At 34.2% G+C, this 144179-nt stretch overlaps 7 protein-coding genes, 1 long non-coding RNA gene, 1 other non-coding gene and 1 pseudogene across 9 annotated transcripts; 6 read left to right on the top strand and 4 right to left on the bottom strand.

Moving 5' to 3' along the window:
• Positions 1-15785: 15785 nt before the first annotated feature.
• Positions 15786-21630, top strand: LOC131174499 (uncharacterized). Its single transcript, XM_058138037.1, has 2 exons — positions 15786-16269; positions 21242-21630. Exons 1-2 carry the CDS (start codon positions 15957-15959, stop codon positions 21283-21285), a joined length of 357 nt encoding a protein of 118 aa, XP_057994020.1. The 5' UTR covers positions 15786-15956; the 3' UTR covers positions 21286-21630.
• A 1973-nt stretch (positions 21631-23603) lies between these two features.
• LOC110653005 (protein NRT1/ PTR FAMILY 5.6-like) lies at positions 23604-65970 on the top strand. Its single transcript, XM_058138575.1, has 5 exons — positions 23604-23754; positions 23860-24080; positions 25202-25689; positions 25774-26679; positions 65519-65970. Exons 1-5 carry the CDS (start codon positions 23649-23651, stop codon positions 65523-65525), a joined length of 1728 nt encoding a protein of 575 aa, XP_057994558.1. The 5' UTR covers positions 23604-23648; the 3' UTR covers positions 65526-65970.
• On the bottom strand, positions 26277-29443 carry LOC131174727 (uncharacterized). Its single transcript, XR_009144962.1, has 2 exons — positions 28929-29443; positions 26277-26671 (listed from the first exon to the last, which is right to left on the bottom strand). It is a non-coding gene; the product is annotated as an uncharacterized LOC131174727 (long non-coding RNA).
• Positions 65971-73382: 7412 nt separating the features above from the next.
• Positions 73383-74390, bottom strand: LOC110662080 (uncharacterized). Its single transcript, XM_058138392.1, has 2 exons — positions 74020-74390; positions 73383-73932 (listed from the first exon to the last, which is right to left on the bottom strand). The coding sequence occupies exons 1-2, from the start codon at positions 74388-74390 to the stop codon at positions 73383-73385; spliced, it is 921 nt and encodes a 306-aa protein (XP_057994375.1).
• A 738-nt stretch (positions 74391-75128) lies between these two features.
• LOC131175052 (small nucleolar RNA R71) lies at positions 75129-75235 on the top strand. The gene has a single exon (XR_009145212.1). It is a non-coding gene; the product is annotated as a small nucleolar RNA R71 (small nucleolar RNA).
• A 927-nt stretch (positions 75236-76162) lies between these two features.
• Positions 76163-78672, top strand: LOC110671334 (protein NRT1/ PTR FAMILY 5.5-like; annotated as a pseudogene).
• A 23664-nt stretch (positions 78673-102336) lies between these two features.
• On the bottom strand, positions 102337-104348 carry LOC110652185 (peroxidase 12). The gene is made up of 3 exons (XM_058137787.1): positions 104037-104348; positions 103285-103479; positions 102337-103190 (listed from the first exon to the last, which is right to left on the bottom strand). The coding sequence occupies exons 1-3, from the start codon at positions 104271-104273 to the stop codon at positions 102567-102569; spliced, it is 1056 nt and encodes a 351-aa protein (XP_057993770.1). The 5' UTR covers positions 104274-104348; the 3' UTR covers positions 102337-102566.
• Positions 104349-117307: 12959 nt separating this feature from the next.
• LOC110652700 (peroxidase 12) lies at positions 117308-120035 on the bottom strand. Its single transcript, XM_021808315.2, has 3 exons — positions 119733-120035; positions 119316-119510; positions 117308-118102 (listed from the first exon to the last, which is right to left on the bottom strand). The coding sequence occupies exons 1-3, from the start codon at positions 119976-119978 to the stop codon at positions 117482-117484; spliced, it is 1062 nt and encodes a 353-aa protein (XP_021664007.2). The 5' UTR covers positions 119979-120035; the 3' UTR covers positions 117308-117481.
• A 14147-nt stretch (positions 120036-134182) lies between these two features.
• On the top strand, positions 134183-141340 carry LOC110665472 (protein S-acyltransferase 8). The gene is made up of 6 exons (XM_021825612.2): positions 134183-134324; positions 134455-134579; positions 137538-137723; positions 139112-139417; positions 139562-139795; positions 140446-141340. Exons 1-6 carry the CDS (start codon positions 134213-134215, stop codon positions 140950-140952), a joined length of 1470 nt encoding a protein of 489 aa, XP_021681304.2. The 5' UTR covers positions 134183-134212; the 3' UTR covers positions 140953-141340.
• A 1591-nt stretch (positions 141341-142931) lies between these two features.
• Positions 142932-143586, top strand: LOC110665471 (uncharacterized). The gene has a single exon (XM_021825610.2). It carries the CDS (start codon positions 142999-143001, stop codon positions 143527-143529), a length of 531 nt encoding a protein of 176 aa, XP_021681302.1. The 5' UTR covers positions 142932-142998; the 3' UTR covers positions 143530-143586.
• The last annotated feature ends 593 nt before the right edge of the window (positions 143587-144179 follow it).

Here is a 144179-nt window from a genome sequence, read left to right on the forward strand (position 1 = left end):
CAAAGGTAACTAGTGCATTATCTGTGATCAACCAACCAGGAATAAATGCACTTTGTGTCTCATGAATCAACTATGGAAGCACACGCTGAAGTTTATTTGCTAGCAATTTCGAGATTAAATTATATACAATATTACACAGACTAATCGGTCGAAGCTCCATCATTGTCTCTGGAGACTTGACTTTAGGAATCATGGTTAGAAATGTATGGTTTAGTCCTAGAGGCATGGTACATGAGTTCAAAAATTGCAACACCACATCAGTAACATCTGAACCAACCACATGCCAGAATTTCAGATAAAAGAGAGCTGGCAACCCAATCGGATCAGGTGCTTTTAAAGGATGCTTTTGTTTCAAAGTAAAAATAATATCCTCCACAACAAAAGGTGAGTAAGCATAGCTCGAGAATCTCCATCCACTGCTAAATTAATCACCTTTACTGTCTCCTATACACAAGATGGATTCAAGTTAGAAAACAAATGAGAATGATAATCAAACACAACCTTCACTACCTCCACTTACCCTTCCCTCTAGGTCCATGTCTCCTCACATAATCTTGCAATAAGATTTCTCCTCCTACGTTCAAAAGCTTTATGATGGAAAAATCTAGTATTGCGATCACCTTCCTTAACTCCTCCTAAGTAGTTTGCGCTTAGCCGGTCCCAAGCCCGGATAAAGGAGGAGGGTTGCGGTAGGTGACAACCAGCGTAAAAAATTTTCGTCACACCTTATGATATGGATTCAAATGATATAAACGTTGGGGCGTCCTCTAATAACGACGCGCTACATCGGAGCCCGGGTGTAGTGAGAAATATGCAAGGGTGTAGGGCGTTCACCGAAAGCGACGCGCCATGCCGGCGCGCGGGTGTGGTGTTAAGTGAGCAAGGGTTCTCACATCAGAGACGGGTGTAGGTAAAGAAGTTAGTCCATAGGACAGATAGTAGAACAGATAGTGGAACAGAACACAAAATAGACATAGAAAACAATAGAAGATATCATAGAAGAAGACCAATTAGGAAGGAGCAGGTTAGGAGGAGGATCAGGGTTGGTACTTGGAATGTTGGATCACTTACAGGAAAATTAATGGAGTTTGTGGATACCTTGGAAAGGAGAAGGGTGAATATTGCTTGCATTCAGGAGACTAAATGGGTAGGAGAGAAAAGTAAGGAAGTGGGTAATTCAGGGTACAAACTGTGGTTTGCCGGAAAGGAGAGAAATAAGAACGGAGTGGGCATAATCATAGACAAGACATTGAAAGGCGCATAATAGCTGTGAAAAGAGTAGGAGATAGAATTATATTTGTAACACCCTCCCTGCAGCAACTTCGTACATTCTACTGTTCCGTTGACCAGTGTCGGTCCGGATAGCTAGAACGTCCGGAAAAATATTTAAAGTAAAGTGAGGAACCATAATTAACTCAAATATTAATAAGAAAAATTTAGGAAAAATTTTAGAAATAATATACAACTAAGTTAAATGAGTCGGTGCCCTAGCGATGGATAACCCAGTGGGAAGTTACGGTTCTCGCAACTAGGAGGGCTAGACCTGAGGAATAATTTATAAAATAATTTTTGGGACTCCAAAGAAGGGTCATTGAGGTTCCTATGGCATTATAATGCCAAGAAAATGCTTAGAAAAATTTTTCAATCGGTACAGATGATTTTGGCTCAATAAGCCAAATGGAGGGTATTTTGGTCATTTCGTCTTCAGAGATGATTTTTGGCCGACTTGTCCAGTTAAGTAAATAATTATTATGACATAAAATATGAATAAATATTGCTACAAATTAAATTGAAATTGAGTAGAAAAGAAAAAAAAAGAAAATAAATTAAATAAGAAATTATGACATCACATGATGTCATTAGTGTGCCTCCACCCAATCACATAGTGACACATAGCTATAACTCACTTAAAATGAGTTAAATTGACAGAAATGAAATAAAAAAAAATCAGATTTCTTTTTCCTTTCTTCTTCCATCCGTAGCTCTCCTAACCTTTGCCACTATTAAAGCTTATCCAAGCTTTATAACCCACTCAAATCTCACTTGAAACCCTAAGTCCACTTCAACAAAATTTGTCTCTACATCTTGAGCAAGTGTTTGGCTGCCAAGAAAGCCAAAGAAAGTGAAGGAATTTTGAGTGGAAAAATTCTGCTCAAAAGGTTAGTGACCAATCTCTCTTCCTTTCTTTCACTATATGTTTAAGGACTTGATTGAGCTTAAAAAATTACAAGGAATTGGAAAGAAAACTATAAGTATGCACTCTTCAAAATTTTGACAGCCTTAGAGTATGTTAGGATTTTATTGATTAGATTAATTTATAATTGTCCATGGCTGCCATTGAATATGAATTAGATGTCTTAATTCATTGCTTGCATGTATATGAAGAATTTAAGTTGATGGAGTTAGGGTTTGGGCAAAACCTAGGGTTTTGCTCATGTGTTAGTGAATGAAAGTTTAAATGGTCAATTAGTGACCATTTGGCTGTGTATGATGAAGAATTGAAGTGAGTTGTAGCTTGGGATTTAAGTTTGGCTAAGCTGCCTCTTGTGTGACCTGCATGTCTGGATGTGAGTCCAGCCTGTTTGGGCAGCTATAACTTGGGTTGTGTAGGTTCAATTGGTGCAAGGCTAATTGGACATGAAACTAGACACATAATGGCACAACTTTGGTATAGAAACCTTGCTCAGAAAACCAAACCAAATTGGCCTAAAAATTGCCCTAATCCGGGTGACCTGCATTCTGCCTGGGTAAAATGACCAAATGAACAGTGTTTATTCATTTGGTCATAATTCAGTGTAGAAAGGTCCAATTGACCTGAAATTTTACCAGAAGAAAGCTGAGACATAGACCTAAAACTTTCATGAGGAATACAAATCCAAATTCTGATCATAACCTAGTCAACTTGCCAACCAACCTTAGGTTACCAAATATGGCAGAACCAGTTTTGCCCAGAATTTTGGATTCTGTTCAATGGCCAGTTATGGTGTTTAGGCCATAACTTGAGCGACAAAACTCCAAATGGAGTGATTCAAAAAAGGAAATGTAACTAGACAAAATAAGGAACAACTTTTATGAAGACAATTTTGCCAAATTCCTACTGTAAAAATAACCAATGGAACAGTAAACACAAGGCTTGAAATCTGAAAATTTTGAACAACTAGCACTAAGCTTAGAAATGGTATTGGCAACCAATACCAACAACTTTAGAATGCAAAATGTGGTATGTTGAGAGTATTAGAACCAATGTAACTATTGTCTATGCAAAAGTCAATATTTTAGTTGACTAATGAAGTGAATAGTAACACCTAAACTTAGATTTCAAGAATTGTACAATTTAAAAGTGTAACATGCCCTAGTACACCTAGCAGAATTGGTTTGGATAGATTGGCATGCCAATAGGGTTCAGTTAGCAGTACTGCACATGGCATTATGCCATTCTGTGATTTTATGGCTTTTAGCCATTCTGACATTGTGTTGATACTTGGCCTTGTGCCTAATGTTATTACAGCTTATTAGCTGTTCTGTTGCACACCGGGAGATGCATATGTGACCGATGGTGTGACGGCCCGAGGTACTAGATACCCAGTGCCAGTTTACCCGTTTATCTAGTCCAGTCATCCAGTATAGGTTACTTGGGCAACCAAAAATGAAAGTGAATAAATTTAATGAAATTATAAATATAACAAGTACAAAATGAATAAGATTACCAATAATGATCAAAAAATTGTCTGCATAAGACATCAGAACATGTACTGCATATTTATTTTCTGTTATTTCTTTTTATTTATTATTGGCACCACTAAGCATTATTGCTTAGCGCGTTGCTTTTTGCCACACGTAGGTTCTGGAGAGACCGACCGAGAGCCTAGTAAACTACAGACTAGGTGAGACCTTCTGCAGCTCTGCATAGTGTCCGTGTCACCTTACCGTCATCAGTGCATTAGTAGGACATTAGGTTTTATTTTGGTATTTTGTAATTAACTTTTATTTTCTCATGTGTAATTAAGACTTATGTAATATATTTTAGTATTGATGTAAATAGTGAAAATTATGTTTATGAATGAAAAAGTGAATATTTATTGATGACTTTTACATGAATATCATATGAAATGAATGTTTGAGAAATGGAAATGTTGTTGAAAAATATTGAGATTTTGTTGATGAAATGGAGTTTGAGATTGATGAAAAATTTTGGAAGTGTTTTTCACAGGTTCCGAAGAACTATTTTATCCATTTTTAGCCGGCACTCTACCGGATTTTCTATAAAATTTGCGGAACCTCAAATAAATTATAATTTCAATAAATGACTTAAATGAATAATATTTAATGAATTTTACTTCATAACTATGAAAGAAATAAAGTAGGAAGAATAAAAATAGTTGAATTAAAATAAGGTGTTCCGGTACACTGCGTGGCATATCTTACTCGGCTATACTGTAGACGGATAAGGAGTGTCACAATACTAGTAAAGCTAGTACTAGAAGGAGAAACAATAAATATAGTTAGTGCTTATGCCCCACAAATAGGACTAGACAGTGAGAGTAAACAAAGGTTTTGGGAAGATATGGATGATTTAATGCAAAACATACCGAATGAAGAAAATGTTTTTATTGATGGAGATTTGAATGGACATGTAGGAAGTGATAGACAAGGGTATGAGAATGTTCATGGAGGTTTTGGTTTTGGAAGTCGAAATGAGGAGGGAAAAAGCATCCTGGATTTTGCTATGGCATACGACCTAATACTAGCAAATACCTACTTTATAAAAAGAGAGTCACATTTAGTGACTTTCAAAAGTGGGCAACATAGAAGCCAAATCGACTTCCTCTTAACCAGGAAGACAAATAGAGCTCTATGCAAGGATTGCAAGGTCATTCCAGGAGAGGCTTTAACAAGTCAACATCGGTTTGTAGTCTTGGATGTCAAGTTTAGGAACAATTCAAGTAAGGTCAGAAGAAATAGTGTAGCTCGAACAAAGTGGTGGGAGTTCAAAGGAGTAAAGCAAGTGAAGTTTAAAAATGAGCTTCTCGAGTTTGAAGTATGGAAGCTGGATATGGAGGCCAATGATATGTGGATACAGATGGCATCAAAGATTAGAGAAGTAGCTAGAAAAGTACTTGGAGAGTCTAAAGGACATGGACCACCCCAAAAGAGAGATGGTGGTGGAATGAGGAAGTACAAAAGGCAGTGAAGAGAAAAAGGGAATGGTATAAGAAATTACCTAAATGTGATAATAATGAGGCATATGAACAGTACAAGATAGCAAAGAAAGAGGCAAAAAAGGCCATTAGTCAAGCAAAAGCACAGGTCTTTGAAAAGTTATATGAGAAACTTGGAACTAAAGAAGGGGAGAAAGATATTTATAGATTAGCAAGGAGGAGAGAAAGGAAATGTCAAGATCTCAATCAAGTTAGGTGCATTAAGGATAAAGAAGGAAAAGTGTTGGTGAAAGATGAGGACATTAAAGAAAGATGGAGAAATTATTTTAATGATCTCTTTAATAATAGTCAAAATGGTAATAGCGTGAATATAGATTATAGAACAATAGAAAAGAATGTGAATTATACTAGAAGGATTAGATCTTTAGAAGTAAAGGAAGCACTTAAGAGAATGAAAGTGGGTAAAGCCTGTGGACCCGATAAAATACCAATTGAAGTGTGGAAGTGTTTAGGAGATATGGGAGTGGCATGGTTAACTAAATTATTTAATTAGATTCTAAACTCAAAGAAAATGCCTGATGAATGGAGGAGGAGTATCTTAGTGCCTATTTTTAAAAATAAGGAAGACATACAGAGTTGCTCAAACTATATTACAATTAAACTCATGAGTCATACTATGAAGTTGTGGGAGAGAGTTGTGGAGCATCGACTACGTCATGATACTTCTATCTCTCTCAATCAATTTGGTTTCATGCCCGGTCGTTCAACTATGGAAGCGATTTTTCTCATTAGAAGCTTGATGGAGAAATATAGAGATGTGAAGAAAGATCTACACATGGTTTTTATTGATTTGGAGAAGGCTTATGATAGTGTTCCAAGAGATGTCTTATGGAATGTGTTAGAACAAAAGAGGGTATCTATTAGGTACATACAAGTGTTGAAAGATATGTATGAAGGAGCAACTACTATTGTGCGCATGGTGGGAGGGGACACAAGAGATTTTCCGATCTCAATTGGATTACACCAAGGATCAGCCATAAGCCCTTACCTTTTTACATTAGTTTTAGATGAATTGACGAAACATATACAAGAGAGTATTCCTTGGTGCATGATGTTTGCGGATGATATTGTTCTGATAGATGAGACACGAGAAGGAGTCAATAGAAAGCTAGAGCTTTGGAGAAGTGCTCTAGAGTCAAAGGGTTTTAAGTTAAGTAGAACGAAGACAGAATACATGCATTGCAAGTTCAGTGAAGGCCAAACTGGTGATAGGGAAGGAGTTAGTTTGAATGGAGTGGTACTGTCCCAAAGTAATCACTTTAAATATCTAGGCTCAGTCCTTCAAGTGGATGGGGGATGTGAGGAGGATGTTAGTCATAGGATTAAAGTCGGATGGTTGAAGTGGAGACGAGCCACAGGAGTTTTATGTGATCGTAAGATTCCCAATAAGTTGAAAGGAAAATTTTACCGTACAGCCACACGATCGGCTATGTTATATGGTAGTAAGTGTTGGGCACTGAAAGAGTCGTATGCGTCTAACATAAGAGTTGCAGAGATGAGAATGTTAAGGTGGATGAGTGGCCATACTAGACTAGATAAAGTCTGTAATGAGAGTATTAGAGAAAAGGTAGGAGTGGTGCCAATTGAAGATAAGTTGAGAGAAGGGAGATTGAGATGGTTTGGTCATGTGAAGCGTAGACATACGGAGGCTCCAGTTAGACAAGTAGAGTACATTAGGTTAGAGGATAGAAAGAAAAAAAGTGGTAGACCTAAATTGACTTGGAGGAGAGTAGTACAACATGACCTAGAAGCATTACACATTTCTGAAGATTTGACCCAAAATCGTTTAGAGTAGAGAAAGCGAATTCATATAGCCGACCCCAAATTTTTGGGATAAAGGCTTAGTTGAGTTGAGTTGCGATCACCTTCCTTCAACCAAATTAACCTTGACCATTGCCTTAATATTATTTCTTCTTTCTACAACATCATATCAATTTGCTTCTGGACCTCTTTACACCTAGAAATATTTTCTTTTCACCGTGGAGCCTTTTGCAGCTGTTCCAACTCTTTATACAGACCATTTACCCGAAATGATTAACTTTACCAAACATACCAGCATTCTACTATTTTAATGCAGAAACACAATGCTTCATTTTTCCATTAAAAGAATAGTGAAAAGATCCTACAAATGCCTCCCAAACAAACTGAATAAGCTCTTAAAATCTAGAAACCGATTGCCTCAAACTTGAAAAGCCTTTTCTTCCTTCTCTTGTTAACTCCAAAACCCTACAAATCTGTTATGCATCACAGAAGCGTGTAAACTGCAAAGAAATAAAACAAACACACAAAACACCAATATTTACGTGGTTCACCCTCTCAACATAGGGCTACATCCACGGGCATGCCATCTTCTACTATCAACAAATAATAAATCATCAATTATAAGGTCAAAGCTATACTACCCATCAACCCAATTATACCCAAGAGAACCTACATTACATCAAATTACTCATAGTAAATATATTATTTAGTCTCTCTCAGTCTTCTCTAGACATAACTCAATATATTTATTACTACACCACTACACCATAAAGGGTGTCTTCAACTATATGGGCAATATCCCTCTCATCAATGGGCAGAGCCAAATCAGTAGTAATTGGCAAAGCCTTTTTCTACAATGGGCGACAGCCTCACTCCATGAGCTGAAAGCCACTCTCTTCAATGGGCAAAAGCCACTCTCATCAATGGGCAAAAGTCGCTATCTTCAATGGGCAAAAGTCACTCTCATCAATGAGCAAAAGCCGCTCTCTTCAATGGTCAAAGGCCACTCTCATCAATGGGTAAAGGCCGCTCTCTTCAATGGGCAAAAGCCGCTCTCATCAATGGGCAAAAGCCGCTCTCTTCAATGGGCAAAGGCCGCTCTCTTCAATGGGCAAAAGCCACTCTCTTCAATGGGCAAAGACCACTCTCATCAATGGGCAAAAGTCAAATAACCTTTTTCATCATTCTCCTATTTATAGTGTTAATTCCCTCAATCCCTATCTGATTAGGAGTCCCACTCAATTTAGGAATAACTCTAAAATAAGAGTTCTACTCATTATAGGAAATATTCCTCCATCCTATTGAGGAATATTTCCTCCACTCAAATTAGGAAAAGATCTCTCTCCAAATCCCATTAGGATTTTGAGTCATAATTCTAACAATCTCCACATTGACTCAAAATCCATTAACCATTGCATACCTCAAATTCTTGGGTGTCATAAAATCATCAAATCTCCATGCTTGAGCTTGAACCCTTCAAATCCTCAATTCTTCAATCTTCATCTTGGGTGTAACTTGCTTCATTCTTCAAAAAATCTTCACGTCATCAACTATCTTGATTTTGCATCAAGAGCTCCACCTCAATTTCAACTCTCCACTGCCACCATTATTGCATGTGCGATTTTCTACATGTCCCAATAGCTACACCTTCAACCAAACTCACCAAGATCATCCCCATGCTCTGATACCAATTTGTTGTTCATTGCGGAAGCGTGTAAACTGTAAAGAAATAAAGCAAACACACAAAACACCAATATTTACGTGGTTCACCCTCTCAACATAGGGCTACATCTACGGGCATGCCATCTTCTACTATCAACAAATAATAAATCATCAATTATAAGGTCAAAGCTATACTATCCATCAACCCAAGAGAACCCACACTACATTAAACTGCTCATAGTAAATATATTAGTTAGTCCCTCTCAGTCTTCTCTAGACATAACTCAATATATTTACTACTATACCACTACACCACAAAGGGTGTCTTCAACTATATGGACAAGAGCCCTCTCATCAATGGACATACCCAAATCTGCAGCAATTGGCAAAGCCTTTTTCTACAATGGGCGACAGCCTCACTCCATGAGCTGAAAGCCACTCTCTTCAATGGGCAAAAACCACTCTCATCAATGGGCAAAAGCCACTTTCTTCAATGGGCAAAGGCGGGCAAAAGCTAAATAGATGATATAATTGGTAAAATTCAGATTAATCAAAATTGTAAATAAATGATATAATTGGTAAAACTTTGCACTTAGTGACTAATAAATAAATGAATTAAGAAGGGTAAATTATAATGGAAATATGATTTAGTGCTCCGGCACACTGTGTGGCATATCTTACTCGGCTACACTGTAGACGGGTAAGGAGGGTCACAGACACACTCCTCGAATCATCAGTTTTTGAATGGTGTGCATGGCTGCAAGCAATAATAGCTTATTCCATGTATGCTTTCCTTTGCATGAGCCATGAAATGAGCTACCTCACCAACTCCAAGCTTTGAAGCCATTTTTAAGTTGTTTCCTCTCTTTCTTTTAAGGGTATAATAGTAAAACTACATACATCAATACCATTTGAGCTAACTCAAATTGAGCTATTTAGCAGTGCTCTTCTAAAATATCATCTAACTTGAGCGACAGAGTAGCTGCTATTAGGTCACTGACCTCACATCTTTTATGGTTTCTAGGCAATCTAAGATTCAACAAAGTCCATGTAATGACCCAAGAATTCACACCATCAAGGATCATTTACCAATGATTTTTAGTTATAATATAAGTGACTCAAAAGTTGTACCAAAATGAGGATATTAATGTCCCTATTTTTAAAATGTTCAATTGAAATGTTACATGGTTATATTATTAATTAGTTTTCTTCTTCATCTTGAATAAATTTTTTTCATCCTTTTGTTAATAAATTGAAATTCTTGTAAAGAATAATAAGATAGATAAATAGGTATTCAAAAAATGTTAAACATTAATTATGTTATCGTGGTCTCCTATGTCTCAAAATAATGAATATCGGGTTCCTATATTGCCTGAAATCAAAGAACAAGATGAAACCCAGTGATTATCTAATGGCCACTTTGACAATCAAGTCAGTAAATGGGTCTTAATGATGGTAATGAAATAGTAGTTTCATCAAAGAATGTAAAAGACGTACCTGAGTAAACCATTGAAACCTATTTATGCAGATGAGAAACAATCACCATAAATCACGGCTGGATCCTTTGTCCTTTCTTTATTTGTATGTAACGGTATGCACCTTAATTAGAGTGCTTGATTCCAGCCGCATCTTCCAAAACGTCATTATTCCTGGTCATTCCGATCTTATATCAAGGGAACCGATCTCCCATACTATTGTTTTATCACATTCTGATCTTATAAAGATTGAAGATAATCTTCTTGTAACAAATTGCCTCCACCCCTGCTATATTACTTGAATCTGATCCATGGAAATTCGGGCATGGATACAATTGACCTAACCTAGAGAGTTCGGATTTTGGGGCTAGAACTATATCATTAGCAGCCCTAATCCAAATCTTTAGCATCAACTTTAATTAATTTATATATATATATAAAAGGTCAGCCCATTCAAGATAATAGGATTGATTGAAAAACCTATATCTTTTTTGGAACTGCAGCTGAAAGAATATTGACAATAGGATGAGTCTCTATAAATCAAATTTTTTCAATTAGTTGTGAACAAATTTATTTATTTGATCATTAAACTAACTAGTTTCCAAGATTTTTTTCATAATCTCGCTGTTAACCGTTATTTAATTTAAATATCACATTTAACTCGGAAGATACTAATTTTAATTGAGAAAATTAAGTAAACGAATGGAATGACCTAAAAATCAAACTCACGATTTTTTTTTTCTTCTAAAGAAAAAACCCTCAATATAAAAAAAAGAACTTGTCTATAAAATTATATAAAGAAAATAATAAAATCATACATCTTCCTTCCCATTAAAATATTTTTACTTTTATTTATTTATTTTAAATTATTGGTTATTTTCTTTTTTAAAATAGTGGTTTATTTATTAATTTACTAATATGTTTTTATTTAATATGTATAAAAAAGTAAAATTTATTAGTTTTAAGAATAATTTTATAATTTAATGGAGTAATATTAGTGGAGGGTATATAGGAAAAGAATAGATAAAATTTATTGTTTGAACTAAATTAATTATATTTTCTTAATTCGTGTGAAAATATAAATAAGTTTATCTTTGTGGATGGAGGGAGAATGAGAAAAAGTGCCCATAAATGAATGTAATATTCAAATTTTAATTTTAACTATAATTTTAAGATATTTTTTAATGTATATATAAATAATAAAAAATAGTAACCATTCTTTTAAATAAAAATAAAATTAAAAATAAAATTTTAATTTTATAATTAAATTATAATATTTGTATAAAGTTAAAAAAGTGTCCGTTTAGACTTTTGCAATCTTGCCAATATGCTTAATTTGAGTCATCAAATAATTATATTATTTAATATTTCTATCAAGAGCAATGCTGAGTGGATTTTTATATATAAATATACCCATTATATTAAAAATAATTAAAATAATTTAAAATAAATAAAATGGTAAAAGAAATTTTATATTATACCTCATATTAATTATTCAAAGACAGTACTGAAAATAATAGTAAACTTTTAATTAAAAAAACTCTTTTATAAGATACTACGAGGCCTTGATTAAATTCAAATTAAAATTAAATATAAAAAAAAAAAGCTTATTGAATTTAAGTTGGAACATAAGGTTTGATGTGAAAATTTATTCAATAAATTAATTTTAATTTTTTTAATTTAAATAGAATATATATTAAATTAAAATTGTTTATATATATATACACATGTATCTGTCACCTATCGTAATAAAAAGACTTAAAAAATTATCATATGGCATAGTTTTTTTTTTAATTTTTTATGTAAAAAATAACATCATATTAATCATTAATTTCTTATTTAAATATTTTAAAATTTCAGCTATTAAAATTTTATTTTATATTAAAAAATAGTTATCTAAAATTTCTTTACTATTGTAACACCCCAAAATTTTAAATTTTATGAGCATTTTTGGTATTTTAATTTTATTTAAATTTTAGGAATTTTTTTGAGATTTTTCGGATTTTTAAAAATTGGGTTCGATTTTCCAAAAATATAAACTTTGATGATGTTTAAAAATTAATTTAAAGACCACGTGGCAAAACTAAAAATATATTTGGAGTCTACGTATTTTTTTGAGTTTTCTGGAATTTTTTCGGAATTTTTGGACCTCGTTTTCGGTCCCGAGGCAGAGTAAAAATTCAAAATTTTGTATCTTGAATCGGACCGGCCGAATCGAACCGGACCGGATCGGACCAGTCGAATCGGACCAGCCTTTTTTTTTTCTTCTTCCCTTCCCTGCGCGCGTCGACCTCTCTCCCTTCTCTCTCTCATTTCTCTCTCCTCCTGCCCCTGCCGCCGGCCAGCCACCTCCCCCTGCCTCCCCACCTCGCCAAGACCGACCTCAGCCTCCGGCCACTGCCGCCACCCCAAACGGCCGGAAAACGCGCGCGAAACGCCCTCCCCTGCGCGCGCGACGTTTCGACTTCCCCGGCCAAAATCCTGCCGATTCGGCCACCAATTGGACCGGGTCTTGTGTCTAAAATCATCTACTCGACGAGAGCTTTCCATAGACACCAAAACACCAAAATCCATAGAGTGGTTTGTCCGATTTTTGCTCGGGAAGTTTTTAGCCCATTTCAACTTTTGGGCTAGATTTCTCGAAAACCGTGAATCCCACGAGAAAACTGAGAGTACCAGAACGCTCGACTGGTCGAGAGCTTCGCGGCGACATAAATTTCAAATTTTTCCGACACCGTTTTTCGGTGGGTCCTACGGAACTTCGCAGTGTTTTTCCGAGTATTAAATGAGCTTAGAAAATTCTGAAAAATTTATGTGCTAACCCCCGTGTTATGGGCTTCGTGTAGGTATCCTCAATTCACGGAAATTCGACAGTTGTCTGGGTCTGTGAATTTCCGGCCAGACAAACCCATTACCGGAAAAGTCTCCGAATTGGATCGAGGTTTTGGCTAACCCCCCATTGTCAGACATCCCGAGCGCGTCCCCGAAGTCGGAATCGGCAAAGGTAAACCCGAACCTTGCTTTTTCGTAATTTTCTAGTGCTTAAATAGGATTAAAAATCCATAAAATATTCGTGGTAGCTTAGAAAATTATGATTCTTTTTGCAATAGCTTAGTAATATTGCTAAGGACCGCGGGGCAAAGTTTTGGAATTTTTAGAGCTTATTTGGGCAGTTTTTGCAAAAATGGTCAATTATAAGGACTAAATTGAAATTTTACATATTGTGATGAATGACTGATTTGATGGGCCCAGGAGGGGCTGTGTGATGTGATTGAGTTGTGGATATATGGATTGTGAGTATAGAAGTGTGTTTTGAGCCCTTTTGCAGGTTGGGTAGGTCCTAGGTATAGGGGAGACTCTGCCGGATTTTCGGCACGACTTAGGACGTATTTGGTCTTTTTCTTTGTTTGTATTGAGTCAAATTTATTAAATGATTGTAATAAAATTATCAGGTGAGCCGAGACAGCCTTCTTCCTCCGCCCAGCCACCTCAGTGACCACCGTCAAGTCTGTGAGTAAAATATTAATTTTAATTGTAATTTCGATATTATTATATGTTCAAGCATGCCCATGCATCACTTATATGCATATATTTATGTAGTTAAACTCTAGGCACGATTTATGTTGCATTCATAACTGTTAGCGTGCCATGGATGTTGTTGTGGTAATTTGGAGCAGCGGTGTCGTGCGTTGGCGTGCGTGTGATGTGGTGTGGACTATGGATAGGACGGGTAGACACGGCTTGAGATCTTCGCTGGGACCCGGTCCTTCGGGGTAGACACGGCTTGAGTTCTTCGCTGGGACCCCGATTTGGTTATTAAGTGGAAGTCCGAGCTGAGTTCTTCGCTGGCACCAGGTTGGATTTAAGAGAGCTGTATAGGGGATCAGCTCCCATATATTATGATTGATGTTACAGGGTGTGTGAATGCTCCAAATTACCTTTTTGATGTTATAATGTGAAAATGTTGTTGATGTTGCATTTCACTCCACAGGTTGCATTAGCTCTAGTTAGCTATAGAGATTATGGTTAAAATTGATATTTTACTCTCTGAGTCGAACACTCACTCCTGTTCAAAAATTTTTCCAGGCCACAGGAGGATATTTTTGAGGTTAACCTGCTTTCTCCCTCGCAGGTCGATTACTATTGTTTGTATAAACTTGTTAAATCTTAGAATTTTCACATGTGTTAGAAATGTTTATTTGATTTGGGTCTGTAAACTAAATTATTATTTTGGACCTGTAAACTTAATATTCTATGCATGTTTGATGGATTGGATGAGGGAGCTGAGCTCCCATTTATTTTTATGCTGATGAGTATGTGGAGGGTGAGCTGAGCTCCCCAATGGATTGTTTATTGTGTTTACAGGTCGGGTGAGTCGAAAACTCCCCGTTAGAAAGTCCATTTTATGGCCGGACTCTGTCCGTTTGTTTTCTTGAATTTGGGCCCAAATGGGCCTTAGTGTTGGGTTAATGAACAGTTAGGCTTACTACGGGCCTCGGGGGCTTTAGGCTGGCCCAGGTCCTAGTGCCAGTCCGGCCCATAGGTTGGGTTGTGACAAATGTGGTATCAGAGCTTAGGCTCCAGATTCTTAGGGAATGTTTGTCTAAAGTGTTGGGAAGAGTCTACTAGGGGTCACATGCGGAAAATAGGGTCCACATTCGTCTTGCATTGTTATCTTTGCTTCTAGTCTCTGCTACATATATTGTGTGTAAATATGAGTCTATAGAGCTGTGTAATGTGCAGTTTTGAATTTTGTGGGCTAATGCTGCTGAATTTCAGGAAAATGCGTAGAAGCAGGAGAGCTGCTACTGCACCAGAACCAGATGTGCCTGACGAGGTGTCAGCACAGGATGAGGCGCCTGCCCCGAGGAGGCGGGGTAGGAGGCCTAGAGCTGCTTAAGTAGAAGAGCAGCTGCCATCAGTTCAGGATCAGTCTTTCATGGCACAGGGTCCCATGGACCCCATGGCAGCTACTCTAGCTGGGTTACAGAGAACCATCGACATGATGGCTCAATATATGGTCCACCCTCCACAGCAGCAGCAGTCCACCGCACCAAGAGGAGAACCTTACAAACAGATCATAAATTTCAAGAAGTTGGTGCCTGGTACTTATGATGTGTCAGACGATGCATATCGGTTTTTGGATTCCTGCAGACAGGCAGGAACAGAATTGCAGTTGACTGATAGAAGACTGATAGAGTGTATGCAGCATGTCATGGGGCCTATGCCTAGGCAATGGATGAATGACTACGTATTACCTCGGATGGAGGGTTTATCGTGGGCTCAGTTTGTGGAACTTTTCATCAATCGGTTTGTGCCAGAAAGCTTCAGAGATCAGAAACAGTGGGCCTTTGAGGCCTTAAGACAGAATGGCAGGTCTGTAGATGAATATGCTACAGAATTTCTGGAATTGAGCAGATATGCCCCTACAGCAGTAGCTACAGAAACTATGAAGGTGAAGAGATTCCTAAAAGGGCTTGACAGGAGGTATGCGAACCTGGCCATGATGTCTGATCAGTCTTTTGACGTGGTGGTTGATCGAGCCAGACAGATTGAGATTAGCTATGCTGCGGATGACAGCGGGAGAGCAAAGAAAAACAGAGCAGAGGGTTCCTCAGGTGTCCCTTCCATGGGTACTCCAGACAGTGGGGGCCAAACTAATTACAGAGGAAGAAGCAAGAATAAGAGAAGTGGTTTCAGACACAAATCCCGAGGATTCAGACCAGGGTACGGATCCAGTAGTGGTAATAGTTCGGGGTACAGCAGTTCTGGGTCTGGTTCAGGATCCTCCTTGGCACCTTGTGCACAGTGTGGAAGAGGACATTCAGGACCTTGTTTGATGGGATCAGGAGTATGCTTCAGGTGTGGCCAACCAGGTCACTTTGCTAGGGAATGCCCCGTTTTCAGTGAGCCACAGATGGGGTCACAGGGTTCTGTTGCAAATGTTCCTCGCCAGTTGTATCCGGGTGCTTCCAACATGGCAGGCAGTCAGTTCAGTGGCCAACAGGGCCGAGGACAAGGGGGACGTGGATTTGGAGGCAGATCAGGAGGTAGAAGTCAGTATCAGGGTTCTGCCACTCAGGGTAGGGGTCAAGCTCGGGTTTTCACCCTGACCCACCAGGATGCTCAAGCTTCAAATGCAGTTGTGGCAGGTATTCTTACAGTGCATTCCTATGAGGCTCGTGTTTTGATAGATCCGGGTGCTACGCACTCATTTGTCTCCCCTGTGTTTGCCATGAGATTGGGTAGAAACCCTACAACCTTAGAATGTCCTTTGTCGGTAGCAACCCCGCTTAGTGACAACATAGATGTAGATATGGTTTTTCCGGGTAGCCCAGTGGTAGTGGATGGAAAGATCCTCCCAGCAGACTTGGTTCCTCTACCAGTAATGGATTTTGATGTAATTTTGGGGATGGATTGGTTGGCAACTCATTATGCCACCTTAGACTGCAGGAACAAAAAGGTGTATTTCCACATACCCGGTGTGGAAGAGTTTAGCTTTGATGGTGACAGGAGCGTGGCTCCATATAATTTGGTGTCAGCAATTAGTGCTAGAAAAATGTTGAGGCGTGAATGCCAAGGGTATTTGGCATTGGTGAGAGATACATCTGTAGAAGGTGTCAGCATGGAAAATGTTCCTGTTGTCAGAGAATTTATGGATGTCTTCCCAGAGGAGCTTCCAGGGTTGCCACCAGGAAGGGAAATAGAGTTTTGCATTGATGTTGTGCCGGGTACAAACCCCATATCAATGCCACCTTACAGGATGGCACCAGCAGAATTGAAAGAGCTAAAGGAGCAGCTACAGGAGCTTTTGGACAAGGGTTTTATATGTCCGAGCACTTCACCTTGGGGCGCTCCTGTTCTATTCATGAGAAAGAAGGGTGGGTCATTGAGGTTGTGTATTGACTACAGACAGCTGAACAAGGTGACTGTGAAGAACAAGTATCCACTTCCTCGGATTGATGATCTGTTTGATCAGCTCCAAGGGGCTAGATTCTTTTCCAAGATAGACCTGCGATCAGACTACCATCAGTTGAGAATCAGGGATGAGGACGTGTCCAAAACGGCATTCAGGACAAGATATGGTCATTATGAGTTCTTAGTGATGTCTTTTGGACTCACTAATACACCAGCAGCCTTCATGGACTTGATGAACCGGGTGTTCAAGCCATTTTTGGACCGTTTTGTCATCATATTCATAGATGACATTTTGGTATACTCTCGGACCGAGGAAGAACACGTGTGGCACCTGAGGATGGTGTTGCAGACTTTGAGGGAGCACCAGCTATACGCCAAATTTTCGAAATGTGAATTTTGGCTAAAAAGCATCTCATTCTTGGGACACGTGGTTTCTAGTGACGGTATTCAAGTGGATCCCAAGAAAATTGAAGCTGTAACTGTTTGGCTTAGGCCTACAATAGTCACTGAGGTGCGAAGTTTTCTGGGTTTAGCTGGTTACTATAGGCATTTTGTACAGGATTTTTCCAGGATAGCAGCTCCCCTAACTAAGTTAACCCGGAAGAATGTTCCATTCATTTGGACAGATGACTGTGAGGAGAGTTTCCAGAAGCTTAAGGAGTGTCTAACCACTGCCCCTGTGTTGACACTACCTGTGAGTGGTGAAGGATACACCGTGTATTGTGACGCCTCCAGAGTTGGCCTAGGGTCTGTTTTGATGCAGAATGGAAAAGTAGTGGCTTATGCTTCAAGGCAGTTGAAGAGGCATGAACAGAATTACCCCACCCATGATTTGGAAATGGCGGCTGTAGTCTTTGCACTAAAAATCTGGAGACACTACCTGTATGGTGAAGTGTGCGAGATATACACCGACCACAAGAGTTTGAAGTACATCTTCCAACAGAGGGACTTAAACTTGAGACAGAGGAGATGGATGGAGCTTCTGAAAGACTATGATTGCACCATCCAGTACCACCCTGGGAAGGCCAATGTAGTAGCAGATGCTTTGAGCAGAAAATCTTCTGGCAGTTTGGCGCACATTTCAGCAGAGAAGAGACCGTTGATTCAGGAAGTACATGAGTTGATGGATCAAGGTTTAATCCTAGATCTTTCAGATGAGGGGGTATTGTTGGCTCACTTTTCAGTGAGGCCAGACTTGAGGGACAAAGTTAGAGTTTCCCAGCACAGAGACCAACAATTGATGAAAATCATAGAAATAGTACAGCAAGGTGAAGGTGGTGAGTTTGGATTTGCCAATGATGGCGCCCTAGTGCAAGGTTCTAGGATATGTGTGCCCGATGTGGACAACCTCAGGAATGAAATCATGCGAGAGGCACACTACACACTGTACAGTGTCCACCCAGGTTCCACCAAGATGTACCATGATGTGAAAGATAGCTATTGGTGGAATGGCATGAAGAGAGACATAGTAGATTTTGTGTCCAAGTGCTTGACTTGTCAGAAGGTGAAGTTTGAACATCAGAGACTGTCAGGGAAACTACAAGAGCTCCCTATCCCAGAATGGAAGTGGGAAATGATTACTATGGATTTTGTGACTGGGTTGCCTCGTACCACGCGAGGATATGACTCGATATGGGTAATTGTAGACCGTCTAACCAAATCAGCTCACTTCTTGCTCAGAAGACTACATACTCGTGGCACAGATGCGGCTCTACATTCGAGAAATAGTCGATTGCATGGAGTTCGCTTCCATAATATCGGAGAGGGCTGATTCACTTCTCGATTTTGGAGAAAGTTACAGGAGGCACTTGGCACACAATTGAACTTCAGTACGGCTTTCCACCCTCAGACAGACGGACAATCCGAAAGGACAATCCAAACACTAGAAGACATGCTTCGCATGAGTGTTTTGGATTTTGGAGGTCAATGGGATGAGCAGCTAGCTTTGGTGGAGTTTGCCTACAACAACAGTTATCACTCCAGCATAGGGATGGCACCCTATGAGGCACTATATGGAAGAAAGTGTAGGTCTCCTCTGTGTTGGACGGAAATGGGAGAAGCGAGGGTGCATGACGTAGACCTAGTGCAGTACACTTCAGAGATAGTTCCTTTAATCAGGGAACGATTGAAAGCATTTTCGGTATGCGCGTAAGAGTTATGCACTGCACGGAAGGATGTGGAGTTTGCAGTAGGCGACTATGTATTCCTGAAGGTTTCTCCGATGAAAGGAGTGATGAGATTTGGGAAGAAGGGCAAGTTGGCACCTCGGTATATTGGACCTTTTGAGGTCACTGATAGAGTTGGAGCAGTTGCCTACCGGTTGGAGCTACCACCCAACCTTTCTCATGTTCATCCTGTGTTTCACATCTCCATGCTCAGGAAATACATTCCAGATCCCTCTCATGTACTACAGCCGGATGTAATAAAGCTAAAAGAGAACTTGACATTTGAGGAGCAACCTGTAGCCATAGTGGACTACCAAGTGAGACAGCTGAGGTCAAAACAGATCCCTATGGTTAAGGTTTTGTGGAGGAGTCGGTCAATGGAAGAGTGCACCTGGGAGTCAGAACGGGACATGCGTAGCAAGTACCCTTATCTGTTCAATGTGTAATCATGTACTTTATTCTGCCTTGTGTAAAAATTCGAGGACGAATTTTCTGTAAGGGAGGAAGAATGTAACACCCCAAAATTTTAAATTTTATGAGCATTTTTGGTATTTTAATTTTATTTAAATTTTAGGAATTTTTTTGAGATTTTTCGGATTTTTAAAAATCGGGTTCGATTTTCCGAAAATATAAACTTTGATGATTTTTAAAAATTAATTTAAAGACCACGTGGCAAAACTAAAAATATATTTGGAGTCTGCGTATTTTTCTGAGTTTTCTGGAATTTTTTCGAAATTTTTGGACCTCGTTTTTGGTCCCGAGGCAGAGTAAAAATTCAAAATTTTATATCTTGAATCGGACCGGCCGAATCGAACCGGACCGGATCAGACCGGTCGAATCGGACCGGCCTTTTTCTTTTTCTTCTTCCCTTCCCCGCGCATCTCCCTTCTCTCTCTCTTTTCTCTCTCCTCCTGCCCCTGCCGCCGGCCAGCCACCTCCCCCTGCCTCCCCACCTCGCCGGCGCCGACCCCCAGCCTCCCCAGCCAGCCGGTGGCCGCCCCAAACGGCCGGAAAACGGGCGCGAAATGCCCTCCCCTGCGCGCGCGACGTTTCGACTTCCCCGGCCAAAATCCGGCCGATCCGGCCACCAATTGGACCGGGTCTTGTGTCTAAAATCATCTACTCGACGAGAGCTTTCCATAGACACCAAGAACACCGAAATCCATTGAGCGGTTTGTCCGATTTTTGCTCGGGAAATTTTTAGCCCATTTCAACTTTTGGGCTAAATTTCTCGAAAACCGTGAATCCCACGAGAAAACTGAGAGTACCAGAACGCTCCACTGGTCGAGAGCTTCGCGGCGACATAAATTTCGAATTTTTTCGACACCGTTTTTTGGTGGGTCCCACGGAACTTCGCAGTGTTTTTCCGAGCATTAAATGAGCTTAGAAAATTCTGAAAAATTTATGTGCTAACCCTCCTGTTATGGGCTTCGTGTAGGTATCCTCAATTCGCGGAAATTCGACAGTTGTCTGGGTCTGTGAATTTCCGGCCAGACAGACCCGTTACCGGAAAAGTCTCCGAATTGGATCGAGATTTTGGCTAACCCCCCATTGTCAGACGTCCCGAGCGCATCCCCGAAGTCGGAATCGGCAAAGGTAAACCCGAACCTTACTTTTTCGTAATTTTCTAGTGCTTAAATAGGATTAAAAATCCATAAAATATTCGTGGTAGCTTAGAAAATTATGATTCTTTTTGCAATAGCTTAGTAATATTGTTAAGGACCGCGGGGCAAAGTTTTGGAATTTTTAGAGCTTATTTGGGCAGTTTTTGCAAAAATGGTCAATTATAAGGACTAAATTGAAATTTTACATATTGTGATGAATGACTGATTTGATGGGCCCAAGAGGGGCTGTGTGATGTGATTGAGTTGTGGATATATGGATTGTGAGTATAAAAGTGTGTTTTGAGCCCTTTTGCAGGTTGGGTAGGTCCTAGGTATAGGGGAGACTCACTGGATTTTCTACGACTTAGGACGTATTTGGTCTTTTTCTTTGTTTGTATTGAGTCAAATTTATTAAATGATTGTAATAAAATTATCAGGTGAGCCGGGACAGCCTTCTTCCTCCGCCCAGCCGCCTCAGTGACCACCGTCAAGTCTGTGAGTAAAATATTAATTTTAATTGTAATTTCGATATTATTATATGTTCAAGCATGCCCATGCATCACTTATATGCATATATTTATGTAGTTAAACTCTAGGCACGATTTATGTTGCATTCATAACTGTTAGCGTGCCATGGATGTTGTTGTGGTAATTTGGAGCAGTGTGCGTGCGTTGGCGTGCGTGTGATGTGGTGTGGACTATGGATAGGACGGGTAGACACGGCTTGAGATCTTCGCTGGGACCCGGTCCTTCGGGGTAGACACAGCTTGAGTTCTTCACTGGGACCCCGATTTGGTTATTAAGTAGAAGTCCGAGCTGAGTTCTTCGCTGGCACCAGGTTGGATTTAAGAGAGCTGTATAGGGGATCAGCTCCCATATATTATGATTGATGTTACAGGGTGTGTGAGTGCTCCAAATTACCTTTTTGATGTTATGATGTGAAAATGTTGTTGATGTTGCATTTCACTCCACAGGTTGCATTAGCTCTAGATAGTTATAGAGATTATGGTTAAAATTGATATTTTACTCTCTGAGTCGAACGCTCACTCCTGTTCAAAAATTTTTCCAGGCCACAGGAGGATATTTTTGAGATTAACCTGCTTTCTCCCTCGCAGGTCGATTACTACTGTTTGTATAAACTTGTTAAATCTTAGAATTTCCGCATGTGTTAGAAATGTTTATTTGATTTGGGTCTGTAAACTAAATTATTATTTTATACCTGTAAACTTGATATTCTATGCATGTTTGATGGATTAGATGAGGGAGCTGAGCTCCCATTTATTTTTATGCTGATGAGTATGTGGAGGGTGAGCTGAGCTCCCCAATGGATTGTTTATTGTGTTTACAGGTCGGGTGAGTCGAAAACTCCCCGTTGGAAAGTCCATTTTATGGCCGGACTCTGTCCGTTTGTTTTCTTGAATTTGGGTCCAAATGGGCCTTAGAGTTGGGTTAATGAACAGTTAGGCTTACTACGGGCCTCGGGGGCTTTAGGCTGGCCCAGGTCCTAGTGCCGGTCCGGCCAATAGGTTGGGTCGTGACAACTATGTCTTTTATTAATTTTAAAATTCTCATGTTTACAATTTCAAGCATTATAAAATTCTACTTATTACATTATATATTTCTAAAAGATAATATATTTTATTTAATTTTTTCTTAGATTAAAAAAATAATGAACTATTTTTCATAAAATTATATTAATATATATATATATATATATATAATTATTCAGTAAAAATTATTTATAAAATTTAAACATTTATTTTAAAAATATTTTTATATTTAGAACCTAATAATTTTAATAATAATACTTTAAAAGTTACATATGACATATATGTTTTTTTTTTTCCTAATAGTAAATAATCTATTTATCATCTTATTTTAAAATTTAAAATTAAATGTTACATATTTTTATATCTTTTATCAAATACAAAATTATACTATTTTGCTATTAAAAAATTTAGATATAAATTATAATTAATTAAAAATTTATTATTAATAAAATTTTATAAAACGATTATTAAAATATAAAATATCAAAAATATTAAATTATACTATTAAAATAAAATAATAAATAATATGCGCAAGGTGCTGGTAAAACTACTAGTTATTTGATTATATAGCTCTATTATAGATAAATATATAAATTATCCTAATTAAATGCTTCGACGAAAAATGCTGAAGCACACGGAGTTTACCCCTTTGAAACCCTTTTTTTAAGGGTTTTTTGAGTTTAGGCCTGTATATCAAAATATAATAAAATTTATTTATTAAATATATAAATTTATATATTTATATTTTTAAATTTATAATAAATTGATCTTAAAAAAATTTTCCTTATTTAATCATTATCCTAGAATTAACTTTAATTTTATTAAAAATTTTAATTTAAATTTATTTAAAATTATATACTTACAATAAATTTTAAAATCATTAATAAATAAAATGAATTTGAATATTTTTCTATTTTTCTTTATTTATAAAAAATAAATGTAATTTAAAATAATAATGTTTTATCTTTTAATAAAAATATTTTATTATATGAATTAAATTTTAATAAAATCATTGCATTTTGATGGGAATTTAAAAATTTTTAATTAAAAAAATAAACTCTATTTTTTCAATTATAAAAGCATTGTGTAATGAATTTTTTTTTTTTTTACGTCAATTTACCTGAGTTGTCTAGTCTTCTAAGCTTTTCTCTATTAATTTACATAAGAGTCTGAACACGCCCATTATGATTTTTGTAGCTCACAGTTGACCTGAGTTTTTTAGTGTTCTAAGCTTTTCCCTATTAATTTACATAAGATTCTAAACACATCCATAGTAATAAGCCTCCCGATCAAAATGTTTGCAGCCTCCTTAAGTAATTGTTTCTCTACACCCAAACGTTTGGTGATCGAATGGGTTCAATACTACATCTACCTTACAAAGCCTGCTTGCTTCCTCTTCGGTACGTTCGTGATTTTCATTTCAGTTGTGTCTTCGATTTGATCATCTTCAGAACTACTGTGAGGTTACGAATAGTATAACGGACCATGTGTTTTGATATGTACAGGCTTGGTTTTTGCCCATGGGCTAGTGAAAAACGCAGTTGCTGATGTCCTAATGTTGTACCTCATCGAGGACTGGGAGAGCAGTAATCTCCCAAAAGCTGCTGCAATAATTAATATTGAAGAAGGGGTTACTGCTATTATCGCCCTTGTCATTGCTCACTTTACCGATGCCTGCATAGGTCGCTTCAAAATGGTTCTATTCACCACTGCTTCTTATATCATTGTAGGTACCTTTACAACTCTTTTATTTAGAATATATACAAGTATGTTATTTTTCATGCTTAAATGACTAGCTCATAGAATTGGAAAGATTCATGCATTCCTCTTGACTTGGCTGTCATTAAATTTAAATAAAACTTGTTTGTAGATCTCAGATTTGGATATTTTTGTTATGCGGTGCCTTCTATCATTGCCTTGTTCTTTATTCACTATGTTTACACTTTGTTAATTTTACCACTGGATGAAGTATTACTGATTCATCCAATGGTGGCTACCTATAAAATGAGTGTTATTTTTGTGGCTTGAATTTTGGATATATTTTTCATAGATTCGAATTATGACTCGACCCGAAAGTTTCGCGTTGCGACTCGATTAGGATAAAAAGTGAGATTAGTGGTGGGCTTCGGGCTTGGGACCAGTATAAATATTGTAATATTCTACCCTTTGCGATAGAGTTGTGAGATATTCGGGAAACACACTGGGATTAGTGTTTGAGAGTTCTGATTGATTGTATTTTGCTCTTTTCATTATAGTGGAACTTTTTTCTCTTGTTTTGCCCGTGGACATAGACCTTACGATTGAACCACGTTAAATCCTGTGTTATTCTTCTTTTCTTTTTAATACTGTGTGATTGTGCGATTTGTATGTGTACCTTAAATTTACGTGCTTGTTATAACAATAAGATTACTACAGAGTTTCTCTACAAGGAGCTAAGGGAAAGGGCTTCACCATGTTTAGTGGCTAGCTGTACCCATCACTTGATAATGACTAACTAGTCACTTCCTTAAAGAGTACTAGGAATACAATAGAATATGATAAAAATATACATTATTATGTTTGAGTCATCATACTTTTAAATTTACATAAATAAAAAAATACAAAATAAATGAATATTCTCCTCTTTAATCCCTAAAAATTACATTTTACTATACAAGTTTCCCTTGACATTAGGTAGAATGGAAAATCTTATAGATCATTATTATTTATTAAAATTATAATGACTCAAAATATATCTAATTATACTAAAATTCATATAATTAGGTTTTTAAGCTAAATATAATTGACTTCTATATTAGGTTTTATAATTGTTTGAGTTATTTGAGTTTGAGTGGGATTTTATCGTAGGGGTTGATGCTACTATGGTTTTCAACTTGGCTGTTTCCTTTACACGTAAAGGTTCGTGTATTTTACCCGGCATTGGTACTCGTAGCTTTGGGGAAGGCAGGAAAAGATCCTCCTTTCAAAGCATTTCTGGCAGATCAGCTGCCCAGTGACAATGAGGAACAAGTTTTTGACCGTACTAATTTTTGGTGGCGTGTTTTAAATTTTCTAGGGGCTGCAGTATCTGTATTTTTATTAAATCGACTATCTTGGAAAGCTACCTTCATGATTTCAACAATAGTGATGGTTACTGCTTATTTCTGGTTTTTATCTGGCTTTCTTGTTCACTTGTACGACTGCAAAGAACCAACTACAAGCCCCCTCGCTACTCTTTGTAAAGTTTTTAAGGCAGCTATTTGTAATCGGAACCTAAATTATCCTCCCACGCCTACTGGTTACTTCATGAATGAAAGACATGAAGTACAATTTTCTCCTCGCCATCGAATTCTGAGGTGACTTTTATCTCTACAGCGCATATATATTATTTAATCTCTTAGCACTTTAATTTTTGATGATCGATGTCCTTGTAACTGCAGGTGGATGGACAAAGCAGCAATTAAAAGATCTTCCTCTTCCGACCAAGAACAAAAACCTACTGAAGAATTACCCTCAACAAATGAATCAGAATCTGAAAGTGAACTCTGTTCTGTAGCAGAAGTGAAGGATGCAAAGCGCCTTTTAACACTGATTCCTTTGTGGACAACCTTCCTCATGTACAGTCTGGTACAGGCAGCAGGGAACACTTTCTTCATTGAACAAAGCGATGGCATGGATTTTAAAGTTGGCAGCTATAATGTCCCTATCAATTTGTTCTTTGTACTTAAGTCATTAACGGGAGCCATAAGTTCATATCTGGTCGATTTACTAATCCCAAAGCAATGGACGACACAAACTCAACAACGTGCACAGATTCTGAAAATCAATGCTGGGATGGTTTTCTCGATTTTGTGTTGCATTGTTGCTTGGCAGGTTGAGGTTCACAGATTGAAGTTAATCAAGAAATGTGGTTGTTGGGACAGCGACAATGAAAACAGAAAAATTCCCATGAGTGTCTTGTGGTTAGTTCCACAATTCTTCCTGTTAGGATTTATCAAAGGATTAGCTGAAGATGGGCTCAGAGAGTTTTTTTACAACCAAGTAGATAAATCAATGAAGCTTTTTGAAACACCATTCAATGGCTTGGTGATTGGTATTGGAAAGTTCCTCATCGTATTCTTTATTCCGTTTCGCAGAAGTTGGTTCGGGGATGCTATAAACTATAGTCGGTTGGACAAGTATTTTCGGTTGCTAGCAATCCTCAGTTTCTGTAACCTGTGCTTCTGTGTTTTTGTTTCATGCAGATATGCACGCCTAGAAGGTGAACAACAGCCTAAAATCATTCAGTTTCAACCGCAGGAACCACCAATACAAGAAGACGCACAAGATCAGGAGCGCCTGCAAAAGTAAGTAGAATTGAATGAGATTCTTGAAAAATAATCCCCCTACTGGTACTAGTAGAAGTAAAAAATTGTTAGTTTGCAGACTTCCATATGTGTATGCATCTTCTCTTAGCATCTAAAGTAAGAGAATCATACTGCAGAGTGTATTTATATGAGCTCTCTCTCTCTCTCTCTCTCTCTCTCTTTAAGCAGAATGATTTTATTAACAGGAAGAAGAAAGAAAGCGAGGGAAAAACCATCAAAGGCTGATTCAGGACTAACATGTCCAACCCATATACCCAACCTAAAACTAGAACCTACACCAGAAGCTGACCATGAATCAGAAAAACAAAACCAAATAAAGCCAAATAACAGAACCAAATATATGAGCTCTCTTATATCTATATTATGGGTGATAAATCAATCGGCCTAGTAAAAGATCACGATCATACGTGCCCATCGTATTAACAAATTAAATCCTGGAAGATCCGCCACGAACATAAGTTGTCAAGAGTCCCACGTTTAAAAGAGAAAGGAATCCTAATGGGTTTATAAGGGTCAACGACCAACTAATTATTTGATTAACTTTCACTTTCAGCAATGGTTGGTAAGCTAAATTTTCACACTCCATGGACTCTAAACTGTAGTCAATATTCATTCACCTTCACCCTTTTAATTCAGTAATAAAAGTCAAATGCGTTAGAAGAATTCGGTAGTAGCTAAGTTGAAATAGCTTCTTTTTTTCTTTTGAGTTCTTTTGAGCCAAAAAATTGGCAGTAAAATTAATTAAGATAAAACATTATGTAATCCCAGGATAGCTAGGAAACTTTTTTTCTATGATTGTTTGGTGAATGAGCGGTCATTTTTGCCAAAAGGTGAGGCCATTTCCTGTTGTTGGTTTTGAAACAATGCGTTTCAAGTTCTTAAGAAGATAGTTATGTTATAGGGTGTTCTATTTCACAGGCAGGAATCCAAAGGAGTAGTTACAAGTTCTTAGGGATCATACATGTGTAATTGCAATAGAATAGCTATAAGAACTTGCATAGGAGAATCTGTAATTCATTCTGTAAAATATCTTATGAATAATATCTTCTTCAGTCTCAATTCTTTCAATTTCTCTCTCTATTTTTCTTCTTCCGGTTCTTCTTTCTAAAATCTTCTTCTAGTTATTTGGATCGTATCAATTGGTATCAGAGCGGTAGATCCACAATCATATTAACCTTTTTACAAATACTCTTATTTAAAGTGTTAATATTCTCAATCATAATCTAATTAAAAATCCAACTCAATTTAGAAATAACACTATAATAAAATTCTATTTAATATAGAAAATAATTTTCCATCCTATTAAATATATTTCCCCTCTCAAATTAGAAAAAATTTTCACCAAATCCTACTTAGATTATGAGTTATTAATAAAACAATACAACACTAGGATTATTATAATATTATTTTATTTTAAGTAAGCTTCACAAAAATTTCAATTTAAAAAAATCTAAAAGTGTGTTAAAAATATTTAAATAATCAAATTAATAAAATTTATATATTTCAATATACACTAACAACAAAATGAAATTTATTAAATTTTGATTAGAAAATGTACAACTAGGAGAGATGTGAGAAGAGAATAATTTTTTATTTGTGATAACCTATAAACCTCTAATTATAGATAACAAGGACATTAGATTTACTCAAATTGAAGTTTTAGGAGTTTTGAGTTTTAAGAAAGAAATTGAAGTTGAGTGATAGTACTGAAAAAATACCTAAAGTTGAGTGACTGTGAGTGAAATTTAGCTATATTAACCTAAAAATGGACAATATCTTATCACAGTAACTTAATTATATCAAATTAAAGTTGAATGAATTTTAAGAAAAAAAATTACGTGATTTTTAAGATATAAAACGTAAAATTAAGTGATCTTGAAAGATAATTATATCTTATAAATAAATAAATAACATTTCTTTTGGACTTATTTTATATATATATATGGATACCCGGATCGAAGGAATAATAAGCAACAATAGAATTAATAGATTGAAGTTAAAGATAAATCAATAAATAATCAGATGAAAATAAAACATAAAATGATCAAAAGCATAAAACGTTAAATATTGAGCGATAGAACCAGTCACATAACAATTAAAAGCATGAAATATAATAATAATCAAAACATAAAATATTGGACAGTAAAACTAGCCATAGAGATAAAAGCAATAAAGATCAAAATATAAGATTAAAATATTCTTTTGATTAAAGCTTTCAAAGTACTTACATAATGTACAAAGAGAAGCATATCAGTTAAAGGAAAAGAGAGAGAGCTCCTAAGGTGTAAGAAAAACTCTACCCCCTTGAAGGGCAAAAATCTTCCTTTTATGGATGAAGGAGAATGCTTTACAATCATTTGATTTTACTGTGCTTCATGTGAAAGTCGAGGGCATGCACTGAAAGTTGGTGAAGTACTTGAAACTGTATTTATGTGAGAACAAAAGTTGGCAGAATCATAATACTGTAGACTTGTGAGTCTTTAACTTTTGTAATGATTTCTACTATACTCTTGAAAAGGCTTTAAAATTATTGACGCTTTAGTACAGTGAAAATTCCAAAACAGTCATCTTCGTTGTCATTACCAAGACTGACAACTTTTGATGAAGTGTTGGCTTTGCTAGAAGTTACAGAGGAATCTGTCCTGCTGGACAAAGTTGTTTCATTATTATAAAGTATTCCTTTTTTTTTTTAGCTTGGGCAAGTAGAGAACTTGCATGTGACTTTTGAGCAAGGAAAGTTGAGGTGGAGGCAGTTTGCTTTTGATGGTCCTTAGACTGCTTTAGGAGCCATACTTTCATAACTGCTAAGGAGGCTTTTTGGTTCTTTTGGAATTTAGCCCACCATTTGACCTTGAATATTTGGATCAATATGGGGCCTTGAAGAAGTTGTCCAGTTTTATATTGATAGTCCCTAGCAAGAACCCAAGGGATAAAGAATTTTAAAGCAAAAATAATCAGAGGATAGAATAGGTCTTCCTCTACTGAAGGAACATATTTGACTTTAAAAGTGGTATACCCCTGATATATATCAGAAGGTAAGATTTCAGGTGTGGCTCTCATCCATGTCTACCATTGGGCAAACTATCTAGGAAAATGGAATTTGAAAATGGTGTTAAAGAAAAAGAGCCAGGTATGAGTTTGTTTGGGATTTTGGATTAGAAAAGTATTAACCTAGGCTTGGCGATAATCCCAATAAGTGAAAGTTTGGATGGAGGATAGGCTTTCCCAAATTTGGCTTGAAATTTTCTAGAAAATGAAAGGTTTTATCCCTAATCCATAGTGTGGATAATTTTGATGATAGTACAGGTCTAGTAGTTTGGAGTGAGGGAGTTTTTTGGGAAGTGTTTAATCTTGACTGATCCTATTTCAATCAAAATACTTTGATAATAAGCTGGATCTTTTGAGCGATCCCATGGTTTGTAATGCCAAGAACTAAAAAACTTTGCTGCGCACAAACTAGGGTTAGCATCATAAAAACCATCTTCAACAGTTAAAATGCTTTGATAAGATTCTTTTAAAAAGTATTATGAGGGGGAACCAAGGCTTTGTGAAAAGTTTTGTGAAACAATTGGCTCCTTGTGCTTTCAAGTTAAATCTATTGAGGAAACAAGTTTTTGAGTTAAATCAGTTTGAGAAACAATTTGTTGAGAAAGAGGTTTTGGCTTGTGTAAAACAATCTCTTTCTCAGAGTTCTTTAAACAATCATCAGTAACCACATCTTTATGAGGTCCTTCAGGAAGAGATTCCCTCTGGACTTAACAAAGTTTAGGATAGTTGATGAGATTTGCTAACCTTTCCTACATTTGGTTTTCTGGTCGTTTTGGAATTTGTGAAGTGGAGGGGCTTTGTAATTGATCTATTTCTTTTTAGAATAAAGCATTTTAGGAAATAATAAGGCTTTGAGGGGTGGCTTTGGGTTGGCTTAAAATAAGGCTTTGGGATTAGATTGAAGGTTTCTGCTTGGATGAGGAGGACTTCAGCTTTGATTCTTTTGTTTCTTTTGGTGGATCTCCTGGAGGCTTTCTAAGGATCATGGTGAGGAGTCTGCAAAAATTCACGAGTTAAAAAAGCAGGAGCAAAATTCATATCTCCTCTAATATATAATTCAATATCAAAATCAAAGATACTTAAAATATCTTGCCATGTAGCAAAAATTTATTTTGAAGTAATGTTTTGCACATCTTTTTTCAAATTTCTTTTGCAGATTTGCAATATATTCTTAAAAGGAATTTTTGATTAAACAAATCACTTTAAAACTTTTGAATACATATAACTATAGATAAAATCTCTTTATTTATGGTGGAATAGTTTTATGGATATTATCCCAATGTTCAGAAACACACTGAACTATAATCTTTTTATTATGTTTCTATTGTTTTAAAATTCCTCCATATTCTAACTCAGAAGCATCAATTTCTACTATCTTAAAAGCACTAGGTTGAGCTAGGTGTAAGCAAGGAATTTCTTTGATTTGGACTTTAATTTTTTGAACAACAAGAGTATTTTCTTGCATCCAAAGCTCTAGATTTTTCTTTAACCTATCATGGAGAGGTTGGAGTATTTTGTTAAGGTTTGGATAAAAATCTAAGACATAGTTTAAACATCCTAGAAATCTTTGAAGTTTTTTCAAGAATTTTATCAGGAAACTTGTTAACAAAAGCAAGGGATCTTTCTATTGGAGAGATTGTGCATTTGAGATATAGTGTCCTAAGAACCTAATCTTAGTCTAGAAAAGACTTATCTTAGATTTAGAGACAACTAAACTATTTTTCTTGGTAACAAATAGAAAAGTGTTTAAATACTTGAAATGCTGCTCAATGAAAGATAAAAAGATCAAAACATCATTAATGTAGACTATGTAAAATGCAGAGTATAAATTGAAGATGTCATTCATGATTCTTTGAAATTCAGATAGGGCATTCTTTAGTCCAAATGGCATGACAGTCCATTCAAATTGGCCAAAAGAAACAATGAAAGCATTTTTATAACGATCTTTGAGGGCTATTTGAATTTGCCAAAATCCAAATTTCACATCAAACTTTGAAAAAAATGTTTACAGTAAAAAGTTTTTGAAGAAGATCTTTTCTGTTTGGAATAAGGCACCTAATCTACTTTAAAGCTTTGTTAAGAGGTTTATAATTGATAACTAATCTAGGAATAATCTTTCAATTTTAAAAGATTTATTGACATAAAAAGTAACACAACTTCAGGGGGATTTGGAAGGCGAAATTAAACCTTTAGAAAGCAAATCATCAATTTCTTTTCAACAATGCAGTTCAAGGTCTTTGTCCATTTGAATAGAGCAAGCTTTGGTCGGAATCTGAGACTTATGAAAATCATTTTCATATGGAAGATCAACAACATGTTGTTTTCTTTCTCAAAAAGTGTTTGGCAGATTATAATAAACAATACTTTCAATTTGGCTTTGAAGAAAAGAGATTCTTTTTTGTAAAATGGGGTTTTACGAAGAGAAACATCTTTCTTTAAATCTTAAAGTTCTTTTCCTTTGGACAAAATTAGACAGTTTAGTTGGCTTTCATAAACAGAATAGGCTTTAATGATATTTAAATTGCAAGTTTGGGACTTTTTAATAAAAGGAAAAATAATTCTTTTACCTTTAAGCTTTGAGGAAATATGATCATAATTCATAACATATGGGGTGATGAGATTTATGAAGGAAGTGCCAAGTATGACAGTGTGATGAATATTATGCACAAGTAAAAATAAAGTTTTGGTATGCAAACCGTCATTAGAAACATATGCACAAGTTTTGGAGTCAATTTTGAGATAAGAGTTATTTGCAGCTTTGAGCCTTTCTTTGGTGGCTTCTTGAAATCTTTTTGGAATTATTCCTTCATTGATACAATTAAGATCAGCACCTGTATCAAAGAGAGCAATAGTGTCCAATCTGAAATCATCGAAAATCTTTAAAGCAATTTTAATCAAATACTTTTAAGAAGTAACTTGCTTTAAAACAGAGAGAAAATTTTTTGGAATATTTTTAAGGTTGGATATTTGGGGCATTTCCGTTTTAGGCTCGGGTTAGTCTTCTTTTTCTTCAGAGAATTTCTTAAGAAGAAGTTGAATAATGGTTGAATCTTCTTTTTGTTTGACTTGGAGCTATTTAAGGTCGGCTTTTATGGTTTTTATCTCAATTTGGAGTTCCTGGATGACTGAAGTGGAAGTTTTGACTTTGTTTGCCTTGGCTTTTTGGAGAAAGGCCGTGAGATCATAAATATTATTGGCTTTAGATGGAATAGTACTGGAAGATGAGGCTTTAAAGGATTCTTGGAGCTTTATGATGTAATCTTTTTGAACATGGGGATCTTGAATGTGATTGAGCACTTCAAGGAAAAACTTTTGATATTTAGTAAGCATGTTTAATTGTTTTTCTAGTTCCTCAGTGAAAGAAGAATCAGAAAGTACTTTATCAAGTTGAAGGGCTTAATTATTCTCAGAAGAAGTTGAGACAGTATCTTCAGAGTCTGATTCGAGCAGAAAGGGCTTCAATTATGCACAGGGCTTCTTCCTCAAGCTGGAGCTCATGGAGGCTTTTGTTAAGCTTGTAATACTTTATAATGTGACCCTTTTTCCCACATCTATAACAGGTAAAATCTTTTCTGAGGGTGGTTCTTGTGGCTTTGGATAAGATTTTTGGCGCTTTCTGATATAAGCTTTTGTTTTATAAAGCTTTTTTAGTTTGGAAGGTTTGTCTTTGGAATACTATTTTTTTGTGCTTTTGATATCTTTTGGTCTAGCAGTCTTGGCAAGTTTGGTGTTTAAAAAAGAGGGCTTTTGGTAAGAGATGTCAAACTGTTGGCAAAAAGATCTGAGCTCTTTCTTGGCCTCATGTATTTCCCCTTTCAACTGCTTTTGAAGTTTAAAATCTTGAAAAATCTTTAAATCTTCTTTTTTAGTATAGCTGATACATTCACCATAAGTTAATTGATCATAAGGAATCTTTTCATTGCAATGTTCCTTGATCTTATTTCTAACCTTTTCTCCAAGGAGAGGAGGGAGACCAGCAAAAAACTCTTCTTTCCAAAAGGGTTGGTTGGAGTTCTCATGAAGTATAACCCTTATAAGAAAGGTGTCATTGTACCATTTTAAATCACTAAACTTCTTATACCAGAGATTAGAGAAAAGCTCAGCATTTTTGTCTTTAAGGTGTGATGGATCTCCAACAAAATGGAGAGTAAGTGCAAGGATGAGGGTAGCAATAGCATTTTGAATTGGTCTGCTGTTTTTATCAAGGATTAGATCCTGATCTTCATCAAGCTCTACTGACTTTAAAATCTCTAGCTTTTGTTAAGGAGTGAGATAATATTCCCACCATCCTTCAAGTTAGCCTGAGAATCTTACAATAAGAAGTTCTACAATGGCTTGGTCAGAAGTGCCTGTCTGAGTTCGATAAGCATTTGCCACCATAATCATTTGCTGGAAGATATTGAGGATGTTATACTTAGATATTCCATCTATGTTCCATTCATAGACAGAGGAAGTATTATAATGGCTTTCCGAAAGTGCACTTGGTTTATCTTCGATCTTAATATTCGAGGTGGTAACTCTCGGATAATAGAGCTATTGGGAGTTCTGCGAATGGACTTTGTCTATTTTTGGAGAAGAATCTTCTTGAAAAACATTTTCTTCATCAAAAGATTATTCCATAACATTGACAGAGGCTTCAAGAGTATATGGGATCACAACATTGGACTTGGTCGAAGTTGAGGGGCTAAGTTGATTTAGGCAATCCTGTATGGCTTGAGGGAATTCTTCTCTATTTCTCTGCTAAAATTGAAACAGAGAAGTCTTTGAAACTTCAAAAGGCTTAAAAACTAGAGCTTTCATTTTTTATCCTTCGGATGATGTAATCATAATGGGGTACTGGGTTTGTTTCTAGATATCATTTAACTGGTTTCCAATAGTATGAAAGTGATTATTGGTTCAGTTATTTTACTGGATGATGTTTTCAAGATCTCTTTCAGCATTTTTCTCACTTTTGACTTTAAAGGATGAGGCTATAAGAGTAGCTTTGTGGTGTTTGAACTGGAGTTCTTTATGTGGTGGATGAACAAACTGAATCCACTCATTCTTTAGAGTTTTCCAGGAAGGGGTTTCAAAGAGTGGATTTAGGGATTTTTCGACAAAAGGATATTCCAGATTATTCTTAGAACCATAAATTTCAAACCAATCAAAAAAGAAAATGGGTGTTTGATGCTCATGAATGAATGCATAGAACTTTTCTTGGATTTCTTGCCTTTGGTTCTAGAAATGTTTGAAAAACCAAAGTTTTTTCTCATGATTATAAGAAGCATAAAATTCTTTTGAAGATATGCTTTATCGACTTAAAATTCCCTTTGAAAAACATTTATTTCAGCATTTATATTCTCAGTCACAAAGGAGAAAGTTGGAGATACAAGTCTCGGTTATTCTTCAGAAGTGGAATAGATAGGTCTAGGTATGGTAAAAGAAAAATCAACAGTTTGCATTGAAGTTCTTGGTATGTCGAAAGTTGAATGTCTAGGCAAGTCAGAAAATTGATTAAAATGCTCTTGAGTGATTGGGAAGTTGATAACAAGAGGCGTTTCGATGATAGGTAAGTTTATTACCAATATTGTATTTCGACAACTTCCCACCAAAATGGGATGCAAAATCTTTGTGGCAAACCTTCTCCAAATTAAATCGGATTGTGGAAGTTTACATTCCCAGCAAGCTTAACATAAGTGGGAAACGTTTTGGTTTTTTCTAATAGACTCGAATTCTAGTCTTCATAATCTCCTAACTCCATTAACAACATTTGGATTGGGACATACAAGGTTCAAACTTTTGTCTCTAAGTATAATGGGAATTTTCTATCATCCAATGAGCTTAATAGTCAAAGCTTCAATCAATAGTTCTCAAAAACTAAGGAGCATTCACCTGCGAAAGATCCTCAGCATGTCAAAGGACTCGACATATGTCTTGGAGTACCTTGCCAAGAGAAATGTATTACAGAAGGCAAATACTCTCCCTCGGCTGACTGAGCTATGGAAAATAAGGATTGGCTCCATCGCTCTGCAATTGCCAAAGCTAGAAATATTCACTCCCTTCCTATACTACAAGAGCACCTATCCATTCAAGGAATTTTTATGGCGAAGATTACACCATTCGATGGCGAATAGGCTCTCCTAACTCTTGAATGGTTTTTAAAATGAGAAACTTTGACTCCAACAATGGTTCGATTGTATATCCCCTTCACAACCAATTCTTACACTACTAAAAAGGTTAGTTTGGTTGTATTCATGGAGTCCCGCTTCACATATGGACGTCAAATTTTTTTAAATGGATCGCGGGCTTCTTTGGGGACTTCATATTATAACACTCAAGCAAAAGCAAGGCTTGCTTGTGCTAGAGTTTTAATTTTTTACAAAATCCATAGGTCTCATTAATAGTGCAATGGCTATAGATATGGAAAACTTGTAGTTTCATGATGTTGTTTCTAAAGAACCATGTCATGAGCTTTTAACACCAAGATCCTACAACCAGCCCTGTCAAAACTCCTCCCTAATGAGATTAGATGAAATGGCAGTATCACAAGAAGACGATGATGGCTATTCTCATAATCTCATTTGTGCTAACTTGTTATAAGATGGAATGGGTTCTCTCACTCCTAGTGTCCCAGAGACAATTATCGATGGGTTTGTTGATCCCTTTTGCATGTTGAATATAGTGGAACTTTGTGTCGAGAGACTAGCCAAAATTCTCTTAACTCCTGTTCAACATCTCTTAAACCTCTTAATGATTCAGGAGGCGATTTGTTAATCTCCACTAACAAATGTGTATGGTAGTCTCAAATTTGGATTTAAACATGGTACATGGGGCTTGATTCCAATACAAGCGCCTTCTTTTGATCTTCTCGAATCTGACATCCGATGGGCTTTGCCAATTATCGGATGTGACCCTACTCTTCATCCTTGTCGCATGACTATTCCTATTGCATGACTATTCCTAGAGATGTAAGACAGCATGTATCTGAAGATCCTGGTCTTAAGGACCCTCTGGCAGCCTCTCCAATTTTTAAAACTTCTTAGCACTTTTATTCTATCCCTTCTCCTATTAATCTGGAGAAGTTAGAACTAAGATTTCTATCCCCCAACCCTTTTGTCAAGCCCACAGTATCTGACCCATTTCATATGAAATCTTTGCTAAAGGATGAGAATTTACATCTTGATCCTAGGGAGGAAGCTATATATAAAGGAGAAATTATATTATACGCTGCTATTCCACGTATGATTAACACATGGAATAGCAAACAAATTTTATTGCGATTGTCATAAGGGGTTTTGCGGTCGCCTGGACGAACACTCACCGAAGTGGGAAAGAGTGAGGAGTCGCCACTTTAATTTTGAGGGAAATTAAAGGAAACCATTTATGAAAACAAACTAACATAAAACCACTTCGAAAACAGAGATTCTAGGTTCGGGGTCCTTATACGGGCGGGGAAGGTGTTAGGCACCCCGCCTCGTCCCTCTATGAGGGCAAGCAGATTTAACATTATGCTCTTTATAAATTAAAATCGATAGCTAGGAGGGTTGGGCTAGAATGAAGATGTTAATCCCTTTGACAAAAGGGAATATTTAATTTTTCACTAGATTTCGGGTTACCCAGATACATAAGTAAATGAGACGACCATAGTGAATTGATGTTGTGTTGCGGTTTTCGTTTGTGGGATTACTTTGCGTGTTTATTAAAATTTAATTTTGAGAATCGGATAAGAACTCTCCTCCGATCTCTGTATATTTATTAAAATTTGATTAGAGAATCGGATAAGAACTCTCCTCCGATCTCTGTTTAATATTTGATTTCATTAGAGAATCAGATAAGAACTCTCCTCCGATCTCTGTATATTCATTTGGTTCGATTTGAGAATCGGATAAGAACTCTCCTCTGATCTCTTGTATATTTATTTGATTTGATTAGATAATCGGATAAGAACTCTCCTCCGATCTCTTGTATATTTATTTGATTTGATTAGAGAATCGGATAAGAACTCTCCTCCGATCTCTGTATATTTATTTAAAATTTGGATTGAGAACCGGATAAGAACTCTCCTCCGATCTCTTTTGTTTAAAATTCGGATTGAGAATCGGATAAGAACTCTCCTCCGATCTCTTTTGTTTAAGTGGGGATCGAGTAAGAACTCTCCCCCGACCTCCTGAGATTTAGTTGCGATCGCATGTCGTAAAGACCTTAAACTAGAGGCTCTGACATCCGAAGACTCTGAGAGCCCGAACAGGACTTCTATTAATTCGTTAGTATCTCACAACTATGTAGGGGATACAGAATAAATTTCTTTTCCGATCTCCTAGGTGATTACCTTTCCAATACCTTTTAACAGGCAATATCCGATCTCTTCCGTTCGCTAGTTAAGGACCCGACTTTACTTCGATCCCCCACTATGCCCAGTTATCCTCCGAGCTAGTCTAGTGGTTCGAATTCATAATTCTCCTCTGATTTATTATCCAAAACTTTTATTATTTTGAAGAAATTTTCGTGTTAAGATACATTTGCCAATATTTCGCCAAACTACCTATATGTTACTCGGAACCAGAACACCCACGTTTGAAGGTAATAAAGGCTAAGAAGAAAAAAAGATAAATGACATGTGCGGATGAACAAAAGGGAAACCCTGGAGGATAACCACCTTCGTGGGGTTTTCAACATAAGATAAACTTAACGAAAATTACGAACATGAATACAAAGAAAATACATAAAATAAAAAGGAGCACTTGATAAAGCAGCGGTATAGACACTCACCTGCAGAGAATCGAATCTATAGAACTAACTATGGAGTCACAAAATATAGTAGAGCTGTGCGCTGATAGCCTGGGGACTAATGTTCGCCTTGGAATGAAGAGTATTAAGTTAAAATGCAGTCAAACCGAAATGACAACAACCGAGTTTGAATAATATTGAGCTTGGAAAATGAAAGTGGAAATGAAGACAGAACTGAAACTAAGAGAGGGTATCACAGAGTAATGAACGAACTGAAAATGGAGAGTTTCAGTATTCAATACCTCTTCAAAGAAAATACTTTAGAAAACTGGTTTCTAAAGTTTTTTCTATTTCTGAAAACTTAAAAATAGCAGAGTAGCAAAACTGAATTAAGTTTCAGAGCTTTTCCACTATAGTCACCACCCTTTCCTTCGTCCTCCTTTTTAACAGTTTTCATACAGGTATTTATAGGGAACGGGTGTTCCTAATGAAGGGTCAGGATTTTCTTTGAGGGAAATGGAAGGTTTGGATTTTAAAGGACATGATCTGATGCTTGGGAATTAAAGAGAATCAAAACGAACGACTGAGATCCTTTTCTGAATATTTGTTCTTTCTCTTTTCTAATCTGACGGCTCAAAATTTTCTTGTCAAGGGCGATCTGAGGGCTGGGAATAAAATGCGCCGGTCTTGTCGTCTTCTTCTTTGATCCAAGGGCTTCGGACTTGTCCTTACAAGTAAGATCAACAGTGGAGGTTGGGATGTACAGGACTGTCATGACATACTCTGGCACCTGTTAGTAATGTGGGCGATTCTGCAAATGAGGAGTGTGGTGGAGATCTCGTCTGCAACGCTTTAACAACCTCGGCTCTGATTATGACGACAGTTATTGGAAGTTGTCTTATTCTCTTTGCTTCCGATCTCCCCTCCCTTCCGATCTTTCTAATACAATCCTTTCCCGATCTCTCATGCCGGGCCCCCCTCTTCCTATCTCTCCCACTCCAGTCTTCTCCTTTATCTGGTCCGGTTCAGTCAAAGCATTTATTCCTTCGATTTTCGAGACGTCCGCTTCGTTTTCTGCTAGCAATAAATGCTCAGACCTTCTCTATATACATACCTTCAACAGGAAACCCTTCCGCATTTGATTTTCTCCTCTTTCCTTCTCACCTTTCCTATTCTAGCCGCTCCGGCAACAAACCCAGCCATGATAACTGCTTTTGATCTTTTTCCGGCTGTTCACCTTGTTTATCAACTAAAAACTTACGACCCTGGTGATTAGAAAATCACTATGGCCACCTCTGATGATAGTGAGAGAACTGGACTAATTTACTGACCCAAATCGAGAATATCGATTGAGTTGACCTCGAATCGGTCGATCGATGTAATCGGCGAATCAATTTCGGGCGAAAAGACTGCTAATTTCCCTCCGATCTTTGGTGACTGCCCTTCGAAGTTCATTTGGCTTCTCACCACATTGGGTGTCCCGACAGCGGCTCGGTTCCGAGCGATAACATTGATGACGATCTCTCTTATTCTTATGAGAGTCATAGTCCTCCCATCTGAGCTGTACATCTATCCGATGTCGACGGCTGATCTCCTGATTGAACACATCTTTTGATTCAGCCACGAGACTAGGCTTTAACATAGGCCTTTACTAGATAGGATGTATTGCCGATCTCTAAAGATCTCCTAAATGATGTAATCTGACCTTTAATGTAATCCGATCTTTAATGTAATCCGATCTCTAGAGATCGCCCAAATGATGTAATCTGACCTTTAATGTAATCCGATCTCTTGAGATAGCCCAAATGATGTAATCTGACCTTTTGGAAATAAAATTTTATTTTGACAATTATCATTTTATTATTGCTACATTGGTTATATTTCGATCTCTGATGTGTTCATCCGATCCGATTTCTAACTGAATAGCCCTTAGCCAATCTGTAATTCCAAACAACCACATTAATCTGCAGGTCTTTAACCAGCTGATCTCTCCTTATTCAATTATGGAATTTTTCGGAATATTCGTGGGACGTGTCAGAAAAAGCTGGCGAATCCCGCTAGCCGATGTGCCGCTTGGGACACCGTGAGCATTAAATGCTCAGACGGGTATAAATAGGGGATGGGTCCGCCAGTTGCTCCCTTATGTCATTTTCAGCCTCTCGCGAGCGATTCCAAAATCCTCTCATTTTTTCAAGTTCTTCCGACACCGATCACACTCCGGTAAAGGTTTTGATCTTTCTTTTAGTTTAAATTTTCTCTTTTCTTTGAAAATGAGCGGCGCCGAGGGTCAGAGAGCGGCGAGCCCCCCTTCCATTCACGTCTCGTGGTCGTCAGATGAAGTTAAGGTGGTCGGACCGAGCGGGCGATCTGAACCTCCTACATCCTCCATTCCAGCCCGTGGTCAAGCGGCATCCTCAAGACGAACGCATTCTTCAGGGAGAGAAAACCTTTCCGTGGACGAGCTACCGTCAATCCTTCAAGAAACCGATCTGCAGTCGTTTACCCAAGAATATAACCTTCGGGCAGATTCGTATGAGCTTATCAGGTGTCACAGCGATCTCCAAGCCAATCATTTCTTTGAAGAAAACGATATGATTATGGTATACGAAGAGCAATTGAAAGCAGGGCTGCAGTTTCCTCTTGATGACTTCTTCAAGGAAGTTCTGAAATTCCACCAAGTCAGCATAGCCCAAGTACACCCGAACTCATGGCGGATCCTAGTAGCCTTTAGAGGCCTCTTCCGAGCTAAGGGACTCCATCCAACAGCGAAGGTATTCGCCGAGCTGCATAGGCTAACTCGCCGAAAGGACGACGAGTATTGGTTCTTTCAGGCAAAGCCGCATTGCGGGCTCTTTACCGACCTGCCTTCCTCCCTGAAGAATTGGAAAAATCACTTTTTTATTCTGAGGAGCAAGGTTCCGGGCGGTTTTGAGGGTTTCCCGCGTAGCTGGCTACATCAGGGCCCATTGCTTCCGAAGCGCATCATCCTGAATAGGGAAGAGGGCATAATGGTGATGGAGCTGAAAGATCAGGCGGCCACTCAGAAGTTCTCCTGTTTAGATGCGGTGACGGCCGAACTGCATCATTGGACAATGGAGCTGATTACCAGCGAAGAACGCGGGCTTCAGCTCTCTGACCTCGGCTTCGGTACTTTCTATATCTCTGATCTCTGAGCCCTTAGCGAACTCACTAACTTTTTCTTTGTGCAGGCATGGCGAGCGGCGAGGCTTCCAAGGAGAGCCGAAAGCGTAAGAGGGAGGTCTCTAGAAAGGTACGGGAGATGAAGCGGGCCGAGGCCTCTCAAACGCCAAGGCACGATTCGGGGGAGACACAGGGAGGCTCGTCCCGACCCTCGAGACCGCCGATCCCTGAAGTAGAAGTGGTTCGGTCTCCTCCGCGACATGAAGAGCCGCCGCCACCTCCACCAGTTACTTCGAGTGCGATAGGGGGTCCTTCCCAACCTACCTCAAGGACCCTCTCCCGCGGCGCTCAAGTACTGATCCACTCCCTGGAGAAAAACTGAACTATTCGGGAGAATCTGGGTTTGGCTAAGGTCTTGGGGGCCTCCATCTGCCTTCGGGAGGATCGGGATAGGCTAACCCCGAACAATCTTGATGATATCCAGACCCAGACTATGAGCCTGAGTGTGGAGAGTTTGGTGAACCAACATATTGTCCGGGAGAAGGCTCACCGTATGAGGCAGGAGATCGAGAAGGTGGGTCATGAAGCAGCTAATTTTGAAATGAAATGAAGTTCTTTTTGTTCAATGACTCGATGAGATCGGAAAGAATCCAAATTGCACAAACGCGTGATTATTAGAACAACTTGAAAGCAATTATTAACCTATGTAAGAGAGATCGGTAAAACACTGTAAATAAACACTGAACGGAACTTATTATTAAAATTGGGAACCTGATTTGAACACTTAAGATCGGAAGCACCATTAAGCCAAATTAAAACCTTAACTTTATTGAACAACTATCCACAATATTCATGAAAGGGGGATCGGATGGCATGAAGACCTAATGTTGGTTCGATTTCGTTTGACGAGGGATCGGATGTGTGATTGACTGGCAAAGAGACTTGGTAATTGATTTGAGAGATCGGTAAGGAATTAAATGATATGGAGACTTAGTATTGGTTCGATTCCTTTTGAGGAGAGATCAGAAATGTGATTGTCTGGCAAAGAAAGACTTGGTGCTGGGGATCGGTTTCAAAGTTTATTGATTTCGGGGATCGGCCAAAATATGGTGTCGACAGCTGCCCCTCTTTACATAATTCCTACTGAAGGGAAAAATTTTCCCGTGTAGGGATTATGTAAAGATTCAGACTCATATTTTGGACGATTAAAATTTGAACTTCGAAATTAAAGTTAGGGAACTAAAGCCTGCTTAGGTCAGCGACCCTGAGGTTGGTAACAGGAATTTAAATGCTGAGAAATTAAGATCAACTTAGATCAAGGAACCAGAGGTTGATAACAGGGAATTTAAATGCTGAAAATTAAAATCAACTTAGATCAAGGAACCAGAGGTTGATAACAGGGAATTTAAATGCTGAAAATTAAAATCAACTTAGATCAAGGAACCAGAGGTTGATTAACAGGAAATTTAAATGCTGAAAATTAAAATCAACTTAGATCAAGGAACCAGAGGTTGATAACAGGAAATTTAAATGCTGAAAATTAAAATCAACTTAGATCAAGGAACCAGAGGTTGATAACAGGAAATTTAAATGCTGAAAATTAAAATCAACTTAGATCAAGGAACCAGAGGTTGATTACAGGAAATTTAATGCTGAAAATTAAAATCAACTTAGATCAAAGAACCAGAGGTTGATAACAGGAAATTTAAATGCTAAAAATTAAAATCAACTTAAATCAAGGAACCAGAGGTTGATTACAGGAAATTTAATGCTGAAAATTAAAATCAACTTAGATCAAGGAACCAGAGGTTGATTAACAGGAAATTTAAATGCTGAAAATTAAAATCAACTTGGATCAAGGAACCAGAGGTTGATAACAGAAATTTAAATGCTGAAAATTAAAATCAACTTAGATCAAGGAACAAGAGGTTGATTACAGGAAATTTAAATGCTGAAAATTAAAATCAACTTAGATCAAGGAACCAGAGATTGATTACAGGAAATTTAATGCTAAAAATTAAAATCAACTTAGATCAAGGAGCCAGAGGTTGATTAACAGGAAATTTAAATGCTGAAAATTAAAATCAACTTGGATCAAGGAACCAGAGGTTGATAACAGAAATTTAAATGCTGAAAATTAAATCAACTTGGATCAAGCAACCAGAGGTTGATAACAGAAATTTAAAGGCTGAAAATTAAAATCAACTTGGATCAAGGAACCAGAGGTTGATAACAGGAAATTTAGATGCTGAAAATTAAAATCAACTTACAAGACAAGTCTAACTTGACACGAGAAGTTCTTCCGCGATGAAGTGTACTTAACGGGATCGCGAAGATAGACGATTAATGAAGGACGAGTTGCAAGACTTAACCCATTATTCTTTGTTACTTACTTACTTCCCACAATTCCCTTTCTGCTCTTGACTTCCTTATTTTGCGAAAAGTGCCCTCGCGGGTTTTCACCTTCCCTTTTGCCCATCTGACTAGAAGCGCCCTTCTAGGTTTTCACCTCTAGTTTTTTTTTTTTTTTTTTAGGGCCATTCCCTGCAAATCTCATAATATAATACATGAGGTTATCAATATTCAAATCCTAATCTTATGACAAAATTTCAACAGATTAATAGTGCATTAGATAAAGAGGTTGAGAAAGAACAATATTAAAGTGTGAGTATATGGGAAAGATAAAAGCAAAAAGACAAATGCGAAGAAAATATATCAAAATGACTTTATTATGGTTTGGGAAATAAAGGTATAGTTTCAAAGGAAAAAGGGGTACAAGGATAGATCTCACAGATTCCTTGTAGTTAGCTTTGAAGTCCTTAACTGCCATTATTTCAAGTGTTCCACTGACGGAGAATCATGTCGTGATGGTTTATTTTCCTTCCCTGGTCCCATATCTTCTTCCTTATTTCTCCATTTTCTGGTTCTAAGGGCGCCCTTTCGGGTTTTCACCCTTAGATTTTCTTTTTTTTTTTGCTCTCTTTTTCAGGACGCCCTTTCGGGTTTTCACCCTTCACTCATTTTACAGAAAGCACCCTTCCAGGTTTTCGCCTTCTTTCGCACATTTTTGCTAGGAGCACCCTTTCGGGTTTTCACCCCTACCCCTCCTTTTTTTTTTTTTTTTTTTTTTAGGCATAGTACCTTTTGACGGTGTCGGTATTCACAGGTCTTGGAAGTTCTTCGCCATCCATGTGGGTCAAGATCAAGGCCCCACCAGAAAATGCCCTTTTGACCACGTAGAGTCCTTCATAAGTTGGTGACCATTTACCCCGGGTATCATTTTGATTCGGGAGTACTTTCTTCAGGACTAGGTCCCCGGGTTGAAATTCGCGTGGACGAACGCCTTTGTTAAATGCCCGAGCTATTCTTCTCTGGTATAACTGTCCATGACATGCTGCCGCTAGCCTTTTCTCATCCAGCAAATTTAATTGGTCCAACCTTGACTGGATCCATTCCGACTCGTCAATCCCTGATTCCTTCAGAATTCTTAGGGAAGGAATTTCCACTTTAATAGGTAGTACAGCTTCCATCCCATAAACTAGTGAGTATGGAGTTGCCCCAGTTGATGTCCTCACGGAAGTCCGGTATGCATGAAGGGCGTAGGGAAGCATATCATGCCAATCCCTATAAGTGACTGTCATTTTCCGGATTATTCTCTTGAGATTTTTGTTTGCAGCTTCCACTGCTCCATTCATCTGGGGACGGTATGGTGAGGAATTGAGATGTCAGATCTTGTATTGATCACATAATCTTTGGATCTTCGGACCATTCAAATTCTTGGCATTGTCAGTGACGATTTCATTGGGGAGGCCATGCCGACAAATAATATTATTTCTGAGGAACTTGAGAAATGTGTTCTGCGTGATATGGGCATATGATGTCGCTTCAACCCATTTAGAAAAATAGTCGATAGATACCAGGATAAATCTATGCCCGTTGGATGCCTTAGGGTTGATGGGACCAATCACATCGATGCCCCACATTGCGAAAGGCCATGGTGAGACGAGGTTGAACAATTGATGAGGCGGGACATTTATCGGATCTGCGTAGATCTGACATTTGTGACACTTCCGAAAGTATTCAATGCAATCCTTCTCCATAGTGGTCCAGAAGTATCCTCGTCGCAGGATTTGCTTAGCCATCATATGCCCATTAGCATGGGTAGCACAGTTCCCCTCATGAGTTTCGAAAAGAATTCTCTTTGCTTCTTTTGCATCCACGCATCTTAACAATTCACCGTTTGAGCTCCTTTTGTATAAGATTTCTCCACTGGGGAAATATCCCAAAGCTAATCTCCGGATCATTCTACTTTCGTTTCTACTTGCCCCTGGAGGGAATTCTCTTGCTTTGATGTAGACCTGGATGTCATGATACCAAGGTTTACCGTCAGTTTCTTCCTCGATCATGAAGCAGTATGCTGGCTCACTCCTTGCTTTGATCTGCAGTTCCTGAGTCGTCTGCCCTTCTTCTATTTGAGCCATGACAGCCAGGGTGGCTAAGGCATCCGCGAATTGATTTTTATCCCGACTGAGGTGAGTGAAAGAAATTTCTTCAAATTTCTTAATCAATTCCAGTAGGTACTTTTGATATGGGGTTAACTTCGGATCCTTGGTTTGCCATTCTCCCTTGACTTGATAAATGATCAAGGCTGAATCTCCATATACTTTCAATTTCTTGACTTTCATTTCGATGGCAGCCTGTAGCCCCACCACACAAGCGTCGTATTCTGCAACGTTGTTGGTGCAGTCAAACCTCAATTTGATAGCTATCGGGAAGTGTTTCCCATCCGGGGATACCAACACAGCCCCGATTCCATTACCAGACAAATTGACAGCTCCGTCAAAATACATTTCCCATACATCAGTAGATTCTTTTTCCTCGTTCTCTACTTCGTTAACATGCTCGTCAGGGAATTCAAAATCCAAGGCTTCATAATCTTGGATAGGGTTCTCTGCTAAAAGATCAGCGATTACGCTACCTTTTACTGCCTTCCGGGTCATGTAGATAATATCGTATTGGGAGAGTATGACCTGCCATTTGGCTATCCTCCCAGGCACGAATGGGCTTTCGAATACATACTTAATAGGATCCATCCTGGAGATGAGCCATGTCTTATGATTCAACATGTAGTGTTTAAGCCGATTTGCTGTCCAGACTAACGCGCAGCAAGTTTTCTCTAGGAAAGTGTACCTTGACTCACAATCGTTAAACTTCTTGCTCAGGTAATAAATGGCCCTCTCCTTTCGGCCAGTATCATCATGCTGCCCCAAAACACATCCCATTGAGCTTTGTTGGACTGCCATATACAGAATCAGCGGCCTTCCTGCCACCGGCGGAACCAATACTGGTGGGTTTGACAGGTACTGCTTGATTTTCTCGAAAGCCTCTTGACAAACTGAATCCCATTGAGTGGTGTTATTCTTTTGGAGTAATCTAAAAATTGGCTCGGCTTTTGCAGTGAGGTTGGAAATAAATCTCGAGATGTAGTTCAACTTCCCCAGGAAACTACGCACCTCCCTCTCTGTTTTTGGGGATGGCATTTCTTGAATAGCTCGAACTTTGTCTGGATCTACTTCTATCCCCTTCTCACTCACTATGAATCCCAACAACTTTCGAGTTCTAGCTCCGAACACGCATTTCGCAGGGTTTGATGATCAACACCTGCACATGGCTCTCTCCTTCTCTGGATTTGATGATTATATCATCCACGTACACCTCCACTTCTTTGTGTATCATATCATGGAATAACGTGACCATAGCGCGTTGGTAGGTAGCACCAGCATTCTTTAATCCAAAAGGCATGACCCGGTAGCAAAATACCCCCCATTGAGTGATAAAAGCAGTTTTCTCCTTGTCTTCCTCATCCATTGGGATTTGATTGTACCCTGATGCCCTATCGATACACGAACATCTGCCCAATCCTGCAGCATTGTCAACTAGCACATCTATGTGTGGGAGAGGGAAATCATCTTTCAAGCTTGCTTTATTAAGATCCCTGTAATCAACGCACACCCTGACTCTCCCGTCCTTCTTCATTACCGGGACAACGTTAGCTATCCATTAGGGATATTTGACTACTTCCAGAAACCCAGCATCATACTGCTTTTTGACTTCATCCCTAACTTTGAGTAGAGTGTCAGGGTTCATTCTTCTCAGTTTCTGCTTTACTGGGATCGTCCCGGGAATTAGGGGAATTTTGTGTGTCACTATATGAGGTCTAAGCCAGTCATATCGTCATAGCTCCATGAAAACACGTCCAGGAATTCTTTGAGCAAACTGACCATATCTTCTAATTCTCCACTCTCCACAACTTTAAGTTCCCTTTTTATTTCTTCTGTGCCTAAATTCACAGTGTGCGTTTCGTCCCCGCAAGGCATTAGGGAAGGTTCATCTCTTTCATCCCTTTTTTCTGTAAGTTCTTCCTCAGAATCGCTTGAAGTAATGGCAGTTATGGGGATTTCAAAATTAACAAGAGGAATTTCTGAGTCAATTGAGTTATTAGGTGTTAATTGATGAATGGTCCTGAAGAAACAAAAGTGGAATATATTATAAGAATGGATTTCAAAAGGAAAGGGGAAGAGAATTGGATATAAAATGCGCTATTAATTCATTAATATTTATAACATAAGAAAAGGATCCATTTACAGTATTACACTTGTCACCATGGACAAAATGATCAAGTGTTGATAACTAAAAGTACTTTTCTCGAAATTGAGTACAGGAATGCCCTCTACCGTCCAGTTGTCTAGTTCTTGCCCTTCAGCTATTGGCGAAACTAGAGCTTCATACAAGGAATCGAGATGGATGACGTCGATGGATGGTTCATCGGGTGATTCTTCGATTTCCGCTGGATTTTCAATGACCGGCTTGGTGAAGACCTTTGTGATTCTCGGGACTACCTTCATTTTTCCGATTTTTCGATCAAATCTTTGATCCCGAAGCATACTTCTCATCCAGAATCGTCCGTTCATGAGGGCGTCTTCCTCATAACCCAAACCGCAACGACCAACCTTTTGGATAGCTGGTATAGGTTCGACAATCCCCTGTAATGTAGCGCCTAACCCTTTACCCATCTCATACCCATTCTTCAACATCACCTTCGCTGCCATAGCCGTAGCCCCTTCATTTCTGGAGGTGGTTTCTTGTAATTCAAGAGCCTGGAAAGAGCTTTCCAATGATTCCTCGGTTGCTTCCACATAAGGAAGTGATTGCGGCTTGGTGACCAGCATGGCTTCTTCCCCTTTCACAGTGATGATTTTGCCGTCCATAATGTATTTAATCTTCTGGTGCAAAGTCGAAGGAACAGCATTTGCTGAATAGATCCAAGGCCTTCCCAGCAACATAGTGTATGCAGGTTCAATATTCATCACTTGGAATGTGACGTTGAAAGTGCATGCGCCGATTTGGAGTGGCAAGTCAATGTCTCCTAGCACCTCCCTCCTTGTACCATCAAAAGCTCTTACCACCATAGCACTTTGACGTATGTTTGACCGGTCAACCGGTAGCCTAGCCAAAGTGGCATTAGGCAGTACGTTGAGCGCAGATCCATTATCAATAAAGACCTTGGCAACTATGCAACCTTTACATTTTACTGTCACATGCAAAGCCTTAGTGTGCGTTAAGCCTGCCGGGTCTATCTCTTCTTCTGAAAAAGTGACAAAGCTGGATGCCTGAATTTGTCACACTATCTTTTCGAACTGCCCCGGTGTGATGTCGGGGTTCACGAAGGCCTGATCCAGAATTTTCTGCAGGGCTTGACGGTGCACCTCTGAGCTCAGAATTAGGGACAATAGTGAAATTCGAGCAGGTGTCTTCCTTAACTGTTCCACCATGTCGTACTCACTTTGCTTCATTATTTGAAGCAACAATTCCTCCTCTTCTTTTGGTCCAGCAGGTTCTTCTTTCTCCACTTTCTCAACCTCCTCTTTTGTATTCTCTTGGGGCTCTCCCATTTTTACTTTCTCTTTCTTCTTTTCCTTTTCTTCACTCCCGTAACATCTCCCACTTCGGGTTATATACTCAACGTCTTGCTCAAGTGGGGAGGATCTTGTGGTAGTGACGGGCTGGGGGTTTGATTGGGGAGTAGCATTGCTAGAAGGTCCGGCGTAAGTCATCTTAAAGTGTTCATGAGGAGTGAAGCATGGTTTAGGAGGTGCTGAGGGTGAAGCAAGGCTAGGAGCCGGTGTATCGCTCAATGCTCCTTGGGTGAAAACTTGGAAGTTATAGTTCCAAGGTACAGCATGGGTATTCGTAACTGGGAGCTGGGGTGGGGTTCGGATAATTGTTACTGGTGGTGAAGATGCTGGGGGTGAGAAAGTGATCTGTGATTAGAGGTGGAGGTATTTTGGCCGAGTCGGGCTGTGTTTACTCCGCTCTCCATCTTTGACTTTGTCTGGCATCTCAGAACTTTGAGGGACAGCAAGTTCTGGATCTCTTGTTTGAATTCCTCACAATTTTGCAGCTCATGGTTAGCTGCTCCCCCATGATCCGTATTGTCTTCAAGTTCTGGCGTTTGAGGGTAGAGGTATCCTTCCCTTACTGCTGTTGTAAAAATTTCCCCAAAGTGAGGAATCAGTTGATCTACCTCCAAGGTTGACCCTTCTCCTTCCGAATCTATCATATTCGCACTATTGCCCGTACCATAATTGGGCAATGGGTTTGAGGTGACATTGGGGAGGGAGCCACTCCCTTCAATTTTCAGCCACCCTTTTCTAATTAAAGTGTGCACCCTTCCCCTGAGTGCTCCACAATTATCAGTAGAGTGCTTTTGTGCCCCTCCATGATACTCGCACCGGGCACCGGCATCATACCACCTGGGATATGGCGGCTGAATTGGGTCAAGGGGAATCGGCAGTATTTGATTTATAGCGACGAGGTATCTGTATATTTCGCTGAGTGGGAGGGGAAGAGGTGGATCAGGGTTTCTTTGGGGTCTTGGGTTGTTTTGGGGTGGTCTAGGTTGAGTGGGTTGTGGAGGAGGTCTGGGCTGATAAGTTGACGGTGGCGGATATTGTGGGCGTGGGTGAGGATAATTTGGGAGAGGGGGTGGAATATTTGCAATGGTTGGGCCATAAGGGGGAGGATATGGCCGGTAGTTATTTAGAGGTAATGAAAATTGGGTGTTCTGTCGGGTGATGGAGTGCACATCACCCTCTTTCTTCTTGCCAAAACTAGCAGTTTTCTTGGCAGGATTCTCAATCAACTCCTGCAGTCGTCCCATCCTTAAGTTAGCTTCTATCCTCTCGCCAGCTTGGATGATGTCCAAGAAGCTGTTGGAGGTATTTCCAATCATCAGATTGAAATAAGGAGCCTTCAACGTCTCAATGAACAAGGAGCATAGTTCATTGTCAGTCATTGGAGGATACACTTCTGCGGCCTTCTCTCTCCATCTCTGGGCATATTCTTTGAAGCTTTCCCTGTCTCTCTGCACTAGGTTTTGGAGGTCTCTCCTTGTGGGGGCCACGTCGCAGTTGAACTTGTATTGTTTTAGGAAAGCGTCGGCCAGATCTTTCCAAGAGCACAATTTGCTCCTGTCTAACTGAATACACCATCTCAGGGCTGCCCCGGAGAGACTTTCGTGGAAGAAGTGGACTAGGAGTCGATCGTCCTCTGTCAGGGCGGACATTTTGGTAATGTAGGTGGCCAAGTGAATGCGGGGGTCTGAGTTCCCAGTGTATTTGTCGAAGTCCGGGATTTTGAACTTAGGCGGCACCACCACATCAGGCACCATTCTTAGTGATGCCACATCAACTGAACCATACATGTTTAGTCCCTCTATTGTTCTTAATCTCTCTTCTAGAGCGGACAGCTTCTCATTTTCTCTCGTCTTATTTTCTCCTCCTACAGCATGAAATACTCCCCTAGTCGAGAGTTGAGGGGTGGAATGAACCGGAGGGATCAGGATTTAAGGGTGTGGCTCGGCATTTGGGATAGCCGGGTAATAAGAGAAAGGTGGGTCATTATTCAGGGGAGCCGGATTGACGGTGATTGTCGGATCCGGGATAGGTGGCTGAAAGGTGAAAGAGGCTGAAGCATGATGAGAATCAACTGTTGTAGGAGGTGGGGGAGGTAGTGGTAAGTTAGGCTCTGAGGCAGGCTTATTTTGGGACATCTCCCTCATCAGTCTCATGAGCTCTGAGACCTGGTCTTTCAACTCAGACACTTGTCCTTGTAGGTTCTAGACTTGTTCCTGGTCTTCCATTAGCTTTCTTGTTCGTGATCTTATTAAGTACACTCATCTGGGTTGAACTGCGTGTCTGGTCAGGCTTGCTTTGTTTGAAGCAATGTTGATTTCCTGCAGAGAGTAAAAAAGTTTTTAATGAATTTTGAATTTTGTAAAAAAAATTGAAGGTCCTGGTTTGGACAAAGGATACAGTGGCATTCGAGAGCCAAAATGAAATCTGCAGAAGAATAATTGCATCAATTTTATCATGGCATCGTTCGATAGTCCGACGGTGAATGACTGGATTGAATGCGCATCTATGATACCTGTCCATATGGCGCATCCAATTTTCGCATAACCCTAGCGAGGGGGTTCCTACGGGAGTCATACTATTCATTCACAATTTTGCTAAACAATGCCCCAAAAGTTGTTCCATTAATTGAATAATTCATACACGGCATTCTTTACATTGGTCTAGGCTCAGGGAGATTCTTTATAATGTAATGACATTTCCTGAGATACTCATATAGCCTTTCTTCTTGTCTGGCGGGGTTGAACATCTTCAGGGCATGCTCGGATTCAGGTAGGAATTCTTGTTTCCCCTGTGCTATCATTCTTTCCAGCTGGTCAACATTTTCTTTTAGCTCTTGATAGAGAGTGGCTTGTCTTTCTTTTTCCTTCCTTTCTTTAGCACATTCTCTCAGGATATCATTGATAAGCTGTGCTTGTTCCTTCAGTTCAAGTTTCTTCTTTTTGCTTTCTTGTTTATACTCCTCTACAAGTATCTCCTAGTATTTCATTTTCTCTTGAAGCTTGCCATTCTGTACTTCTGCTTCTTTTACTGAAGCTTGGAGAGAGCTCTTTTCCCCTTCCCATCGTGTTTCTTACTCTTCAAACCCCATCTTATCGGTCCTTGTGTCTTTCCTGAGCCTTCTTACTTTTCTTTTGAGGATCTGTTGTTGGTCCTCTAACTGTTTTATTCGTTCTTGTAATTGCGAGTTTTCGGTATTCGCCTTTTGTAGAGAATCGGCCAAACGAGCGCTAGCTTCTTCCGAAGGGATGTTTTAACGGGGGTCGCTGCCTTCGAATTTGGTTGGATCTGCAGTTAGGTGTCCTTGATCCCTGCCAGCCCTCCATTTAAGATATTCGCCTATGACACTCGGACCTTTAGGAGACCTTTCCATCATAGTGATGTTTTCCCAAGATTTGCGAGCTATTTTCAATTCTTCTTCATTATCGAGCTCATGATAAAAATGACCCTGATGGTATTCTTCAATACTGATTGCGGACTGGGTCGAACCGAACTGTCTCATTACTAATGCTAGGATGTAATTTGTATGTCCGGTCACTCCAATTAGAGACACTGAACAATTACTTCCTGTGCTGAACAAAATGGGCTGACCCGATGTCCACAATTTCTTCCAACAGTAGTCGTGGCTGTTGAAGCTCAGAATCCGTTCTTGCCACTGCAGCTCATCCTTTGGGCTGATTACTAATCTGGTCATCTTTTCAATAAGAGGCTGGTCAAGATACCAAGTTAACCCCTTTGTCTCTACAGGGCATATGTGACTGATGATCCAAAGGTGCAACAATTGAGAACAACACTTGATGGACCCCTTGCCTTGTCGTCGACAGTAGGTAAGATTCAATAAAGTCTCTGCAAGAATTGCTGGTATCGGGTTGACTTTCTGTTTCTCTACTGCCCAGAATATCTCTACAACGCTGCAGGTTATGATTCCTGGGGGCCCGGGGAACAAGATCAAGCCATAGATCCCCAAAGCAAATGCCAATGAAGCTTGCACCCATTGTTCATCCTGGATGTATCGATCTAACCACTTCCCGAGGTAAGTCCAATACCATCCATGCGTGTTTCCTTTGACAGTTTCTCTTGCCTTTGCTTCTTCCGGGGGAATTCCCAACATATGTGCGAACCGTTTCCAGGTCTGCCTATGCTCAAGGTGTAAGTAGATTCGATTCTGTACAGCATAAGGAATTTCTAACAATGCCTGATATTCTTCCATAGTGGGAGTAGTATCGATATCTTTGAAGGAGAATACCCCATACTTGGGGTTCCAAACCGACAGCATGGCCTTCAATACCGGGACTTGAACTTTAACTCGTATCAAGGTCGCAATCCTTCCATATTTTTCCTCAAATTGCGCCTTAACGTGGTTGGGAAACAACCTCCAACTACTAGATAAACTTTCTAGGTAGGTGCTCTTGACTTCGATTTTGCTCAGGTCCAACGGGGGTAACAAGTTGGCATCTGCCCTGGTGACATCACTTCGCGGAGGTACTGAACCCTGAGACAATTCGGACCACTGTTTAGCATGCTGTTCCGGTCTAGGATTTTCTTCTGCCGACTGACTTGAGAATTCCATGTTAAAAATGATGCTTATTCTTTTACAGACCTCAATTCGGTAATGTCTGCAGGGAAAATTTATTAGCAAGATGAATTTAGGTAATTTTGAATTACACTGTTGGCAGGGTAACACCTACACATTTATCAAAGTAGAAAAGCGTGTAGGTCCTCCTGACAGTATGATCCAAGATTACCCTTAAAGATAAGAACATAAGAAAACACAAACAGAATAGGGTGAGAGCAAGTATGTCCCTTTTGTCCTAAAATAGGGAGAGTCCTGGTACCGGGTTGGTGCTACCTAATTGGATAGTTCTATCTTACGAGGTAGTTTGCTACAGCTTCCATCTATTGTGATAGTTTAGCTTAAGGTCTAATCTTCTAAAAGCCACAGGTTCCCAGATTGCCCCTACTACAAATAGTAGAGCCCCATTCTATCCCCATGATACTAACGGGAGAGTTCCACGGGTATCACAGTAAATAGAACGAGTTTCAATCTGAGCAGAAGCCTTCACGGATACTAACGGGGTAAAACCCATGGGTACCGCTACATGACTCCCTCCTATTTTCCTAAAAGGGATAAGAAAGCCCGGGTATAGGGCTGAAGTGTGTGAGGACATTGCGTGAGTGTTCAGTGCGTGAAGGGACACCTTTACCTCTTCCCAATATGGGGGAGTTTTTTCCCTTTTTTTTTTTAGACGAAGAGTGCTGTGATAAGACAATCAAGACAAGCAAGACGATTAACAAAAATAACAATAATTAATTTATGAAATTTTGTAAATTAAGCCCACCTAACTATGGTTTGAGCATAAAATTAAATCTACTTTTGGACCTTTGAACTAGGGTTAAGGTGAAGGTTCAAATTTCCCCAGCGGAGTTGCCAAGCTGTCGCAAGGGGTTTTGCGGTCGCTTGGATGAACACTCACCGAAGTGGGAAAGAGTGAGGAGTCGCCACTTTAATTTTGAGGGAAATTAAAGGAAACCATTTATGAAAACAAACTAACATAAAACTACTTCGAAAACAGAGATTCTAGGTTCGGGGTCCGTATACGGGCGGGGAAGGTGTTAGGCACCCCGCCTCGTCCCTCTATGAGGGCAAGCAGATTTAACATTATGCTCTTTATAAATTAAAATCGATAGCTAGGAGGGTTGGGCTAGAATGAAGATGTTAATCCCTTTGACAAAAGGGAATATTTAATTTTTCACTAGATTTCGAGTTACCCAACATAAGTAAATGAGACGACCTTAGTGAATTGATGTTGTGTTGCGGTTTTCGTTTATGGGATTACTTTGCGTGTTTATTAAAATTTGATTTTGAGAATCGGATAAGAACTCTCCTCCGATCTCTGTATATTTATTAAAATTTGATTAGAGAATCGGATAAGAACTCTCCTCCGATCTCTGTTTAATATTTGATTTGATTAGAGAATGGGATAAGAACTCTCCTCCGATCTCTGTATATTTATTTGGTTCGATTTGAGAATCGGTATTCATTTGGTTCGATTTGAGAATCGGATAAGAACTCTCCTCCGATCTCTTGTATATTTATTTGATTTGATTAGATAATCGGATAAGAACTCTTCTTCGATCTCTTGTATATTTATTTGATTTGATTAGAAAATCGGATAAGAACTCTCCTCCACTCTCTGTATATTCATTTAAAATTTGGATTGAGAATCGGATAAGAACTCTCCTCCGATCTCTTTTGTTTAAAATTCGGATTGAGAATCGGATAAGAACTTTCCTCCGATCTCTTTTGTTTAAGTGGGGATCGGGTAAGAACTCTCCCCCAACCTCCTGAGATTTAGTTGCGATCGCATGTTGTAAAGACCTTAAACTAGAGGCTCTGACATCCGAAAAGTCTGAGAGCCCGAACAGGACTTCTATTAATCCGTTAGTATCTCACAACTATGTAGGGGATACAGACTAAATTTCTTTTTCGATCTCCTAGGTGATTACCTTTCCAATACCTTTTAACAGGCAATATCCGATCTCTTCCGTTCGCTAGTTAGGGACCCGACTTTACTTCGATCCCCCACTATGCCCAGTTATTCTCCGAGCTAGTCTAGTGGTTCGAATTCATAATTCTCCTCTGATTTATTATCCAAAACTTTTATTATTTTGAAGAAACTTTCGTGTTAAGATACATTTGCCAATATTTCGCCAAACTACCTATATGTTACTCGGAACCAGAACACCCACGTTTGAAGGTAATAAAGGCTAAGAAAAAAAAAAGATAAATGACATGTGCGGAAGAACAAAAGGGAAACCCCGGAGGATAACCACCTTCGTGGGGTTTTCAACATAAGATAAACTTAATTAAAATTACGAACATGAATACAAAGAAAATACATAAAATAAAAAGGAGCACTTGATAAAGCAGCGGTATAGATACTCACCAGCAGAGAATCGAATCTATAGAACTAACTATGGAGTCACAAAATATAGCAGAGCTGTGCGCTGATAGCCTGGGGACTAATGTTCGCCTTGGAATGAAGAGTATTAAGTTAAAATGCAGTCAAACCGAAATGACAACAATCGAGTTTGAATAATATTGAGCTTGGAAAATGAAAGTGGAAATGAAGACAGAACTGAAACTAAGAGAGGGTATCACAGAGTAATGAACGAACTGAAAAATGGAGAGTTTCAGTATTCAATACCTCTTCAAAGAAAATACTTTAGAAAACTGGTTTCTGAAGTTTTTTCTATTTCTGAAAACTTAAAAATAGCAGAGTAGCAAAACTGAATTAAGTTTCAGAGCTTTTCCACTATAGTCACCACCCTTTCCTTCGTCCTCCTTTTTAACAGTTTTCATGCAGGTATTTATAGGGAACGGGTGTTCCTAATGAAGGGTCAGGATTTTCTTTAAGGGAAATGGAAGGTTTGGATTTTAAAGGACATGATCTGATGCTTGGGAATTAAAGAGAATCAAAACGAATGACTGAGATCCTTTTCTGAATATTTGTCCTTTCTCTTTTCTAATCTGATGGCTCAAAATTTTCTTGTCAAGGGCGATCCGAGGGCTGGGAATAAAAAGTGCCGGTCTTATCGTCTTCTTCTTTGATCCAAGGGCTCCGGACTTGTCCTTACAAGTAAGATCAACGGTGGAGATTGGGATGTACAGGACTGTCAAGACATACTCTGGCACCTGTCAGTAATGTCGGCGATTCTGCAAATGAGGCGTGTGGTGGAGATCTCGTCTGCAACGCTTTAACTACCTCGGCTCTGATTATGATGACAGTTATTGGAAGTTGTCTTATTCTCTTTGCTTTCCGATCTTGTGACACCCCTTACCCGACTACAGTGTAGCCGAGCAAGTTATGCCACTCAGTGTGCCGAGCACTCTATTTTTATCTTAATTAATTTTTTTTTATTATAATTTTGAATATAACTTGTGAAATATAATTCATTTTAAGCCATTTATCGAAATTATTATTTCTTTGAGGTTCCGGAAATTTTAAAGAAAATCGTGAGAATCTGGCTAAAAATGGAGAAAAGCAGTTCTTGAACTGTGAAAAACACTTCCTATATTCATTTTCCATCATCTCAACTCCATTTATCAAATTCTCAACAATGTTCAATCTCAGTTCTCATTCATCCATCTCATATGATACCATGCATATATCATAGATAAACATTCACTTTTCCATTTACAACCACACTTTTCATTATTTACATGAATATCAAAATACATTACATAAGTTTCAAATACATATGAGAAAATAAAATCAATTACAAAATACCAAAGTGACATCTAGCGTCCTACCAATGCACTGCAGACAGTGAGGTGACACAGACACTATGCAGAACTGTGAACTGCCTTACCGAATCTGTGGTCTACTGGGCCCTCTGTCCAATCTTCAGTACCTACACGTTGCAAAAGCGACGCGCTAAGCATAAAGCTTAGTGGTGCAAATAATAATATAGAAAAAAAATAATATGCAAATAAAAATCATACTTTCTTAGCCATTGTGTTCATAAGAACTGAATAATTACCAACTTAATGTTTAGTCGAGGGCTAATTACGTTTTATGATATTAACTTCTTCATGCATTTTGTTTATTTATTTTCTTCCTGATCTTGAGTTTCTTTGTATTCTATCGTAATCATTCCTGATATTTAATTTTCGTATTTTCTTTAACAATCAGTTCAGTTACAGTTATACTTTTCCATGCCCAAGTAACCTATCTTTGGACGATCGGATCGATAACGGTCGTTGGCACTGGACACCGCGGTGCCTCGGGCCGTCATACCATGGGACGCAGAACGTCAACCACGTATGCAGTCAGTATGGCTAAAAAGCCATGATATCACATAATCGGGCATAAAAGCCATGAATACGGGCATAAAAGCCATGAATACGGGCATAAAGCCATGAACACAGGCATAAAGCCTTTCCTTTCGCAGTACTGCTAAAACAATACCCTATTGGCATGCCAAACTATCCAAACCAATCACATTAGGCCTACTAGGGCATTTTGCATTTTTAAGTTTCACAATTTTTGAATTTCAAGTTTTCATGTCACTATTCATCTCATTAGTCAACTAAAATGTTGACTTTTGCATAAACAATAGGTACATTGATTTTAATACTCCCAACATACCACATTTTGTATTCAAAACTTGTTAGTGTTGGTCACTTTCTCAAAGCTTAGGTCATTTTGGCAAAATTGCCAATTTTTGGTTTTGGTGTCACTATTTACCTCATTGGTCAACAAAAATGTTGACTTTTGGATAGAAAATATGGACATTGACTTTGGCACTCCCAATATACCACATTTGGTGTTTAAAACTTGTTGGCATTAAGTGTTAATACCATTTCCAAGCATTAAACCAAAGGAGCAGATTTTTCAGTTTTGGTGAGTCAACTTCACTGTTCCATTGGACACTGTTACTGTTGGAATTTGAAGAAATGTAAAACATGAAAGTTGTTCCTTATTTTGTCTAGTTGAATTTCCTTTTTTGAATCACTCCATTTGGAGTTTTGTAGCTCCAGATATGGCTCAAAAACCCAAGCTGTCCGGATATGCATTCTGCAGAAATTTACCATATCTATAGTGCATGAACAGTAACTTGAGTCACTTGGTTGAATGGGTTCTGGCCATAATTTGGGGTAGGTTCCTTCATGAAAGTTGTTTGTCTATGTCTTAACTTGTCGCTGTAAAAATTTCAGGCCAATTGACCAAATCTACAGTGAGTTATGGCCAAATGAACAGTTACTGTTCATTTGGTCAATTCTGCAGAGGCAGTTTCAGGGTATCCGGATTGGGGCCAAGTTTTGGTCCTCTTGCTTTGGTCTTTTGGGCATGGTTTCTTCAGCAAAAATGTGCCATTATAAGCCTAGTTTCATGTCCAATTGGCCAAACACCAATTGGACTAGCACAGCCCAAGTTATGGCAGTGCAAAGGGACTGAATTTTTAGTCCCTATGCTGCTGTCCTAGGGCAGTTTGCAACCTCACTTTGCAATCTCATTTTTCAGTCCATTTGTTGGTCAATCTACCTAAAATGGTCACTAATTGACCATTAAAATGTTCTCTAATCAATTCATAATCCAAGTCCACACTTTACTCCCAAAACCCTAGCTCAAACTTAAGATTTTGTACAAGTTACCCTAGTTGACTAACTAATTCATTTCCTTATGTTTATATACTTTATTCATGATTTCTAATTCATTCCAAGTCCATTCAAAAACACTCAATCCTATTTCTCCCTAGGGCAGCCGAAATTTATGGAGTACATATACATAAATTTCATCCACTTAATTTACAAATTCTTGCTAAATTCAAGTTCCTATGCATGAAATTAAAGAGTTTTTGATATATAGTGCACTAACCTCTTGTAGCTTAAATTCAAGCCAACCCAAAACTTCAATTTCTTCTCCTCTTTTAGCTCCCAAAATATAAAGCAAGGTTCTAGGGTAAAATTTAGTGTTGGGAACTCAAGGAAATATGGTGGGAGTTTAGGGTTTCATGAGCTTGCCAAGCTCATCAATGGAGGGAGATGGGAAGAGTCACGTTTTGGGGAAGAAGAAGAAGAAGAATGGCTGCTGTAATTTATGTTATTTTGGTCTTCATTTATGTCTTTTAATAGTTTAGTCAAATGGTAGCTTAATGGTGATTGGTGGTGGCTTTTTAATGACATCACCTTATGTCATTATTAAGCCTTTTTCTTCATTTTCTTTTCTTTCCTCCACTACTCATTTTCAATTTAATTTCTAGTAATGTTTATTCATATTTTGAGTCATAATAATTATTTACTTAACTGGACAAGTCGGCCAAAAATCACCTCTGAAGGCGAAATGACCAAAATGCCCTCCGTTTGGCTTAACGGGTCAAAATTATGCATCTGGATTGAAAAATTTTTCTAGGTATTTTCTTGGCATTCTAATGCCATAGGAACCTCAATAACCCTTCTCTGGAGTCCCAAAAATTATTTTACGAATTTTTCCCCAGGTCTAGGGCTCCTCGTTGCGAGAACCGCAACTTACCTCTGGTTACCCATCGCTTGGGCACCGGCTCATTTAACTTGGTTGTATTTTATTTCTAAAATTTTTACTATATTTTTCTCATCAATATTTGAGTTAATTATGGTTCCTGACTTTAGTTTAAATATTTTTCCGGACGTTCTAGCTGTCCGGACCGACACCGGTCACCGGAACAGTAGAATGTACGGAGTTGCTACGGGGAGGGTGTTACAGATCTCCCCTCCCTTCCGATTTTTCTAATACGATCCTTTCCCGATCTCTCATGCCGGGCCCCCCTCTTCTGATCTCTCCCACTCTAGTCTTCTCCTTTATCTGGTCCGGTTCAGTCAAAGCATTTATTCCTTCGATTTCCGAGACGTCCGCTTCGTTTTCTGCTAGCAATAAATGCTCAGACCTTCTCTATATATGTACCTTCAATAGGAAACCCTTTCGCATTTGATTTTCTGCTCTTTCCTTCTCACCTTTCCTGTTCTAGCCGCTCCGATAACAAACCCGGCCATGATAACTGCTTTTGATCTTTTTCCGGTTGTTAACCTTGTTTATCAACTGAAATCTTATGACCCTGGTGATCAGAAAATCACTATGGCTACCTCTGATGACAGTGAGAGAACAGGACTAATTTACCGACCCAAATCGAGAATATCGATTGTGTTGACCTTGAATCGGTCAACCGTTATAATCGGCGAATCGATTTCGGGCGAGAAGACTGCTAATTTCCCTCCGATCTTTGGTGACTGCCCTTCGAAGTTCATTTGGCTTCTCACAACATTGGGTGTCCCGACAGTGGCTCGGTTCCGAGCGATAACATTGATGACGATCTCTCTTATTCTTATGAGAGTCATAGTCCCCCCATCTGAGCTGTACATCTATCCGATGTCGACGGCTGGTCTCCTGTTCGAACACATCTTTTGATTCAGCCACGAGACTAGACTTTGACATAGGCCTTTACTAGATAAGATGTATTGCCGATCTCTAAAGATCGCCTAAATGATGTAATCTGACCTTTAATATAATCCGATCTCTTGAGATCGCCCAGATGATGTAATCTGACCTTTTGGAAATAAAATTTTATTTTGACAATTATCATTTTATTATTGCTACATTGGTTATTTTTCGATCTCTAATGTGTTCATCCGATCCGATTCCTAAATGAATAGCCCTTAGCCAATCTATAATTCCAAACAACCACCTTAATCTGCCGGTCTTTAATCAGCCGATCTCTCCTTATTCAATTATGGAATTTCCGGAATATTCGTGGGACGTGTCAGAAAAAGCTGGCAAATCCTGCTAACCGATGCGCCGCTTGGGACACCGTGAGCATTAAATGCTCAGACGGGTATAAATAGGGGATGGGTCCGCCAGTTGCTCCCTTATATCATTTTCAGCCTCTCGCGAGCGATTCCAAAATCCTCTCATTTTTTCAAGTTCTTCCGACACCGATCACACTCCTGTAAGGGTTTTGATCTTTCTTTTAGTTTAAATTTTCTCTTCTCTTTGAAAATGAGCGGCGTCGAGAGTTAAAGAGCGGCGAGCCCCCCTTCCGTTCACGTCTTATGGTCGTCAGATGAAGTTGAGGTGGACGGATCGAGCGGGCGATCTGAACCTCCTACATCCTCTGTTCCAGCCCGTGGTTAAGCGGCATCCTCAAGACGAACGCATTCTTCAGGGAGAGAAAACCTTCCCGTGTACGAGCTGCAGTCGTTTACCCAAGAATATAACCTTCGGGCAGATTCGTATGAGCTTATCAGGTGTCACGGCGATCTCCGAGCCGATCATTTCTTTGAAGAAAATGATATGATTATGGTGTACGAAGAGCAATTGAAAGCCGGGCTGCGGTTCCCTCTTGATGACTTCTTCAAGGAAGTTCTGAAATTCCACCAAGTCAGCATAGCCCAAGTACACCCGAACTCATGGCGGATCCTAGTAGCCTTTAGAGGCCTCTGCCGAGCTAAGGGACTCCATCCAATAGCGAAGGTATTCGCCGAGCTGCATAGGCTAACTCGCCGAAAGGACGACGAGTATTAGTTCATTCAGGCGAAGCCGCATTGCAAGCTCTTTACCGACCTGCTTTCCTCCCTGAAGAATTGGAAAGATCGCTTTTTTATTCTGAGGAGCAAGGTTCCGGGCGGTTTTGAGGGTTTCCAGCATAGCTGGCTACATCAGGGCCCATTGCTTCCGAAGCGCATCACCCTGAATAGGGAAGAGGGCATAATGGTGATGGAGCTGAAAGATCAGGTGGCCACTCAGAAGTTCTCCTGTTTAGATGCGGTGACGGCCGAACTGCATCATTGGACAATGGAGCTGATTACCGGCGAAGAACGCGGGCTTCAGCTCTCTGACCTCGGCTTCGGTACTTTCTATATCTCTGATCTCTGAGCCCTTAGCGAACTCACTGACTTTTTCTTTGTGCAGGCATGGCGAGCGGCGAGGCTTCCAAGGAGAGCCGAAAGCGTAAGAGGGAGGTCTCCAGAAAGGTACGGGAGATGAAGCAGGCCGAGGCCTCTCAAACGCCAAGGCACGATCCAGGGGAGACACAGGGAGGCTCGTCCCGACCCTCGGGACCGTCGATCCCTGAAGTAGAAGTGGTTCGGCCTCCTCCGCGACATGAAGAGCCACCTCCACCTCCACCAGTTACTTCGAGTGCGGAAGGGGGTCCTTCCCAACCTACCTCAAGGACCCTCTCCCGCGGCGCTCAAGTACTGATCCACTCCCTGGAGAAGAACCAAACTGTTCGTGAGAATCCGGGTTTGGCTAAGGTCTTGGGGGCCTCCATCTGCCTTCGGGAGGATCGGGATAGGCTAACCCTGAACAATCTCGATGATATCCTGACCCAGACTATGAGCCTGAGTGTGGAGAGTTTGGTGAACCAACATATTGTCCGGGAGAAGGCTCACCGTATGAGGCAGGAGATCGAGAAGGTGGGTCATGAAGCAGCTTCCCTCCGACCCCAACTTTCATCCTCCCAAAACTATATAGCTGAAATTGAGGGGCAGATGAAGTTCAATGAAGATAAACTAGCCGAGGAAGCTCATGTTCTTGAAGAGGTTCGGGCGCTCTGAGCCGCTGATGTCGCTCGCCTCACTGACGAACTCAAAGCAAAAGAAGAAGAGGCAGTGACAAGGGAGGCCGGTGCTTATGTGAACGCCCATGGGGACCTTTTGGCCGAGCTCAAAAAGTGTTATCCCGAAGAGGACTTTTCCTGGATGGTGGATCTGGCTCCCCAAGACGAAGAGGATAGCGAGGAAGAGGCTGAGGGTGATAGAGAGGGTGAGCAAAATGTAGAACAGGATGGGGGTGATCCTCTCGCCGAATGACTTGTATATATTTTTAATTTTGAAATGAAATGAATTTCTTTTTGTTCAATGACTCGATGAGATCGAAAAGTATCCAAATTGCACAAACGCGTGATTATTAGAACAACTTGAAAGCAATTATTAACCTATGTAAGAGAGATCGGTAAAACACTGTAAACAAACACTGAACGGAACTTATTATTAAAATTGGGAACCTGATTTGAACACTTAAGATCGGAAGCACCATTAAGCCAAATTAAAACCTTAACTTTATTGAACAACTATCCACAATATTCATGAAAGGGGGATCGGATGGCATGAAGACCTGATGTTGGTTCGATTTCGTTTGACGAGGGATCGGATGTGTGATTGACTAGCAAAGAGACTTGGTAATTGATTTGAGAGATCGGTAAGGAATTAAATGATATGGAGACTTAGTATTGGTTCGATTCCTTTTGAGGAGAGATCAGAAATGTAATTGTCTGGCAAAGAAAGACTTGGTGCTGGGGATCGGTTTCAAAGTTTATTGATTTCGGGGATCGGCCAAAATATGGTGTCAACAGCGATAATTAAATAAAAAAATAATTTAAATTTCTTTAAAAAAAATATTTTTAACACATAAAAAAATAATTACTTTATTGGATCTATCACTACTAATTTATTATTATAACATTGATTTGCCATTTTACATATGCTATCTACATCAATCACCATAATAGCATATAATTACTCCGTCCAAACTAACTACAGTCTTGGGAAAGAAATTAAAACTTGTTTTCTCTTAACCGGAAGAAGCCATTGTGGAGTTTATGGCAAATCAAATCAGCTAAGACGTATCTTTGCTTAGAAAGCTTTAGACGTGTTTTCTTCTATTCCTCTCAGTGGTCGTCGCCTCTACTTTCGGTTACTTGGATCTCCTTGGAACATTTGGTTACTCTTTCACTTAGATTCAATGGAGAAGGGAAAGGCTCTCAATTTTCTGTTGGTTCCGTGGATTTTGTAGGGTAGGTTTTAGTTTTTCTGTTTAGCAGTTGTTGGTAGTTGTCATGGTGCAGATGTGTGATGGTTTTGCGGCTTTTCTATTTCTCGTTTGCTGCTTCGAGTTGCTGGGATTTCTTTTTTTCCTGTCTTCTGAGCCATAATTTTGCGCGAGCTAGGTATTTTGGTTTGGCTTTCTTTTGCTTTTTCTTTTTGATTTCAACACCAGTTTTGTTCAGGGCAGGATTGGCATATTCTCATCCAAGTCGTAGCCTTACTCTGGGATATCTTTTATTGTGCTCATGTTCTTTCGCAGAATCCGTGGTTCTACCTTCTTAGTCTATTGGTCTTTTGTTTTTTGTCTTCAGGCTTTCTTGTATCTGGGATTTTCTGCGTTATTATTAATGAATTTTTTCCTTATTACAAAAATTGCGAGTGAAATTCTAATAGCTCTCAAGTAATTTGACTCATATAAGAGGAGGCAATTTTATTTACTACTTACTACTGTAATTTGTTTTTTTTTCCCTAGTTGAACAATTGCCAAAGAAAAAGTTTTGAGTACTCATAAAGAAAATCTCAATAAGTTTGGGCACTTAAAATGTGATTATTAAAACAATCATAATATATAAATGGGATTTTATTGCAGGGGTTGATGCTTATATGGTTTTTCCTTCAAAAGTAAAGGTTGGTGTATTTTATCTGGTTCTGGTAGCTTTGGGCAAGGCAGGAAAAGATCCTCCTTTCAAAGAATTACTTGCAGATCAGCTGCCTGGTGAAGATGAGAAACAAGTTTTTTATCGTACTAAATTTTGGTGGCGTGTTGTAAGTTTCTAGGGGCTGCAATATCTGTGTTTTTCATGACTCCACTAAGTTGGAAAGATAGATTCAGGATTTCAACAATAGTGATGGGAGTTGCTTATTTGTGGTTTTTATCTGGCATTTTTGTTCACTTGTACAACTGCAAAGGACCAACTACAAGCCCCCTCACTACTCTTCATAAAGTTTGAAGGCAGTTATTTGTAATCGGAGCCTAAATTATCCTTCCACGCCTACTAGTTATTTCATGAATGGACATGAAATACCATTTTTTCCTCGCCATCGAATTTTGTGGTGACTTTTATATATATTATATTACTCTCTTACCACTTTAATTCTTGATGATCAATGTCCTTGTAAGTGCAGGTGGATGGACAAAGCAGCAATCATAAAATCTTCCTCTTCCGACCAATAAAGAACACTGATGTTGTGAATCCACAAGTATACGGGTCGTCTCAAGTAATAGAGTGATGAATCAAGTATCATTCCCACGATAATTTGTCGTTTGAGTACCAAATTATGAAGGAAACAATTATTTGGGCTAATGATTGGTGAATAAATGGTAAATGTAAATGAGCAAAGTAAATTGATTAATCTAATTGGAATATGTAAAGGGCAAGCAAATAAATTCTAAATCTATATGCAATTTAACCAAATTAATAATGGGCAATTTGAATCTAAGTCTAATTATGTTTAAAGTGATTCTAGAGTTAGGGGTTTATGCATAAATTAATTGGGATTTTTCTTTGGCATTCCAATTTTTAGGGAAAAATAGAGTTTGAAGGTGATTAATTCTAAATTCCTTTTATATCTTTTTCAAGCAAACCAAAGTGTATTCTAAAATAACCAAACCTACTTTCGTACGATATTTGATTAATTTAAAACCCATTAAGTTTTGTAACCAATCATTAATTCCTCTTAAAACCCTAGTTTATTTCTAAATCTAGGTAATTTTAAGTTTCAATCCTTGATTATCTTTCAATGACTTTCACCTTTCCGTCCTTCAATCAAAGATTAACACAATACCCAATGGGTACCAACATTAGGCAAGTAAATCAAGCACACAAGGAAGGAATCAAAACTCATATTTATGTAAAATAAGGAAATACCCAGTCCAAATCCACAAATTAATCTAAATCATATTTCCCAACTCTGAAGTCCAAAAAGTTTACTCACTCATATTCATATTTACAAGAAAGATTGATGGAAAAGTAAAGAAAAATATAATAAGAAGACTAAAAATAGAGAAACCCAGGTAGAAGAACCCAAAACTCTGATTTCTGGAGCTCCAAAAGATGGTTGCAGCAACTCCTCCTCAGAAAAATGGCGACCTCCTTCTCTCTCTATTTATAATTTGTTTTTCTCTGTTTCCTTCTTTTCATTTTTCCTCTTGTGGCAAAAAACTAGGAAATGATGAATTTATATGGTCCCAAAAAGTTGCCCTAAAAGTGAATAAGAGTCAAGGAGTGGATAGGAAATGAGCTGTAAAATTATCCAAGTCAGCAGCATTATTCACGTTCTGGGCAGTCTGCTTAGGGTACTGCTTAACCCTAAGCAGCTTCTTCAGCAAATTTCAGCCTCTGGTTGCACTGTCTGCTTAAGGTTAAGCAGACCCTCAGCAAATCTCAGCAGGCTTGGAATAAAATGGGTTTTTCTGCTCATGCTTGACTTTCAGCTTGACCTGTGCTGCACCTTAAGCACTGCCGCTTTACCTTAAGCAGGATCTTCAGCAATTCTCGGTAGATTATGGAGTAAAAGCTTGAATATGTAGGATTTAAGCCGTGCTTGACTTTCAGCTTGAACAGGCTTAAGGTTAGGATTATATGACATACCCCAAGCAACATCATAAGCAAAGTTTCAAGCAAATTTCGGCTAACTTGCTCTTTCAAGGCTTTGTTTTCTTCAACTTTCCTCCATACTTAAAGAACTCCAAATTTCTTCAAATCACTTCCTAATGCACTCATTGATCTTCGATTTGACATAAAATCCTATCAAAAACAACGAAATTTCAAAAATCAAATATAAAGTATCTAAAGTTAATAAATAAGCTAAAATAAAGCTAAAAATATAAAATATACTAAAATATAAGGGCAAAATGGATGCAAAACTACCCTAAAATGCCTATATGAAATGAGTGCAACAAATTCTCCCAAACTCAAACCTTTGCTTGTCCTCAAGCAAATTAAAAATAATTAATGCAATTTGGGGTACCTTACCTTAAATTTATGAAAATTATTTATCCAAACTCTCAAACTTACTTTTAGCCACTAACAAACCATATATCCACTTTCAAGGTACAAAGAATTCAATCCTTACGAAAGTTATCACCGCTTAGCCTTGGGTCAATTATCCATATCATCAAGCCCAAACCAATCAATCACAAAGAATAATCATGCCTAAATAGACTATAGAGTAATCCATAAACTAAAGTGTCTCAATTAATGATGGAAGTAAATGAATGGATTAATGATATCCCAATCCCATAGGCAATTCTCCTATTCCAATCTCCACTAATGTAGCAAAACACCTTCAAAATATCAAAAGGACTTTCAAGGGTTGTAATGAGGCTAAGGGGGTGATAATGTGGGTAACAAGGAAAGGATAAAGGTAACAAAGTATGAGAATAATCAAATTATTAAAAGATCAAGATACACAAATTTCTCTTTTTTTTTTTTTTTTGAAGGAATCAAATGGGAGAAGGAACTTTACAACTATTCACCAATGCTAGCATATAATTTTGAAGCTTTTGGAGGGACTACATAAATAACATTGACTTTGAATTACAATTGTCCTTTTCAATTCAACCCCAAACTCATTTCTTTGTGTACTTGGTGATGAATTACTTTACATACCATAATTGAATTTGCTAGTCTTTTTACTTTAATCACTTCTCCCAACTAATTATTATTATTATTATTTTCTTTTCCCTTTTTTTTATTTTTATAGTTTTTTTTTTATTATTTTTTTTAAGTGTATCTATCACTCAAAGAATTATTCTCATTGAGGGTAGGTAAGTGTTTGGGTTTAAGGCTAGGCATTAATGTGGGTTCCAAAGAAATAAGAGGGATAAATATAGGCTCAAATTGGTTCCAAAGGGAAATTTTAAAGTGAGGTTGGCTAAGGCTAAAATGTGGGTTTAAAATTTAAAGAATGCCTAGATCATCTCTTTTTCAAGTGCATGCTATGATTTCACCTTGAAAGGTTTAGAAAAATTGTTCTAAGATTGGTTAGACATCAATTAGCTACTTCTCACCCTAGAGTTTTCTCTAAGCACTCAAAGTCAACGCAATTGATTGAGTGGCCCTTGGCTAAGAAGATATAAACTAAAGCAAGAATCTAATAACTTTGAACCTATCCAGAACTTTCAATCCATCAAACCCTTCTAAAAGTAAGCTCAATTGCTCTTCAAAGCAACTCTCAATCCTCTAAGGACAAGGTAAAAATTTATTTTTATGATATGCATGATCCTAAAATGAATGCATAAATCAAATTAAAACTAAGTGTAATCTATATGAAAACTATATGCAAATGTATGTGTATGAGTATAGACATGTGTGTGGTATATGTATAATTGTATGGATTATCTATATATGAATGAATGAAATGCAATAAATGAATGAATGAAAATTTTAAAGAAAATTTTAAAAATTTTAAAGAAAATTTTTAAAAATTTTGCAAAAATTTTGCCATCACCCCCAAACTCAAATGAAACATTGTCCTCAATGTCTAAAATGAATGTAAAGATAGGCAAAATTGTGTGAACTAATCAATTAATGAAATTTATACAATTTGGGGATTAAATCAATATAAGGTCAAGAATTCCAAAATTAGCTCAAAATGATATTAACAATGAAGCTTTAGAGAGAAAAATGTGAAAGAGTATCCCAAATGTATGAATTTACACTGCATAAGAAAGTTACGTAAGATGCTGCTTAAGGTTAAGCAAGAGTTGCATAAGGTTAAGCGGGATCTTAAGCAAAATGAGTCAGTACCTTACGATGAAATTAATCAGATTTGGCTGAAGGTAAACTGTGCTAGTCATTAATATTCACAAAATTAGAACTGAATAAAGAAGAAAATGCAAAGATAATGAGTACCCAAGCTAAAGAAAATGTGTGAGTGCGAGCATAACTATAAAATAAGATAAAGCACAACTGTTACCAAAGTTTAAAGTTTAACAAACAAAAGATAAAATGAAACCAAAGTTTGGAACAAACAGAGAGACAAATACAGAAATAGAAATTTGTTAAACTAAAGAAACTGCTGCTACTGCTATTGCTGTCAAGGCTTTGTTGCTGCACCAGGGTCTGCTTCAGGTTCTGCAGTGATTTCATCATGATCTGAAGCTTTAGAAGCAGTCTCCAAGTTGTCTGTGAGGTCTTTCATTTGCTGGAGCATGTCTTGGCCCCAATGATATAAATTGTTAAAAGATTGGGCCAATGTGTTATAGAGCTCCAGCATTTGAACTTTCTGCTGCTGCTGCTTCTTTTTAAGAGATGAAAATCTCTTTTTAAGATTCTTTCTAGTTTCTTCTCCAGATTGACCTGCTGTTGACCCAGAAAATCAATTTTTACTTCTAAGCCTTTCAAGGTTGCAAGAATATCTGCGGTGTCAAGTGAGGGAACAGATGGTTGGGCAGTGAAGCTGGCTACTTTAAAGTCTAAGGATCTTAGGAGGGACAAAATATCAGTTGAAAACTGCTGGGTAGTGGCTGCTTAAGGTTATGCTGGTGCAAAAGCACTTGGTTCTGCAGACCTACTAGCATCAGCATGCTGCTGTAACAAGACATATGTATGTCCTAACTTCTCACAAAGATTCATGTGAAGCAACATTGTGCTGTCTATAAAGGACTCACCAGACACTAGCAGCAGCTTATGTAAACTAGCATCAAAGCCAAATGAATTGGCTATGGCAGTTATATAACCTCCAAAAACTATGCTACCTGTGGTATGCCTTGTGACAATTTGGTGCCAATGAGTGGCTAGGAAATGGGTTGTACTAAATGGTTTTTTCTCCTTGATGCACCATAAGAAAAATAAATCTCCAGTACCCACAATGCTATTACTGTGGCCCCTGCCTAAGACAGTGTAAGAGATAAATCTATGGAGGTATTTTAACACAAGATCCACTATCCTAGTGGCCTTTGTTGTCCTCTGCCTATAATAACCCCCATAAGGTGCAATTTCTTTCCAGAACTTAACAGGATCATAGATGTTTTGCTGCCACTCAATGCTCTTATAGCCACTATCCTGAAAACCAAAAATTTCACTCATAGAACCCATGTATAACTCCCTATCAATGCCAGCACATCTAAAGCAGATTACATCTTTATGCCCAGGGTCAGTAGGTTTGAAATTCAACCTTAAAGAACTCAAAAACTCCAAAGTCAAATCTTTATACACTGGTTTCCTAATCCTAGCAAACTCAGTCCAGTTGACAGCATCTAAATAAGCAAATACAGAGTCATAAATTCCTAACTCTTTCAAAATCTACTCATCCATATATTTGGTTGCATAAATGGGTTTAGAAGCTAAACTCTCATAAGCATTTTTCATATCCATGTCTTTAAAAGCCCAAGGTAGTGGAGAAAGTACCTCCTCTATGTCATCGACAGATGTCGAAGGAGCTGTTGGAGCACTGGCAGGCTGGGGAAAGGCTAAGGGTGATTGAGATACAGAGATTGGAGTCACTGGTGATGAAATTGACGATGATGACCTGGTTCTTTTACTAACGGGTTCGGATGAAACTTTAGGTGAAGAGTCGGGGTCCAAAAAAACAAAGGGGTTTCCTTTTCTTTTTCCGACAGGGGCTTTCTTGGGTCTACTCATAGTCATTTTGGTTTTAGCCTTAGATTTGGCTTGGGTTGGCATGGGTTCAGGCATCGGTTCTTAAATCTGGGTTTCGCAAATGTGTGTTTCATTTTGGGCTTCATTTTGTGGTGCGAGGGGGGTCGACGGGATTAGGGTCGGTGTTTGGTCTTAGGGTAGTGGTGGTGAAGATGGTGGAGGCGATTGAGGCAGTGGTGGAGTTTGCGGTGGTGACTGGGATGGCGGCGGTGGACTGGGACTAGGGTTACCAGAAGGTGAAGATGGAGTAGCCATTTTCAATTTGGCAGAGTGTTTGAATTTTTTGGGTTTGTGGGTAGACCACATCTTGGTTCTCACAATTTAATAAAGAGAAATAATCTCTTTAACTTCCCAAGAATGGCCGGAAAAAATGGTGGAGGGAGTGGAACAGCGCTTTGGTTTATCGGGAGTGAGAGTGGCGGAATAAAAGTGGCGGAATTTGGGACTTTTAAAATGTAGGGCAGACAACTGGTAACTTGGGGTTATGCTTGGGGTTAAGTATGTATTGCAAAGGGTACAGCTTAGGGTAAGCAACATCATCATTTGTTGAACTAAAGATTCTGGTGTTGCTTAGGGTTAAGCAAAAATTTGCTTAGGGTTAAGCAGAATTTACATAGGGTACAACTTAGGGTAAGCAACATCTTCAGCAAGTTTTGGCAGGTTTTGAAAAAAATTATGATTTTACTTATCAAAAATAGTTCAAATGCTATGGAATGCTATCATGACCCTCAGCAAATCTCAAATACACATAAACACCATAAAATTAAAGAATTTTAGCTCATCATCTCTCATAAACTTATCAAACATAACACAATCATTAAGGAATTGAAAGGCAAATAGCTCAAATTAGGAATGGATTGTGATTACCTTTCTACAAACCCAACGAAATGGTCTTATTCCTAAGCTTATACCCAAAGCATATTTTCAGTAGCATTTGAGACAAGTTTCAAGCATTCAAAAATTACAGAAAAGACATAGAAATTGACTTCTTAAGCAGCATGAACAGTAGCGTGAACAGTAATAAAAACTAACAGACTATAAAAACTAGCAGTAACTCAATAAAAAACATGCAAATTCTAACAGACTACAAAAACTATATATACACTAAAAGGTAAAACTTAACAAACACTATTTTTGCACTTTAATAAAGCTTACATCAGTCCTAAATATCAAAATTGATCCTCATTTAAGTTGCATTTCACAGAATTTACACAAGACACAAAATCAGACATGTGCTATAAAGTAGATTGCAATATCAGCAATTTAGCACAAGTTTAAAAGTGTTACTGTTCACAGGTACTGGATAAAGTGCAGAATTTTGCTTTATACTTGCTCCCTTTCAATTCTTTCTTTTTGCTACAAGTGTCAATATGCCCAATCTTCATGAATGACCTACAAAAGATAAACAAATATCACTTTTTAGTTTAATGAGGGTAAAAACTAAAATGAGATGAAATAGAAAATTGATAAACTAAAAAAAAAAAGGATACACTTGGGTTCCCTCCCAAGAAGCGCTTGTTTAAGGTCTTAAGCTTGACCTTCTTGTCAAAGCTCATGGTGGTTGGAATTGGAAAATATTACCTCCCTTCACAACAGGTGCTGAAATGAATTTATACTTCAACTTTTTCCCATTATATGTGAAAATACCTGTTGCTTTGTTCAGAATTCTAACTATATCTTGAAGAATATTCTTACAAACTTTAGATGAATCTCCTCTTTTGAGTGATTTTGATGGAGACTTGAGCTTAACTTTCGAAGCTTCATTGTTAATCAAATGAGGTGGTGAAGCTGACTTTTTCTTTTGCACTTTATGCTGATTGCATTGCATTGGAATAGCTTGATTTTCCTCTAGTTTAGTAACTTCAGTTCAGCATCATGCTCTATGACATCTACCCTATAACAAGAATTCATCATAGCTGGTTCCTTGGAATATTGGAATAAATTAAACTCTATTTCCTCCTCCCCCACTGTCATCTTCAATTTTCCACTCTTTACATCTATATTAGCTCCTGCAGTGGCTAAAAATGGCCTTCCAAGTATGATGGGCATTCTTGCATCCTCCTCAATCTCTAGTACAATAAAATCCACTGGAATGAAAAACTTCCCAACTTTTAATGGCACATTCTCTAAAATCCCAACTGGATACTTTATAGATCTGTCAGCTAACTGCAAAGAAATAGTTGCGGGCTTTAGATCTTCAACCTTTAACTTCTCACATATGGAAAGCGGCATCAAGCTAACACTAGCCCCCAAGTCACATAATGCTCTCTCAATACTTGTTTCTCTAATGTGACATGGTATGGAAAAACTTTCAGGATCTTTCAGCTTAGGTGGGAGCTTGTTCTGCAATATAGCACTACACTCCTCAGTAAGTGCAACAGTTTTATAATCTTCCAACCTTCTTTTATTTGATAAAATCTCCCTCAAAAACTTAGCATAAGAAGGCATTTGAGAAATGACATCTGTGAATGGAATGTTGATGTACAACTTCTTCAAAACTTCAAGGAATTTCCCAAACTGCTTATCTAATTGTGCTTTCTGAAACCTCTGAGGAAAGGGCAATGGTGGCTTGTACGGTGCAGGAGGCACATATTTCTCTTCTATTTTCTTTTTATCTTCTTTCTCTTCATTTGCTTCCTTACTAGCTTTAGCTTTAGTTGAAGTGGATTCACTCTCACACTCATCTTTCTTTTCTTTCAACTTTACTTCAATTTTGTGTTCTTCCCCCATTAGCTTTCCACTTCTTAAAGTAACAGCATTGCATTGCTCCCTTGTATTCTCAGGTTGGCTAGGAAGCTTCCCAAAAGCTTTACTATTTGAAGAGCTATCCTGTTGAGCTATTTGATTCTCTAACATCTTATTGTGTGTTGCCATTTGATCTACTTTAGATGCTAATTGAGAAATTATATCTTGTTGACTTTGATGGCTCACAAGTAGAGTCTCAATCATAGCTTCTAATCTAGCTGTCTTGTCTGGTTGTGCTTGTTGTGGTAGAGGTGGAGCCAGTGCATTTTGAGGTTTAGGAATCCCAGGAGGAGGACCCCTATTCTGCTGAAAATTCTGATGTTGTTGATACCCAGAAGGTTGCTGAAAATTTTGGTGTTGTCCTTATCTACCTCCCAAGAGAAATTTGGGTGGTTTCTCCATGCTGGATCATAAGTTGTAGAAAATGGGTTACCACCTAGTCTTTGATTGTAGTTCCCCACATAATCCACTTGCTCACTTGAAAAATCTTGACTAAATGCAGAAAAATCAGTTGCACAATTGACATTTGCAGCTCTCACATCTACTAAATTACTTGAACCTCCAGCTGAAGAATCTACTTTCATGCTTAACTTGTCCATTTTCCTTGTTAAAGCATCAAACTTAGCATTAATCATATTCATGGCATCAAGCTCAAACATACCAGCTGGTTTCTTGACCTCATTCCTCTCACAACTCCATTGGTAGTTGTTGTAAGCAATTTTATCAAGAGCAGAAAAAGCTTCATCTTCAGATTTTTCCATAAGATCACCTCCAGAAGATGCATCAATTGTACTTCTAATAGCAGGTGAAACTCCATTGTAAAAGTGTTGAACAAGCATCCACTTAGGAATCCCATGATGTGGACATCTTCTTTGCAAATCCTTGGACCTCTCCCAAGCTTCATACAAGCTCTCATCATCTCTAGGTTTGAAAGAAGTCAGCTCATTTCTCAGCTTAGCTGTCTTGCTTGGTGCAAAATATTGAGCCAAAAATGCTTGAGAAAGTTCATCCCATGTTGTGATAGAACCCGGTGGCAAAAAATGTAACCACTCTCTAGCTCGGTCCCTCAAAGAGAAAGGAAATAATCTGAGTCGAATTGCATCATCAGAAACTCCATTTATCTTCAACATATCACTGATCTCAAGAAAGTGTGCTAGATGCACATGTGGACTTTCACTTGGACTTCCCCCAAATTGTGATTGTTGTACCATTTGACACAGTGCAGGCTTCGGTTCAAAATTATTAGCTTTTACTCTTGGTCTTGTGATCCTTGGCATGAAATCCCCAATGTTAGGATAGGCGTGATCCTTCACAGAGCGGTTGTTATTGTTGTTAGCCAATTCTTCTTGTAATTGCTCTTGCTCTTGTGCTCTTTCTTGTTGTTATTGAGCTTTAAATTTAGCTTTTCTCTTCTTAGATTCTGCTCTAAAATTTCTTGCTGTCTTTTCTATTTCTGGATCAAAGAATAAATTGATTTCTTCACTTTTTATCCTTCTCATAAAATAAAGCACCTGAAAAACAAAACAAACAAATTCTCAAAATAAAATGGCAAAAAAAAAATAAAATAAAATGCCCAAATTAACCAAACAAACAATCGTTCAATATCAAATAAAAATCAAATCCCCGGCAACGGCGCCAAAACTTGATGTTGCAAATCCGCAAATATACGGATCGTCTCAAGTAATAGAGTGATGAATCAAGTATCGTTCCCATGAGGATTTGTCGTTTGAGTACCAAACTATGAATGAAACAATTATTTGGGCTAATGATTGGTGAATAAATGGTAAATGTAAATGAGCAAAGTAAATTGATTAATCTAATTGGAATATGTAAAGGGCAAGCAAATAAATTCTAAATCTATATGCAATTTAACCAAATTAATAATGGGTAATTTGAATCTAAGTCTAATTATGTTTAAAGTGATTCCAGAGTTGGGGGTTTATGTATAAATTAATTGGGATTTTTCTTGAGCATTCCAATTTTTAGGGAAAAATAGAGTTTGAAGGTGATTAATTCTAAATTCCTTTGATATCTTTTTCAAGCAAACTAAAGTGTATTCTAAAATAACCAAACCTACTTTCGTACGATATTTGATTAATTTAAAACCCATTAAGTTTTGTAACCAATCATTAATTCCTCTTAAAACCCTAGTTTATTTCTAAATCTAGGTAATTTTAAGTTCCAATCCTTGATTATCTTTCAATGACTTTCACCTTTCGGTCCTTCAATCAAAGATTAACACAATACTCAATGGGTACCAACATTAGGCAAGTAAATCAAGCACACAAGGAAGGAATCAAAACTCATATTTATGTAAAATAAGGAAATACCCAGTCTAAATCCATAAGTTAATCTAAATCATATTTCTCAACTCTAAAATCTAAAAAGTTTACTCACTCATGTTGGTATTTACAAGAAAGATTGATGAAAAAGTAAAGAAAAACGTGATAAGAAGACTAAAAATAGAGAAACCCAGGTAGAAGAACCCAAAACTCTGATTTCTGGAGCTCCAAAAGATGGTTGCAGCAGCCCCTCCTCAGAAAAATGGCGTCCTCCTTCTCTCTCTATTTATAATTTGTTTTTCTCTGTTTCCTTCTTTCCGTTTTTCCTCTTGTGGCAAAAAATTAGGAAATGATGAATTTATATGGTCCCAAAAAGTTGCCTTAAAAGTGAATAAGAGTCAAGAAGTGGATAGGAAATGAGCTGTAAAATTATCCAAGTCAGCAGCATTATTCATGTTCTGGGCAGTCTGCTTAGGGTACTGCTTAACCCTAAGCAGCTTCTTCAGCAAATTTCAGCCTCTGATTATACTGTCTGCTTAAGGTTAAGCAGACCCTCAGCAAATCTCGGCAGGCTTGGAATAAAATGGGTTTTTCTGCTCATGCTTGACTTCCAGCTTAACCTGTGCTGCACCTTAAGCACTGCCGCTTTACCCTAAGCAGGATCTTCAGCAATTCTCGGCAGATTATGGAGTAAAAGCTTGAATATGTAGGATTTAAGCCGTGCTTGACTTTCAGCTTGAACAGGATTAAGGTTAGGCTTATATGACATATCCCAAGCAACATCATAAGCAAAGTTTCAAGCAAATTTCGGCTAACTTGCTCTTTCAAGGCTTTGTTTTCTTCAACTTTCCTCCATGCTTAAAGAACTCCAAATTTCTTCAAATCACTTCCTAAAGCACTCATTGATCTTCGATTTGCCACAAAATCCATTCAAAAACAATGAAATTACAAAAATCAAATATAAAATATCTAAAGTTAACAAATAAGCTAAAATAAAGCTAAAAATATAAAATATACTAAAATATAAGGACAAAATGGATGCAAAACTACCCTAAAATGCCTATATGAAATGAGTGCAACAAACACCTATTGAAGAACTACCCTCCTCAACAAATGAATCAAAATCTGAAGGAAAACTCTGCTCTGTAGCAGAAGTGAAGCATGCAAAGCGCCTTTTAGCTTTGATTCCTTTGTGGATAACCTTCCTCATGTACAGTCTGGTACAAGCAGCAAGGACCACTTTCTTCATTGAACAAAGCGGCGGCTTGGATAATAGGGTTGGCAACTACATTATCTCAGTCGATTTGTTCTTTTTACTCGAGTCATTATCGAGCTCCATAACTACATATCTTGTCAATTTACTAATCTCAAAGAAATAGAGGATACAAGCTCAACAACATGCACAACTTCTGAAAATCAATGCTGGGATGGTTTTCTCAATTTTGTGTTGCATTTTTGCTTGGCGGGTTGGGGTTCACAGATTGAAGTTAGTGGATAAGTTTGGTCTTTTGAACAGCGACAGTGACTATGACACTGATAAAATCCCCATGAGTGATAAAGTACCCATGAGTATCATGTGGTTACTTCCACAGTTCTTCCTGTTAGGAATTATGGATGGATTGACTGAAGATGGGCTCAGCGAGTACTTAATAACCATGTAGATGAATTAATGAAGCCATTTGAAACACCTTTCAATGATTTGGTGACGGGTATCAGAAAATTTCTCATCGTATTCTTTTATTCTGTTGCGCAAAAGTTGGTTCGGGGATACTATAAACCATAGTCGGTTGGACAGGTATTTTCAGTTGCTAGCAATCCTCAGTTTCTGTAACCTGTGCTTCTGTGGTTTTGTTTCATACAGATATTCATGCCTAGAAGGCGATCAATAGCCTAAAATTATTCAGAATCAAGAGCCTAAAATAATTCAGTATCAACAGCAAGAACCACCAATATAAGAAAACGCACAAGATCAGGAACGCCGACAAAAGGAAGTAGAATTGAACAATATTCTTGAAATCCCCTGAGGGTACTAGTAGAAGTATAAAATTGTTAGTTCGTAGACTTCCATATATGTATGCATTTTGTTTTATCTATCCCATTAGACCTCTTAATTAGTTGTGTATCGTGCTTTGTCAACCCCTCCTAGCATCTAAAGTAAGAGAGCTTTTTGACAAATTTGTGCAAAAATAAAAATTATTCTTGTTTCTGTATGGTTTGAGAAATATTTCTTAAACCAAGGTGAACTTAGCCACACAGACAGAAAAAATCACAAAACTAGAATCAGTAACATGAATTGACAAAAAAGAAAAAATTCGTAACATGAAGCTGCAGGCATAAGAATGCAGCTTGCATTAATATATCACTTGGAGAAATTATTAGGTATATTCTATACATACGTATCATCAAAGGTTAATCCTAAGACCAATAGTTTCAACTCCGTATATCCAATCTAAAACTAGAACCTACAGACGATAAGAAAAGCCCTCACAATACACCAAAGAACCAAATAATGGAACCAAATATATGAGCTCTCTTATATCTATAATTGGAGTCACTCGTCGGTATAGTTTTGTGCGGTATAGCGTCCATTTTAATCCATTTATTTTTTATTGAATATGGGCCGTTAGATTTTGCTTATTACTTGCTCTTTAGGTAATTTAAATAAAAAAAAATGTTTAACCTGCTACTTGTAAAATCAGTAGTGTTACAATAAAATAATATGTACTTTTACTTTATAAAAGTGATATTAAAAAAACATATGGATCCATACAGCAATTTAACATGAAAATAAGTATTGTAATCTGTTAGAGTCCAAGTCTAATTGGAATTAGGAAGTATAATTAATTTAGGAAATATAATTAGTTTAGGAAGTTTAGTAGAATTTAAATTATGAAGTTTAATAATTAGAGTTTTAAAAGGACTAGGTTTTAGTGGCATATATATATGAATAGTTGATTGGCCATTATATGGGATGCATTGCAGAGAGCCAATAAAGTGGAGAGGTGTGTTAAATACTGTGAGTTTTGTTTGAGTGATTTTGAGGGTGAGAAAAATAATTAGTGGTTGTAATTATTTTTCCTTGATAGTGAATTTGTTGTTGGAGTAGGCTTACGCTGAACCACGTTAAATTTTGTGTTCTTTATTTTGTGTGGGTGTGATTTTCACAACAAGTGGTATCAGAGCCTGGTTCGAGATGTCAAAGATGGCGAGCATAAAATTTGAGGTGGAGCCGTTCGATGAGAAAAATAATTTCAGTTTATGGCAAAGCACCATGAAAGATGTCCTTGTACAACAATGATTAATTAAAGCATTGAACGAGAAGAAACCAGCGACCATTAAAGATGATGAATGGGAGGAGCTTCAATAAAGGGCTGTGAGTGCGATTAGATTGACGTTAGCCCCAGATGTGAAGTACAATGTCTTGGAGGAGACCTCACCTATTGTTTTGTGGAAGAAATTGGAGAGCCTGTACATGTCAAAATCACTCACAAATCGTTTGTACTTGAAGAAGGAATTGTACCAACTCAGAATGGATGAAGGTACTGATGTGAGAGATCATCTTAATATTTTTAATAAATTAATTACCCAATTGGCTAGTGTGTTAGTAGTATGCCCTAGAGCATATCATTTAGTATGTATCTTGTACATGTTTTTATTAATAAAAGGCATTTTCACTTTTCTGTTTACATAATATATTTATGTGTAATAGAAAAGGTCCATTGATATTTTGTTAGAAATTCTATTCTTAAGTTGTTAAGAATATGAGTGACAGTATTTTTAGCACAAAGTATCATAAATAGGTTCACAATCGAGGATACTTCATAATAAGGACATGACTTATCCAGAAAGATTGTATTCATGTTTGTTCCCAAGTTATTTATATGAGATATAAATAAGATGGAATGGTGAGTCTCATGCCATATGACAAACATGATAGGCACTTATAAATGATAAGTAGGCCGAACCAGTGACACTTATGACAAGCACTTAGAGTTTACTCTTGTCAATGTTTTGTCATAAATCATATTAGTGCATTTAATCTTTAGACCTGAGATAGCACAGTTATCTTGTATATAGGTGGTTTGAGTTTGATACTGCTTTCATACTTGTACTGTGTATGGGTATATGGGCATATGTTAGCTCCTACTAGTTATATATGGAGGTAGGTGTTGATCAAGATGGAATCTGTTCCTCTAAGTAAATAGGAATAAAATCCTATGTTCATTTAATTATTCTTAATGTTTTAAGTTCCTGGCCAGGACAGATAGATTTAATCAGAAAAGAATTTCTGATGAGAAAATCTTTTTAATCAAGAACTGAAATTAAAAGAGAACATAATATTCATAGCACATGGAGTTTGACATAAACCATGACTTCAGCTTGAGCTGGGATTTTGTAACAGAGAGATTCTAGTGCATGGTAACATATGATTCTAGGTTCATTTAAGGTAAACCTTATTACTGATTGGGTGGCCATGGCATGCTATGCTAGGTGTTAACCATGGTCTATGAGGTGCATAAAATGATTTAGAGAAATCATTTATGGTAAGAAAGAGTTCTGATGATATTAAGAGTTGATATCATGTCTCATTGCCAATTAGTGATGAGCCTAGTAAGTCACACACATACACAAGTAATCACCTAATTAAATATGATTTAATTAATTAAAGAGTTTAATTGATTAATTAAAAAGTTTAATTGATTAATTAAATAGGTTTGGTTTGTAATTAGGTTGCAAAGTTTCTAGTATGACTTGAAACCAAATCTAGATTATTAGATGTATATGGGTAAGTTAAATTTATATTTAAAGTGTTTAAATATGAATTTAATTAATGAGAAATTAAATTAATAGAGATTAATTAATTAATTTATATTTGATATAAATTGATTAGAAGAAGAGAAATAATTATTTTGGGTCAAGAACTCAAAATTAAGACACAGGGGCATTTTGGTCATTTCACAGGGTGACATGTGGCACCATGAGATGGTGACACATGGCATTACACATAAGCTTGCCAAATGTCTTTTAATCATGTAAGATGATTAAAATTAAGATTAAATATAGGTTTGACACTTGGCACAATGTGATTGGGTCAATTAAACCTAGAACCAATCAGAGGGTGACATGTGGCAAGGGTTTTATGTGTTGACCTATCTATATAAGTGTTGTTATGAAAAGAGAAAAAATAACCAGCAGTAAATAACCTTGGTGCTGCCACCCAAGAAGGTTTCTCTCCTCTTCATCTTCTTCTCTCATCTATTCCAAGAGATTAGCAAATAATCTCTTGAATTAAAAATACTAGAAATTATTTGTAGTGTTCTGTTTACATCTTTAATCTCTTAAAAGGCAAAACTTGATTTTCTAAATAATAGAAAAAGCTTTAGAAGCTGTTCAAGGGCTTCCATAGGTGTTCTTGGTGTGGACAAGCTAGAGGGACAACATCTGGTGTCCTGAAGACGCATCTCAAAGGCGCAAATACATTGCAGTGCATCAAGAGGTTAGTGTATTTATTTTTAATTTAATCTAGGGTTCTAAAATTAATCTGATTAATTTTAAAATCTTAAATGGCAAATACAGATCCAAAAACATATTAAAAGAGTTTTAATATGTTGTTTATCATTGAAATCAAATAGATAAAAATAAATCTTGCATGATGCATGTGACCCTAGGTGAAAATTTTTTAATTCAATGGTATAAACTTGTATTTTTCACGCTTTCGCTCCTTCAATTGGTATCAGAGCTACTTTATTTGTCATTTAAGATTGTTGATTATATGATTTAATTGTGTGTTTTGATCATGAGATGATTTATCCATTGCTGGTTGCAATGGATGTGTGGCGGCATGCTTGAAGAACACCAACATGGTGCACAAGGTTTGTGGCTTCATGGGTGGTTCAAGGTTTGGCTTTTTAATTCTGCAATTGTTGTATGATCTAAGGCCTATCCTATGACTAATTAAAGTGTTTAATTAGTAGTTTTAATCACACAATTAAATTTTGATTCAAATCAGAATTTTAAAAATTGTTTGAATGTGATTCAAATCTGAATTTTAAAAGTTATTTGAATGTGATTCAAATCTGAATTTTTAAAGTTGTTTGAATCATATTCAAATCTGAATTTTTAAAGTTGTTTGAATCATATTCAGATCTGAATTTTTAAAAATTATTTGAATATGATTCAAATCTGATTTTTTAAAAATTGTTTGAATGTGATTCAAATCTGAATTTTTTAAAAATTATTTGAATGTGATTCAAATCTGAATTTTTAAGGTTGTTTGAATGTGATTCAAATATGAATTTTTAAATTTGTTTGAATGAGATTCAGATCTAAATTTTTAAATTTATTTGAATTATATTCAAATCTGGATTTTTAAGTTGAATATGAGATATTCAATTTAATTTAATTATGTATGTTTTATTTAATTGTTAAATAGTGATAAGCATGATGGATGATCATGGACTATAAAAGACCAATGTGATTGGATTTATTTCTTTTATGTTTCTTTGAGATTGTAAATTAATTAATTTATTTTAATTTATTTTGGGCATATATTATTAAGGTTGTAATAATTTTTGGGTTGTAATTTCATTTATTTAGTTCTTGTAAATTCACCTTGGTATGCCAAGAATTACTATGTAATTGGATTGCAAGAAGTTCAAGGAGGTTAAGAGCATTGGTGGGACCAGTGGGAGGAATTCAAGATCAAGTGTTGATTATGTACTCCTTCAGTAACTCTTGTAAAATGAATGAATGAAATGCACCTAGGAATGCCCTGATTCAATTCTTGGTGGCTCAGAATTGAATCCCTTAGAAAGTCCATGATCATACCATATTTACTGCTTATCCATGAATGCATGAGATGTATGGGAATGTATGCAATTATATGATATATGCATGCTAAATGGATAATGTGCAAAGTGGGACCTTAATAGTAATTAGGATGACCATAAAATCTTCCAAACAAATGATTAAGTTGGAAATGCTATAATTAAAGTAATTATAACATGGGCCCTCCATTGAGGCAATTATTTTAAGAAATTTTAAATACTTGCATAAGATGCAATTAATTTAAGAGATTTTCTTAAGAATAATTGTTAAGCATGAGATGTTGTAAATATGTAAATGGTTTGGTGGCCAATATTGGATGTACCTGAGGACATTAAAATTATTTGCATAATTACTGGCTCAATGGGATCAACTTAACTAATGCAAAATAAGTCAATAATGGATGTACCTGAGATTTTGAGCATTAGGGGCTAGGTAAAGGATTGAACCTCACATGAGATGTAATGGGCAAGGAGTTGCTCACTTATAGTTTATTGTAATTCCAATAATGGATGTACCTGAGGATGATCAATAGAATTATAAGAATTCAATCACCCACTAGAAATCCATCCAACTAGTATTTTCGTTTTCTACTTTGAAAGTGTAGGATTCGCTAAGTTAGTGGGAGGACCAATTTGATTAAAAGACCATAATTATTTTTGTTAATTACATGATACATTTACTAATTATTCTGGTTATTTTCTGCAGTTAATTTTCTGATAATAATGAGCATAGAACAACCACCACCATCCAATATCCTTGCAAGCATACTTGATCGCAATAGGTTGACAGGACCTAATCTCTCTGATTGGCTAAGAAATTTGAAACTTGTCTTGAACCTTGAACATATAGGATATGTTCTAGACTCAAATGTTCCTGGTCCCTTACCTCCAGAGGCCACACCAGAGGAACATGAAACTTTGGACAAGTGGAAGGAGCATGATATGAGATCTAAGTGTTACATGCTTGCTTCTATGAATAATGAGTTACAGAAGCAGCATGAGAACATGCAGAGTGTGAGTGAGATCCTCCTTCACTTACAAGAGTTGTATGGTGAGCATAGCAGGAATGCTAGGTATGAGATATCTAGACAGCTATTCCGCATAAGGATGTCTGAGGGACAAAATGTTGGGGATCATGTCCATAAAATGATTCAGCTGATTGAGCAGTTGGAACATCTTGATTTCAACATGGATTTCCAACTACAGACGGATTTGATCCTTCAGTCCCTTCCTGAGTCTTTTGGGAATTTTGTGACAAATTTCCATATGACTAAACAAGAATGCACCTTGGCTGGTTTACTCAACATGCTGGTTATTTCCCAAAAGAATATGCCGAGTAATAAAGGAAAAAAGGTAGCTTTGATTGCATCTTCTTCTACTAGAAAGTCCAACAAGAAGAAGGGCAATAAGAAAAAGAAATCTCATATTCCTGGTCCTTCCAAGAAAATAGCTAAACGGAAAGGGAAGACTAAAGCTGATGAGGCAAAGGAAAGTGTTTCCACTGCCAAAAGGATGGGCACTGGAAAAGGAACTGCCCAGAGTATCTTACTTCTCTGAAGGACAAGAAGGATACACCTTCAGAAGGTATGTCCATATCTTATTATTTAGATTCTGATGATACTCATAGTTCATCTACAGCTTGGGTTTTAGATACTGGTGCCAGTTCTCACATTTCTAATGATATGCAGGAACTAGCAAATAGTAGCAGCTTGCGTTCTCAAGATGTTAGAGTCCGAATTGGCAATGGCTCAACTGTTGAAGCTTTAGCCATAGGATCTAAATCTTTTTACATGTTTAGACATGTTTTGTGTTTGGATAATATTTTATATGTACCTGATGCTTTTAAGAACATCATTTCTATATCTAGTTTGACTAGAAATGGCTATGAATTTCAATTCACAGATGATGTTTGCAATATTTATTTTTAAAATAAATATGTTGGTTCGGGTTATATGAATGATGGTCTTTATTATTTAAATAATAATGACAAACACAAAATGAATACAAGTGATCTAAAAGAATGCAATGCCATGGTGAAAACCAACTCAAGTTTAAAATATATTTAGCACTTAAGGTTATATCATGTTGCAGAAGATAGGATTGCAAAATTGGAGAAAATGGGGATTCTATCCTCATTGGGCTCTGAGCCTACTCCAACTTGTGAATCTTGCCTTCAGGGCAAAATGACTAGATCACCCTTTGTTGGACAAGGGTTAAGAGCTGAAAATATTTTGGAGCTAATACATAGTGATGTATGTGGTCCATTTAAAAAAATGGCTAGAGGTGGCTTTCATTATTTTATTACCTTTACTAATGATGAATCAAGGTTTGGGTATTTGTATTTGATGAAATACAAACATGAATCCTTTGAAAAGTTCAAAGAATTTAAATCTGAAGTAGAAAATCAAACAGGAAAGAGTATTAAAGCTCTTCGATCAGATCTTGGAGGTGAATATTTGAGTACTGAATTTGATGAATACTTAAGAGAGCACAGCATTGTTTCCCAGCTGACTCCTCCAGGAACGCCACAGTTGAATAGTGTATCTGAAAGGAGAAATCGTACCCTATTGGATATGGTACGTAGTATGATGAGCTATACTAATATGACAATCTCCTTTTGAGGATTTGCATTAGAATCAGCTTTGTATATTCTGAATAGGATTCCATCAAAATCAGTTTCTTCCACACCTTATGAGATATGGCATGGAAGAAAACCAAGTCTTAAGCATGTTAAGATTTGGGGTTGTCCAGCTTATGTCAAAAAGCTGAACACTAATAAATTGGAAACCAGATCAGAAAAAGGTCGATTTGTTGGATATCCAAAAAATAGTTTTGGATATTATTTTTATTTGCCTACATCATAAAAGGTTGTGATAAGAAGAGATGCCACATTTCTTGAACAACAGTTTGTTCAAGAAGGAGGCAAAGGAAGGCAAATAGAGTTAGAATTGGAGAATTCTAACCAACCAACAGATCAGATGGATATAGATCTATCTAGTCAACCTACACCCATTGATGAAACATCTACAGCTGTTCCTCGTAGAACAACCAAGGTATCTCACCCACCAGTGAGATATGGTTTCCTTCATGAAGAAGAACAAGAGTTGTCTGCTCATGAAGAAGTAGATCATGGAGATGATCCACTTACCTATGAAGAAGCTATATCAGATATAGACTCTTCAAAATAGATTGATGCTATGAAATCCGAAATTGATTCCATATATAAGAATCAAGTTTGGGATCTTGTTGACCCACCTGAAGGTATTATACCTATAGGGAACAAATGGGTTTTCAAGAAGAAAATTGGTACTGATGGAAAGGTAGAGACCTATAAGGCAAGGCTAGTAGCGAAAGGGTTTCGCCAAAGGCAAGGAATCGACTATGAGGAGACTTTCTTGCCTGTTGCCATGCGTAAATCAATTAGAATTCTATTAGCAATAGCTGTATACTATGATTATGAGATTTGACAGATGGATGTCAAAATAGCTTTTCTCAATGGATACATTGAAGAAAACATTTTCATGGAACAACCTAGGGGTTTTGAATCCCAAGATGGTTCCAAGGTATGCAAGCTAAAGCAATCTATTTATGGGTTGAAGCAAGCTTCGAGGAGTTGGAACATCCATTTTGATGAAGCCATTAAATCCTTTGGTTTTATCAAAAATGAGGATGAGCCATGTGTATATAAGAAGGTTAGTGACAGTGCTATCACTTTCCTTGTCTTATATGTGGATGACATACTGTTGATGGGTAATGACACAGGTATGTTGACAACTGTAAAGGTATAGTTGTCAAATACATTCTCTATGAAAGACTTAAGGGAAGCAACCTATATTCCTGGGATTCACATCTATAGAGATAGAGCGAAAAGAATAATTAGTCTATCCCAAAGTCTATACTTGGAAAAGGTGTTAAAGAGGTTTAACATGCTTGATTCCAAGAGAGGATTGTTACCAGTGAGACATGGTATCCATCTTTCTAAAGAGATGTCTCCAAAGACGCCTGAAGAAAGAGACAAAATGGCCAGGATTCCATATGCTTCGGCTATTAGAAGTTTAATGTATGTAATATTGTGTACTAGGCCGGATATCGCATATGCTGTTAGTTTAACTAGCAAGTATCAATCCAATCTAGGTTTGGAACACTGGATAGCTGTCAAGAATATCCTTAAGTACTTGAGAAGAACTAAGGATTTATTCTTGATCTATGGAAGTGGAGACTTGCAATTGGATGGTTATACTGATTCTGATTTCCAATCAGCTATCGATGATAGAAAGTCTACCTCTGGATATGTGTTCATTTGTAATGGAGGTGCAGTCAGTTGGAAGAGTTCCAAACAGAGCACGACTGCAGATTCCACTACAGAGGCTGAGTATATTGCTGCATCAGATGTTATAAAGGAAGCTGTTTGGATAAAAAAGTTCGTGACAGAACTTGCAGTAGTTCCTTCCATTGAGTCAGCAGTTTCACTACACTGTGACAACAATGGAGCAGTCATACAGGCTAAGGAACCAAGGTCTCACCAGAAATCCAAACACATAGAAAGGCGCTACCACATTATCAGAGCAATAGTTGGACGAGGCGATGTAGCCATGCAGAAAATAGCATCAGCTAAAAATACAGGTGATCCATTCACTAAGCCTTTGTCACAAGCACAGTTAGATCAACATCTTGAGAAGATGGGTCTAAGATATTGTAATGAATGGCTCTAGTGTTAGTGGGAGATTGTTAGTAGTATGCCCTAGAGCATATCATTTAGTATGTATCTTGTACATGTTTTTATTAATAAAAGGCATTTCCACTTTTCCATGTACATAATATATTTATGTGTAATAGAAAAGGTCCATTGATATTTTGTTAGAAATTCTATTCTTAAGTTGTTAAGAATATGAGTGACAGTATTTCTAGCACAAAGTATCATAAATAGGTTCACAATCGAGGATACTTCATAATAAGGACATGACTTATCCAGAAAGATTGTATTCATGTTTGTTCCCAAGTTATTTATATGAGATATAAATAAGATGGAATGGTGAGTCTCATGCCATATGACAAACATGATAGGCACTTATAAATGATAAGTAGGCCGAACCAGTGACACTTATGATAAGTACATGGAGTTTACTCTTGTTAATATTTTGTCATAAATCATATTAGTGTATATAATCTTTAGACCTGAGATAGCACAGTTATCTTGTATATAGGTGATTTGAGTATGATACTGCTTTCATACTTGTACTATGTATGGGTATATGGGCATGTGTTGGCTCCTACTAGTTATATATGGAGGTAAGTGTTGTTCAAGATGGAATCTGTTCCTCTAAGTAAATAGGGATAAAATTCTATGTTCATTTAATTGTTCTTGATGTTTTAAGTTCTTGGCCAGGACAGATAGATTTAATCAGAAAAGAGTTTCTGATGAGAAAATCTTTTTAATCAAGAACTGGAATTAAAAGAGAACATAATATTCATAGCAAATGCAGTTTGACATAAACCATGACTCCAGCTTGAGTTGGGGTTTTGTAACAGAGAGATTCTAGTGCATGGTAACATATGATTATAGGTTCATTTAAGGTAAACCTTATTACTGATTGGGTGGCCATGGCATGCTATACTAGGTGTTAATCATGGTCTATGAGGTGCATGAAATGATTTAGAGAAATCATTTATGATAAGAAAGAGTTCTGATGATATTAAGAGTTGATATCATGTTTCATTGCCAATTAGTGATGAGCCTAGTAAGTCACACACATACACAAGTAATCACCTAATTAAATATGATTTAATTAATTAATTAAAGAGTTTAATTGATTAATTAAATAGGTTTGGTTTGCAATTAGGTTGCAAAGTTCCTAGCATGACTTGAAACCAAATCTAGATTATTAGATGTATATGGGTAAGTTAAATTTATATTTAAAGTATTTAAATATGAATTTAATTAATGAGAAATTAAATTAATAGAGATTAATTAATTTATTTATATTTGATATAAATTGATTAGAAGAAGAGAAATAATTATTTTGGGTTGAGAACTCAAAATTAAGACACAGGGGCATTTTGGTCATTTCACAGGGTGACATGTGGCACCATGAGATGGTGACACATTGCATTACACATAAGCTTGCCAAATGTCTTTTAATCATGTAAGATGATTAAAATTAAGATTAAATATAGGTTTGACACTTGGCACAATGTGATTGGGTCAATTAAACCTAGAACCAATCAGAGGTTGACATGTGGCAAGGGTTTTATGTGTTGACCTACCTATATAAGTGTTGTTATGAAAAGAGAAAAAATAACCAGCAGTAAATAACCTTGGTGCCGCCACCCAAGAAGGTTTCTCTCCTCTTCATCTTCTTCTCTCATCTATTCCAAGAGATTAGCAAATAATCTCTTGAATTAAAAATACTAGAAATTATTTCTAGTGTTCTGTTTACATCTTTAATCTCTTAAAAGGCAGAACTTGATTTTCTAAATAATAGAAAAAGCTTTAGAAGCTGTTCAATGGCTGCCATAGGTGTTCTTGGTGTGGACAAGATAGAGGGACAACATCTGGTGTCCTGAAGACGTATCTCAAAGGTGCAAATACACTGCAGTGCATTAAGAGGTTAGTGTATTTGTTTTTTATTTAATCTCGGGTTCTAAAATTAATCTGATTAATTTTAAAATCTTAAATGGCAAATACAGATCCAAAAACATATTAAAAGAGTTTTAATATATTGTTTATCATTGAAATCAAATAGATAAAAATAAATCTTGCATGATGCATGTGACCCTAGGTGAAAATTTTTGAATTCAATAGTATAAACTTGTGTTTTTCATGCTTTCGCTCCTTCATAGTGTTGGTGTGAAGGTTGATGAAGAAGATAAAGCCCTCTTGCTTTTAACCTCTCTCCCACACTCTTATAAAAGCTTAGTAACAGCTCTAACAGTTGGGAAGGAGACTTTGAAGGTGGAGGAGGTTACCGCAGTTATCTTGGATGATGAGAAGTTCAAGAAGACAGATAATAGCAATGAAGGTGGAGCTTTTGTTACTAGTTCTAATCATGATAGAAGCAATTCACGTGGAAATAATTGGAGAAGGAATAGTAGATCGTGTTCAAGACCACGAGTAGACTATGAAGATAGAGAATGCTACTGTTGTCATGAGAAGGGCCACATTCAATACCATTGTATGAAGATGAAGGAATATCTTATAGAATTTAAACAATTCAAAAGGAGTCGTGAAAAAGAAAAAGAAGGAACTGCTACAATTACAATGGATGATGATATTGATAGTGAATGTTTGAATGTGGATGATGATAAAAAAAAAGGAAAAAGATCCATTACAAGATGAGTAGTTAATGGATTCTGCTTGCCCATTCCATATTTACTCAAAGAAGGAGTGGTTTGATGTGATTGAAGAAAAGAAGGGAGAAAAAGTGAAGTTAGCCAATGGGAACAAGATAGAAGTTGAAGGTATTGGAATAGTGAAAATCAAGCTGCATAGTTATCAAGTAAAAGTGTTCGATAAAGTGAGATATGTTCCTAAATTTGAAAGGAACTTAATTTCCTTAGGTAAATTGGATTCTTTGGGTTATGGGTGTTCGATTCATGGTGGAATCATAAGAGTTAGCCGAGGTGCTCTTGTGATTATGAAGAGTGAGAAGATTGGTACAAAGAATCTCTACAAATTGGAAGGAAGCACATTGATTGGAAGAATGCAAGTGGAAGCAAGGGGCAACATCAACAATCAAGAGTGCAAGGAAGTACCAAAGAGAAAATTAACTTTTGCAGAAATTGTAAAGACTAATTCCATTGGACTTGGAGGTGGAAATTGTTGGAGTCCAAGTCCAATTGGAATTAGAAAGTATAATTAATTTAGGAAGTATAATTAGTTTAAGAAGTTTAGTAGAATTTAAATTATGAAGTTTAATAATTAGAGTTCTAAAAGGACTAGGTTTTAGTGGCCTATATATATGAATAGTTGGTTGGCCATTATATAGTATGTATTGTAAAGAGCCCATAAAATGGAGAGGTGTGTTGAATTCTGTGAGTTTTGTTTAAGTGATTTTGAGGGTGAGAAAAATAATTAGTGGTTGTAATTATTTTTTCTTGATAGTGAATTTGTTGGTGGAGTAGGCTTACGCTGAACCACGTTAAATTTTGTGCTCTTTATTTTGTGTGGGTGTGATTTTCACAACATAATCTAAACAAATTGCAGCAGAATGGAAGAGCAAAAAACAGAGTATTCAAAACAAAAGGGAATTCAACAGCTCACTTTATTTTCTGATGTATTTATATGCTTCAATACATGGCTGAGATTCAAAGAGTACAAATTACAAAAGCTTAGTGCAGCTGGTCAACAACTAATACCGACTAGAGTAACTTAGATAGAACTCCATAAATTCTGGAACACCACAAACTACACCAGAATTTATGGCTAAATATAAGAGAGAAACTAACTAAGATACAATTCAAAAGAGTAACCAAATCTGTCTCCAAAATGAATCTCAATCAGTCAACACTCCTCCTTGAGATTCTTCTTTGAGACACCTAACATTGATCTCAGAATCTCAAACTTAGCTTTTGGCAAAGCTTTAGTGAAGATATCTGCTTACTGCTTATTAGAAGAATAATGAACCAGCTTTATTTCACCATTTTTCTCAGCTTCTCTTAAGGCATGGAACTTCACATTAATATGTTTGGTTCTGCCATGTTGAACTGGATTCTCAATCATTGAAATGGCAAATTTGTTGTCCACAAATATCAAAGATGGCTCTTTGAGGTCTTGTTTCAGATCAATCATCACTTTCCTTAGCTAAATTGCTTGATTTGTAGCTGAGGTAGCAGCAACATACTCAGCTTCTGTAGTAGACTGAGCAACTATATCTTGCTTCTTTGAGTTCCATGAAAAAATGCCAGAACCAAGTGGAAATGCATAACCTGAGGTACTTTTAAAATCATCCAAGCACCCAGCCCAATCACTATCAGAAATACCAGAGAGAGCAGTTTTTTCAATCTTTCTATACAAGAATCCAAAATCAACAATCCCCTTTAAATACCTAAGAACTCTTTTTACTGCACCATAATGCTTTTGACTTAGAGATTGCATGTATCTAGACAATAAGCTGGTTAAGAACATTAGATCAACTCTGGTAGCAGTCAAATAAAGAAGACTACCCACCAAACTTCTATAAACAGTAGCATCCACCTTTGCTGCTCCAGCTTCTCATTTAAAACTAAAGGGGTTGCAACAGACTTGTAGCTTTCTAGATTAAATTTCTTCAGCAAATCCAAAGCATGTTTATGTTGAGAAATAGAGATGCCACAAGAGGACTGATTGACTTCAAAGCCAAGAAAATAGCTCATTTCCCTAAGATCAGACATTTCAAACTCACTCATGATCTATTGCTTCAGCAATTTAATTTCATCTGCATCATTTCCAGTCACCAACAAATCATCTACATAGAGGGAAATAATCAGCAAACTTCCATTTCCACTGCATTTAACATATAAAGTGGGCTCATTTGAACTTCTTGTAAAACCTTGATCAAGTAGATGTGAATCCATCTTGTTATACCAGGCCCTAGGAGCCTATTTAAGGCCACACGGAGCTTTATTAAGTTTGTATACCTTATCCTTACTTCTCGCCACAACAAATCCTTCAGGCCGCTCTACAAAGATCTCTTCCTCCAATAAACCATTTAGAAATGCTGACTTTATGTCTAAATTGTAGATTGTCCATTCAAAAGAGCAATAAGCAATTTTACAGTGTCATGCTTAGCCACCGGAGCAAAAGTATCTCCATAATCAATTCCAGGAAGTTGAGCATACCCCTTCACAACTAGCCTTGCTTTATATTTGAAGATAGTGCTGCCATCAAGATTCAACTTCACTTTATAAACCCACTTAACTCCTATGACTTTTTTATTTGTTGGTCTAGTAGTGAGAAACCAGGTCTCATTTTTGTTTATCATTTTAAGCTCCTCCTACATTGCAGCTACCCATGCCTCATTTGTTGAAGCCTCTGCATTATTTATAAGTTCAGAGATTGCCAAGTTACATCTTTCATAAATCTCAGTAAGAGATTTGGTCTTGGGAGGTGGTGCATCAGTTGATGAATCACTGCCAGAATTATGATCATCCAATTCAGAATTTGTAACACCATTCTCAAGTTTTTGTTGAATTACATTAGAATACTGTCACACCCTACTCCTCGTAAGATGTAACATGTTCCCGTAGTACACCTAATGAATTACCGTACTTCACCTACCGGTAACCCATTAAATATACTACAAGGGATTTTAAAACAATTTTCGTTCATTTTGGAATTGGTTAGTAAAATTTTTTTCAAATATTAAAAACATTTATTTAAAGTCCAAACATAAATCAAATTTTTGGATATTTAAGATTTCCGCAATTTTTACATAAATTTCGGCAGAGTGCCGTCTGTATTTTGAGAAAACAGTTCTTCAAAACCTAAAAATAAAAACACTCCCAATATTTTTCTCAATCACAACTTCATTTGCAACCACCAAACTTCAAATCAACAACAATGGCAACACTTCAACTCAAAATCCAAATTTCAAATCAAAAATTAATAACTCAAAATATTTCATAAACTCATGCACATTGCATTTTAAATATTTAATTTACATTCACTATTAAATTTACAAACACAAAATCTCAAAAATAATATTATTACAATTTTATCTGTACAACTGCTCAAACTACAGAGATACATATGTATACTATTATATTTACATCAAACTAAACTACCAGGGTATAAACAAATACCCGTACAAAAATTTTTCAATTTTGCTCCTCTCTAACTGTAGTAGCTTACTCTACTGCTATGTCCTTTTCTCTATCTGCGACAGTAAGTTAAAGCTATCGCTGAGTATATAAATACTCAGTGGTGCACAATAAAGAATAAAATGTATAATATAAAACATTTATGAACAAATCATCATTCAAAAATCTCATAATCGCATTTCACAATTTCTTTCTCAAATTGCATTTATAACAAATCCTAATTTCAAGCTTAATATAGCACAACTTGATCAAATAATTTAATAAACATAGTGTTGCTAAATAATAACACAACTTAGGCCATGACACAAAATTTTCGAACATGCCGTGTGTACATCACGACAAGGCAAACACCCCCACTAATCGAAATCAATGAGGGAGGTGGCTAGCTAGCTAATGAGTACTCATCCAAACTCGCCCCTCAGACTGAGAAGCCAGAGAGGGAGGAAATTGATCAAATATCAAACTCACCCCACAAGTGGTTGAGGAACATATTAATATTGCCATGCCAAGTGTGAATTAAAACGATTTAAAAATATGATGTTCAATTATAATTGATGCAACAATTAAACAAGCTTCATTTCAAATCTCCATTTCTAAAGTAGGCAACACACAAATTCTCAAATAAAATTTCCAAAGCCATAACTAAATTCAAAACCATATTGTTCAAATATTCCTTACAAATTAATAAATAATTTTCATTTCAAATTTCCATTGTAAAATAGGCAACACAACATTTTCGAAATCCATAATGAATAAAACATATTCACAATGTATAACAAATCAATTTTCATTGTGAAACTATAATTTATAAATTTTTGTGCACAAACCTGATGCGAGTCGCCTCTAGGCCTTGACTCAGTCTCTAGGCCTTGACTCAGTCTCTCAGAGCTTCCAAGTCTTTTTCAGCTGAAACACACAGTTTCACAGTGTTTCAGTACCATAACTTAGCATAAATCCAAAAATAAATTTAACTTCACTTTTACCTAGCTCTAATGTGCTAAATTCGACGTTTTTAAAATTTTTGTGTTTCGGGTTACTATTCACTACACTATTCAAGTCAAATTGTTGACTTTCTAAGGTTTAATAGGTATGAGAATTCCAACTTCACCCACATACCACATTTTGGTCACTAAACTTGTTGGGTTTGGTCATTTTCTCAACACTTAAGTCTTTTAGGCAAAATTGTCAATTTTCAGTTTTTGGTGTCTCGGTTGCACTATTCCATTGGTCATTTTACTGTTGGAATTTGGCAAAACTTCCTTCATAGAAAATGTTCCTTATTGTCTTAAGTTTATTCTCATTTTTGAATCACTCCAATTGGAGTTTTGTAGCTCAAGTTATATGCAAATTACGTTTACTGTTCATGCTGCAGAATTTAGTTCTGCAGATTTATTGATCCAATTTCGTTCAGCAATTTGACCAAGTTAAGTCCATAATTTGGTATGATTTTCTTCATATGAAATGTTCTACTATGCCTTAGGTTTCCATTGGTTCAAGAATCACCTAAATCAGAGTTTTCTAGAGAGAGTTATAGCCATTAAAACTTTACTGTTCATATGGCAAATCTGCAGTTCTGCAGATTCAGTGACTCAAATTTGCTCAATAATTTGATTGGGTTAATTTCATAATTTGGGTTTGTGTTCTTCATGAAAGTTTTAGGTCTATATCTCATCTAACCACTGGTAAAATTTCAGGTCATTTTGACCTGCCTAGCTCGAGTTATAACCAAATGAACAAACACTATTTATTTAGTCAGTTTGTGCAGGGCAGCCTACAATTTTTCAACTTTAGTCAATTTGTTCACTAGGTTTTAGTCACTTTTTGGGTATGGTTCCTAAATGAAAATTGTGTCATTTAGTGTCTATTTTCATTCCTAATTGGTCTCATACCAATTGAACTTGTAAAATTTCATTTTTGGTCCTTCAAAGTTGACTTTTGGTCATGGTGCATACCCAATCCGAATTTGGCTTTGATTCAAACACTTCTAACATACTTAATTAGGTCACAAATGGTCATTTCTTTCCTTAAACTATGTCAAAGACATCATTTAGCACTTCTTCACATTTTTTGTCTCTAAACCCTAATGTTCAAAACCCTAATTCATGTCATTTGTTTCATTTAGCTAATTAAACACTTATAAACATGCTCCCTTAACTCAATTAAGCTTCCTAACATGTTTAGCTCAAACAAATTTATACTTTGTCCAACCAAACCCTAGCTGTCCAAAATTCTATATAATCCCTCAACAAATTTTCTTTCCATTTTAAGTTTATTTACAAGCTCAATAAGTTAGAAATGTAAGAATCAAACTCAAATTATCAAATTTGATTACTAACCTTTTATGTAGAATTTCTTTTTCTTCAAAACTTCTTCCTTTCTTTTTCTTTTTGTTGTAAAGCTCCTTCCCAAGTGACTAGAACAAGTTTTATCTATGGTAGACTATTTTTTTATGGTGGGATTTTTGGTTCTTCAAGCTCACAATAGAGCTTGAATGGAGGTTTTGTGAGGGAGAGAAGAGAGAGGCTGCAACCTTGGGTAGAAGAAGACCAAATGACTTTTTTTTTCTTTTCCCTTCTTTTATTTATTTTAGTCTATGGAAGACCCCAAAAAAAAATCAATTTAATTAATTTATTAATTATGAAATTTATGGCATCAGGCCATGCATGATGTCATCTCCCTACACCTTTTTCATTTCTTTTCTTTTTTTTTCTATTTATTTTTCTATTAGTTCTTTAATTTAATTCTTAATTCTGAAATTTTCTTTTCTCCTATTTTATTTGACAGTTAGGTCAGGAGTCAGCTCTCGGGATCAATTGACCAAATTGCCCCTCGCCTGTTCAACCCGGTTTGCAAATAATTCAATATTTCTTCCGGCTCCCTGACCTAATTATTTGACTGGCTTAACAATTCTTTTTCGTTATTTTCTCTTTTCCACTGTGTTCGTGATGGTCCTAAGGACCGCGGCGTCACATTTTATGGTTCGAAATTTGAGTTTAAAATAACTTCGCAGTCTTTCCCGAGAAGGTCACCTATCGCTGTGACTCTCGGCTCGTTTAACTTCTTATGTTCTGTTTTTCTTATTCATACTTAACTAATTGGCAATTACTAATTATTTGTGTTTATGGCTTGTTTAGTTGTCTTAAGTGTGGTTCTAATCCTCTTAATTGTTCGGACCGACAACGGTCACCGGAACAGTGAAATATACCAGGCTATACAAATAGGGGTGTTACAAATACTCCACTTGTTTTTTTTTCCCAATTCCAGTAGGCATATTCATCAATCTTTACATCTTTACACACAAGAACTTTTTTCACTTCAACATTGTATACTCTATAACCTTTTGACTGAGCAGCATAACCCAAAAAGATACCAATTTTAGCTTTTTCATCAAGCTTCCCTCTCTTTACAATAGGAATATGAATGTAACACACAGACCCAAACACTCTCAAGTGTTTAGCAGATGGTTTTGAATCAAACCAAGCCTCCACTGGTGTCTTTCCTTGAATAGACTTGGTAGGAAGCCTATTAAGAAGATATACAGCCGTGTATACAGCTTCAGCCCAAAAATTCTTTGGCAATTTCTTCTCTATCATCATGCATCTGGCCATTTCCATGACTGTTCTATTTTTTCTCTCTGAAACCCCATTTTGTTCAGGAGTGTAGTTGACAGTAAGTTGGTACTTGATTCCTAAATCTTCACAAAACTTATTAAACTCACTATAAGTGTACTCAGTACCATTATCTGATCTCAAAGTTTTCAGCTGACGACCACTTTGTCTTTCCACTTGGTCTTTAAACATCTTGAAGACTGAAAAAACTTGAGACTTATTTCTGAGAAAATAAACCCAAGTCATCCTAGTGAGATCATCTATGAACAAGATACAATACAAGTTATTACTCAAAGAAGCTGTTCTCATTGGTCCACAAACATCAGTATGAACCAATTCCAGCTTTTCCTTTGCTCTCCATGCTGCATTTTCTTTTGGAAAAGATTGCCTATGTGACTTCCCAAGTTGGCAATTTTCACATACACTACCATCCACAACAACCTCTGGCATATCTCTAACCATGTCCTTACTTTGCATAAACTTTAGAGAATTTAAATTATAATGACCAAATATTTTATGCCACAAATTAGACTCATCTGTTCTAGCCATATAAGAGATTTGATCAACTGAATTCCAATTTACAGGAAAGCTATTACCCACCATATTAACTCTCACAACTTCAGAACCATCAGAATCAAAAATAGTGTAGATATTGCCTTTGAATGACAAGGAATAGCCCTTCTTCATCATTTGGGCTACACTAAACAAGTTTTGATCTAAACTAAGAATGAAAAGAACATCTGGAACTAGTTTAGTACCTTTCTTAGTTTGAATTGATACTGAACCCTTGCCTTGAGATTCTACAACTTCTCCATTTCCAAGCTTGACTTTGATTCTCACTGATCTGTCAATTGAAGAGAACATGCTTTCATCTCTTGCCATATGACTAGTGCAGCCACTATCCACAAACCATGTATGTCTTCCACTGGAGTTTGTAGTGTAAGTAATAGCAAAGACATGATCATCATATTGAGCTTGATCATCAGTGTAATTTGCTTGCTGAGTAGGTTGTCGTTGCTGGTTCAGATTCAACTTGCTTTGCATGATTCTACAATTTTTCTCTACATGTCCCAACCTTCAGCAATAGTTACATTGAGATGGCTTGACTCCATTCTTCTGCCAAGAATCTTTTTCAAGATGATTGGTCTTGTTGCAAGTAGGAGAAGGTGGGAATTTTGATTTCCTGCCACTCCTTCTCTGTTTGTAGCTCCCTTGCCTTTGTTTGCTGAATCACTTGCACTCTTCTAAGCTTCCTCAAATTTCTTACCCTTTTGTTTGGCAAGAAAAGCTTCTTCAATGGACTCCTCCATTCTAATAATCCTCGTTTGCTCAATAGCTTGAAGAGCATTCACCAATTCTGAAATAGAAATGGTTTTCAAGTCTTTGGAGTCTTCCAAAGAGGAAATTTTATGCTCAAATCTTTCAGGTAAGCTCACTAAAACTTTTTCCACAACTCTCTTGTCACTAAACTCCTCTCCTAATAATTTGATTTTATTTACAACTTTCATGAGCCTGTCAGAGTACTCTTGAATAGATTCAGTATCTTTCATTCTCAAAACTTCAAATTCCCTTCTTAGATTGAGAACTTGCATCATTTTAGTTTTCTCATTGCCTTGATACTCTTCTTTCAACTTATCCCAAGCTTCTTTAGCTGATCCACAAGCCAAGATCCTAGTAAAAATAACATCTGATACAGCATAGTGTATACAAGAGAGAGCCTTGAACTTCTTTGCACACTCTTCACTATGTTGCTTCATCTGAGCAAGTGTGGGATTCTCACTCAGAGGAGCTGGATCTTTGCTTGTTTCTAGAACATTCCACAAATCATAAGCTTTAAGATAAGCCTGCATCTTTACTGACTAAAAGTAGTGCTTAATATTGACGAAAAAATTAGCTACCAAATAAAAAATAACGACCAAATCTTCATCGGTAATTACCAACGAAACGCTTTTCGTAGGTAATATTAAGGAGAAAATAGAAAACAAAATTAAAAAAAAAATACCTACGAATTTTTTTCATCTGTAATTCTTAACGAAATGCTTTACGTAGGTAATATTTAGGAGAAAATAGAAAAGAAGAATTCTCAAAAACTCAAAAAATTTTAGCTACGAATTTTTTCATCGATAATTACTAACGAAATGCTTTTCGTAAGTAATATTAAGGAAAAAATAGAAAATAAAATTTTAAAAAAAATAGCTACGAAAAATGTTTCGTCAGTAATTACCAATGAAAAGCTTTTCGTAGGTAATATTAAGGAGAAAATAAAAAATAAAATTTTTAAAAAAATACCTACGAAAATCATTTCGTCGGTAATTACCAACGAAAAGCTTTTCGTAGGTAATATTAAAGAGAAAATAAAAAATAAAATTTAAAAATTTTCGTCGATAATTACCAACAAAAAGCTTTTCGTAGATAATATTAAGAAAAAAATAGAAAAGAAAAATTTTTAAAAACTAAAAAAATTTTGCTTACGAAAACTTTTTCGTCTGTAATTACCAACGAAAAGTTTTTCGTAGGTAATATTGAAGAGAAAATAGAGAAGAAAAATTTTAAAAACTTAAAAAATTTAGCTACGAATTTTTTTCATCGGTAATTACCAACGAAACGCCTTTCGTAGGTAATATTAAAGAGAAAATAAAAAATAAAATTAAAAAAATATATATATCCACGAAAAATTTTCGTCGATAATTACTAACGAAAAGTTTTTCGTAGTTAATATTAAGAAAAAAATAGAAAAGAAAAATTCTAAAAAATTTAAAATATTTTACCTACGAAAACTTTTTCGTCTGTAATTACCAAGAAAAAGTTTTTCATAGGTAATATTAAGGAGAAAATAGAAAAGACAAATTTTTAAAAACTCAAAAAATTTAGCTACAAATTTCTTTCGTCGGTAATTACTAACGAAACGTTTTTCGTAGGTAATATTAAAGAGAAAATAGAGAAGAAAAATTATAAAAATGTCAAAAAAATTTACCTACGAATTGTTTTCGTCGGTAATTGCCAATGAAACACTTTTCATAGGTATTATTAAAGAGAAAATAGAAAATAAAATTTTAAAAAAGTACCCACATAAATTTTGTAGTTGGTAATTACCAACGAAATATATTTAGTCGGTAATTCGTCGGTAAATCACAAAAAATATGAAATTTCTACATCGTTTGTAAATAGATTAGAGGATAGTGAGTTTGTCTATAAAAGAAAAATCACTCCCCAATACAAAGTAATTGTGACATAATCACATATGTGGGGGCCTACTTTGAGCCCACTAGTTTTTTTTTTTTTAAGTCAATTATATCTTAAAAAATTATAAATTAATTTTGGATTTAAATTAAAATAATAATATTTAATATTTAATTTAAAAATTAAAAAATTAAGAATTAAAAATTAATTTAAAAAATTAATTTGAAAATTTTAAATTAAAATTAAATTAAATTAAAAAGTTAATTTCATTTAAAAATTAAATTAAAAAATTAAACTAAATGAAAAAATAAAATAAATTAAAAAATATTAAATAAAAATTAGCTATAAAAATTTGTTTTCATCGGTAATTACTAACGAAAATTTTATCAATAAATAGTCGGTAATTTATAAGAGTAAAATCTCCTACAAAATTATCTATAAAAAAATTTAAATTTACTTACGAAATAATTCGTTAATAAATTTAATAATAATATTTTTTTCGTCGATAAAAATTACCTACGTTAATATTTACGCTAATGTTTGTGGACAAAAAAATTTTATTGATAATCACTGATTATCAATGAAATTTAAGTATATTTGATCGGTAATTTTCGTAGCTATTTTTTTAATTTCTTGTAACAACACATATGAATGATTTCTTATGCAAAATTAATGAATTCCACATGAAATATTTTGCTGAATATGAATTTAAGTTTTTATGGAAATTTCTTATATATACTCTAATATATATATATATATATATATATATATATATATATATATATATATAATCCATATACATACGCCATGTTATCAATTTTTAAACTTGTTATTATAAATTATAAAAATCAATCATTTTCTCGCCCTTGCTGTAGGCTGACCTGTCATGTGCAAACGGTTTCATAGATTGACACTTTTTCTTATGTACTTGGGGACCAAAGTGAACCATGGAACCCAAACCCCAAGCGGCTCACAAAATATAAAGATGGCTTTTTATTTTTTATTTATGAATGTTTTATATTATTTATTTAATATTCAAATAAATTTATATATATTATATGAAAATATTTTCGTTGTATTCATTAAAAAATATCTTTTTACCATTGATTTTATATTATTTCTATTTTATAGATTTAAATTTTAACTATATAGTTACTAAATAATAGTATTTAAAATTATTTTAAAATTTAATAGAACAAATTTTCAATTATATATATATATATATATATATATATATATATATATATATATATATATATATAGTTGTGTGTGTATGTATATATATAATCGAAAGAGAGATCACACATTCCATCAGCAAAGGCAAATGCTTAAAAAATTTTAAACGGACATAGACCAACAAGCATTTGTTAAAACAAGAACGATAGCTCTCACTTTCCAATATTAGTCATTCAATACTTTATTTTCACAGGGCCAACAAGTTTATTAACAAGAACACAACATGCTTGTTAAAAAACAAGTCACAGAAATTACAAAAACTACACAAACCCAATGCCCATTTCATTTGTTGCTGCCTGGAAACAACCTCTTCGATCCTAGTACTTAGTAGCTACCAGTTAAGACTAATGAACTTCTTTATCTCATTTCAGCAGATGATCCCATATTCTCCTCTTCAGTGATAGACACCAAGTACTTGTTGTCAGAATTCCTGGCAGAGCAATTGGCACGAATTTCCCCTTGATTCCCTGTCAGCACGTCCAATTGCCCCATCTTGATCATGGAAAGCACGAATTCTTCAAAGAACAATGTTTCATTGATAGCAAAGCTAGTGACAATGCCCCTTGTTCTCTTATCCGTGTACAGATCTTGGTCCGATGTAAAAAGACCCTGACGGTTCATGAGATCAACGAAGTATTTGTTGTCAAATTTATTAGGGGACCTAATATCCAAGAAAGTTATGTTGCTGGTGTCTATTTTTGGACAAGTTAGCTTGAGATTATTGGCAAAGGTTTTATCCATGGTAGGATCTTGGGTTGGATAAAGACGGTCAGTGAAAGATGTGCAGTGGCCAATGCCAATGGTGTGGGCACCTGAGAGGGCCACTGCATCGGTGGCATCAAGGTTTTTCCGGGCAAGCTTGGTGAGAATGGTGGTAGTGTTAGCGTCAGGTCCTACCAGGTCTACAAAAGTTTGGTTTACTTGAGCGAATACTACTCCGTCTCGCCTTCCCAAGGGGACATCATAGTCAGGGCCACCGGTCTGCAACCCACAAAAGAAATTAACTATACGATTACCAAATGAAAATCAACATACTAAACTTTGACTGATAGATTAATAAAAGTTGGATAATTACTAGGACAACGGAGTCACGGGCAGCGATCGCGACAATGTCAGAGCAAGAGACGATACGGCCACACTCTTTGTGGACAATCTCGCGGAGGTTGTTGACGATTTTAAATGCTTCTTTCCTCAAGGTCAAGTTAGGAAGTTCAGACTTCTCGCTTGGTCCACCTGCTGATCCATCAAGCAACACCGAGCTATCGCATCCCTGAGACGTTATCCAGAAAATAATTCATGTAAATGAACATGACAGCGACCAGAGGAGAGTCCTGGGGTAATAATTAACGTTATTGTACTCTAAGCAGTTTAGTTGAGTCGCTTCTTAATTTTGAATTTAATGGTTTTTTTAAAAAAGAAAAACAAAAATTTATGTACTTAGATAATATAGTAAAATATCAAACAGATTATTATTTTGAATTCAACTATGAGACAGTCATGTCATGCTTAGCATACCAGGAGAAGATCTCCATTTTTTTCTTTTAAAATTAAAATAACAATAAATAAATAAAAGGGTTTTAAGAAGGGAAATAAAAAAGCGCTCAAGCAGGGGAGGCCAGGCCAAAAATGGAAAGCAAAACAGAGTCAAGAATCAGCCAAGGAAATTACTTAGGCAGGCATATATGTACGTACGCTACTGGCTTATACATAGGAACTGGCAAAGAGAAGAAATGATGGATAAAAATCAAGAACTATTTCGATCTACTCAGTGAAGGATAAATCAAGAAAATTTAGCTTAATCAAGAAAGAGAATGGAAAGATAGTCACCTGAACGAAGCAGTCATGGAAGTGGAGACGAAGCAAGCCTGCAGCTTGGCCAACATCTTTCTTGAAAACTTTCTTGAGCTCATTTCTGATAATAGATTCAACTTTAGGGCAGCTAGATTTGTAGAAAGTCCAGGAGAGACCATTCACTATAGGAGGTTTGCTTTGTGCTTCAGTGGCACTAAAGCAAGAAGCAAGCAACACGCAAGAGATCAAAAGGAGAGGAGTACTACTAGCCATGGCTGCTGGTTTGTGTGTGCGTGTCCTAGCACAGAGAGGGTGTTTATTTATAGCCAATGTAATGTTTTATTTTAAGCCCTAGCTTTTGAATTGTCAATTCTTGGATTTATAATTATTATTATTATTATTATCAGAAATAATGGTAAAAATTTGACCTTTGGATTCGAGAAATTGGAAATGTGAAGGCCACTTGTGAAAGATGAATGTATGATTTACATATTGATGGATAGAAGTCATGAGAATGCGATCTTACCTGATGGAAATGCGATCTTATCTGATGGATTACAAGCCAACGATAAGCATATATAATTAAGAGTAAAAGAACAAAATTGACAAAGGAGAAGAAGACAGGAAGCCCACTGCCCATCCATCTTGTCAAACTTTACGCCCTTTAATACTTTACATTGTTCCTGGTTAATAGTTGGCAATTTCACACCACTAGGCATTAGTGGTCCCGGTAAAATCACCCATCTTTTTGGCTTGAGGGAATAGAACTTCTAACATAAGATTAAGTGGTATACGTTTAATCATTAGATCAGGTTAAACGTAAGAAATTTTAATTTTAATAATTTTTTTTTAAATGTAATTGTTAAAAATTCAAATATGATTAGAAGTTGAATTTCAACCATCTAATTAAATGAGCATTATAACAAGATTAACAAAAGAGAATTAGAATATATGAATGTGAATGAGAATATAATATGGATAATTAAAAGAGTAACTATAAATGCAATCCTCCAAATGCATCGTAGTCATTTGGTACAGAAATGGACTAGTTCAACTTCGATCAAAATTGATAAAAAGCCGATCAGTTTTCAGTTCCAGTCTTAGCTCTAAGAGAGAAGAATTGATCATAAGAAGGTTTTAGATTGATTAATAATTTAGAACAATCCGACTCAGTTTAATTTCAAATTTGATTTGAATCTATTCTAGCCTGAGTCAGGATTCAAACTAATTATCAGCCTGGATTGAGATCGGAATTAATGCCTTCTAATTTCAGTTTGTTTTTTAATTCAAAAGTTTAATTTAATTTTAATTCAATTTCATGATTAAATTTTTTAAAAAAGTTATGATTTTTTTAAAGAAAATTTTTAATTTAAATATAATTGGATTCTAATTTAATTTAAGTTAATTAATTTTAATTTTAAATTAAAATATTTTTATTTTAATTTAAATGATGACCATACTCTTGTTTATTAACGAAAAGATCATTATCCATACTATCAACCCACTTGCAGTGGGTATAAATTGCTACCAGCCACCGGCGGCAGGCACCACAACCACAAGAAAAAAAAAATATTCCACCATTGAATAAAATTGTAAGCCACATGTAATATTTTACAAGGTAATTGCTTCCACTTTTGCAAAGAAATCATTAATATGATGAATTTGAAATTGCAGCCCGGATTCTATTTTTTCATCTGTAAATTTTACAGGAATCAAGCACTTTTTTTTTCTTTGTCATCCAATTCAAAAAGCAGCCCTCGTGGGGTAGAACAATGCAAAGAAACGAATATAAATTTATAATTATTCTTCCTTGAAAATACAAAAATAATGTTATTTCCCTTTCGTAAAGTGAGAACTTATGCAATTTTCCACGTCGTGTGTCTTCCACACATGGGGCATTGGTGACTTTTTAGGGTTATGCGTTGTCGTTTTCATTGCGTCGTTTTCTGTGTTTTACCCACTCCACAGCCTATGTATAGGTGCAGCATTTAATTATAATTTAGTTTGTCAACTTTATAAAAATAAAAATATTACATAAAAATTTTATGAAAAATTTGAAGACACGTGATTAATAGAATAATTATAAATCTTGAAGAAATTAATTTTTGTGTCTATAAAAAAGATATAAATAATATTTTAATATAAAAAAATTGGAGACGTGTACATTAATATACTAAAAAATTATAATTATTTAATTGGAATAATGTATTTATAATTTAATAAGGCAACTCTATAAAAATAAAGATAATATATAAAATATTTATATAAATAATGGGATAATTGAATTAATGGAGTATGGATAATCTCATAAAAATAAATGATAATATTAGAAAAATTATAAGTGAGAGTAGAGATCATATCAGTGGGGCAATTGTGTCCCCTACTCCATCCTAAATCCACCGCTGTGTATATATTTTATATATAGGATTTGTGTTTTCTTTATTGCTAAATAAGTAACACGCATCAACATTAAAAACGACAAAAATAATCAAAACAATAATTGTCGTTTGATGAGGAAACTTTTTTTTTCTTTATTGAATAAAAATCTTCCATGAATAGGAACAATAATAACTCAATAAAAATTCTTGCATTAAGACAAAATTAATAAATACAGATATCGAAAGAGGGGAGAGAAAAAAAATTATGATAGAAACCAACCAACTTATAAGCATTACGAGAAAATAAATTTAATTTAATTTAATTTTAAAAATTAATTTAAGAAAATTTGTTTACATCTTTATATTTAATATATTTATTTTGTAATTTTTTTTTTGTTAGTAAAAATAGCCGGTAGAGGATAGAAGTTGTGAAGTATTAATTAAAATAGGCGAGTGGGTTATTTATTTCTTCTGGAAGTGGCTGGTGTCTGCAACGTGTTAAAGAGGGAGAGATCACTGTGACATTAATATTAACAATAACGTGCATGTTGCATTTAAAGTTTCTTCTTCAATGGAGAGGGACCTTCTCACCTAACTTCATTAACTACATTGCCTGTCTCCTAATAATTTAGTTATTAATAATTTATTAAGGGTCCCAAAAATAATTTTAATAGTGCAATATTATATTTATTCATTTTAATTTAATATTATCATAACAACTTTTTCAAACGTAAGCATTATCTATCCTTTCTACTTATTATTCATTAATAAAGGGGAATTAACAAAAATTTAAATTACGGATATTTTAGTTTGGAGGATTTTAATATTGCTCAACAATTATAAATTTTTATTGTTTAATTTTTCTATAAAATATTTTTTTGAAATAATATTTAATTTTTTATATAAATCAATGAAAAATTATATCTCTTTTTTTAAGTTTATTATTCTTTAAATTTTCCAACAAACTTTTTTTTAAGTTTATTATTATTTAGATAAAGGGAAATTTTAAAAAATCCTAAATTTCTTTTAAAATTTCTTTCATTTAATAATTTTAATATTTAATTAAAAATTCAATTAATTCTACATTAAAGAAAATTTTTAATATTAATTTAAAATTAAGATTTAATTATTATTATTATTAATGTGTCTATGTTAGTGGAAGTATGGAAGAGGCCAATTAGCTTATTTAAAAAAAAAAAATGAAAATGAATAAAGCAAGTGTCTCCTCTTTTTTCCAAAGGTTCATGAACCCTATTGGTTATTGTTTGAACCAGTCAACTCTACTCTCCTCTTCCTCACTAGATCCCCTCGAGATTCTAAATTGCATGGGTTATTCTGAGAAAATTACGCTTATAATCTATCAACTTAAATAATTATTTCATTTCAGGCGATTAGAGGTAAGTATTATTTTATTTAAATTGAATAAATTAAATTGAATTATTTTAATTTAATAATTTAATTAAAATTTTAAAATAATTTAATTTAATTTTACATTCTAAAAATTTTAATTATTTTGATTTGATTCAATTTTAAAGAAAAAAAATTAGTTAAACCAAATTGAATTGAATTGCTTTATTAATTTTTAAATTAATTTATTTTTATAAAAAATTTATAAATTATATGTAATTATATATACATATATAAGTTATTTAATTTCATTAATTAATAGTTACTAGGTTCAAATTAATATCAAAATCATACTAAATAATTTGAAAATCAAATCTAAATTAAAAAAATTCATCAAAACTCAAAATTGATTAGTTCAAACCAAACTAAATAAAAAAATAAAGTGATTCGATTCAATTTGATTTTTCATTTATTTTGATTCGATTCAATTTCTAAAATATAATAATTCAGTTTTAATAATTTAATTTCATTCAATTCAATTTGAACCGAATGTTCAACCCAATCAACTTGACTCTCTTTCCTCATCGATGGTAATGCCAATTTAGTGTAGAAGCTTGTGGTTTTAGCTATATTTCCCCGCTCAAAACTAAAGAAGGAATTGGAAAGAGACTTTGTTAAAGTGAGCTAACAAAGAAACCCTAGGGTTACCAATAGTGATTATGGTCGCTCATATTGGAAAAAAAATAATAATAAATTGATGGGATTGATTTTGATTGTGGAGTATAATGTATTTCAACTTGATTTGTGATTTTTATTTTTGCTTTTTTTCATATTTTTACAAATTATATTTTCGTTTTTGAACAAAATTTTAATTATTGAAAATATTGTGGGCCCCTAAATCTTACTGAATTTTAATCACATGAATCATGAAATGCTTTTTTAAAGTTGACATCCAACTTGCACTTATAAATTAGTTTTATGTTTTTTTTTTTAATAAAAAACATATAATAAGTCAATATAATTAATAAGTTGATGAATCCTAACAAGTTATCTCTAGTTATTCGTAATAATGTTAGCTTTTATGATAGCTGTTAACTATTTTAATAATTATTAATTATTTTATTAATTATTAAATATTAATTATTAATATTTAGTTATTTATATAGTAATTTAAAATAGAAACTTGTAATAATAATAGTCATTAAATAAACTATTAAATTTAAAAATAATTATATAATTATGTTGACAATCGTCAAAATATTCCTTTAACATTTAAAGTTAGAAATGGTAAGTTTTCGTGAATAATTCTCTCAATCTTTAAATATTAATATAAAAATTATATTAATAAATAATATAAATAAGAAATATAATATTTTAACTATAGTAAAAATATTAAGCATTACCTTAAAAAATTTTGTTAAATAAGGTCTAAATATAACATATATATATATATATATATATATATATAAAGGTAAATTATTATATACGCTAAGTATAATGCCTTCTCACCCATAAAAATATGAATCATTCGTGAATTAAAGAGAGTAAATTCCACATAAATATAAATAAATATACATATACATCAAGTACACTGAATAATCTTCCTTCTTTTAGACTTTAGACATTTTTTATTATTTTAACAATGCCCATAATTATTGAGAGTTTAATGAAATGAAAAAGGAATTTTGAATGGAAGATATATATATATTACTTTCTTTAGATAAAATTTTCATTCTTTTGAAGCTCTTTTTCAAGAAATTTATATAAGCTTGAAAATTTATGGAAGCCTGGTTTTAATGAAATGAAATTAAGATAATTATTTTATTAAACATAAACTTTAAGATTTTTTATCATTAATATATATATGGGTCTATTATTTGTGGACAAAATTACCAATAATAATATGGCTCTACGTGCTATGCTAGGAAGTCAAAATGATATTGCATCTCAGACCATTAATAATTCAAACCGATAACGGAAAATGGACTTACCAACTTCTCTCCATCACCAAAAAAAAATATATTTATTATTTAATATTCTTTTTATGTGGCTTAAATTTTAGATATATCTTCATGGATCTAAATTGTAATTCGATTTGAAAGTTTCTCGTTGTGGTCCGATTAAGATAAAAAGTGAGATCTGTAATAGTGGCAGACAGCACAGGCCGATAGGCCTAGGCCCGAAGCCTACCATTGATCTCTCTAGGAATGCAGGGGCAACGCTATTGCGGTGTGAACCAATATAAATATTGTAATATTCTGCCATTTACAATAGAGTAGTGAGATATTCGAGAAACATACTAAGTTTAGGGTTTGAAAGTTCTGAGTGGTTGCATATTATTATTTTAATAACAGTGGAACTTTTTTCTCTTGTCTTGTCCGTGAACGTAAACCTCATAGTTGAATCACATTAAATTATGTGTTATTTTTCTTTTCTTGTAACACCCGTAATTTTTAAATTAATTATTTTATGGGTGGATATTAATATTTTATTTTATTTAAATTTTGAAAAATTATTTGAAATTTTTTAAATTTTAGAAATCGGGTTTGATTTTTCGAAAATATAAAAATTTGATAATTTTAAAAAATTAATTTAAAGACCACGTGACAAAATTAAAAATATATTTGGATTGTACGAATTTTTTTAAGTTTTCTAGAATTTTTTCGAAATTTTTGGGCATCGTTTTTTATCACAGGGCAGAATAAAAATTTAATTTCGGGTATATTGAATGAACCGACCGAATCGAACCGGACCGGATCGGAACGGTCGAATCAGATCGGCCCATTTTCTTTTTCCTTCTTCTTCTCGTTTTCTCTCTCCTCTCTCCTCCTCTCGCCGTCCCAGCCACCCAAGCTCGCCGGCGCACCACTTTAGCCCTTCCCCCTCTCCGGCCGTCGCCTGAAGTGCTGGAAAAATGCGCCCAAAGGCGCTTACATGCACAGCGCGCTGGTTCGCCTTCCCGGATCGATTCCGGCCAATCCGGCCACCAATCAAACCTGGTCTTATCCCAAAACATTTCTACACCTCGAGAGTTTTCTATAGACACCAAGAACACCAAAATTCATTTAGCGGTTTGTCCAATTTTTGTCCGATAAGTTTTAGCCCATTTTGATTTTCGGGATAGATTTCTCAAAAACCATAAACCCAACTAAAAATTTGAGAGTACCAGAGTGCTCCGCTCGTCGAGAGCTTCACGGTAATAACCATTCAAATTTTTTCGATACCGTTTTTCGATGGGTCCCATGAGACTTCACAGTATTTTTCCGAGCATTAAATGAGCTTAGAAAATTCTGTAAAAATTATATACTAACTCCCGTATTGTGGGCTTCGTGTAGGTACCTTCAATTCGAGAAAATTCAACAGTTGCTCGGATCTGCAATTTTAGGCCGGACAGACAGGCTATCGAAAAAGTCTTCGAATTGAGTCAAAGTTATAAGCCACCCCACCATTTTCAGACGTCCTGGATTCGTCTCCAATGACAGAATTGGCATAGGTAAATCCGAACCCCCATTTTGCTTAATTATCTAATGCTTGATTTCGATTCAAAATCTATAAAATATTCGTGATATGTTAGAAAAATATAATTCCTTTTGCGTTAGCTCTATAATATTGCTAAAGACCGCGAGGCAAAGTTTTAGAATTTTTAGAGCTCATTTGGATAGTTTTTGTAAAAAGGGTAATTGTAGGGACTAAATTATAATTTTTTAAATTGTGATTGTTGACTGTTTGGGTGGGTCCAGGAGGGGCCATGTGATGTGATTGAGTTGTGGATGTGTGGCTTATGAATATAAAAGTGCAATTTGAACCCTTTTTCATATTGGGTAGGTCCTAGGTATAGAGGAGACTCTGCTAGGTTTTCGGCACGACCTAAGGTATCTTTGTTACACCCTATCCCTTGTAAGGCATGATATATTCCCGTAATATACCTAATGAATTACCGAACTACACCTACCGATAATCTATTAAATATACCACAAGAGATTTTACAGGAAACATAGCATTTTATTTTATCAATTCTTTTGCAAAAAACTGCATGGGAATAGTTAAAATTCAATGTAAACATTCATTGGAAATAATGATAGACTAAATGTAACACCCTAGGCAAATTCCACATCGGCAAAACACGGGAGAGATGCTGGGTTTATAAGTTGATGGTTCGTAACCCCTAGTGACGCGTTTTAAAACCGTGAGGGCTTCGGTCCAGAGCGGACAATATCACTAGTGGGCCGGGCCGTTATATTTGTGGTATCAGAGCTGCTCCGCGTGCAACCTTGAACAATGGTAGGGCAAACCTCAGCGAGGACGCTGAGTCCCATAAGGGGGGTGGATTGTAACACCCTAGGCAAATCCCACATCGACAAAACATGGGAGAGATGCTGGATTTATAAGTTGATGGTTCGTAACCCCTAGTGACGCGTTTTAAAACCGTGAGGGCTTCGGTCCAGAGCGGACAATATCACTAGTGGGCCGGGCCATTACACTAAATATTATAAAAGTTACATTTTCATAAGTCTCAAAATAAAATACCAATAGTTACAAACTCAAAATGTGATAGCAATGTAATGCTTTTAAATACAAACTGCTCAATGTTCGTACATCCATACATATAGGCACAAAATACATCAAAAGGAAATTATAGAGGTATACCTACGATATATACCCATAATCAAAACCAAAATACTGCTTCAAAGTCTCTCACTCAGCAGCCTTCTCCTTTCCCTTACCTGCGACAGCATAAATAAGCTATTGCTGAGTATAACACTCAGTGGTGCACAACTAATAACTTTAAAACTTAAAATAAAGTAAAACTTGTCAAAGCATAATAAATCACATTTTTCTTAAGTATGAAATCATCACAATAGTTCTAAGTCCATAAGAGCCATTTATTGGAATCACATTTCAAATTAGAAATCACATTTCATAAATCACAATTCACAAAGCATTAATGTTGTCAATATTAATACACAGTTTAAGCCATGACACAAAATTTCACGATCAGTATCGTATTGTACACCACGACAAAACAATCTCATCCTCATTAATCGTTATTAATGAAGAAATGGCTAGCTAGCTAATGAGTACTCATATGGTCTTACCCCACTAACCGTTATTAATAGGAGATATAATCAATATCCATTATCAACCCCAAGTAGCAATTACTACTGGGGAGTTCCAAATGGACTGTCATGCTAACTGTGATTTCAAAATAATTTTCAAAAGTTTTTAAATCAATAATCACATTTCTAAAATAATAAACATATTCAAATTATCATAAAATCCATAAACGGGTGGCAACACATACATTTCTCAAATGTAAGAGAAAAATTATATTTTATTTAAAATAAACTCATACAAATCAAACTCATTTAAATTAACTCATTCTAATTAATTTATAAATTTAAAAATTAAAAAAAAAAGTTAATTGTGGCCAAAACTTTAATAATTCTCCTTTTTTCTTTGTCATCCAATTCAAAAAGCAGCCCTCGTGGGGTAGAACAATGCAAAGAAACGAATATAAATTTATAATTATTCTTCCTTGAAAATACAAAAATAATCTTATTTCCCTTTAAAGTAAGAACTTATGCAATTTTCCATGTCGTGTGTCTTCCACACATGGGGCATTGGTGACTTTTTAGGGTTATGCGTTGTCGTTTTCCTTGCGTCGTTTTCTGTGTTTTACCCACTCCACAACCTATATATAGGTGCAGCATTTAATTATAATTTAGTTTGGTAACTTTATAAAAATAAAAATATTACATAAAAATTTTATGAAAAATTTGAAGACACGTGATTAATATTTTTAGGTATAGTGATAGAGTTTATTATTCTATTAAAAAAATATTATTGAAAAGAATAATTATAAATCTTAAAAAAATTAATTTTTGTGTCTATAAAAAAGATATAAATAATATTTTAATATAAAAAAATTGGAGACGTGTATATTAATATACCAAAAAATTATAATTATTTAATTAGAATAATGTATTTATAATTTAATAAGGCAACTCTATAAAAATAAAGATAATATATAAAATATTTATATAAATAATGGAATAATTGAATTAATGGAGTATGGACAATCTCATAAAAATAAATGAAAGTTAGAAAGGGTAAGTTTTCATGAACAATTCTCTCAATCTTTAAATATTAGTATAAAAATTATATTACTAAACAATATAAATAAGAAATGTGGTGTTTTAACTATAGTAAAAATATTAAGCATTACCTTAAAATTTTTTTGTCAAATAAGGTCTATATATATATATATATATATATATATATATATATATATATAAAGGTAAATTATTATATACACTAAGTATAATGTCTTCTCACCCATAAAAATATGAATCCTTCGTGAATTAAAGAGAGTAAATTTCACATAAATATAAATAAATATACATATGCATCAAGTACACTGAATAATCTTCCTTCTTTTGGACTTTAGATATTTTTTTTTATTTTAACAATGCCCATAATTATTGAGAGTTTAATGAAATGAAAAAGGAATTTTGAATGGAAGATATATATATATATATATATATATATATATATATATATATATATATATATATATATATATTACTTTCTTTAGATAAAATTTTCAGTCTTTTGAAGCTCTTTTTCAAGAAATTTATATAAGCTTGAAAATTAAGATAATTATTTTATTATGCTAAAGTTGATAAAATTATAAATTTATAAATGTAAACTTTTAGATTTTTTATCATTAATATATATATATATATATATATATATATATATATATGTGTGTGTGTGTGTATTATTTATGGTCAAAATTACCAATAATAATATGGCTCTACATGATGTGCTAGGAAGTCAAAATGATATTGCATCGCAGACCATTAATAATTAAAACCGATAAGGGGAAATGGACCTACCAACTTCTCTCCATCACCAAAAAAAAAATATTTATTATTTAATATTATTTTAATGTGGCTTAAATTTTAGACATGTCTTCATGGACCCGAATTATGATTCGACCCGAAAGTCTCGCGTTGTGGTCCGATTAAGATAAAAAGTGAGATTTGTAATAGTGGCAGACAGTACAGGCCGATAGACCTAGGCCCGAAGCCTACCATTGATCTCTCTGTGGGTGCAGGGGCAACGCCCTTGTGGTGTGAACTAGTATAAATATTATAATTTTCTGTCCTTTGCGATAGAGTGGTGGGATATTCGAAAAACATATTGAAGTTAAGGTTTAAAAGTTCTGAGTGATTGTATATTATTATTTTCATCATAGTAGAACTTTTTTCTCTTATCTTGCCCGTGAACGTAAACCTTACAGTCGAATCATATTAAATTATGTGTTATTTTTCTTTTCTTTTATATACTGTATGATTATATAATTTGTGTATGTGTCCTAAATTTGTATGGCTGCAATAACATTATATAAAAAATTATTATATGCATCAGGATGTATAATCAATCAGATTTTAGAATTTCACATTTATTTATAAATTTTATTATATTTTTTATGAGACATACTATAATTTTAGATGATATATTAATTTTAAATTAAATAAATGTATAGACATAAATCCACACAAGAATTTTTCATTACTTATTATTTCAATTTAATTCCATAAAATGTAGCATAATTTCGAATAATCATTGGGAAATGACCACAAAAAGCAATCGATATTTGAAGATTGGGTTATATCTAATGATGCATGTAATTCACTGTAGCCTTATAAGTGATTTTTTTTTTTTAAATTTTACAATTTGGTTATAAGAATTATACTATTTTTATAAATCTTAAAATCGAATAATAATAATAATAATAATAATAATAATAATAATAATAATAATAATAATAATAATAATAATAATAATAATAATAATATTATTATTATTATTATTATTATTATTATTATTATTATTATTATTATTTTATTTTTTTTGAATTCTTATAAAAACACTCACACATTGGCTTAATATAAGTTCGTGTCAGGTCCAAATTGATGGTTGGTTTGGGGAAGGAGAGACCAGGGTAAAACTATAGAGTAAGGTCTCGTTTGATTTAAAATAATTTAATTTTTGAGAAGTATATTGATATAAATTATTGAGTACCACAAATCACTAATGTTATACCACGTGAGGATAGATCATTTAAGTAAAATTCACCTTCAAAGTCGACTCGTAAAAAGAGGGTGCCTAAAAACTTATTGACCTCTCAATAAGGTTGTTTCTTAGCAATACGGGATTATAAAAATAATCCACACTTGGAGAACTAACATCTTTATTGATCACCGTCACGTTAATCATGACTAATACTTACACATTAAACCACCTATTTCTACACACTAGGCCTATGCCACTACCCTATGAGCTACCACTTAAAGTGTTCGGGTCTCACGAGATGGAGCTAATTTTTAATACTAATTGATATGAACTGTGGAGTACCATGAATCGCTAAAATTATACCACATGAGGATAGGCCACCTAGGTAAAATTTACCCTTGAAAATCTATTAGGGTATCTAAAAACTTATTAACCTCTTACTAAGGTTGTTTCTTAGTAATGTGAAATTGTAATATATTTTTCCTGGGAAGTGCAATTCCAAGAAAGTTATTTTTTAAGAAATATGATTTGAACGTGTTTGGTTGATATGTTAAATTTCTAAAAAGCAAAAGTAAACTAATAGAAAGTGATGATAAAAATGGCATAAATATTTCTACTCCAAATACAAGTATAATATTTGAGAAAGATAAAACCTAAAAATAGGATAATTTATACCAAGGAACTTGAAATTATTTGGGTTAAACTAAGGAACTTACTTAATACACAAGAAGAAAGGAAATGAATTCCTGAGAAATTGTATGATGTGCTAACTAAACAAACTTAATTTTTTATATTTCTTGAAAATTTCGAATTCTCTAGTCAAATTACACAGAGCCAAACGAGGCGTAAATGTCTAACACTTAAGGTCCTAGCGGTTCCAATTCCGATCCATGATTGCAACAGCTATGGTGATTAAGGGTTTGATTTTTGAGACTAGCAAACTAATTCCATCCAATTCTAGTTTAGTTCCTCACCAAACCAGCCAGAAATTTATTTTTAAAAAAAATATTTTTGTACAAAAAGAATGAAAAATTAATTAACACGTTTGAAAATATTATAAAAATTTCAAAATACATTTTAATAAGTATATAAATTACTTTACATGAATAATTTAATTACAAAGACAATAAAACATGAATTTACAAAATGAAAAAAAAAACATATATTTTTTAATTACAAAGAAAAAAATATATAAACGGAAAAATTTATTAAATTTTTTTTTTTGTATAAAAAAGAAACATTAATGAAAAATCAGGTTTAACTAAATTATTTGATAATTAAAATACCTAAATTTTTTTTAGGGTTAGAAAAATTAAAGCCATTCTATTTCTCTTACCTTTAAGAAATCTCAACTGCCTTATTTCTCCAATTTTTCCATTTCTCATCTTAGATTTGACTTTTTTTTTATTAAAAAAATTAAATCAAATAAATGAAAATTTGTAAAATGAATGGAAATAGTTGAGAAAATTGAGGGTGGTTTCAAATTGAACATAAAACAGATGAGCAAAGCAAACTATTTAATTAACAAGAAGCTACAGAAGTGTTAAATACTTGTCCATAGATAAATAGGTCAACAGATGAGCAAAGACCAAGCCCAACCACACACCCAAATTCTAGCATAGTTCCTGCACTCAACCTTATTATTATTATTATTAATTTCCAGCAATTTCATCCTTATCTCAGCTCAGACAGCGACTCCAAATCCTCTTCCACCACAGTCACCAAGTACTGATTATCCGAATTCCTCACCGAGCAATTAGCACGAATTTCTCCATTACCACCTGTCAACACACTCAATTGCCCCATCTTTATCATCGAAGCCACGAACTGTTCGAAGAACAAAGATTGGTTCGCTGCAAAGCCCTTGACAATGTCCTTTGTCCTGGAATCTGTGTACAAATCTTGGTCTGAAGTAAATAAGCCTTCGCGGTCCACGAGATTAACGTAGTACTTGTTGTCGAATGTATTAGGAGATCGAATATCCAGCACGGTTGTATTGGTAGAGTTTGATGTTGGGCAGATTTCCTTGAGATCATTGGCAAATGTTTTGTCCATTACAGGGTCTTGGGTTGGATACAAACGGTTTGTGAAAGAGCTGCAGTGGCTTATTCCGATGGTGTGGCCACCGGAGAGGGCTACCACGTCGGTGGCATCGAAGTTTTTGGTGGCCAGCGATGTGAGAAGTGTGGTGGTGTTGGAAGTGGGTGCTGGCAGGTTCGCCAAGGTTGCATTTTGTGTCGCAAAGGTCAACCCGTCTCGCCTTCCCAGTGGAACATCATAATCAGGCCCGCCTGACTATAATAATAATAAAAAAAAATCAGTAGTATTAAAATAAAAAATTAATAACAAGAATAGTCATCATGATGTGTTGCACAAGCCCGTGGATGAACTTTTGAAGGGCTACGCTATGACTTCATTTATGGTTTACTTTTGTAAAGACTAAGCCAAAGTCTTTGATTAGGTAATCCAACGTGTGGTGGAAATTTTTTTTTATAATTATTTGTTAAATAAATAAATATTCACCACCGTCCATAAATAAGCAAGACGACTTAACTGTTATTCTACGGCAATTTGAGGTAAGATATTTATCTAATATATATATATATATAATTTGAAATTTTTTTTAAATTAATTTTTAAAGTAAAATTAAACCTAACATATTTTATTTGTAATAATGTGGCTTGGGATTTAACTGCTATGTTTTGAATGTTAGGCACAACTTTGTGCAATACTTGACTAGTAGGTCAAGTAATTAATTACCAACAAATTAGTAGGTTACCAAATGTTGCAAGTTACATAAATATAGCCACAAGATCACCACCAAGTCTCCATATGTACCCTATTCATTGTCAGTGTTTATGATATTCAAGTCAAACTCATAAACGTAACAATTATTAATCCAAATAAAAATATGCAGAGATAAGGCGAAAAAATCTTTCCAATTAAGTTATATGAAATCTTCCTAATTTTAAAATAGAAGATTTTAGAGAAATTAAGTCCGAATCAAACATTTTGTTTTAGACTCGACCATGGACTGATTCACAATCGAAATCCATAAAACTTGTATCTGACTCAAACCATTAATGAATTAAACCAAAATCATCCAGTTTAGTTTCGATTCACTCATTTGGTGAAGGGTGAACTAACGATTTCAAGCCTGTTTGAACCGGAACCAGCCCGTGGCTAAGATAATAGGCATTTAATCGGTTATTACTAGTGTTTGTTTGATATTATATTTTTCGATTCAAAATTATTTTTCTAAATAAAAATATAATTTTAAATATTGAAAAAAATAATTTGTAAAAAATTGTTTATTATTTTACTATTTTATGACAAAAATTTATCATATTTATTTTTAAATTATTTTTTAATATTTTATACTAATATGTTTAAAAAAATAATTTTTTACAAACACTAATTTTAACGGTGATGCAAAACATGCGCTTTGTTTATGGGTAGCTAAGCTACTAGCTTTTGAGAAATGAAGAAGTGAGCAAAGGTTAATTACCAAGAAAACAGAATCGCGGGCGGCAATAGCAACAATATCAGCACAGGAAACGACTCGGCCACACTCCTTGTGTACCCTCTCGCGCAGGTCATCTATGATCTCAAATGCCTCTTTTCTCAAGCTCAAATTGGGAGGTGCTTCTTGCTCACTTGGTCCACTGGCTGATCCATCAAGCAACACTGATGCATCGCACCCCTGACATTTTCAAACAAAACCCAAAGCCAGTTTTATGTAAATTTCACTCTAATACAGGAATTAAGCAAAGATCAGAAGAGATTTTCGGTTCTTTGTATTCCCAAATAGATTTCAAAATCTCACAGTAAAACAAAGCTACTGACCCAAAAGCCCAAAGTACAGTACCTAGTTTTCCATAATTTATAGTACTTATGAGAAGGTTAGCTAGCAGCGTCTGATTACCTGAACAAAGCAGTCATGGAAGTGGAGACGAAGCAAGCCAGCAGCTTGTCCAACGTCCTTCTTGAACACTTTCTTGAGCTGTTTTCTGATGATGGATTCTACTTTAGGGCAGGTAGACTTGTAAAATGTCCATGAAAGACCATTCACTATAGAAGCAGAGCTTTGTGCTTTAATGGCAGAAAAGCAAAAGCTTAGTGAGAGAAAAGAGATCAAAAGTAAACGAGTAAAGGATTTAGCAGTAGCCATGGCTGGTTTTGTGTCCTGGGAGAAGGACAGAGCATCTTATTTATAGAAATTTAACACTGTTTTGTTTTTGAATTTGTTCATTGGTGTGATTAGAGATAATTATTCAGTTAATTAACCAAAACCAACTTAGACGTTTATAATTAAATTTATTGCACTTTTAGAAATATTAATCGTCATTATTAATAGAAAATCAGTTAATTTAATTATAATTTTTAAATATAATTGATTTTAGTTAAAAGCCAAATATCAGATTTTAATAATTTAAAAAGGTCTTTAACATCATTGAATTAACGTTGATTAATTAATTTTATTATAATTTTTATTTATTAAAATAAATTTTAATTAATAAAATTATTAAATTTCATCGGCTTATTCAAATTTTGAATAATGATCAAATTATTCGGCCCAATTGTTTTTTTTTTTTTAATTGTTTGACTAAAAATATTGAAAGCTTGATTTTTGGGAGACAAACGAAGCACGTGACCAACGAACTCCCATTCTTCACATCTCTATCTACCAAGCCTCAATTAGCTATACGTAAGGCAGAAGGCCGTACAATAATATCAAAGATATATTATTCCTTGATAAATTTAGATTTAAGTCTTTTTTTTATTTATTTAAAAATAACAGAATACTACATTTTTAAAAAATAATATAGAGAATATAAAATCATTTTTTAAAATAATAGATTTTAAATTTAAATTTTATTTTAAAAAATAAAAATTATAAATTATAAAGATTTTTATTTTCCCAAGTCTTGTGGAACTTGTCCTCCAAGGTGCAATGAATTTTGTGGACCCCTTCTATGAGATTTTCGTGTGGAAAAGGCTGGTTAATTGCATTCACATGAAAAGCCAAAACATATAGGAACATGACCCCTTTGGAATTATTATTATTATTATTCCTTAGGCTAGAATTTAATTTTAATTTTATTGTAAATAATTTTTAAAATAAATATTAAAATAATTTAAATTTTATTATTCAAAATACTTAATAAATAAAAAGAATGTAAATATTATTATCAAATAAATATAATTTAAAAAAACTGTTTTATTAAAATATAAAATATTTTATTAAATGAATTATTTTTTTTTATAAAATCATGATATTTTGATATGAATTTAAAATCAATTATTTTTTAATTAAAAAAAAATAAATTCTATTAACTTGCATGAGAATCCGAACACACCCTGTCTGATTTTTGTACCTCACAATGACCCAGCGTTGTCAAGTCTTCGGCTTTTTTCTATTAATCAAATTCTCATTTCACTTATTTTTAATTTTTATTTAAAATATATTTTTTAATTTATAAATTAATTTAAAAAATAAATAATTAATCATTTAATAAAATTATTTAAAACAACTTTATTTTTAAATAGTATAAATATTTAATTAAAATACTTAAAATTAATTTAATTTATTAAAATGATTAAATATATATATATATAATTAAGTGATGTAATTATTAAAATAAAATAATATTGTTATTTTTAAAAGTTATTATAATAATTTTATTTTTTATTTATTTAAATAATAATTTTAAAATAAATAAATTATAAATAAACTATTTTTATTTATTATTTTTAATTTATTTTAAATAATTTTTTTAATTTATAAATTAAACAAAATTTTAATTTATTTATAATTTTGTATTTCTAAATAAATTTAATTCACTTAATTAAATATTTTTTTATTATTTATTTATTTATTTATTTATTTTTCCATGGTGAGAAGTTAAAGAGGAAAATGAAAGAACAGGTAACTGAGTCAGAAAGACACAGGCAATTACTAATTAAGTATTATGGGCTTACAGCTAAGCAGTGAGCTGAGGTAGGCTGAAAAGCCTTTGTTGAAATTCCTGGAAATCAGTGTTTCTATTTTTTTATAGATTCCCTGCTTAAAGATTAAGGTATTCACTTTTAACTATTTTAAGAAATTCTACTCTTTTTTTTAGTTTATTTATTTCCAATAAAAAAAGACAGTTTAAGGAAAGTATTTTTTTTAAAATATTTTTTGTATTTTTTAGTATTTGAGAATATTAAAAAAATTAATTAATAAAAAATATTTTTTTAATTAAAAAAAATTAAGTAATTTTTAAAGAGAATGATTTTCATTTTTTTAAAGAAAAAATTATTTTTTATTTTAAATATTTTTATACATATAAAATAAATAAATATTATTAATTTAATATTATAATTAAATAATAAAAAATATATTTTAAAAATATCTTTTACAAAAAATATTTTTATATTTTTTTAGACTATGAAAGATTAGAAAGTCTGAGCTCCGCCATGCCTGTTTCCAATTCTTCCTGCATCTCTTTAGTTCTTTTTTGCTTCCTTGGCCCAAATTGACCTTCTCCTAGCTTGTCTATTTTTGGATTCTTTGGGTGCTGTTCAATCCAGCTGGGTGCGTTGCTTGCCCTTTCAATTGGTTGAGTTTCTTTGTGTCTGTGCCCCTCTAGTGATCTGCAGTCTCCCTTCTGATAACCAATGGTTTCATCTGAAGAATGGTGTTGAGCCAAAAGTATGGTTGCCGGGTCTAGGGATTGCGTATCTTTTGCTTGGCTTAATTAGGTTTTCTTGATGTCAGGCTTTCGGCCTTTTTCTCTCTTAGCCTGAGGTTCAAAGTGCAATCGGGTGATTTTGGCTAGTGAACTTTGGGCCTGTTTATTCAATGGTATTTGTCTTTTCGACAAAAAATAATATATATATAATTTAAAGATTAAAACAATTTAAACATTTATATGCATTTTTAACCTTATCAAGTTATTTTGATTTTTAATATTTATTTCAATTTTAATAATTAAGTTATCTCATAGATAAAAATTGTTTTTATAAATTATAATTTTTTAAAAAAATAAAAAAATATAATTTTTATTAAATAGAAACAAAATATAAATTTAAAATATAAAATTTCATATAATTATAATTTTATATAAAACAATTAAGATAAATTACATGTATAAAATATAATAATAATAATTTGTTTATGTGCGGAGTAGTATCATTATTTAAAGGACCTAATCATGCTAGTAGACTATTTAATTTGGCCAAACTTAAAACTATTAATAAGAATATACGGAAAATAAATATAAATTTATTCTAAAAAAATACAGATATAAAGATTATTTTAAAAAAAAAATGGAAGAGTAATCATCGGTGATCACCCAAAGAGTTACATAAATTTTAATTTAACTTAAACGATAATTTAATATAGATTAATATTAAATTGATAAAATTAAAATTGAAAAAACACTTAAAGATGTAATTTTTTCTAATCATTTATCTTGAAAGAGAATTAATAGTTAAACATATTATTTAATCAAATACAGTTTGAATATCAAAAATGGGTTTTGAATATCTCAACCCAACAAACACATTAAAGAACTAATAAACAACTCTTCCAAAATGAAATTTCTAATTGCTGTTAATAATTTAATGATTATATTATTTAATGTTATAAATTCAATAATTAAGTGTATAATATATTTTTTATGGAAAAAAAATTATTTAAATTAAATTTATTATAAATTTAAAAGAGAAATATATGAATTTTATATATTTTATATGTAGATTCTATTATATATATATATATATATATATATATGTATAAATTAAAATTAAAATTTCTCAATTGTAATTATTTAAAAATTGACGATTTTATAGTATTTTCAGTGTGTTGATTTTCTTTTCAAATGATTGATGGGATCCTGATTTTTGTCTTGTGTAACAAGATGGCTTAGTTGATCAAGACTGTGCAGCACAAAGGCACAAAAACCAGCAGCATACAACAATATGTACATTTTTAGCCTTCCAATTTGATGGCTCTATTAGAACACCAGCCCAAAGAAAAGGCCTGATGAAAATTACTTCAAATTTTGTTTTCTGCCAAATCATGCCTCTCATTTTATTTAGGCTTAACCATTGTTTGGTTCAAATATTCTATTTTTTGAGAAGCATATTTTTCAAAAAGTATATTTGTAGAAAATCTATTCTCTGAGAAGTATAAATATTTAGTATAGAAATTAATTTCTCATAAAGTAGTTTGTATAAAAAACAATTTTATCGATAAAATATTATAAAGTATAACAAATTAAAAGATAAATTAGTAAATTCATTATATTTAAATAAGAAAGTACAACTTATTAAGTTACTTCCACTTAGGTAAGTTATTTTCCTTGTACAAGAGAAGTAGAATGCTCAATTTATCGGGAAGTTAGTTTGATAATGAAAATCAAATAAGACTCTTTTTTACACTTTATAGAAAGTTATATTTTTTTGGTCTACTTGTCTCTAACTAAATAAGGTCAAAGTTTTTAAGAAAAAGCTTGGCGGCCTATAAATGAATATGTAAGCCTCTAAATGTTTATACTTGTTTTTTGTTTAATTTTTTACTATTTATATTTAAATTCAAGATTTCATAATTAAAAAGATAACTTCAAAGAAATAGTACTACTCAAGTACAAATGTGATATCGGATGATGACGAATTACAAAACTTGAAGGAATCAAATCATCTCGGTACTCAATGGGATCAAATCATCTTTGCTAGATTTAATATTTTGATTCCAATTACATTAAAGAGAATATAAGCTACTAAACTTGATTTAATTTAATGGCTAAAGTGCCAGATTCGAATCTCCACTGTCTCAATCATCTTGTTTTTTGATCAGATATATTTTCTAAGAATGTAAATTAAGAAGAAGAGAAAAGAATGTTTTAGAGAAAAATATCAAGAGCAAGTATAGTAAATATTTACAGATAGCAAGGGAATCGACCATTACTCATATATCCATTAACCCTAATTCTTGTGAAGTTCAAAGTAACACACATATAAAAAGTAACAATTGAAAGAAATCTTTGCCGAAATTTTACTGATAAAAACTCTACCTAAAATATATAGCATATATGGGTTATTTATAGAGATTTTAATCACTTAATTCTAATAAAAAAATTAATTTACTGACTAAGAAATTTAAATAAACTAAATTTTAATAAGATATTTTAAATAAAATAGAAATAAATCTAAATACAGCTTAGAAGAATCATAGATGGAATACTAAACCAAAATTGAATATAAAAGCTAAAATAAATTAATTTTAAACAATAAATTAGAGAAAAATTAGTTAATTTTAATTTAATTTAAATTTTATTATTCAAAATGCTTAATAAATAAAATAAATGTAAATATTATTATCAAATAAATATAATTTAAAATAACTGTTTTATTAAAATATAAAATATTTTGTTAAATGAATTAATTTTTTTTATAAAATCATGATATTTTGATATGAATTTAAAATCAATTATTTTTTAATTAAAAAAATTAAATTCTATTAACTTGCGTAAGAATCTAAACACAGCCTGTCTGATTTTTGTACATCACAATGGCCCATAGTTGTCAAGTTTTCGGCCTTTTTTCTCTTATTCAAGTTCACTTTTAATCCTTACTTTTAATTTTTTAATTAAAATATATTTTTTAATTTATAAATTAAATTAAAAATAAATAATTAATTATTTAATAAAATTATTTAAAATAATTTTGAAATAATATAAATATTTAATTAAAAGATAATTCAAAATAACTTAATTTATTAAAATTATTAAAAATATATATATAATTAAGTGATATAATTATTAAAATAGGATAATATTAATATTTTTAAAAATTATTAGAATAATTTAATTTTTTATTTAATTAAGTAATAATTTTAAAATAAGTAAATAAATTATAAATAAAATATTTTTATTTATTATTTTAATTTATTTTAAATAAATTTTTTTAATTTATAAATAAAATAAATTATTAATTTATTTATAAATTTTTTATTTATAAATAAATTTAATAAATTTATAAATTAAATTAAATACTCCCTTCTTCTTCTTCTTCTTATTATTATTATTATTATTATTATTATTATTTATTTTTCCGCGGTGAGAAGTTAAAAGAGGAAAATGAGAGAACAGGTAACTGAGGAGGAAAGAAAAAGGCAATTACTAATTAGGCATTACAGCTAACCAATAAGCTGAGGTAGGCTGGAAAGCCTTTGTTGAAATTCCTGGAAACCAGTGTTTCTATTTTTTAAAGATTCCCTGCTTAAAGATTAAGGTATTTACTTTTAACTATTTTAAGAAATTCTACTCCTTTTTTTTTAGTTTATTTAGTCCCACCTAAAATAAGATAATTTAATGCTCTATTTATTTCATAAAAAATATTTTAAAAAAATATATTTTATATTTTTTAATATTTGAGAGTATTTAAAAAAATTAATTAATAAAAATTATTTTTTTATTAAAAAAAATTAAGTCTTTTTTAGAAAGAATGATTTTATTTTTGAAAAAAGAGTATTATTTTTTATTTTATAAATTTTAAAATCTTATTAAAATATAAACACACTTATACGAAATAAATAAATATTATTAATTTAATATTATAATAAAAAATATTTTCATAAAAAATATTTAAAAAAAAATAATTTTTAAATATGCAAGTCATTTTTGGTGAAACAAATAGACGATGAAAGAGTGGGAAGTCTGAGCTCTGCCATGCCTATTTCCAATTCTTCCTGCATCTCTTTAGTTCTTTGCTTCCTTGGCCCAAGTTGATCTTCTCCTAGCTTTGTCTATTTTTGGATTCTTTGGGCACTGTTCAATCCAGCTGGGTGATTGGCTTGCCCTTTCATTTGGTTGAGTTTCTTTGTGTCTGCGCCTCTCTAGTGATCTGCAGTCTCCCCTCAGGTAGCCAATGGTTTCATCTGTAGAATGGTGTTGAGCCAAAACTATGGTCGCCGGGTCTGGGGATTGCGTATCTTTTACTTGGTTTAATTAGGTGATTTTGGTTGGTGAGCTTTGGGCCTGTTTATTCTATGATATTTCTCTTTTCGATAAAAAATTATATATATATATAATTTAAAATTAAAACAATTTAAACATTTATATGCATTTTTAACCTTATCGAGTTTTTTTGATTTTTAATATTTATTTCAATTTTAATAATTAAGTTAGCTCATAGATAAAAATTATTTTTATAAATTATAATTTAAAAAAAAAAATAAAAAATATAATTTTTATTAAATAGAAATAAAATATAAATTTGAAATATAAAATTTCATATAATTATAATTTTATATAAGAAAATTTAAGATAAATTATTTAAATAAAATATAATAATAATTTTTTTTTTAAAGAGTAATTATCGTTATTTAAATGACCTAATCGTATTAACAGAATATTTAATTTAGCCATTAAACAAAATAAGGATCTTTTTACTATTATCAATAAGACAAAATCTATACTTTCTATAATTACACTCTTAATCAAATAACAAAAAAAAAAAAAAAACACTTAACCCTATTATTACTCATTCTGACAAACGAGGAAATACCAAATCCTCGTATAAGGGAAACACAATAAATTCTCTTAAAAAAGAAGATAAAACTCAAATCTATTAATAAGAATATATTAAAAATAAATATAAATTTATTTTAAAAAGATACAGATATAAAAATTATTTTAAAAAAATATATAAAAAAAAAAGAAAGAAGAGTAATCATCGGTGATTACCCTAAAGAGTCACGTAAATTTTAATTCAACTTAAACAATAATTTAATATATATTAATATTAAATTGAAAAAACACTTAAAGATATAATTTTTTCTAATCATTTATCTTGAAAGATAATTAATTGTTAAACACATTATTTAACCAAATACAGATTGAATATCAAAAATGGGTTTTGAATATCTCAACCCAACAAACACTTAAAAGAACTAATAAACAACTCTTCCAAAAGGAAATTTCTAATTGCTGTCATTGCAATTATCACTGCTGTTCAATTTAGAGAGTGCGCATTAATTCATTTTATATAGATTATATAAATAATTGAATTATTTTACATAATAAATTAATTAATACTTTATTCATGAGCTTTAATTTAGTGATATTAGAACGGTTTTAAAAGTTGTGAATTCTCAAATCTGAATAAATCCTAATTGAATTTGATTATAAAAAAATAAATGACTATTTTAATATTGTAACTCAATTATTTATATATTGTCATTTCAATTTATATATTTTATATTTTCTCATAATGAGAATTCTAACAGTTGCAAGTAACAGATCAACAAAGAGCGCTGCAACACATTATGAATGAGATGAATATAAGTAAGATAGAATGAAGTCTAAACTAGAATTTTCTTCTTCAAATGATTTTAATGCTATTTATTTAATTATGTAATTTAATTTTAGCAATATCAAATTATTATTGTATGAAATCAATAATTTAATAATTATATTATTTAATGTTATAAATTCAATAATTAAATGTAAGATAAAATTTTTATGGAAAAAATCATCTCAATTTAATTTATTATAAATTTAAATATATATATATATCTATATTTTTTTTTATATGTAGATTTTATTATATATATTATATTTTAAATTAATAATAAATTAAACTTAAATAAAAATTTCTCAATTGTAATTATTTAAAAATTGATGATTTTATAGTATTTACAGTGTGTTGATTTTCTTTTCAAATGATTGATGGGATCATGATTTTGGTCTTGTGTAACAAGATGGCCTAATTGATCAAGACTGTGCAGCCCAAAGGCCCAAAAACCAACAGCATACAAGAATTTGTACATTTTTAGCCTTTCAATTTTATGGCTCTATTACAACACTAGCCCAAAGACAAGGCCTGATGAAAATTACTAAAAATTTCGTTTTGTGCCATATCAGGCCTCTCATTTTGTTTAGCCTTTTGCCTTGTTTGGTTCAAATATTCTATTTTTTGGGAAGCATATTTTATAAAAAGTATACTTGTAGAAAATTTGTTGTCTGTGAAGTATGAATGTTTGGTATAGAAATTAACTTCTCATAAAGTAGTTCACATAAAAGACAATAATACCTATAAAATAATTTAAAGTTTAATAAATTAAAGGGCATAATGGTAAATTCATTACACTTGAACAGGAAAGTACAACTTATTAAATTACTTCCACTTAGGTAAGTTATTTCAAGGAAAGTAGAATGTTCTATTTCTCGATAAGTTGGTTTGATAATGAAAAACCGAACAAGACTCTTTTCTACACTTTCCAGAAAGTTATCATTTTTTAGTCTATTTATCCCCAACTAAATAAGGTCTAAACTTTTGAGAAAAAGCTACATTAAGGAGAATATAAGCGACTTAACTTGATTTAATTTAGTAGCTAAAATTTACAGTATCAAATTTGAGTCCCTACTGTTTCAATCACCCTATATATAAGCTTTGTTTTCTAGTAGGATATCTAAGAATGTGATATATGAAGAAGAGAAAAGAATGTTTTAGAGAGAAATATCAAAAGCAAGTATGATAAATATTAACATAAAGCAAAGGAATGGACTATTACTCATATATCCATTAACCCTAATTCTTTAACCTTAATCCAAAAACATCCCAATTTTTGTAGCAACAAAAGTAGTAACGCAATGTGAAGTTCAAAGTAACACACTCACATATAAAGAGTGACAGTTGAAGGAAATCTTTGCTGAAATTTTATTGATAAAAACTCTAATTAAAATATATAGCATTTATGGGGTTATTTATAGAGATTTTAATCACTTAATTTTAATAAAAAAATTAATTTACTAACTAGAAAATTTTAATAAACTAAATTATGATAAAAAAAATTCTAAAGAAAATAGAAATAAATCTAAATACTGCTTAGAAGAATCATAGATGGAATAGTAAACGAAAATTGAATATAAAAACTTAAATAAAATATTAGTTGAAATAAATAATACTTTCGAATTTGAATTTTAGTCGGAATCAATTATAAAAATAAAAAAAAAATTCATATTTGTATCCAATAGGAAGTATAGAGGAACACACAAGCTTTTGAAAACAATTTTTTAAAACACTATTAAAAAATGGTTTAAAAGTGCTTAATTAAGCTGTTTTAATTTTTATTATGAAAATAAGTTTATTTTTTTACTTAAAATAAATTTTAATGATATGTGATTAATATATTTAGAATGCTTTTTTTTTTAATTCTTAAATTTACTATCTTAGTTAACAATAAATTAGTTATTTATTATAAAATTTAATTTTTTTTTTTAGAAAAATTATAAAAATGATTTTTTTTAAAGGTAAAGAGTGCAGGTATAACATGAATTTTTTTTATCTTAAACAAGTCATGGTCAAAACACATTTATGAATAATGATTAAATAACTATTTTTGGCAGAAAATTTAATAACTAAAAATAAATAAATAATCTCTGATTAAATGGAAAGTAATAATTCAATGGTTATACAACACATTAACTTTATCTACAACAGTCAAAATATATTTATAAGTACAAAGTAAATAATTAAATAAATAACTAATATATAAATAATAATAATAATAATATAATAATAAAATATTTAGCTTAACTTGATTTAATAGCTGAAAATATATTTCTCAATTAATATACTCAGATTTTAGTAAAAAAATTGGAAAGTAATAAATCAATATTGATTGACTAAATTTTCCATCTTTTAATTTTCATATTCTCATATTTAATTAGTTTATTAAATGATTAACTGTAAATTTAATACATATACAATAAAATAATATAATAAAATCTCAAATATAATATTATAAACTTAGGGTTATGCACGGTTCTCAAGGTCTCGAATCGAAATGAAGAACGTAATAAATCGACAGGAACCATATCAAATAAAAATTATTTTGATTTTTTTGTTTGGCTCTGATTCTTTATTAATAATCGAATCAAAATCATGCTGAAACCCAAATAAAATTATACTAAATTGGAATCGAACAAAAAAAAAATTTATACGTATCTTTTTTTTATAATTTTTTTATATGTATTATATATACTTTTAATATAATTATTTATATTTAGATATGTATATATAATTATGAATTAAATATAACTTAATATTATATTTTATTTCTATATATTTTTTTAATAAATTTAATTATAAATATATTAAATTATCTTATAATTATTAATTATAAATATATTATTATAATTCATAATTATATTTGTATCTTATAGTTAAATATTATATAATAAATAAATAATTAAAATATATATTATTGATATACTTATATTATTATATTGTATAATACAATTAATCCTAAATTATATATATACTTTATAATCAAAGATTTTATAATTTAGAAATAACTAAAAAATATATTATATAATATGTTATGTATTAGTAATAAATTTCAAACTTAAATACTAATTCAAATATAACTTTTTAATAAAATAATTATATAAAATTATTTTAAGAATTAAATCAAAATTTTATCAAATTAAACTGGAATCAAAAAATCAAGAATTGTACTAAATTAAAATCGAAATACAAAAAATCGAATCGAAATCATACTGAAATTTTAATTCAGTCAGGATTCTTAAACAAATCTCAAACTAAATTTGAACCGGACACCCTTAGTAAAACTTTCACTAAGTTTGAGTTTTTAATTTAAAACTTAAATTTCAAGCATTTTCATTAGAACATAGAATGGCATCTAAGATATGCTTCAAGAATCTTAACACTTAATTAAAGCTAGGCTGGCAACGTACCATTAATCACTTCAAGTTACGTGTTAATAATAATAACAATATTCCATTCTCTAATTTCACCTTAGTCCTTTTCATATATCCCAGTCAGTGCAGTGTCTCCTTCAGCATCCTATGCTAGAGCCGCAAGCAGGCGTTAGGTCACATTAAAATTAAGATAATTGATTATGAGCTCGCAAGGGTGAGATGTACATTATAATTAAAATAATTGATTAATGCATGATTTTAATTTAAATCAACATAGAGAAGCTCGATTTTTTTTTTAATCTGTAAACTGAATTGAATCCAATGATTTGCCCGTGAAAAAGTAAAATTAGAAAATTATTACATGCTTCTGAAATAATATGTCATACGGTTGAGTTGATGTCGTTAACAATTCACCCCATGTAACAAATAATTGTAATAATATTTGTAAGAGCATATAAAAACATGTATTATATTTTTATTAAAAGGGAATACCAAATTACTGAGTTGATCTATCCAGTAATTTTTTGAAAAATTGTGAGAATTATTTAAATGATCAAATTAAAATTAAATTAATTGAAATCAAAATGGAATTATAACAAACCGAATTCCATGGATGGGGTTAACCGAGCCTCGTATCGAGCTTCCATAAATCAAAATCGAGTAATAAGATGAGTTAGATTTGATCCCAAGCAGGGAAATTATCTCTACTAGTTCGGAGCAAAATGCAGTGTAACTAGGGATATCCACAACCTTGATTCGAAATTGGAATGACTAAATGTCATGTTGAGTATCGCAACTGCAATCAAGCATGCTAATTAAGTTGCATGTCATTACATACAAATTAGGAAATGGCAAAAGATATAGCCAAGATTTGTGGTAATTGTTCCTCATCCCTGCATCAAGGGTTTACTCAAGTACGTCTTTTACATTCATTAAGAAAAATTATTGTTTCATTATCTCATAAGAGAACTTAATTACTGATTTGAACATTAGGGTAGCTATCAGATAGCCACCAGACTTCATCTTGCATTTTGGTTTCAGGCAACCCAAGAATCTGACATTTATCTAGGACCCAGAGAGTCACGGCGTCATTGAACTTCCCAAAATGACATACTTCGAGTGTTGACGTGGTAACCTTTGATTAAAAAATGTAAATATGCCAATGGCAACCTACATAAATTCCAATAAATGAAAGAGCAATGTGTGCCTTTTAGAAGGAAAAATTCTCTAATTCAACAAGTAATATTGGAGTATTTTCAAATTATAAAATTTTGAATTTAAAATATAATAAAAAATAATTATATTAATAAAATTACTAAAAAATTTGTCTAAATTACTTAAAGAAACTTAAATGGAATATAATAGCTCCACCGTATAAAAAGGATTTACTTTTATTTTTTATTTATGTCAAATTATACATTTTTTTTTATTTTTAAAACAGTAATTTTTTTATTAGTATGTTAATATATTTCTATTTAATAAGCATTGAAAAAAATTGATTAATTCTAAAAATATCAATAATATGAGTTATTTAATTTTTTTTCAAAATAATATGTGTGGATAGTATATTAAAAAATTAAATAAAATTTATTATTTTAACTATATTTTCCTAAAGTATATGAAAATAGAAGTGAGATTATCTTTGTGGAATGAATGGAGAAATTTATTTAGAATAAATAATAAATGCTTTAATCAACCGATAACTATTAACTTAGTGTAATGATAAATATTGAGACAATTTAAGAGTTCATATGAGAATTCAAATCTGAAATATAATTCTCGTTTTTAAATATTATAAAATTTTAAAATATAATACTATATTTATTCATTTTTATATGTTACATTTAAAATTTTCTTATTTATCACATTTAGAAGAATAATGAATATTAATTATTTTTTTTAATTTTATAATATACTTTTACTAAATATAATAAATATTTATACAAGAAGTAATTAGGTGAGATAGAGGGTAATTTACTCATTTATTAGTATATTTTTTTATAAAAATGAGATTATATAATTATTTTTTTAATTATATTGTAAAATTTAAATATGGTAAATAAAAATAAATAAATAAATAAAAAATTTAATTGATTTGATTATATTAATATAATTTTAATTATATAATTTTAATGTATTCTCTATATAAAATTTATTTTTGAAAACCAACAAGAAATTAAAAAAAAAATCATTATCATATCATGTGCTATAATAGCCCACTTTTTATTTATGGAGCAAAACAACTCAGAATGATCGATAATATAATTATTATAAAAATTAAATTTCAATTATTTATGTAATAATTAAGAGCTTTTGAAATCAATGATCTATTTGATTTAAGGATAGAAATAATTATTTTATAATTATAAAATATTTATTATTTAGTGTTGAATTTATATTTCATAATATAATATATGATTTTAGTGATGAAAATATATAATTCATCTGAATATTTAAATTTAAATTAAATAAAAAATAATTATTCAATATAATATAATGTCAAAGTCAAATTTTGACATTTGATTTTTTTTTGGAAGAAGGCTTTTATTTTATTTTTAAGTAATAGTTAGTGTGTTTAATTATAAATTTGTAAATTAATATTTTAAAATTTTAATTAAAAAAAGAAAATATAAGTAAAATAAATAAAAAAAAGGGAAAAGAGAAACATTCCATTACCTCACAAAATCACATGCTCACACTCGCCATACCCAACTTCCAAAATTCCAAAACCCACAAACCGCCATCTTACAGATCGTCTCTCTCTCTCTCTTCTCTCATCTCGTCAGTGTGTAATAGTTTCTGTAAAATCGCCAAAAACCCAGACCCAAACTTCCATATTTACTATTTCAATCAGCCTCTCTGTGATTTCACCTCTCCACTGATTTATTATTTTTTGGGTTTGGGTTTTTTTTTTTGAAATGAAATGAACAGGGGGAACACCGAGTTTGAAATCTTCGACTCAGTGCCTGCGTAATAAGTGGAAGAGTAAGAGAGGGCGGCGCGTGCGAGTGTCTGTCATGGCGAAGCGCGTTTATGAAGTGTGGAAAGGAAGTAATGTGAGGGCTCTGATTGGTTTTTGTATTTTGGTTATGAATCTTATCGAATGCTTGGTTTTACCATTTGGGTTTGGTTTAGATTTGCTTTACTTGCTCTGGAATTTGTGGGTTTTGTTTGGCTTAGCCAAATTTGGGTTTATACATTTTTCTTCGCTCTCTATTTTCTGAGAGTTGAATTTTGCCATGGTTTTCCACTGTGTTAGTGGTTTTCTGTTTGGTTGCTGAGAAAGTGGGGAAAAATTATAAGGAAAGTTGGCGTTTTACGTATTTCGAACACTTTTTATATTGCTGTATACGTTTAAAGCTGAATACTTTTATTTTAGTTTTGCAAATCTCTCCATTTGGTAAGCAATCAAACTGAGTTTGATTTCTCGGGTTTTAGGGACTAGTGAACGAGTTAATTACTGAATGCAGCAGTGGGTGGTGAAATTGTGTGACTTTGATGTTGTACTTTTGATGGCATGAAAGTAGTTCTCATGATGCGTGTTTCTTCTGGCTTTTAAGGAGAAAAAGTTTGAAGATTGCATTGTAATATTCTGCGCTTATTACTGTTGAAAGTTTTGTACTTACGCTTCTCCTTCTGAGCATCTAACTTGTAATCATGAGTTGATGTTTCTTTTTTTACATGATTCAATTATAGAATGTTCTGATTTTTCTGCCTTCTATTTGTATTTTTTGTTTTTTTGAAAGAAGAAGAACTATAATATTGACATGGTTTCTGGTGCTAATATTACTAGTATATGAGTTGTATTTTTTTTTTCAATTTTTTTTATACATGATTATGCATGTCAGATCACACAATCACACATTTGTATTATTACTAGTTCTTTCTATATCATAGTTTCATTGTAGTATCCAAATTTGTGTGGTGGATGAAGTTACTGTGCGTGTTTGATGATAATACGCATCTGATAACACATACTATGGTTGACAAAGGAGCTGCTTCTTCTGGTATAATTTTGACTTGCTGCATTGTAGAGGCTTAGGATTCCTTAGAATGAAGCAATTTATTTTATGTCAGGTCTGGAATAAAATTGCAGTGGAGAAGAAATAGGATGCTGTTATTAATGATGAAGATAATATTGCAATATAGAGAAAATACTATGATCTTACTTTTGAGGCATGTAGGGTAATTGCTGGACGATGTTAGGAAACAAGAAACTGTAAGACCATATATTTGGTATCCATTTGAGACATGTTTTCCTCTACGTTTTGTGTAAAAATGTTGTAACCAATAAAGCATGGTGAAGGGAGAAGATAATAACAAATTCTATTTATTGTTTTTATCAATCATATTTTCTTTTATTTCTCTTCTTGTAGGAACTTCAAGTTGAGTATTCATTCTTGATTTATGATAAATTACATAGTTCTAGCCTGTCTTACTTTACATGTACACATGATATCGTGATTGATATCTAATGTGTAAAAGAACTTGTTCTTTTTCTTATTATTTTAACTTTTAAAGACATGGAGCTACATTGGATGGGCAATTTGGGGTTTTTCAAAAGAGTATGAGTAAGCTTTTAGGGTGTGTGTATTCTGGGATTCTTGTCTGGTGTAGAGAGTTGAAGGGTATATGAAAGTGTTTTAGGCATTAATCTCCTTGCCCATATTTATCTTTTTGGTATATGTTGTTTTGAGGAAAATAAATTTGTGGTTATGTCGCATGCCATTCTTCTGGCAGATTTTTTGAGATCTTTGCTTACTGTTAATAGATAATTAAGCCTTGTACTTTAAGATTTATTATAATATATCATGGTATAATATGTTGGTGTAGTATTTCTTTTACAGCTTTGAATTGTTCTTTTAATGATATTTTAATAAATTAAAGTTGCATAAGCCTAGCCTTGAGAAATTGCCTCAAATTCAAATATTATTAGAGCTCTTTGGTTGAGGTGTGACGCGTGACGTGCCTAGTAACATCTGCATATGCATCTTGTTTGGCTGATAGTGTAAGTGTAAATCGCTGAATGAACAAAATAAGGGTATTTGGGTAAATAGTTTTTTATTTTTGCTTGGTAATAGCTTAGAACTTAAACTTTATGGCATTGCAATATATGGATTTTTGTGGAAGTTTCAATTGTACCATGGCAGATTTGTGATTAGGGTCTCAGAAATGGTGCATATATTGTGATGATAACATTGCTATCAGTATGATGGCAATGCAACATGTCAATACATGTAGGGGTGAGCCAAAATCGGTTATAACCAAAAAACTGAAACCGAACCATTTTAATTCATTTTTTTGGTTTTTTTTTTTTTAAGTTTGGTTTTTGTTCTTTTTGCTTATTTTCATCAAAAAACCGAACCAACTGATTTTCCAATTCATCACTTTTTTTTTAAAAAAAAATATTATGGGCTTTTATGTAATATAATGCATAATTTATGGAATTTATAGTAGGCCCAAAGAATAAAACTATAGAAATAAAAAATGTCCAAACTAATAAACCGAACTGAAAATTTTCAGATTAGTTCTGTTCAACCTTTAACTGCTACAGCACACCAATTACATCCTTATGACTTTCATCTTTTCCCTTTTCTGACTCAATGATGGAGCTTGAGACTTGCTCCCATCTAACAAGCATTCAGTTACTGTGCAGTCCCAAAATGAACAAAGAAAGAAGTATATGATAACCAACAACAGCGAGTCTAGGATGAATTGTCTGATGACTCACAAGTTCCAGTTGGATGATGTGGTGAATGAAAGGTTTTATACATGCTAATGCTATTCTTTGTTATCAGAAGCATGATGATGCTTCTTATATTCTTTATACCTTGGTTAGCCAAATCTCATTCAAAGTATGATTACATGTTTGATGATTACCTCCTTGCTCATTATCTTCTGCCTCCATCCCCTCTTCAAAAACCTAAAACAAAACATTTGTTGTATCTTTTTACCAATCAGACTTGTTACTTTAGATTTCTAAATCTGATTCTCTCTTTTGTCCATTTTTACAGAAGTTCATCCTTGGTGGGAGGTTGATATTTGGACCTGATGCTCGGTCACTGATTATCACATTATTGCTGATCATTGTTCCAGTTGTAATATTTTGTGTATTTGTTGTGAGGCACCTTCGCCATGAATTTTCACCATACAATGCTGGATATGCAATTCTGGTGGTAGCTATTGTCTTCACTATCTATGTAAGTTTGCTTAATTGCATGGTGCTTGACAACTGGTTTTTAGTAGGAGACTAGGAGTTTATAGGAACATGATGTGCTTGAGTATGTATACTTGCAGATAGGATGACAGGCTGATAGGGTGCCTCTGTTAATGTTACCTTGTATCCAATAACTTTAGGTTTGCACAAATGATTTGACACTGTTAGTTTATCTATTATTGTTGCCGTTTGCCTGGGGTCTTCTTTTGGTCTTTAGGTTCGTATAATTTAAGGAACTGACATGTATCTGATTCTCGAGTTGTAAGTATGGATTTTGAGGCACAAAAAGTGGGATGCATATTTTATTTGGTGGTGCTTGGCTTGTTAGGAGCCCTATGGGAGAATGATTTTGTAATATTGAGGTGCTTATAAATAATCCAATTAACTTTAGCTTTTTGCTTAAGATAATTTTAGTACTTTTTAACCTTGTAAAAAAGCTACTCATCAATTTTTTTCCCTATACATTATATTTAAAGTTGAATTCTTCATACCAAAGCTGATTCTTCAAATCTCAATTGGCACCTTCAAATAATTTAACTTGTTGGACTAAAAATCCAACTTATAAATTTTACTCTTAAAACATTCAGCTTTCGATTTTTATTTTATTTAATCTATTACATATTGAGAGTCTAGAATCATGTTTCACTGCAAATTGTTACTATTCCTCAAACTAATGACTCAATTTAAATTATTATTAGTAGGAACTTTTTTTATAAGTTAAAGGTTTACTTTAATGCAGTTAATTCTAATGGTGTTACTTGGATTTAAGGGGTTAATGTTTGGGTATGAAGAATCTAGTTTTGGATTTGATGAATAAAAAAAAATTTATGTACCTGCCTCTTAGACAAATTTTTATAAATGTTTTAAGTATTTATACGTTTGATGGTATTTTTGTCTAATAATTTAAATTATAATGAAATTTAGAAGTTCGGGCATTCTGGTATGATGAATTCAATGGGTTTGGCTAGTAGAAACCAGTTCGATAAATTTTATTGACATGTTTCTTAAAAATTTTAAAATTTATAAATGTCTGCTCAAATTTTAACTGCCAAAGTTTGATAATCTGAATTATATGTTGTCTTGAGTTTTTGCAAGCGATTATTAAGTATGCTTGGATTTGCTTGAGGCCTCTGCTTCTGCTATTGATTTTTGATATTTTGTTGGTTTTTATATATGCTTTATATTTCAAGCGAGTTGCTTATTGAATTATGCCTTTTTAGATGAAGGTGCTTCAATCCCTATTCTCCTAACTGTTTTCTTCTATGGTAGAATCCATCATGGAGGGTAGTGAATATAAAGATTTGCCTTGTCTAATTTATAATACCACACTGGTTACCAGGTGTTATTGTAATCCCATGATTGATTTGACAGGTGTTGGTTCTTCTTTTTCTCACATCAGCCCGAGACCCTGGTATTATCCCACGTAATTCACATCCACCAGAGGAAGAGTTCCGATATGATTCTTCAGTGTCAGTTGAGGTTGGGGGAAGACAGACACCAAGCCTGCAGTTCCCTCGGACAAAGGAAGTTATGGTTAATGGCATACCTGTTCGAGTGAAGTATTGTGATACATGCATGCTTTATCGTCCTCCCCGTTGCTCCCATTGTTCCATTTGTAACAATTGCGTGGAACGATTTGATCATCATTGCCCTTGGGTGGGCCAATGCATTGGTCTGGTACGCTGTTTGCAGTGGAATTTGACTTTTCCTTTTTATAGCATTCTTTTGTATGTTGCCAGTTTACATTATTTTGACTACTTTTGGTAATAATTATTCAGTTTAGTGTTTTTGTTGTAAATCTGATTCTGTTTACATGTGCAGCGCAACTATCGTTACTTCTTCATGTTTGTTTCCTCAGCAACTCTTCTTTGCATCTATGTGTTTGCCATGTCAGCTGTGTACATTAAAATTTTAATGGATGATTACCAAAGCACAGTCTGGAGGGCAATGAAAGAATCACCAGCATCTGTCATGCTAATGGCCTATTGTTTTATCTGCCTCTGGTTTGTCGGTGGACTTACTGGCTTCCATTTGTACCTCATAGGCACAAACCAGGTCAGTTTACTTATCTTTTATGGATTAGTTATTATGGGGTTGATCTAGTTCTGATGAGTTTGATTGAGCCAAGAACTTGTTTAGAATAATCTATGGTAGAATTCTTGTCTATACCTATCATTTTTTTGTGGTATTTAACTTTTTAAGTTTGGACTATGAGGTCACAACAGTCTGTGTAATTGAAAAGGCTTTGCAATTTTAAATTATTGCCATTCACAGTGCTTTGTGAATGCTGAACCTGCACAATCTATCCTAGCATTTAATGAACCAGACATTTTTGTGAGCAATAGCAGCTTTTTGTCCATAGAACATGCTCATTGTAGTTATTTTTTTATTTTTATTTTTTTAAATGTTCTTATTTTAAGTTGGATAAAGTACTGAAATATTTGAAACATTGCAAGCATGTGTGATGGATTGGAGGTATGTTTACATTCAAAATGGAGTAAATTTTTTTCTTAATCTGTGAAAGGAATACAAGGTGAAACTACTTCCAGGAGTTATGTTGAAACGATTAGTTCTTTAAAATATGTATAGCATGGGAATTTTTATGATTTCACTATCCTTATAATGAAGTCCTTTTCTGTTTTGTGGTGATGCTATTTTATGCCTCCTCTACATGTATTAAACTGTTTGTGCATCTTCCTATCCAGACTACCTATGAAAATTTCCGGTACAGAGCTGACAACAGGATCAATGTGTACAACCTGGGTTGTTTTCATAATTTTCTAGAAGTATTTTGCACAGAGGTAAAGCCATCAAAAAACAACTTTCAGGCATTTATTCAAGAGGAGGTACCAAGGGCCCCTTTGCCCAGAACTCGGGAAGCAGAACCTGAAGATTTAGGTGGGGATCCACGTCCTAAGGTTGAGGATGATCTAGAGATTGGTGAAGATCTATTAAAAATTTCCCAACGACGTAATATTGAAGCAATTGATGATGACATACGCAGCAGGGGAAGTAATGGGCCTCCCCATAATACCTCAGAGTTGGAATCAGTTCTTAGTTCAGATCATCGAGCTTCTACAATTCGGTCAGAAACTAGACATTCCAGTTGGGGAAGGAGAAATGGGAGCTGGGAAATTGCACCAGAGGTCCTCTCCAACTCTAATGTTACTGAAAGCAGAATCTACAGCACACCCAAGGAACCACGCCAATGATGATAGGTAGTTTGTTCATCTGCTGATATTAGCATGGCATCTATGCTGGTGATTGTGAATTTGTTTGGGTGCCTTCGTCCTACTTTTGAAGGGAGTTGCTTTTGATTAGACAATTACAGTTATCTGATGGGAGCGAAAAAAATCTGTTCCCGGTCTAGGCATGAGGCTTGTGTTATCGTTTTGGGTGGAATGCAGTCAATAGGAATGTGTTTGTAATTGTGTGAGAAGATAAGAGGATACTGTTTTCTTTCTTTTTTTTTTTTTTTTCTGGGGACCTTTCTGTTACCTTGGATTGAATCTGTAGTGCTGGTTTATTCTTTGTGTAAATAATTACGTTCAACACTTGAAACAGTTCCCTCCATTTCTGTGTGGTGAACTTTCTATCTTCTTTCTGTTTCCCTCTTTTTTGATTTACTTCTGTTGGCATCAATGAGTATGAGTACATAAATCAGTCTCTTGGGAAAGGTTTGTTCTGTTGATATGTTGGATAGACAGTGAGGCAGGTGGTTGTGGAAAATGAAATACAAAAATGTACTGGAAACAAATTCAAGCTTCTGGTACTAAGATAATGGGTTGTTCATTTCTCCCGCAAAGCGCTTGCACCGTGAGTCGGGTCAGTAGCATTTAGTTCAAACAAAAAAATTGATCCAACTGAATTAATTTAAAATTTTTATTTTTTTTATAAATTAATTCATTTCATTTTTAAATTTTAAAAAATTTGATCTATTTTATTCTGTTGAATTTTATAAGAAAAAAATTGATAAAATTAATTGAATTGAATAATTTTATTTTATTTATTTATTATTATTAGATTTAAAATTAAAAGTTAAAAATTATTGATAATTAAGTCTAAAATGAGTTTCAAATAAGTTTAAAAAAATTTAAGATGAAATTAATTGAATTGAGTTAATTCGATTTGATTTTTTTTTTCCTAATTTGTTTTGAATCAATTTAATCTTCTATAAATTTTAGTTTATTTAATTTTTATTTTAATTTTTTAAAATTCAACCAAACAGGCCTTGAGTTATTTTTCATTTCTTGTATTGGGATCAACTTTTTTTTTTCTTTTAATTATCTGAATAAAGATGTATCATTTATGAAAAACAAAATATAAATTATCCTCTGCTAACAGTTCCAGGCAACAAGACTTATTGATTCAGTCTTATCTCAAGTTTAACTCAAATCAATTCGATTCAGTTTACGATTAGTTCTGCCCAAATTAAATCTAAACATAAAATCTCAACTTCCTTTCAAATAAATTATTTATAAGAAAAGATTTTAATTAATTCTCATAAAAAAATCAAGTCAAAAGTTAAAAAATCAAGAAAAGAATTTATGATTTAAAAGGGCAATGATTATTTAACTTTTAAGTTAAAAGTTAAAAGTAAATAATTAAGTCAAACAGAAGCTTGCACTGCATTTCTATACGGAGGAATAACAGCTCTGAGGAATGTAGAAGTTGCAAAAAGCCATTGATATTGCAAATAAATAGTGGGTAAGAAAAATGGTTGGTAAAATAGTCCTAATAATATTTGTGATTGTATTATTGAATTGAATGGTACTCTAAGGTAAATTAATGGGTCGAGGTAAGACTGAGATGTACTTATTTTTTTTTTAACAAACAGAACAGCATTCTTCATTCTTGCACATTCATAGCAAGATTAGGAGATCATCATGAACGCACTAATCTTCCAATAAAGGAATGAAATAATTTCATTTGAGATATAATCGTGTAAGATTAAAACATTATCATTGGACATTTAAGGTAAATAATAACTACGAAAAATCAAAATCCTCATCAAAATAATTAAGGAATCTATAAACATTATTGCAATCAACCTTGTAAGGTAATGACAATCAAGCTTATCAAAAGAAAAAAAAGGTAATGAGAATCAATCGAAATCTTTCCATGAGGATATACAAGGGATGTGCATGATAAACTTACGTCTACGGAAGACTTCCTATGGCTATAAATAACCTCTAAATTTACTGACCAATCTAAATCCTAAACAGCATAGAAAATTACAGGCACAACCTACATATCATATGGAGTTCCCAAGTCGTCATTTTCTATTATCAGCCGTTTTCATGATCATGATTTCTCATTTAATGGCAGGAAATGCTCCATCCAAGTTGGTAGAAGACGTCTGCAACCAAGCAAAAGAATTGGGCACAAAATTTGCAGATTGTGTTGATGGTCTCCTATTGGATCCAACAAGTGCCACAGCAAATCTCACCACTCTTGCCCATATCAGTATCCAGTTAGGAATCTCCAATGCAACAGATACCCAAACTTACATTGAGAATATGTTGAAAAGCAATCCTGGTTTGCAGAAACCTCTCAAATCTTGCTTGTCTTGGTATGAAGCAATAATTGCTTCGTTCAAAAGTGCACTTATTGAACTAGAAGAAGATGTTCCATCTGCCAATTATGATGTCAAAATGGTTGGTGATTATGTTCAAGGATGTGAAGATGAATTGGCAAGGGACAAGGTTCAAATCCCATCTGTTACTACCAGAGATAATTACGCGAAGCTATATAGTAATATTGCATTTGTGATCACAGAACATCTTTGATATGCTTAATTTTTACATTTTCAAGTAATAAAGAATTCTATTTCGATTTTGGAAGTACTTTTAAGTCTTGAGTATATTATTTTATGTGAATTCAATATATTCATATAAATAATTCTAACTAATAGAATTAAATTCTAATTGATAAAGAAAACACAATCTCCTTTCATAACTTAGAATTTTTTTTTGAATTTATTGAAGTTTAAAACTTGAAATCTGGTTTTTTGAAGGCTTTAATGTGTGTTCAATCAGGCTTGCTAAGATGGATAGGCACATTTGTGGATAGAGATTGTGACTTGTGAGAGAAATATCCATAATGATTTAGCAAGAGAAACAGGCCTTCTATTGCAAGGCACACACAAGCCTATCTTTTGTGATTGGGGGGGGTCATGTAAAAATTGCTTCTTGCAAGGCACAAGTCACAAATCTTTGTTGTTTGCTAGCTAGTAGTATGTATGGTATCCTCCTTTCAAAACTAGCATTCTGCCATTTTATAGACCCCACACATGATTTAGGGAAGTTTTGTGCCTATAATTTTTTACATGGTTAGATATCAACTAGTTGACTTAAATTTGAACTTATTATTATTTTTAATATCGGAATTCATTCAAATTTAATTATTATATTTAAATAATAATCAACTTCATTTAATT

Source organism: Hevea brasiliensis, chromosome 16 (genome assembly GCF_030052815.1).
Source record: "Hevea brasiliensis isolate MT/VB/25A 57/8 chromosome 16, ASM3005281v1, whole genome shotgun sequence".
NCBI classification, from domain to species: domain Eukaryota; kingdom Viridiplantae; phylum Streptophyta; class Magnoliopsida; order Malpighiales; family Euphorbiaceae; genus Hevea; species Hevea brasiliensis.

Bases quoted from the DNA above. Each gene is read 5' to 3' on its own strand.
- LOC131174499 (XM_058138037.1), top strand. From the start codon at position 15,957: ATGGGATCAGGAGTATGCTTCAGGTGTGGCCAACCAGGTCACTTTGCT. The intron at 16,270-21,241 runs GTATTCTTACAG...TAAAATTATCAG, and splicing joins TTCAAATGCAGTTGTGGCAG to GTGAGCCGGGACAGCCTTCT.
- LOC110653005 (XM_058138575.1), top strand. From the start codon at position 23,649: ATGTTTGCAGCCTCCTTAAGTAATTGTTTCTCTACACCCAAACGTTTG. The intron at 24,081-25,201 runs GTAGGTACCTTT...ATTTTATCGTAG, and splicing joins CCACTGCTTCTTATATCATT to GGGTTGATGCTACTATGGTT. The intron at 25,690-25,773 runs GTGACTTTTATC...TTGTAACTGCAG, and splicing joins CCTCGCCATCGAATTCTGAG to GTGGATGGACAAAGCAGCAA.
- LOC110662080 (XM_058138392.1), bottom strand. From the start codon at position 74,390: ATGTTAGAGAATCAAATAGCTCAACAGGATAGCTCTTCAAATAGTAAA. The intron at 73,933-74,019 runs GTACATCAACAT...AAATAAAAGAAG, and splicing joins CTTGAAGTTTTGAAGAAGTT to GTTGGAAGATTATAAAACTG.
- LOC110652185 (XM_058137787.1), bottom strand. From the start codon at position 104,273: ATGGCTAGTAGTACTCCTCTCCTTTTGATCTCTTGCGTGTTGCTTGCT. The intron at 103,480-104,036 runs GTGACTATCTTT...ATAACGTCTCAG, and splicing joins TCCATGACTGCTTCGTTCAG to GGATGCGATAGCTCGGTGTT. The intron at 103,191-103,284 runs GTAATTATCCAA...TGTGGGTTGCAG, and splicing joins CCCGTGACTCCGTTGTCCTA to ACCGGTGGCCCTGACTATGA.
- LOC110652700 (XM_021808315.2), bottom strand. From the start codon at position 119,978: ATGGCTACTGCTAAATCCTTTACTCGTTTACTTTTGATCTCTTTTCTC. The intron at 119,511-119,732 runs GTAATCAGACGC...TGAAAATGTCAG, and splicing joins TCCATGACTGCTTTGTTCAG to GGGTGCGATGCATCAGTGTT. The intron at 118,103-119,315 runs GTAATTAACCTT...TTATTATTATAG, and splicing joins CCCGCGATTCTGTTTTCTTG to TCAGGCGGGCCTGATTATGA.
- LOC110665472 (XM_021825612.2), top strand. From the start codon at position 134,213: ATGCTCACACTCGCCATACCCAACTTCCAAAATTCCAAAACCCACAAA. The intron at 134,325-134,454 runs GTAAAATCGCCA...TGAAATGAACAG, and splicing joins GTCAGTGTGTAATAGTTTCT to GGGGAACACCGAGTTTGAAA. The intron at 134,580-137,537 runs GTGAGGGCTCTG...CCATTTTTACAG, and splicing joins AAGTGTGGAAAGGAAGTAAT to AAGTTCATCCTTGGTGGGAG.
- LOC110665471 (XM_021825610.2), top strand. From the start codon at position 142,999: ATGGAGTTCCCAAGTCGTCATTTTCTATTATCAGCCGTTTTCATGATC.